This window comes from Hetaerina americana, unplaced genomic scaffold, assembly GCF_022747635.1.
Source record: "Hetaerina americana unplaced genomic scaffold, ioHetAmer1.1.p SCAF_8, whole genome shotgun sequence".
Classification (NCBI taxonomy): Eukaryota; Metazoa; Arthropoda; class Insecta; order Odonata; family Calopterygidae; genus Hetaerina; species Hetaerina americana.
Genome location: NW_027287427.1, coordinates 2,614,405 through 2,752,175, shown reverse-complemented (window position 1 = coordinate 2,752,175; position 137,771 = coordinate 2,614,405). Strand labels below are relative to the sequence as shown.

The 137,771-nt window shown below is 37.1% G+C and overlaps 4 protein-coding genes and 1 long non-coding RNA gene across 14 annotated transcripts in view; 3 read left to right on the top strand and 2 right to left on the bottom strand.

The window, feature by feature from the left end:
• The first annotated feature begins 5,361 nt into the window (after positions 1–5,361).
• Positions 5,362–29,753, top strand: LOC139698047 (uncharacterized). Of its 2 annotated transcripts, none has more exons than XM_071596909.1 (6): positions 5,362–5,896; positions 6,153–6,318; positions 6,794–7,014; positions 9,106–9,352; positions 14,755–14,863; positions 28,565–29,753. In XM_071596909.1, exons 1-6 carry the CDS (start codon positions 5,787–5,789, stop codon positions 28,702–28,704), a joined length of 993 nt encoding a protein of 330 aa, XP_071453010.1. In that variant the 5' UTR covers positions 5,362–5,786; the 3' UTR covers positions 28,705–29,753. The 2 variants fall into 2 exon arrangements, with proteins under 2 accessions (XP_071453010.1, XP_071453009.1); XM_071596908.1 differs by having other exon boundaries at positions 28,542–29,753.
• Positions 29,754–33,995: 4,242 nt separating this feature from the next.
• On the top strand, positions 33,996–109,604 carry Cpsf6 (cleavage and polyadenylation specificity factor subunit 6). 8 transcript variants are annotated; one of them, XM_071596958.1, is made up of 14 exons: positions 33,996–34,280; positions 36,561–36,800; positions 39,847–40,074; positions 50,635–50,893; positions 52,082–52,155; positions 57,717–57,831; positions 60,013–60,105; positions 63,575–63,759; positions 66,709–66,883; positions 68,582–68,737; positions 71,694–71,802; positions 76,255–76,344; positions 87,044–87,124; positions 109,367–109,604. In XM_071596958.1, the coding sequence occupies exons 1-14, from the start codon at positions 34,215–34,217 to the stop codon at positions 109,407–109,409; spliced, it is 1,914 nt and encodes a 637-aa protein (XP_071453059.1). In that variant the 5' UTR covers positions 33,996–34,214; the 3' UTR covers positions 109,410–109,604. The 8 variants fall into 8 exon arrangements, with proteins under 8 accessions (XP_071453059.1, XP_071453061.1, XP_071453054.1 ...); XM_071596960.1 differs by lacking the exon at positions 109,367–109,604 and adding an exon at positions 98,682–99,791 and having other exon boundaries at positions 33,996–34,274; positions 63,575–63,735; positions 66,736–66,883; XM_071596953.1 differs by lacking the exon at positions 109,367–109,604 and adding an exon at positions 98,682–99,791 and having other exon boundaries at positions 33,996–34,274.
• Positions 109,605–109,635: 31 nt separating this feature from the next.
• LOC139698068 (SCY1-like protein 2) lies at positions 109,636–125,770 on the bottom strand. Its single transcript, XM_071596951.1, has 13 exons — positions 125,411–125,770; positions 125,104–125,308; positions 124,494–124,632; positions 122,155–122,307; positions 118,221–118,439; positions 118,009–118,128; positions 117,144–117,286; positions 116,847–117,006; positions 115,108–115,344; positions 114,347–114,479; positions 112,044–112,263; positions 111,408–111,647; positions 109,636–110,844 (listed from the first exon to the last, which is right to left on the bottom strand). The coding sequence occupies exons 1-13, from the start codon at positions 125,535–125,537 to the stop codon at positions 110,259–110,261; spliced, it is 2,682 nt and encodes an 893-aa protein (XP_071453052.1). The 5' UTR covers positions 125,538–125,770; the 3' UTR covers positions 109,636–110,258.
• Positions 125,771–125,855: 85 nt separating this feature from the next.
• Positions 125,856–126,964, top strand: LOC139697564 (uncharacterized). Its single transcript, XR_011702790.1, has 2 exons — positions 125,856–126,412; positions 126,681–126,964. It is a non-coding gene; the product is annotated as an uncharacterized lncRNA (long non-coding RNA).
• A 4,823-nt stretch (positions 126,965–131,787) lies between these two features.
• Positions 131,788–137,771, bottom strand: part of LOC139697563 (FHIP family protein GJ17503-like) — a 23,505-nt gene continuing 17,521 nt past the window's right edge. For both annotated transcript variants that reach the window (XM_071596320.1, XM_071596321.1), the window contains 2 exons: positions 134,478–134,592; positions 131,788–134,386 (listed from right to left, as the gene is read on the bottom strand). In XM_071596320.1, the coding sequence (XP_071452421.1) occupies positions 134,218–134,386; positions 134,478–134,592 (284 nt within the window). In that variant the 3' untranslated portion in view covers positions 131,788–134,217. The remainder of the gene's footprint in view (positions 134,387–134,477; positions 134,593–137,771) is intronic.

The following is a 137,771-nucleotide window of genomic DNA, read 5'->3' as shown; positions in this document are numbered from 1 at the left end:
AACAATGATAGATGTTTTATGGTCTTATGGCAGAATGTATGTGATACTATAAATGATGAACAAATATATGATTGATATACATAATATATAAAATAATTGTACCTTTGTTGAAAAAAATACATTTTATAAGAATAACAGAAGAATGAATGGCATTTTCTATGAAGCAGGTGGTCATCTTGGTCCCATCATTTTTTGGCCCCATAATACATTAGGTGATTGATAGTTATTCCTCGTTTGTTAATCTTGCAAACCAAAATATACTCAAAGGAGAGGGAGAATAAAAACAGAAATCATCTTCATATTAGTGAACATGATGAACTTTGGTTAGTTAGGAAAGCATCGTACAACATCAGGCATGATAGCATTTACTTTGAAGGCTATGCAAGAAATACCGCCACATAATCACTCTGAATCAGCTTATCTCTCCTTTCTTGATTTTTGTTAACCAAAGGCATAGTAGAGAATTCTTCAAGTAAAATATTCTTAAGGAAAACTAGTTCCTCACTCCAGGTGGAGATTACCCAAGAGACTGCCTACATCAGTCAAATGTTTAAGATTGGAACCTGAAATTTTATATCTCTTTGGAGCTGTGGAAGAATAGAAATGTGGTAATTGTGAAGAATTGGCGAATACATTTTGAGAGTTGGTGAAGTGAAGAGGTCCAAAGGAGGAGACTTTTGGAGCAGAGCTACAGGGCATATTGGATCTTGGACAGCTTGGACCTCAAATGGGAGAAGTACTCAAGAAAGTTATATGACATGTATGTGGGAATTCTCTTGCAATTTAATTAGTTAAGATAACAGCTATGTCCATGAAATGATAGTATGGCTATAAAAACTATATCCAAGGATTATACATAATGCAATACTAAATAAATTGACCCTACAAAATTAGATCTAAGGCTGATGTTATGAATGAAATTGCACCATGCTAATCTTGGTTATTGGAACTCTCGCTTGCTATTTGTAGCATCCAGCCAATACTCATTGTTCACAATGCCAAAATAGTTACTGGAAGTTGAAATAATTACAGGGCATTCTATTCTATGAGATATGTTCAAAAAGTAATAGCTGTATGGTGATAAAAAATATAATCGATAGAAAGAGTTTATTGATTGCTTAGTTTCTTAAAAACCTACCTTTCTTTTGTGTATTATTTGCCAATGGAAAATAGTAACTTTGTGATTCCATTGAAAATTTTTTATTTTGAGACGATCTGGGTTTCGACGTTCAATGCCATCTTCAGGTGACAACTCTGACGGACATCCATATATATTTATTACACTTCAGTAGGGGTGGGGAGGTGAGAGGGTCAGAGGGTGGGTGCGGGAAGGAATTGAGCAATAATATTTAGAGGGAAGGGTAGAAAACATGAGGCACTCTATGAGGAACATTCCTCCTATTGGCGGAGGAAAGTGGGTGGGTTTTAATAGTTCATAGTCATTATTACAAAAATCTTTTACATATCTCTGAGGTCAAGGGAAGATAAATGTCTCTGACTGCCAGTTGATTAAGTTTTTAAAAATACAATTTATCAATGAGCTGCTCATTATATCCATTGATTCTAGCTATTGTTTTTATTGTAGCTAATTCTTTTTTGAAATTGGTTTTTGACATGGGAATGTTTACCAACCTGTGAATCGTGGAGTGAAAGCGGATAACTTTTGGGAAAAACAATGCCTGGAATGAAAGTGAATCACTTGGTCAGTATAAGAATTTATTTGAAAGATGGATAACTCAATGTGGTTGTTAATTTTAGAAATATTTAAATCAAGGAAGTTGAGAATATTGTTATCTTCTATTTTGCAAGTGAATACCAAATTGTGATTCAATGAATTTAGATATGATAGAAACATTTTAAGTTGTCTTTTGGAACCTACCCACACCCAAAACACATCATTTACTTATCAATGCCAACACAATACATTTTTGGTCAGTCCATTACCAGAGGAGAACAAACCTTTTTCAAAATGGTCCATGTAAATAGGGTACCTTATGTTTCTACCCTTCACTCCAACTATCATTGCTCACTTCCCTCCCCCACCCACCCTCTGACCCTCTCACCTCCCCGCCCCTGCTGGAGTGTAATAAATATAGATGGATGTCCATCAGAGTTGTCACCTGAAGATGACATTGAACATCGAAACCTGGGTTGTCTTGTGATAAATATTTTTCAGTGGAATCACAAAGTTACTATTTTTCATTTCAAATATGAATCGATTCCATAAAGTTACACTGGAAACCATCAATTATATGTAATTGCCGTTCCCTTCTAAGCACTCTTTTTAATGCTGCACCAGGTTCTTTAATCCGTTAGCATAGAAGTTTGTCACCTGAGAATTGAACCAGGTGGCAATGGTGGTCTTGAGTTCCGCATCACCTTCAAACCATTGTCCTCCAAGCCACTGTTTCAAGTGCAAGAAGCGAAAATAGATTCTTGGTGCAAGGTTGGGGCTATAGAGTGAGTGGGTGATCAAAAAGATCCTAAGCAGTCCAAAAACACTCATCCGCTCAACATTCTTTACTCTTTGTGTTGTTTGGTAAGCATTTTGAGAGTAAAGTTACCTAACCTAAAATTTGTGACATCTTAGCTTTTAACTGTAACAATCTTGTAGATAGTGGTGTACCCAATGAGAGGAAATTTATCAGCCAACCCAAATCATCAATCTCAGTTCGTCTTCCACTTGCTGGTCTGAATGCTGAGCCTGCCACTTCGCTCTTCATCATACACATATTTGTGGCCATTTTTGAAGTCTCAACACCATTGTCTAACCTTTTCTTCATTCACAGTAGGTCTATAAACTAGATAAAAACCATTCCCTAGCCTGTCTTTGGGTAGCGCTAGATTTTACCTCTGCATCTTCATGGTGTTGACATTTTTGTACCCAAGGGGTGTCATGAGCATATAAAACAGATTTAGATTTCATATCACAGGGGTAAATCATTAATCATGATGATTAAAAACACTGGGCCAAGCACAGAGCCCTATGGGACATTACCTTTTTTTTAAGAGATCGACAGCCATCAAGTTCAACCAATTGGTGGCGATCATCCAAATATGACTTCATTTGTTTCAGTGCAACACCCTTAATACCATAATATTCTAGCTTTGATAGTAATATTAAATGATTAACAAAGTTGAAAGCCTTACTGAGATCATACAGTGTCACAGAGGCTGATTCCTTCCCTTCAAATGTGTTAATGACATAATTAAATGCGGACTCTACAGCCATAATTGCGGGTTTCCCAGATCAAAAGCCTTACTGTGATTTGGAAAAAAGATTGACTAAAAAAAATCACATATTTGATCTTTCATTATAGCTTCAAACATTTTACCAAAAACAGGGACCATGGAAATGGGGCAATAGTTAGTTAAATCATCTGTGTCACCTTTCTTTTGGGCAGGTACTTTTTTGGAATATTTTAGAGCTGTTGGGAAATCTCCTGTCTCATAACATAAGTTGAGTAATATACCTAATGGTTCTGCAAAGAGCACAATAATGTCCTAGATTAGGGAATTAAACATACAATTTTTTTTACAGTCGATATAATAATATATGACGACATCTGCCATGTGTGAATATGATTATAAGATGAATAAAGCATATTATTATAATTATTATTATCAAATGGCGTAACAAAATTCCATTTATAATTTAAATTATTTGGAGGATGATTTTGCAGAATTTTGCCATTATTGGCAGCATCAACTTTTTGAAAGAACAATTTGTCTTCAACAGCTTTTCAGAAAAAGTTATTTACAGTGGCTGGGGTAAAGAAAAATTGGCGGGTAACCAACCTGAAAATGATAAATTTATAAAATTAGTGGAGGCAAATTCTTGGCTGTAATGTTTAATGGAACAACATATTTTGGGAAATACATTTTTGAGGTCCCAAGGATTCATTAGGAGGAGGAACATATAGTTCAAGAGTGGTTCTGTTTAAGCCACAAAATGGGGTTTGTCGGAATGTATTTTAAAACAGCTTAAAATCATTCTTAAGTATTATTTTGAAGATTAAATTCTTTGCTTTAATCAACTAATGGCACTTCTGACATGAGGAAGTGACAATTTATTTTAGTTAGCCTTTATTGCTAATGAATGGTTCATTACTGTTGAGGTCTCCCTTCCACATCGTTATTTATGAAAATAATAACAATGTGCCATTATCATAAAGTCATGGGTCAGTCATGAAGGGGGTTACCATCATGAGCCACAAGCATATCTGTCTCTGGGTTGCGAGATGCTCACAGAGTGTCTACTTTTTGCAAATGTAAACTGTTAATCAGAGCATAAAAAAAGTAAAAATATTTAAATTAAGGAACATAAGTTAAGGAAAATACTTGGCTACAATGTGGCTCAAGTGGCACGAGCATGCATCAAAATGCACTCCTTATTCAAATGGCTGAATTCTCCATTTAGTAACTATTCTTTCAATATGAGATCCTATTCTTTCAATATGAGATCCTATTCTTTCAATATGAGATTTTGCATCTTACTACCACATCCCCCATATGTGTAATTGTGTAGTAAAAACATACCCACACTTTTTATATTTTAGATTAAAATAGAATAGCAAAGATTGGCCCACCTCTACCTATGGTGAAACCCACCCGCCACCATTCATGATAATTATGTATCGAAGGAGCTTCAGAAACTTATGCCATGTGTAAGCGTTCTCAAAGAACTACTATAGATTGGTCGATATCCGGGAAAATGACTCAGGGTGATGATGTTTGATTTAGTTAAAGTAACAATTAACATTGGTGCTTTCACAACCAGCACCATACAGCATAGATGTAACTATAGTTAAAGCAATTTATTGACTATCATCATTTCATGCAATCAAAATTTCTAATTTTCCGGCACATAAGCGTTTTATTTAATTCATGCAAATAACAATTATCTTACAAGAAAATGCTAAGGCATTCTTTCATTGTATTTTAGTGATCGAAGATTTCATACACATGACATCCTTCGAAAACGCTGATTTTCAGTACACTGACACATCAGAAAATCATAAGATACTGAGAACAAAAATGATTGTATGATAAATTACTGCATAAATTTTCACTGTAATGTATGTTACCACCGGAACACCAAAAATCGTCTTACTTGCGACTATATTTTCATAAGTATGGAAAGCATTCGTAAACGGATGCGCAGAAACATTTCTAAGGGAGATGTATGAATAATCATGCATACTGTGTACTTTTCAGTTACCGCGAAATAACCATTGGCGTGCAACGAATTAATCTCAACATTGTACACCTTCATCAAACTGCCCGCTCCGAACTCTCAAGCGATTACTGGCTGCGGTCACGTGACCTGGCTTCGCTTTTGTTTACCAGTATGTACTTGAAAGTGGCTGTATGTATGGCTGTAAAATATTAACAGCGGCGTTTATTTTACAATGTTGGCCATCTTACTGCGAGTTTTGAAAGAAAATCTCTGAGGGGCACCTTTTGGGTCGTACTTGAGAGAGTTGTAGTATTGTTGCTGTTAAGCAACTTACGCATTTCCTATTCTTAGGAATTTTCAACATCCGTATATAAATTGGCTTACTGTTTACGTTTCCGTACCTAATCTTCAAGTTGTAACTTTTGAACTAGTTGCAATTCAATTTCAGTTTTCCAATCACATGATTTGAAGAACGTGCTTCCCATTTCCGTTACTATATACGTGATATTGTATGCTCGCTTTCGTCTTTCGGGAACATTTTCAAACCCTTGGCAACCGTGTTTTTCTACATATATATAGGATATTACCCAAAGGCGCGTAAATTTCTATGGGATTAATCGCAGAAGAACTCGATGAAGTTAAAAAACTCTGTGAACATGTCGTCCAAGGTAGTAAACTCGTCTCCTGTGTGCCGACAATGGTCAGGGTCGAAATAAGGTTGGTTACCTCAAAGCTAAATTAATCGAAGTTTGTTTCGTGTGAATCTTGGAAAACTATTCCATCATTTCCTGTAACTACTTATGTGGAAGAAACCGATTTTTCTTTCCAAACCATACATTATATACGTATTATAACCACACCTATTCACGAAAATGTTCGTTTGTAGTTTAAATTTGACCAGGAAGAGAACTTATGCTGAGATGATTAGTTTGGACCAGAACTAAATTTTTAAGAGCCTTATGTGCTGTTTCAGACGCACAAGCTACAAGCATCTCGTTGTGTGTATCCAGTTTCCAGCTGATTATCCCAAGTCTTGCATTATTATTGAACTAAAAAGTAAAATTTTATCTCCCAAGTTATTGGATGGATTGACGTCAATATGCGAAAGTGAAGCCAAGAAACTTCTTGGGAAACCCCAGGTAAAGGGTTAATTTGCAAAACTATTCATTTTGTTTTGGTTTGCACTTAGGGTGCAGACGTAAATATTTGTTTTGGACTTCAGCTAAGACAATTTTATTTGCCCATCATTTTTGAGATCAAGAGCTGACACAAATATTTGTTTTCTTATGAATGCCATCTCCAAGCCCTGATATTATAATTTATGTATACCTTAATAAATAAACACATTGATCGGCTTACAAATAGTTGGAATGGTACCTTCCACAATGATTCTCAGTTGACTTTTTTCTTACTCTTTTTTGTGAAAATGGCATAATATACGTTTGCATTAAATACATTTTAAAAAATTTAATTTAATTTATCTGTTTATTTTGTAAATATGGTTGTACCATAAAATATTAGTAAGGCACCCGTTAGGCTTTCTAATTTCAGTTGTTAGCTTGCTGACAGCAAAATTGACTTTAACAATACATATTCACTTGCCTTGTTTCTCAGGTTTTACCCATTTTGAAGTTCGTTCGAAACTTTATTGATGAGAATCCACTCTCCTGCTGCTACGATGAAATTGCTTCCATAAGGAAAAAATTGATCACTGAAGCTGATGAGTTCAAGCTAAAACAAAAGAATTCAACTATCAGCATTAAGGTCTGTCAAGAATCCTACTTTTTGAAAGCCAAGATATTAGTACCTGATGAGTATCCAGAGCAAACTGTCAGGTGAGATTATCATTCTTTTATATTTGTGTTATCTTAACAACCATTTTTCACTTGGTATAGTTTTCCTTGCTTGGAGATATTAAAGATTTTTTCAAAATTCCTACACCCTAAAGTATATATATTCCTCTCCCAAAACACAATATCTTTGAAAACGAATGCTCTTTGGGATCGGAGTGGCTAACATACTGGCTGCTCACCTAGAGGACCTGGGTTCGAATCCTGGAGATGTTAGATATTTTTCAGTGGTACCTCGATCCCTACTTCATGTGCTTTGTGGAGAGCACTTTGAGTGAGTACACCATCCCTCAGAAGAGACGTTTAACTGCGGACCCCTTGGCGCCTTTCGTTAAGAGTAGGCTAATGCCGACGCCAGGTTTCTCTCCACCCTTCCACTATTCCCATCCATCCCTAACGGCACAAATGACCTTAGCTGTCGGTCGCCTCCCCTAAAACTAATATTACTATAAATGCTCTTCAGCGATGACACAAATGTATAAAATCTTTGATTGAAACATTTATACTCGGAGGAAGGGCACTCACATATCTAGCTTTGACGGAATGACCATCATCAAAATGCCAGTCTTGAGGGAGGAGCGGAGAGGATATGTGAGGGGGAGAGGTAAGGGATGGATAGGGAATGGGCAAGGGGATGTGGAGGCGGCTATTGGATGGTTGAAGTGGGCTGAGGACATTCCGGGAGATTTAAATGCCTGACGCACCCAGATTTTCCACCCAGATGTGCACCATCTCAGGTGAGAATACCTCTATACTGCTTGTGGATTTGGGAAGAGTTTCAATCACTGAAATGTAGAAATGGTTGATTGCTTGTGGGAAGCAGTGTGAGTAGGGATGGGAGAATTGAGGAAGACGGGAGATTTGGTGGAATAGTGGGGTGGTTATTCAATCAGAGGGAAAGGGTGGTGGTGCACTCACCCACGTTGAAGGCAGGGCAGAAGTTAGAGGAGAGGCTGTGTATGATGTGTCTTGAAGTGCATGTGGCAAAAGAATAAGTCTTAGATTGGAATTTGGTAGTCGAAGAGGTGGCAGGTGGAAGGAGACGGCAGCATTTGCTGTGTGGGCAGTTGCATGGTGTGAAGAGGAGAGAGGGGGTCCGCAGGTGGTCTTGAAGATGTCTCAAAAGCTTGATGGGCATTAAACGAATTGGAGGGACAATGTGGGAATAATGGTAATGTGGACTGAATGCTATGAATAATCGGGAAGAGTTCATGGATTATATGAGGGTAGGCTGAAAAGTAATGCACACATGCTTGTAGAACGCGGACAAAATGACCTTCAGAAACATGCCAGGTGGCACGGGAAGCAACATTCTCACTCAATAAACATACACATGTTTGAGCATGGCGTTCATCCAGTGTATTTCAAGAAGCATAAGTATTGAGACGTGTTCTAGTGCTATGTCAACGCAAGTTAAACAGCGAGCTGGTATTGACTTTTTAACTGCTGAAAAAGTGAATCCTACTGAGATTCATTGTCATTTAAAGAAGAACTTATGTTGACAGTTAATGGCTTTTTTGAGGAGCAAGACAGTTCTTATTATTAAAAGGGTATCAAACTAATTGAACATCGCTGGGAAAAGTGTATGGAGCTGAAAGGAGATTATGTTGAAAAATAAATTTGTTTTTTTCCAAAATTTTTGTGTTTTCTTTGTGGGGTTGGTACTTTTGGGATTACCCTCGTATAGTAGCAGTTTTTATGGTTGGAAACCGACAGCTAAGGTAGGGTGGAGAGAAACCTGGCGTTGGCATTAGCCTACTCTTGTTGAAAGGTGCCAAGGGGTCTGCAGTTTCACATCCCATCCAATGGACATCGTACTCACTCAAAGTGCTCTCCACAAAGCTCCTCTAGTATGGATCGGGAAACCACTGAAAATTATTTGTTGTCTCCAGGATTTGAACCCGGGCCCTCTCCGTGGGAAGCCGGTGTGTAAGCCGCCACACCATCCTGAGCCCCTTATTATATATTACATATACTATTGCCTACATTGATGTGTCCTATACTTGTGTGTAAACTACAAATTTCTGGACAGTGAGTATATATTATTAACAATGCCCTCTTTCTCCTGGTACTCAGGTTGGATGAAGCCGAGACAAATTTGCCACCAATGTTTAATCGTTGGATCATTGCCCAGTCAAAAGAAATTTCTCGTCAGTGCATTGAGCCTCCTCTGTTCAAAAAGGGCAAACAGTCTTCAAAGGAAATCTTTCAGCCCAAGGCATCACTGGAGCCAGTGGTTTCATTCCTGGTGGGGCAGCTGCGGCAGCTACCCAAAGAGAACTGCCAGTTTTGCAAGGAGAAGTGCCTCCCTCCAGACCCCTCGGTAAGTACCCAACAGTGTGGAGATCCCATGGTGACCACTCCTTGTCAAGAAATGCTCTGCCTGGGAGAGGAAGGTTACTGGAAGGTATGGCTGACCTGGGGAGAAAATTTGTGGATGTTTCCAATCATATCCATGTGTTGTGCCATATCAATAAGGGGTTGCCTTTTAGTGCCAGTTCTTCTCTAGTCAGTCTCTCCAATACAGGTTCACCAAAATTGACAATCCTTTTGCTCTCAAGGCAGTATTTTCTGGTTGCATTCTTCCCATACTATGCTAATTTTCCCCCATCGGTCGACAGTTTGTCCCACCAACCTTAAAATTTTAGACAGACCTTCATATTTCTTTGTTAACATAGCATGATTTAGTGTGTACCCTCTTTTTGAAATCTCACCAAGTGCTAACTGCTCTCCAAACTTAGTATTACTTCCCTCCACTTGAGACACACTTGCTGATTTCAAAAATATTCTCCACGGGATCATGAGCGGCCACTATAGGTCTCACAAAATCCTCTACCGAAAATCTCTTCCATATCTCCTCTCGCCAAATGAGACACGCAGAGATCTCTTATAGTATACCGCCTCCTGCACGCCTCCAATTCTCTCATTCCGCTTTCTTCTGAAATTGATATCTCATCCCTCCATCATCTTGCTTGACCTAAATCGACTGACTTCCCCTCTAATCATTTTCCTGGGACTTATGGTTCATTTTTGGACTTATCTACCTCATGTTTCCAGCACAAGTATTGAGTAATTCCCTGTAAACTAAATCATGTTTCCCATAATGTAAATGATATTTAACCGTATTCTCTCCTTGTTATGTATTTTGTAATTATTTATTATTCCTTATTAATGGATCACTTTGTTAATAATCCACTGAAAAGACCAATTTGGCTGTTTTTTGGGTAATTGTTTAATGAATAAATGAAAAAATCTCAAGTGGAAGAACAGCACATGTCAGTTGTTCTTGGAGTATAAACCAAATGGGGAAAGTGTATGAAGTCTGAATTCAAATGCAAGCAATTGGCTTCCATGAACATAGCATTATTAAGAATTTATTTCAAAAAAGCCGCATTATTGGAATTATTTTTCATGAGACAATATTTTTAATTAGCAAAAGAAACCCATCAAAATATAACTTCATGCACAAGGCATATTTAGTTTTCCATATTCCATGTTTCATATCTAATTTCTTGCCATTTCCAAAGAGCTTATTCTCTTCATTCCCCTGCCACCCTTTGGTAACAGTCCTCCCCATCATGTTATGGTCTCCATCCAACACGTCACCTCCTCTCAGTATTTTCTTACATCCACAATTTTCTGTATTATTCAGATTTCACCTAGCAGCAGCTTAATTTTTCTCTTTTCCCTTATCATTTAAAATGTTATTTTTCCTACCAAATCACTTTTAAATCTTCTCTATAAACATCTCAAAAGCCGCCAATCTATACTCACCTTTTATTTTCTTTGAAGACAAGGCATCAGACTTGTACAAGTGATATGCTCTGAATTACCTCGTACTGGGGATGAGCGAATGAATATATTATTTACCCTGGGATGTGTCCCATAGGCACAGTTTTATGTCTGGTCCAATCAGTAGTTATCATTGATGCTAACTTAGCATAGAGGTAACCAAGATGACTGGTTTTATTAACAAAATCTTCCTGGTCATCATGGAACATCAATTTTAATGAAGGAAAGTGTAAGCACAGCAATAATTATTTTTGATTGCATATAAATAAAGACAATAAAAATAGCATAGAGCCACAGGGTATATTCAAAGTTTACATGAAATATAATATTTAAAAAGTAATTCCTACTGATGTTCAGATTTTAACACCACTGAGCAAATTATTCTAAATGGATTAATTTTGGTGGGGATGATATTAGAAAAGAATGGTAATCAATGCAGTGGAGTGGAAATAACAGGCAAGTTTCTTTTAGCTTTGAATCATTTTTTTTAAAGTCACTGATTGATGAATTACATAATTATAATGCATATAATCTTGGACCTCTCCCTTAGACTACAACCTTGACGTGGTAGAAGGGCTTGTGCGTTCCAAAGCCCCCTAGAGCTGTGCTGGGAGGAGCAATGATGATTGCTCCTGGTAGGGTTACCCGTGCCAGATAGGTCGAAGGTTAGGAGTCAGAGGAAAAGTAGTCCACATAATTATTGTTCCTCAGGGAGGCACCCGACCCCAGTGGGGCGGCCAGTAAGTGATGGTGTCATGTCAAAAACACTATTGAGGAAGACAACGGGAAACCACCTCAATTATCATTCCCAAGACTTAATGATGGACAGAATATAGAAAATTAGTCCTGACAACTACAGGACTCATCCCAATCAGCCATGTGTTTTGCCCAGCTGTGGGAGAGGCAAGGCTTCTATGGCCATCATCCCACAAAAAACTTACAAAGCAAAATCTACGGCAGCAGGACAGAAGTTGCAGAAAAAGAAGACGGAGTCAGTTAAAATGGGAACTTAGTAGTGTTAGGACAATTTTGATGGCAGGAAAGTTAGAGACTATAAAGTGAGAGATGGAAATAGGAAATATAGACATTTTAGGTTTATGCAAGATGAAATGGAAGGATAATGGAGGTTATTGGAGTGATAGTTATGGAGCAGTACACAGTGGAGGGGACGAGAGTAAGCAAGGAATGGCAATTATGAAGAATAAAAAGGTAGGAAGAAGCATAGTTAGAATAGAGCAAGCAACGGATAAAATATTACTGGTAGAGGTAAAAGCAGAACTGATGAACTTGGTCATTGTTCAGGTATACATGCCATGAAGTAATCATAGGGAGGAAGAAGTCAATAGGATATGCGATCAGTTAGAGGACGTAATCCTGCAGGAAAACATGTGGTAGTGATGGGTGATTGGAATGCGACGGTAGGCGAAGGAAGAGTTGTGGGATTACGGTTTAGGCACAAGGAATGATTGGGGGGAGAAAGCAATAGAATTCTGCAGCAGACGGGGGTTAGTCATCACCAACACTTGTTTAGACACCAGAAAAGACTAGGAAAATGCCCCGTGACTCAGGAAAAATCAGTTAGATAATATTGTAGTGAGGCACAGGTTTAGTACTGGTGTGCTTAATTCGCACAGCTACCCAGGAGAGGAAGCGGACTCTTAATCACAATTAAGTTGTTATGAACTATAGCACCTGTTTCAAAAAGATACGGCCGGGATGGTGGGTTAGGGAATGGAATGTGGAAGCATTAACTTGACTGACCAGGAAGGAGTATCAGCTTGATGTAGAGAAAATCATGAGTGAGAGAAAATGAGAATATGTCAAAAAAGGGATATCGAAAGGCACAAAAGAAACTTTGGTAAGTGTTAATTGGAAAACAAAAAGGAAGCCATGGATCACGGATGAAATAATTAGAAAGATAGATGACAGAAGGAAATGGAAGAGTGTAAATGGAGGGGTAGAAGGAATCACAAAGAGTTAAGTAATAAATTGAGACATAACAAATAGAGAAAAAGAAGCATGGTGGAAGAAGCAATGCAAGGATATGGAAAGTTTTTGCAGAGTAATGGTGAAATTGGTGCACTATACAAGAAGGTTAAAATGAAATTGGGAGGTAGGAAGGGAAGGTCTGTGTCAACAGTTAGAGATTAGTCAGGTAAAATAATAGTTGAAGCAGGAAAGATCCAGGAGAGATGAAAGGAATATATAGAATAACTGCATGCATGTAAAGAACTAAGGCCAGCAAGGTTAGACATAGAAAGAGAATATGGTGTTAATGAAGATGCCTAATGTCCAAGCATACTCAACGATGAGATGGAATGGGTATTAAGGGAAATGAAATCCACCAAGGCCATGGGAGTGGACAACATTCCTGCTAAAAGGTTTAGGAAGATGTTGGAGGAAGATTCTCTATGGACTGATATGTAGCATCTATAGGCAAGGAATGTGACAGGCAGACTTGGTGAGATTAGGGTTAGTTTGTATTCCGAAAAAGGTTAAGGTTATGTCATGTGAGCACTACAGAACTAAGTTTTGCCTGCAGCTGAAGTGGTTCTCAGTATCAACAACAAAAGGATGGAGAGCAGGGCAAATGATTGCTGAGGGAATGATCAGTTTGGGTTTAAGAAGGGCAGAGACACAAGCGATGTCATTGCAGTAAAAAGATAACTAATCAAAAGGATAACAGAATACAATCAGGACGTATTTGCCTGTTTTGTAGCTTTCAAAAAGGCGTGTGATAGAGTGGATTGAAAAAAACTAATGAGTATATTGCAGAAAATAGGAATAGATTGGAGGGAGAGGAGGTTAATCCACAACCTGTACATGTCTCAGACTGCTCAGGTGCGAGTGTGGACGGGGACATAGAGTCCAGATGGGCAGTGTTAGGAAGAGGTGTAAGGCAGGGTTGTCCAGTGTCACCAGTGCTGTTCAGCGTATTTGTGGAGGAAATGATTAAAGAGGCATGGGAGGAACAGGAGATAGGAATGAAAGTAGATCCATAAAATCAGTTGCATTTGCTATTGATCAAGCTTCAGTTTGTCAGTCAACCAAGGGGTTGCAAGCATTGCTGAGTGAATTGGAAATTCAGTGCAATAGATGTGGGATGAGATTAAATGCAAATAAAACAAAGGTTATGCAGTTTTCCAGAGAAAGAAAGGCTTAGTTAAACACTAAAATAGGAGGGCAAAAACTGGAGCAAGTGGAACAGATTACAAACCTCAAAAGTGATTAGGACCAAAATAGTCAGAGTAGGAGGGACGTGAGGAAAAGAATGGCACTAGGCAAAGAAGGTTTCACAAAGGTTAATGGAATTGAGGATGTTAAGAAACAGCTCATTAAAACTTTAATATGGCGAGTAGTTGTGTACAGTGGGGAAACATGGTCATTGAAGCATACATGAATTGTGTCACTTGTTAATCACGTCATTTTTAAAAAAATAAGGCACCAATATGCTCGAGGAACAAGTACTAAACATAGACCTAGTTGACTGACTGCTGTTGCCCAATCCTGGACTTCCCCTCTTTGCCACCCATGGGTCCAGAGATGCTGTTAGTGAGATTCTGATGACTTCTAAGATCTGTGCTGGTGGGAGCAAAGATATATTACTCCTGGTAGGTCTAAGGATAGAGGTCAGATGAAAGGTAGTTTGCACGCAGCATCTCTTTGTCATTGAGGTGACTGCAGTGGCATCTGACCCCTGTTTGGCGATCAGTTGAGTGATGATGTGACAAAACTCTAAGTATTGAGGTAGGCAGTGTGAAAACACCTTGATTAATTATCCCAAGAAAATATGATGGACATTCTTAAGTTTCTTAATCCTTTAAGTTTTATGCCGCTGAATTTCAACATTCTCTCTGACCACATTGTTATTTAGGCAAGAGAGTTGTGTGGAAGTACTGATGTGAAAATTTCCTTTTTTTATAATCCCCAAAGGGAGCTGAAGTCAACGAATCTGCTGGCAAGCATGTGGAGAGGGTTTATTGTGGCCATTTATTCCATCTATGCTGCCTTATCACTTACATGAAAACGCCTCCATTCAAAGGTGAGTATCTTCTCCATAGCGTTGACTTCATGACACTGGGCATGTTGGGCAGTGTCAACATAGTGTCAGTGAATGGGGATGCCCCCAAAATATTGTCTTCATTAGTAAACCAAGAAAAATTTTGGTCTTGGAGAAATAGTCTTCGAGAATGTTATGGAGGTACAGAGATTGCACGAGAGTCATCTGTGAACATATCTTGTAGGTGCTGCGAAATTAATTTTGAACTGGAGAAGGCTGCTGCTGATTAATTGTGTGAAACTAAATCATATTTGTTAAGTATCATCTGTCAATCACTTTTTGTGCTCATGAAAATTCTACGAGGTTTTTTGCGGGAAGGCACTTGTCGCAATTAAGGTGAAAGCTGGAGAAGACAAACACTTGAAAACTACGTGGCAGCCAGTGTTTGTATTTTTTCATCTATGCTGTAATACAGGGGTGATCAGAAAAGATCGGCCTGATGATGGAAATGACAATTTATGTTTTCAAAAAAGTTTTATTTTTTGACATAATGACCTTAAAAATACAGCAAAGCAAAGTTTAAAAATCATTTGCCTAGACCGGGATGAATGATTTTTACTTTTTACTCTACATATAGTATTAGCAGATGACTCCATTAAAAGTTACTGTCACGGCCACTCCCGAAGTTATTTAATAATCGCCTGTGATATCAAAACATTTCATCTAGTGGTATTCCGGTGCCATTATCCCACCTCTGTAGTGTTCTTCTGGAAGTGCTGTGAAGTACTCGCCTACAGCTGCAATTGCATCACGATTGGGCAAAAAGTATCAATCAGTGAAGAAACTTTTGAGCTTTCGGGAGAGGTGGGGAAGTCCAAGGGAGACAAATCCAGCACTTCATTGTGTAAGTCCCTCAATTTCCCGGTCACCACGACACTTTCGTGGGCAGGTGCAGGTTTTCCTGATGGAAAACGGTTTTTCCTCCACAAGTCGGGTCTGCTTTCACAAGTTTTTGCATCCAATTTTGTTAGAAGGTTATAAAAGTACGCCCCTGTTATTTTTTTACCTTTTTCAAGATAATTGATCAACAGACGTCCTTTTGCATCCCAGAAAACTGACACTATGACCTTTCTTGGCCATGGCTCCTTTGCCTTCTTCAGAGTTGAAGAACCGGCCTATATTCACTGCATGGATTGTGTTTTGATTCAGGCGTGTATTGGCGAATACATATTTCATCCTTTGTCGCATAAAAATTCTGAAAATCATTCTTGTTTTTCGTAAAGCATGTCAAACACTGTTTGGAAATTGTTGCCCGAATGCATTTTTGTTCCACAGTGAGCATGTGTGGCACCATCTCGCACAAAGCTTTGCCATTAGCAATTCCTTGCACAAAATGTAACCAACGCATTCTTTGATATCATAAAGTATTATCGATTTCACGTTCCTTCGTATGCCGATCTTCCATAGTCATAGTGTGTAATTGTTTGATGATTTCCGGTGTGTTTGCATTTTTTGGACAGCCTTCACGTCGATCACCTTGGAAGCTCTCACAGTCACATTAAAACTCTGCCGCCCATTCCTTCATGGTGGAACTTGAAGGAGGGAAGTCCCCATGTACGTTTACAATCCTCAAATTAATATCAGTTGGCATCAAAAGCCTTGTTTGAAGAAGAATTTTATCATTACACGAGGCTAAAATTTTTCCATTTTCAGCAGCGCACTGATTCAAATGACTGCCTACAGCGAACAGCTGGATGGAATGCCTTGCAATTTCACGTGGGATCTAGGTGCAGTTGTGCCAACATGAAAGAAACAATCATGCAGATGTTCATGCCATGTTTGGGGGCGGCTGAGAACTTTTAAAGAGGATCCTCACCCATCTTCACTAATCCAAATTATGGGGCCAGGTGTTGTCCAGATTAGGCGATATTTGCATTATCTGGAGTTTGGGGTTATTGGTTCATGATTTGTTTTTGTTGATAAAATATTTGAGAATATTTCAGCTGATATCCTGTGATGTCACAACACAACTTGATTGACGGCACTTGAATTTCATTTGATTTTAGTGTAGTTTCTCCGGATGAATGTTGTTATTGGCGTTAATCAGCAATTGACATGAATATTGCCCCAAGAGCATTTTTTTGCATTTTTTGTGGTGCAATATTTTGAGAGGAAGCAACATATAGAGATTTTCACCCTGTATGGTTCCTTGAATAACTCATTGGAAAATCTAAGAGATGGGTTGCATATTATCAGAAAAGGTTTGCTTTTAGTAAACCTCATCTATCATTAGACTACGGTGAAAGTTTCATATGTATCTATCACTTTTTTCATGTTTATAGTTTATTGAAGCAACAAACTTTAGTTTATTTAGAAAAATGGAAAAAAATGAGTTTCATGCAGAGGAGCATGCAGTCATCACGTCTATTTAAAAGGCTTAACACCAAAATAAATCAAGGCCAAGTTGGATGAAGTTAGTGGTACATCTGCTCCTGTGTTTTCGACTATTTACAATTGGGTAGACGAGGGTAAAAGTGCCCTTGCATTCACAAATGATGAACATTGTTTGGTGCAACCAGTGAAAGTGACTCCCTCACTATTGATGCTCAAAATTCAAGATACGATTTTCGAGTGACTGACGAATCAAAGTTCACAATGTAGTTGAAGCCGGAGGCATATCTTAAAGTACAGTTTTTTCAGTTCTGCACGAAAAATTTGGCGTGAAAAAATCTGCAAGATGGGTGTCACATTCACTCACAGTGGAGAATGAAGAAATGCAATGGTATGATCGATGTGGAGGGTGGATTGGTGCCTTACGGTTGCAATCCTGAATAGTTTCGGTATCGCTGCATAACTATGGATGAAGCATGGATGTAGTACTGCATCCCAGAGGCAAAGTAATAGTCAAAACAGTGGCTTTCTAAAGGCGATCCGGCTCAAAAGAAGGCAAAGGCGGTGAAATCAGCCAATTAGGGGATGGGCAGAGTTATTTGGAATGCACGTGGAACGACCTACATCGATCACTTGCATAAAAGACAAATGAGAAGTGTTATGCATCATTATAACACTGGCTGAGTGAAGATATCACAAAAATATTACTTGTTTGGTAAAGAAAAACTTGTCATCCATCAAGATGCTGCAAAGGGGCATGTCTATGGAGTTTCGATGCTGAAAATTATGGAATTAATTGTTAAGTTTGGCTTAGTGTATCGCCCACCATATTCACAAGATTTGGCCCCCAGTGCCCTTTTTTATTTCCAAACTTGAAAAAAATGGCTTGGCTGGAAAAAAGTCAAATCAAGCGAGGTGGTCATCGCCAGAAAGATGTCTATTTTGATGATCTTTCGAAACCCCACTTAATGCCACTGGATTGCTTAAAAAAATTTGAAAAAAAGCTGGGAGAAGTGTATTGAGCTAATAAGAAATTTTGCTGATAAATAAAAAAGTAAATATCTACGATAAAAATATAGTAGTAACTTAAAATTCTCTCTTGGAAGTACTTCCCATTTTAGTACAGGATTTCACTTTAGAGTCCGCTGAAATGGAGTCCATTACCATTTAATTTCAGACTTTCTGCACCAGTAGAGGGAACCATATGCTCGAGGCAACTTCTCTCAATATCAATTATTGTTATGTTGGTAATCTACCAGTAAAGGTAAGTTTTGATTTGACACAAGTACCAAATAAATATTTTGCTACTCCTCCCAAAACACACCCAAACATCCGACTCCACAACAAATCCTTCTTCATCTCCATGTACTTTCTTCCTCCCTTCACCCCATATAACATTCCTATTCTATTTAATGAAGTTTTCTAGGGTCTTCCACTGGGTCAGTGGTTCCATCTTGGCCAATGTTTCGATACTCGACTCGAGCATCGTCCTCAGGGCTGATGAGGTCACTCATCTGCCCTGAGGACGATTCTAGAGTCAGCATGGAACCCTTGACCCGGGGAAGACCCGAGAAAAGTTCATTAAGCAGATATGCCGGGAAAGCACAAGATCTGACTATCCTTATTCTATTCCTGCCCTTTCCTCATTTGCCTAACATTCTCCCCTAAATCACGGTCTTCAACAGCCCACTTTTGATCAATATGCCCTTCCTCCATTTTTCCTGCCTCCTCATGATTTCTCCCAACAAACCCCTCTCCTTGCCCAGCATACTTAGTGCTTTTTCATTTGTTTTCTTTTCCGTTCATTTCACCTTCTCCATCCTCCTCCATACCCACATTTCTAAAGCCTCCATTCTTCATCTATCCTCCTGCTTCAGTGACCATGTTTCCGCGCCGTACATAGCTATGCTCCATATTAAAGGTTTAATGAGCCTTTTCTTAACATCTTTACTCAACGTCCCTCTCATCAACTCCCTCCTCCTTGTGAAAGCCTCTGCCTAGTGCAATTCTTCTCCTTATGCCCTGACTACTTTGCCCATTTTGCTCAATAGCACTTATGATATGTGTAAACTGTTCTATCTGCTGTAGTTTTGCCCTCCTATTTTGGTGTAAACCTTGGCATTTCTCTTTCTGGCAAATCGCATCACCTTTGTTTATTGATGTGGATTCTCATCCTATGTCTATCTCACTGAATTTCCAATACCCGCAGCAATGCTTGCAACCCCTTGGCTGACTGACAAACTAAAGCTTGGTCATCAACAAACCTAACTGATTTTACGGATTCCCCTCCCAATTTCATTCCTACCTCCAGTTCTTCCCATGCCTCTTAAATCGTTTCCTCCATATATATTGTATTCCCTATTTTCTCTCATTCATGATTTTCTCTACAGCCTGCTGATACTCCATCTTTGTCAGTCAAATTAATGCTTCTACATTCCATTTCCTAACCAACTGTCCCAGCCTCATCTTTTTGAAACAGGTGCTACACTTCATAGCAACTAAATTGTGATCAGAGTCTTCTTCTGCTCTTGGATAGCTGTGCGAATTGATCACACTGGTACTAAACCTGTGCCTAAACATAATATAATTTAAGTGATACCTTTCTGAGTCACCTGGCATTTTCCTGGTATTTTCTGGTGTCTAAACCAAGTGTTGGTGATGACTAATCCCCGTCTGCTGCAGAATTCTATTGCTTTCTCCCTGCAGTCATTCCAAGTGCCTAACCCATAGTCTCTCACCTCTTCCTTCACCTACATTGCACAAGCACAAGTGATTATGTCCTCTTAACTGATCATATATCCCATCGACTTCTTCCTCCTTATGATTGCTTGATGGCATGTATACCTGAACAATGACCAAGTTCGTCTGTTCTACTTAACCTCTACGAGTTACTATATATTTTATTTGTTCCTTGCTCTTTGTTGACTATGCTTCTTCCTACCTTTTCATTCAATATTATGGCCACCCCTCATTGTTTCTCGTCCCCTCTGCTGTAGACTACTCTGTAACTATCACTCCAGTAATGCCCGCTTTCCAGCTATCTCACCTTGCTTAGACCTAAAATATATAGATTTCCTTTTTCTATCTCTTGCTAAATATTCTCTAATTTTCCTGCCCTCAGCATTGCCCTAAAATTCCAAGTTCCTATTCTAACTGATTTGGTCTACTTCTTCTGCATCTTCTCTCCTGCTGCCATAGATTTTGCTTTGCAAGGTTTTTGTGGGATGACAACCATAGAAGCGTAGCCTCTCCTGCTGCAGGGCACAATACACGGTTTATTGGGCTGAGTCCCACAGTTGCCAGGACTCATTTCCTCTATCCTATCCATCACAAAGTGTTGGGATTACTGATTTAGGTGGTTTCCTGTTGCCATCCTCAATAGTGTTTTTTACATGACACCATCACTTACTGGCCGCCCCACTGGGGTCAGATGCCTTTGCAACCGCCTGACTGAAGAACAGATGCTGCAGAGACCATATTTCTGGCTCCTATCCTTTGGCCTATCTGGCACTGGGTGAAGCTACCATTAGCAATTATCATTACAAGCCCTTCCATCAGGTCAAGGTTTGTAGTTCATGGGAGGGCAGATCAGATATTGTGTAAAGAAACTTCGATTTCACTGTAACTCTTCTTTGCTGCTATTGTCAAAAGTAGCTAAGGTTTTGCTGTCATAAAATCTCATATTCATTAAATATCTATATACTATATATATAGAGATTCATGAGATTTTATAGAATGAAGTAGCCATCTATTTTTAACCCTCTTAGTGTGACGGGCCGATGTTCCAGCTTTTGCATCTTGGACGAGAAGTGTGGCAGGGCGATATATTGGATCAAACATAAGCGATTGTTTAAATCACTACAATTTATTGAATTTTTATTGCATCTTGTGTATTGTTTTGTTTGTCATAAATATGACACCTTTGCTTTTTGTAATTTTTTTAAATTTAAATTTTCTATTTTAAATACAAGGGGTCGTGGTAGTCCAGGGAAGAGTGTTGGACTACTGGCTGGAGAACACATGTTCAATTCTCAGGCAAACCTCTCTGGGCACCCTCAGCTCCACCAAAGCTTTGTGATTTTTTGAGTTCCAGGTCTTCCTGGGAAACCGTAGCCGGCCCAGGGAAAGGCACTGGCCCCCCTTAATACCCTGATGTGTGAATTGCACATGCGGGCTTAGTACTGGATGAACTCTACCATCACCTACCAAACCCACCTTAGGATTGATTACTGTGTTTATGATTTTTATTTTAAATACTTCTCTCGTAAGGTATAAATCTTACTGTTATACTTATACTGACCTATTTACTTGTGAGGAAGCTCATTCTAATGGCATGCTCGTTTCTTTCATTGTGTGGTCTTTTCACGAAGAAATTTCACCATGAATGCTTTATGATGAATCTGTTTTGATACAAACTGCTAAGACTTTGGTAGTATTACACTATTGAAAGCAATACTATGCAAGCATATTACTTTCCCTTGCCTTCTGTCCTCAGTAATCATTTGGGCTCTTTGTGATTTGATGGCATTGTAGATAGTAAGCTAAGAACATGGTTCTCTTTTGGCTTTGAGTTTGTGTCTTTTTTCCCTTGCAAGCATGTGATCCAAGCAAGTGTGTTCTCAAGGAAATACATACTTTTTTTTATCTTTTCTTTCATCATATTTAAAGAAAAGAGTCCAGTGGCAATGATGGCAAGGAATCAATGTACTACAAGCATCATTGAGTTTCTTGAGATGGAATGCCTTGGGGAGACAAAGTATTACGTGTACATAGCTCCTTGTGTAGGTAGATCAAATGTCAGACTGGAGCAACTTTTAGGTGAAAAGAAAAGAATTGTATAGTTTGTAGCAGAACACATGGCCAGGAGAGAAAAAGGTCCCAACCAGTGTGCATAAATTTAAAAAAAAGTATGTATGGCATTTGTTTGGTTAGCCCTAAATGCTAGGTGAACGATCCAACAACACCTGCAAGATTTTTCTCCGAAATATGACCTTGCCGAGGCAGACAGATTGCTGTGCAACTGAAAAGTAATTCTTTATTTTTTTACACCCCTTGTCCAATTTTTTCATTCTGTCCACTTTTTTGGTAATTTTGGTAAATTTTGTTATACATAAATAGTGTTTCCTATAAGAAAATGCTACAGAAAATGTATTACTATTGTTTCTTAAAATGAAATTTTTTTTGTTAAAAAAAATGTTCATGTTTAGTAAACTTAAGCAATTACAATTATTTTGTAAGACGTTGTAAAATTCATTTCTAAATGTTACCTGATTCAGTTACTAATCATTTCAAAAAACTGCCCATGGATATCTTTGAAAATGTCTTCAAAATGTGTTTTCTCTCAGATGATATATTTGATTTAATTGACCTCCTCACTTTTTGCTTGCACTGCTGGCGGAATGTAACACTATGAGGATGACATTTAGATGAGGATGAATTATGTTTCATGGAGCAATGGTTTATTCATAATTTCAAATGTACCACCTCAGTGTTTATTGAAATATAATTACTATCAGCAATATCCGTAGAAACTTGCAAGCCAAATGTAAATTTGCGCAGACGAGAGTATTGACCCTTTAATTGACTTCTCTTACTTCTTGCCCCTTAACTTACTTCCCACCACCCCTTAATTAACGGCCTGCAGTACATGGCCAGACTCTGTCCACATTGGCTAGACCATTGTTACCTCTACAGCGAATATTGTCTTAGCAAATTCCAAAGAAACTGCGGGAGATGCCACAACATTGTCTTAGCACTTTGGTTTAGTGTTTTTTTATTATTTTTATGGTGATTGGTGGTAGACTCATATTGTTATGCCAGCAAATGCATATTTTGTAAAATGTACAAAATTGATTTAAATTTTTTAATTCTTTTTTCTCAATCGGTAACAATTGTATTGAAAATTATCCATGTTGATTGATGGCTTATGACAACAAATGCAGCCTAATGATATACATTCTTGAGATTAGCTTCTTAGAACATTTTTTTTATCTGTTAACATTTAGAAGTATGAATGCTTTGAAGACGTATGGGTAATCACATTGTGTTACATTGTGGGGGGATTTGGTATTCCAGGGGTAGAGTGTTTGGCTACTAACCAGAGGGCTTGGGTTCGATTCCCAGGCTTGCCTCTCCGGGAACCCTTAATTTCACCCAAGCTCAGTGATTTTTCTGGTAAATTTCCCTGGAATCCATAGGTGGCACAGGGGAAGGAGTTGACCCCTCTCCTATCTTAATATATGAATTTCAGACGCCGTTGGGCTTAGTACCAGGTGGGCTCTACTTTCACCCGTTAAACGGACATTCGGGGGGGTAATAACTGTGGTGGTTATGTTACATCAACCACTTGGGGTTCAATCACCATGTCCTTTTTGGTTGCACATATGTGTTTGATTCTTTTTGGCTTTGATTTTGTTCTCTGGTAGCCTTTAGCTGGCCCATATTTGCCCTTCATTCATCCTCATGCAGGTCTTGCAGTTCTTCCTGCAAAAGCATGTTCTCTGCTGTCTTATTGTTTTTATTTTTGTGTTGCATTCCATATCCCACAAAAAGAAGTTCAACAAAAACGCTTAAAATAGAAAGAATCCTGGGATTAGTCTATGAAAACAAACTTATCACATATTTTGCATGAACATTAATGGCACCTAGTCCATTGTACAAGAACGCATTCAAAGCAGACACCAGTAATGTAATCTTTGATTAATTTACTTATCTAGTGTGTTGATGACCCTCTTTCAAGTCCAAATACACCCAACGTAACCCACACAATCCTTGACACTCAAAGTATTAACTTTTCATTGTGAGAAATAATCTAAACCAGGGAAATTTCTCCTTAAATCAGAGCCAAAGAATTGTTCTTGTAAAAAATCGAAAAATTCTCTTCTTCTTGTGATGAGAAAACACAGATTCAAATCTGTGGTACAATGCACTTTACATTCAAGACATAAGAGAACAAAATGAGCAAAATTAAAGAGTTGGCACTTTTGAAAGTTGAAACATTTAAATTTTTAACTTTAGAATGCTTAAAGAATTAATTGTTTTAAAATATTTTATGGACCGTACTTAAAGTTTTCATAATAATTCAATTGAAAAAGAGTTAACTCATCTGTGTGCTCGGTGTCTATCCTCAGATATCCTCAGCTAATGAGTGAAGTCTGCTCTGAAAAAACTGTCGAAAAAATTAAAATATTTTTGTTTAATAGAAGAAAAAACTTTCCTCTGAAAATGTCATTTTATGCCTTTAATATATTTTAAGGCATAATATTGAAAAAAAATTGCATAATGAAAGTTTGCGCGTAGTGCACGCATCAAATTTAGATTGGAAATGAGCCATCAAACCTCATCCCACACTCATCTTTAAGAATAAGGTCAAAAAAAATTTGGTTATTTTACCTGCCATTTTGAAAAAATGGCCATTTCTTGGTTTTTTCATGAAATGATCCAAATTTTATTTTCCTTTTAAAAAGGTCAAACATTTATCTCAATATGATAGGTCAAGTGTCAACCCTTGTCAGAAGTGCTGCATAGTGGGTCATTTGCATTATTATTCATTGAACTTGTATCTAATAATGTTGTTTTGATCAATATTGTGTATATTTTTTTCATCCAATGCCCAAGGTATATTAAATGTTGGTTTCTTAATTAAAAAAATGATTACTGATGATTTTGGAATGGATTTTCATATTCCACTTTGTGAATTCTGATAGTGTAAATATAGAGACTTCATCTCCATCAATTTTTCAGCAACATCTATCACTGTAGCTCATCGAAAAAGGAACAGAAAGACATTTATGCAATTTCTTTAGTTAATTACATTAGGGGTGATTGATGAGTAATTTAACAAAACAGCTTTTGAGAAAGCAGAGAGCCCATGATGCGATTGTTTCCATTTGTCGTAGAGAACCAATCCTAAGATAGGATGTGCAGAGTTAGAATTGAAGTGATATGTGAAGATTTATTTATTTATTTAACAATTTTTTTGGGATGAGATTGAGACTTCATAGTCCCTTCTTCCACATTATACACCCTTATACATTAGAATAAGGACAATTACAAGCATCCATGCCCTAGGGGGAGGTAAACCCACCTCGGCGGGATTCGAACCCATGACCTCTGGATTGGCAGGCAAGGGTGTTACCCGGCAGCCCCTGGGGCCAGCCAAGATGAGATGACATAAAGCAATGGTTTGTCATGAAGACTTCAGCAGTGATTGTTCATGTGCCTTCAGACTTTTTTGATTACTCCTATACAACTTGGGACATGAAAATACTGACTGCAGCACCATCAAACCATTGCTCAGCCAAATGGAACAATGTGGGCATCATCTGAAAACCATGGTCTTACAGTAATGGTGTTCAGTATTTCACTTTAGCAAGAGTGCCATAAGACTTAATTTGAAGGAATGAAGTGTTTAAATCGAGGTAGCAATGCAAAAGCATCTGTTCAACTCCCATTAAAGACATAAACCCTTCTACTTTGAGTTGCTTCTGGACAAAAATTAATCTCCTTAGGGAAATTGGCCATCCAGGCTGATTGGAAGTACCGTGCATTATTGTGCAGTCCATTGCAATTTTATTGAAAATGAACTGCTGCCATTACAAGCCAACTCCTACAGATTTGGGTAACACAATCAGGGTATAAAAAATTAAATTCATGTTCCAAAACTTACCAATATGCTTATGATTACTGACCTGCTATCCTTTTAACAATACAATTAATATATTTTCGGTAAATCATGCATTCCTGGATTTCCGCAGCCTTAAATATTCTAAAACAACTTCCTCTATGCTATTTTGACGATTTATGGAGGGTGGGCTGTGGCCGGCTTCTATTCAGTGAAATCTGATGAAAAGAATGAATTTGGAAAAATAAAATTTTCACCTCTCTCTCTAATTCATATCAGTTACTCTCCCATTCTCTTTTGCAATAAACTCTGTTTGAAAATAAAAAGATATCATGTGGAAAGCCTCAGCTATGACTACCAGGTGTGTCTGGATAGTGATGCAGTTATTTTTCTGTCTCTCATCATGGTCCCAGCATGTTCAGACCGGTTGCGTTAGGTGAGAGGAAGATTTTCAGCTCTGCCTGGCTCAGACCACTCCAAACCCAGGGAGCATCAGGGTTGCTATTCCTGTTAACTTCCTGATGGTGCACGTGTTACAATGTGTGATAAATTCAACACTTGAAAAATGGTATGTTCTCTGTGAAACTCAGCAAAAGTGTGCTAAGACCTACCAAATCATTCAGCAAGCATACTTTGGGACTCTGCTTTGTTATATTCTCAAGTTTCAAGGTGGTCCGAGTCATATAAGGAGGGCCAGGGAGTGGTGGATGATGAATTCCACTCTGGGCTGTCGTCAGCCAGCAAAAATGATGACGAAGTGTCTCGTGTTTTTGGTCTTTTGAATACCATTCATCTAGTGAGTGTGCAAATGATAGCGGAGACTCCACATTCTGAAAACTACTGTGCATGGCATCAGTAGTGGCAATTTGAACTGGAAAAGTGTGTGCCTGGCCGGTTCCTAAATTGTTGACTGGCAAGAAAAATCGTTCAGTGATCGGGAGTGAACTATATGAATGTGTGCGAATTGAGACTCATTTTATGGACAATGAAATTATTGGCAAACAAGCATGGCCACTAAATACAACACTGAGATAAAGTGCCAAATTTCTAAATTGCACTACCTGGATTCTCCTCACGCCAAGAAGGCGAGAATGAGCTAGTCCAAAGTAAACACCATGCTATTTGTTTCTTTTAGGCCAAAGATGCAGTTCGCAAAGGATTCGTATCCTTAGGGCAGACAGTGAACGCCGCCCTTAAATATTATATCCACTTCGTGCAAAGTTCCTTGCGTATGAGGGTATTTTGAAAAGTTCTCGGAATCAAATAGAAAGAAGTGGCTAACCTCATTGAAACTTTTTTATTTCTCAATGCAGCCTTCCCGTTCAATTATGCTTTTGGTTGAGTGATGTTCCAATGTCTTGATCCCATCCCAAAATTAGATTAATGCAGACTTGCAAAATACGGATCTACTTCAGCTATTAGTTCTCTCTTTGAAGAGAATCTTTGTCCACCAAGGAAAATTTTGAGCTTGGGGAAGAGATGGAGCCAAATCATGCGAATAAAGGAGTTTTAGTAACAATTCTTATCTTAGTTCACATATTTTTGTCATGGCAACGACACTTGTGTTTGGGCATGCATTGTCTTCATGAAAGATGACTCTCTTCCTTGCTGAATCTAACCTCTTTTCATGTATATTCTGCTGTAGTTTTTCAAGCAGGTTAGTGTAGTATTATCCAGTAATTGTTTGACTAGTAGGATGGTAACCGGTCAGCAGAATCCCTTTTGCATCCCAGAAAACGGAAGCCATTACATTTCCGGCTCCGCTCCGGCTCCATTGCATGCACCACCGTTTTCTTGCTGGGGTATACAGGGATGGTATACCCATATGCCCATTCAGATGACATCCCTAGAGCTTCAGGAATTTCTCGCACTAACAGTCGACGATCCTCCGTGACAATTTTATGCACTTCTGCAATAATGTGTGGGGTAGTGGCACATTTTGACTGACCACTGAATGGCTCATCATCAAAGCTGTCCCGACCAAGCTTAAATTCGTTCGTCCACTTGGCAAAAGTTGAATATGAAGGAGCAGAGTCCCCCAGAGTGTTCTGAAAGCTGGCATGAATTTCCTTTGATTTCATACCTTTCTTCATGAAGTATTTAATCACTGTTCGAATCTCAATTTTTTCCATCTTCACAAATCACTACACAGGAACAACAACAGAGAGGTGTCTGCACTACATATCTCTTCCCAGAGCACTGACCATACTACAGAAGCTCAAGCTAAAAGAACCACGAACACTATAATCAACCTGAAGGATGTTTTGGTAGCTGATGATAGAGTTCACCCGGTACTAGTTAAGTCTTAAGAATAGAAATGTAAAATTGTGGCACGAAACTCATTTTTCCTTTTTTTTTAAATAAACAAAAGTTTGTTGTTGCAATTGACTATGAAAATGATACCACGTGATGGGTTTATGGGTTTAGCTGAAACCATAAGAACAGTCCAGTGATTGGTGATGCTTACTAAAAGCAAACATATTCCAATACTGAGAGTGACATCTCTTGAATTTTCTAAGGACTTATGGAAGGTTTCATCTGTGAAACAAAGATTGTTGCATTGGAACAATAGCATATTAAATTACTTTTGCCATTTTTTTCCATACACGCATCTTGTTTGGCTTTATTGATGATATTTTGACTGATTATGTTCAATGCGATCCTGCTATCCAGTTCCGAAATGGACTGCAGCATGTCCTGTTAAAGGGTGTTTGATGTTTTTTGCGCAGGTGGGAAGCGATGCCCGGGCTGTCAGCAGCAAATATACCACGACAAGTGGCGCGTGGGTGAGGGACTTGCAGAGAAACGTTGGGCCCACCATGAGGCACGGCAGCGGGAGCTCGAGGAGGTGGCTGACTTCCTGCAGTGAGGGAGGGAAGACGAGCAGTTAGGTGGGAGTTAGCACCAACGCCAGTGGCACCACGGGCACCTCCGATTGGGGTGGGCAAGGCTCAGGGCAGTCTGTGGTCGCTTATGCCCAAGATGTGTTTTCCATGCCAGTGTAGTACTTCCAAGTATGATTGTTACTCTCATCTGCCATCTGTGTAATAGTATGTAATGGAGTTTTACCTGCTTTGATGAAATGTTTGGATGCAATGGTTTGATTATGCTCTGGGTTTTGTGCTGCTAATTATTTAGCAGTTTCTGTTTTCATGAGAACAGTGCTTAGTGTTGTAAAGAATGAGGTTGAATATGTCTTGGTAATATATCTTTGGTCACATTCTAACATAGAAAATGGGCTTCAGAAAGTTTCTGTTGCACTTAATAAATGGATTGGAGCCTCTATGTTCATCTTTGGCAAGGCAATTGGATATTCAGTGGTATTAATTTTGCTGCATGTAAGAAATCATTCTAAGATGTTTTGTGGTGATATATATTTCACCAAATTGAGGAGCTTAAATGCGAAAAAAATATCAGTTTCAATGTATCTGAATACTTGATGGATAGTTATTAACCATGCTTATTGGTGACATATTTTTCTGACCTGAATTTTCCAGAATTCATGTTTGTTGTGGACATTTTGAGTTGAAGTGTTATGCTGGGTTAATGCGGATTTTTTCCAATGTGGAGGTTAGAAATTGTGTAATAATTACACAAAATTATTGAAACAACCTTCATTAATTAACTATACTGGACCCCCCAATGTATTCAATGTAAATAAGTAATTCATTTCATCCACAATATGTTCAATTATGTGTTCAGGATACTTCTTACAATAGTCCTTGTTTGACTTTGGTATGTTATCTTCATTAAGGTAGCATTTATGTATTGTCTAATTTCTGTTAAAAAAACATTGAAGTTCAAATCCAAAGGAATAAATACTATTTGCCAGTACATTTTTTGAATTGATGATTTTTTAGCAGTGGATACTTAGCAATTTTTTTAGCTATGATAACTGTAATGGGTTGGTGAAATCTATGCATGATTTTTATGAGATGTGAATAAATCACGATATTGCTTATTTAACGTATTCTAAAGTTTCATTGACTGTAGCATCAAATTCTTCCAGTTATATGGTGGATAATTGGTTTCAGGTCCATTTGATAGTACTCCCTCTTGTCAGATATAATGCAGCTTTGGAAGTACTGTTGACTTAGCGTTATGCCAACATTAAATATCGGTATAATATCCCTTTGAGGGCAGGTGCATACAGTTTTTAATTTTCATTAGTACAACATTGAAAGTCCACTGTGTCAAATGAGATTGCACAGGCTGAGGACATGACGGACAATCAGTGGAAGCAATAATTCAGTTGATGAGGTTTAATGAATAATAAGCCAAACAATTGTTCTAAAGTGTTGACTGTGGTGCACCTGAATGTGCACCACAGACTCATCCAATGACTCATGTGAGTAATGTTTGGTTAATTTTTATTTGACAATTAAAGTGTACAGTTTTAACCTGGTCAACTGCATCAGTTTTTAAAAGGTTTAACAATTGACACATTATTAAACATTTTATAAAGTCAGTCCTTTCACAAACAATTAATTTTCATATGTTCCATTATTTTCAAAAGTGGAAAACATGGCTATCAAAATGCGTGCATTTATCGCTTGTTTTTATAGGAACTCAAACACTATTAAAATGAGCCAATGGCAATCAAGAACTTTCCTAAGAAAGTCCGTCTGAATATGCTTCTCTGTACACACTGGTGACATTGTTAGAGTGACATAAACTTACTGAATTTTCATTTTTTTGTCCAAACACACGATACTAGTATGACACTAGTGTGTTCAGAGAAGCATAATTTGGACTGCATGAATGCCAAAAGGGAGATATTGGTCTAATGAAAATTTGACCATTTTAAGTCTCTCCGAAATTGAATGTGAAGGGAAGCATATTTAGATGACGTAGATTACTAAGGGGATTATTGACCAACTGATGAAAATTTGACCTGTATAGTGTTCTGTCTGAAATTGAATCCAGTGTGATCAGTGAGGCTTGTTTAGTTAAAAAATTTTTAATTTGATAAGATTAGGTCATCCTGATAATCATTTTTGGACTGACTCAAAATGGTCACATTTCATTCAAATGCCAAATGTATTTTATCATCTGGGCCATCCAAGGTTGTCTGCCATCAATGCATCTGCCAGTGTCATTTTTGGGGAGATCCTAAATTCTAAAATTTTCATCAAAATACCCAATACCCCCCATTTTGTCATCTGAACCGTGCAGGGTTGTCTCCCGTCAATCTCGGGTGTCGTTTTTGGTGTATTTCAAACTGTTCAAATTTTATTCAGAATGCCAAATACAAAATTCAGTTATGGCTGGTCCGGAGTATTCCGGAGTCTCAATTGCCCCAATTGGATCTCCGGTATGGAATGTTTTGGAATATTATAAGCAAGGAAAGATCTGAGAATAAATTCAAAAGGAGCATGGTATGTAAGATCCCTCCCAAAACCCACGAAACTTGATAATCCACCAAAATTAACAGATGATCAATTTAGATATGGGACAGGAAGAGGAAACAAAGAAATTGAAAATAAACAACTTGACTGTAATAGAAAAATTTTTACTTGCGGCCTAGGTTTTGTTATGGTTTAACATTGTCTGGTTTTTCCATGTGGAAAAGCCAAATTGTTTATTTTCAGTTTCAATATGAAGATTTTCTACCAAGTTATTCCAGAAACTGTTTCTTTTTCGAAACAAAGAAGTGAAATGAGCACTATGATGGATTTTAGAAAGGATAAAGATTAATAGGAACAGACATGTGGCCTTTCTAGATTTGGAAAAGGCATTTAACACAGTTGACTGGAGACTACTACATATTCCTAATATTGACGAAAAACCAATTTCATTGGGAAGAATGATTTAAAATTTGTACAAGAAAGAAAATTGAAATAAATGGATGCAGGGAAGAGGTGTAAGACAAGGTTGTCACCTATCCCCCTACCAATTTAATTTATTCATCAGGGAAGCAATGATAAAAATGAAAGAAAGAACTCAAGGTAGGAAAGTGATTGGAAGAGAAATCCACAGTATCTGCTTTACTGCAAAATGCATTTGTCTTATATGATCCTTAGATGATCTTCCATATCTCCTTTGCTTCTAGGGTTGCAGTATCGTCATTTATTGCTTTTCACCATTTGATATTTGTGTAAATTTCTTTTTTGTTTTTGCATGGTTATGGTCATAGCACTGGGGGTTCTTCGAAATTCTCTGTTTGTTCATCTATCTCAAAGCGGGTTTGGTTCATCTTTGAACACCCTCTGCTCCCATGGTCTCACTCCCGCTCCTTTTCGCTGGAGATATCCAAGGTCTTTTCACAAGTGATGATACGCCTACTTCAAATCCACTAATGAACAAATGACATTTCTTCCACACATCGCTGCATTTCACAAATTGAAGAGCAAACAATTTCCATGAATGGCAATAAACGAATGTTAGTAATTGTTTGACCAACATTCTGTAAATATATCTCATCAAAATATATTCAGAAAATGTGAACATACTTAACATGCATTTTAGAAAAATACTTACATTACAGAGCTTTCTCCCACACTAGCACTCATTAGGATCATCCATGCCTAAATTGAAAATTTTTTTCATTAGATCATTTAAGTTAAATCTCACCGGAGGGGAAAAATCAATTTTGAGGATTTTCTCGTCATAAAATAAGAAAATCTAGCCGTTTATATTTCATGTCCAATCAGCAGCCCTCAGTAATGCAATGCTTGTGCAGTGAATATTTGAGGGAAAATTTTGTGTGTAGGACAGTTGCCAAAACATTAGTTTTAGCTACTGCAATAATTGAAATACACACATTCACCAAAAGCAATACTTCGGTGGATCGTTGGACTATTGACCGGAGGGCCCGGTTACGATTCCCAGGCCCTTCGGCAAACCTCCTTCACCCTCAGCTGTGCGTTTTTTCGGGCACCAGATCTTCCGGGGAAACCATAACCGGCACAGGGAACGACACTGGCCCCCCTCGCCCTAATGTATGAATTCCAATGCCGTCGGGCTTAGTACTGGGAGAACTCTACCATCACCTATCAAACTCACCTTCGGGTTGATTACTGTGCTCATTGTTTTTAATGCGTCTTCGGGTGGGTGGCCCAATGCCTTGAGATTGAAGCACCCTGCACAACGTTACATCTAAGGGCTGTGCCATAAACCCGGCCATAAAGAATGAAGTAAGCTAAAAAAGCTAGTAATTTTTAGGAATCTAATCAAATAGTTCAAAGTAGAACATACGCATACTCCTATGAGTGAACGTAACAGTTATAGCACTCGGTAAATTCTACCGAAACCAATACTACTTTTTGCTGATGCACAGCCGCGGTGAAATGCTCAAGTGAAAGCTCGTGGTGAAGTGTTCAAACAATTACCAAAGACTGGGCTTGTTTGTCATGCCATGAGAGTTATGGATAAAATATTAAAATGCAACAATTTCAGAGCGTAAAAATCATTCGCCTTGACTGGGACTCGAACCCAGATCCCTCAATATCCGGTCGAGTGCTTTAGCCACTTAAGCTACCGAGGCGTCCTCTTAAATTGTTTATTTAAAAAAATGTGATTTGAAATGAGAGGTTCTGGTATAAATTAACGGATTTTGAATGCATTAAAAACAACGTACGTTTACGCTGAACATTTATAATATTGGACAATATTTGTTGCAATGCCGTCATCTAATATAATTTTATTCTTTAATGGCACAATCAGCACCTAGGAAATATATCTTCATTTAGGGAATAATTTAGTGCCACCTGACAAAGCTGGCATTACTTTCGTAGAAGTTAATTGTAAAATTATGCATTGAAACGTGAATTCCACTTACAATTTATTACATTGTGCTGTTTTTGAATTTTACTATTACATTGTGCTGTTTTTGAATTTTACATCTACGAGTTTCTTCGGTCAACATCTGTAAAACGGCCAATAATTTGTCTTGTCTTTTCTGCAAACACTACTTAAGTCATTCACTTTGTCAGGGCTTAGATTTGTTAATAATAATACAAAATAATAAGTTTGATAAAAATGAGAACGTGAGTATGATATATAAGATACAATTTCGTACGTACGACGCAGTAAGTCGATGCTAGCGTAACCTATCGAACAAGGATGGAACTACGGCGTAGTTTCATTGTAAAACAACGCCATCTTCTAGCGGGACAGAAAAATATGAAGTGCTAGCAGGGGTTTCCTCGCTAACAAGCGTTTAACATACGAACGTCGCATTAAATGAATCTGGGCGAGTTTAGTCGCTCGGTATCCCGTTGTAATTTTTGTACGAAATATCTTTTTGAAGGGGTTTTAAGTTTATTGTATGCTCAGCAAAGATACACTGAGACTATGCTTTATCGGGGAGTGTTAGCTTTTCTTTGATTTCTTACGTGAAAAACTTTAACCGGGAAGAGTTGATCAACGGATATAGAAATGGCGGATGGCGTGGACATAGATTTATACGCCGACGACATCGAACAAGATTTCGCTCAGGTAAATGTATGTTGCATTTCTGCTTATTTATTCGCAAGCATACATTGCGGAAATAATGTGTTTTAATTGCAATTTGGTTTTTCATTCCGGCTTGTTGTTTTGAATGCGCACCGGAGACTAATGACTTAGAACCTAACCTAGTAAATATGGTCGACACCTTACTCTTGTTAGCTTTCCCTTAGGAAATGGAATTTAATGGCTTTTATGCGTCTTCGACTCGGCTTTGTTTCAAAGTTCAAGTTTCATGCTCACAATGTCAAATAGTGAAAAATGGCATTAATTAATTGTATATTTTCGTGATTAGGTCAACATGGGACCTCAAGAAAAAGTTAATTTACGCTGGTATGGATTAGACCACGTTAGAATAATAAATAGATTGTTTACTGAGTATTCAACGCCAGATATTTTGCCAGTTAGTTTCTTTCACACCAGCTTTTAATGCGTCTACATCTCAAGATTCCCTTCCAGATAGGAAATGCCGATAAACAGCTACGAAGTATATTTTAAGACACTCGCAGAATTAGTTATTGTTGTAGTAATTTAGTGTATGTGGAAATTGTCCCGGTAATTTTGACCAAGTAAATCTCGGTAAAAATATTGTATCATCGTTTGTGTTAAATGTCTCTAATGATAACGTTTGTGCGTTTTTGAATTCCTTCAATGAAGCTTAGGAGAACTGGCTTCTGCGATTTTTGAAATAGATTTTCAGATATATGTTGATATGATCCAAAGTTAACCATTAGATTATAAATATCCATTAAGTTATATTTACATCAATACCCTGCGAGCCACCAAAAAGGTGTGTGGCAGGGGGAGCAGCACCAGTAGGAAACGGTGAGGGGTTAGGGTTTTTCAAACGGGTAGGGGAAGTTGGGGGGAACCAACAACAAAATAAATATGTACATATATATAACAACGCGCAGTCCGGCTTCTATCTAATTCTTTTGCAGCTTAATGCCAAAGAGTCTTTGCCGGTCATCCATTACTACCAACCCATTCACTTGTGCTCGCCTTAGCATTGCCGGGCTGTGTGGGTCAGCGTTTTCGTCCGGGGGTCGCCGTTTCGATTCCTGCCTCGGTGGGTTCACTCCAGGGTTTGGGTTTTAGTGACTGTCCTTTTTGTTATATGTTATTAAATAATCCGATGTGTAGATCACCTGGGCTGCATTCGGTTCGGTTTCATAAACAAATGCTTCATCACGTTTTAAGAAATAGTGGCCGGTTCTCCTTCTGATAAAAATAAGAAAAAAGTTTTTCAAGATAATGTCATTTTAGTGACTATGTCTATTTAAGCGGTTGCTATTGAAAACATTAGGTTCAGAAATGGTTTTAGTTTCATTTCCTTGGTTGTCAGTGTCCTTCCAAACAATTTAAATTAATATCATGAAGAATTACAGGTGAAATTGACAATGAAACATATGGCAATTGGTATTTTTTGTAGCTTTATTGTCCAAACACTTAAATCCTTTAGGAAAAACTGAAGAAAGATGGCACAGTCACGCATTTGTTATAACTCAATGGGCAAATAAGTGGATTCTCGCCGTGGACTGATATTTGAACTTTCATCTTGGAGGTGTTTGTTTGGGATGCTGATATTGTATTTTCAAATAGCTTTCACAGTTCCTCGAGGATAGGGGTAAAGGTAAGGGCGTAATCAAATGCCCATGTGGGAGCCGGTAGTGACGAAGTGGGCAGGGCGTGGCGGGCAGAAAGTTCAGTTGCTCTCCGAACCTTCATTGCGTGAACTTTGCTGTGATTGTGGGTTGTGTATTAACATGTGAGAGTATGGAGAAAAGTGTGAATATGCAGTCCAATAAAGATAATGGTTAAAAATGCTATAAATTATTTCCAATGGGGGAAAGTTAATAGCTGGCCATTTATTTCTCCTGTTGAAGTGCATCCTATACTTGTGGGTGGCCTTTTAAACTGTAAATATTTCAACAATGGCATTTAGTTGGGAGATGTAAATTAATATCATGAAGAAAAATTATATGATGATGTGCTTGTGGCATGAATAATTTTTGTAAATATTTTTTAGTTAGTAACCCGTCCCTTTGATATTTCATCTTAAATTGGAGTCTTAAGAATTGATATGACCTGGATAGGTGTACAAAGAAAACTACCATGATTTCTAACAAGTTAGAGTATTTTCCAGGCCCTGCCATGAAAATGTAGGTCCATTCAATGCAATTTCCTCTGGGGTGTAATAACCAAGTGCCCATCATCAAGTTGTCCTGTGCATATTGTTTTTTTCTCAATGCTGTGATTATGTCGATATGTTTTCAGGATGAGTTTGCTGGCGATGGAGTTGACTTGTATGATGATGTCATTTCCGCTCCTGCTTCTGGGGGAGGTGGCGGTGGTGGGGATGATAACTCCCAGTCCTCACATCCACCATCAACCAATCAAAACTCAGGGGGTCGATCTCCAAACACTCCGAATCCTCCCTATCAGCAGATGGGCAACAACATTCAGCCCAATCAAATCGGACGCCGCCACCAACTCTACGTTGGAAACCTTACTTGGGTGTGTATTTTTATTATTATTTGATGTTATATCTGTTAGGGTAGGTTTTGTATGTTCACAGCCTCTACAATTGTACACAATGCATTTACTTGTCTCTCCTTACTAAAAACACATCCTAAAATCAAACTTCACAACAAGTCCCTCTTTATCTCCGTGTACTTCCTTCCTCCCTTCATTCAGTCCAACCTATCCAATTCCTTGCCCCTTCCTTGTTTGCCTAACTTTCTCCCCTCCATCACAATCTTCAACATTTCACTGTCGATCAATATGCCCTTATTCCATTTTTCCTGTTTTCCTTATGATTTCTCCTTACAATCCCCTATTGTTCCATTTCACCATGCCCAGCACTTGGTGTGTACGTATAGAATACAAAAAATGCTTGGTCTTTTCTGCATTGCTGTAAGATCCTTGATTTTTTAAGTGTCATAAATTTGTGTATTTATGCCTAGGTAATGCAAGGCCTTTTTACTGTCTTTAGCCCACATTTCCGAGCCTTGTTATTTATTTCAATTTGTGAAGAAGCGGCTATAAGTTCTGTATTGAATATATTTTTTATTGTGCTTTTTCAAGAATTGTGAAAATATTCACGTTTGTGTGTGATTTGTTTGGCTATTTGATTCCAAGAAAAATATATTCGTTTCATATTCATTTTTTAAGTAAATGGTAAAGGGGACAATCCCAATCATTCCTCAAGGGTGTCCTCATTTTCACAAGGAAAACGCTAGATTACGAGTAATATAGGGGTGAGACAAATATAGACAAACCCAGTGTAACAGTTGGGGACCTTGGAATCAATATTATTCTCTGAGGGGGGAGTTGATGTATGGATAATTATCTGTTATACAATGTTAAATATAACTTCTGAGCAGATGTTTTAATTATGATTTATTAGGAACTTAGTGCACATGAAAACCCTGTAACTTAGCATCCCAAGAAAAGTAATGTCATTCTATTGGATTATTATTAGATACATTTATAAGTCATGGTTATTCTGAAAACTTTTTTTATTGCTCACCACCCAAGTTTCAATGTGTAACATCATCACCATTGGGTGAATATTGTAATACATTCCCGTAAATGCACTCACCATCAAAGTGGAGGGTGACGCTTTCTAGAATGAGGCCTGAACTGGGTGGGTTTAGAAATTAAAATTACACTTCAGTGGAATTGCTTCCATAAAATTACACCAGATTACACCATAATAAGTAGTGATAATATGAGAACATGGCAATTAGGCGATAATGAAGCTACAAAAATGCCAGATTATCATACTTTTTATGCTCTGCAAACTTGTGTATATGTACGAGGTCTGTCAAATAAATCACGAACTGAAGCCATTAAAACTTTATTTTGCAAAATTTAGTCTACATCAATTTTGTCCCCTTTTCAAAGTACTCTCCATTCATTGCTATGAACTTTCATCTTCTTTTCCACTGTTTAAAGCACCCTTGGAAGTCCTCGCCAGTTAGGCTTTTTAGTTTTCTTGTCGTTTCTTGCTTTATTGTGTGTTCCACATCTTCCCAGTGGTGTCCCCTCATCACATTCTTGCATTTTGTGGTAGGGAAAAAGTTGCAGAGGCAGAGATCTGGCGAGTGAGGATGATGATCGAGGATGGTGATTGAATTTTTTTGCCAGAAATTGGCAAACAATCAATGCTGAATGTGCATTCTGCATTGTCATGGTGAAGGATCCATCCATCGCCTTGAGTCAAAGTTCATCTGACACAATGCACGCGATCTCTCAAGCGCTTGAGAACTGTAAGGTGGGACTCGGGATTTACTGTTTGTACTTGGGGAAGAAATTCATAATGAACGATACCTTCAACACCAAAAAAACTAGGAGCAACCATCACTTCAATTTTCGATTGGCTTTTTTTTTATTTTTTGATTTAATCCACTCGAAAATGGATTTTTTCTTCAGAGCATTATCACCATAAACAGCTGTCAGTAAATTTGAATAATTTCTTGATAACTTTTACCACACTTCACTGAAAAACTTGATGTTGATTTGTTGCTCTGTGATTTCGTCAATTTCCATTTTTGACAAACAGTACACACAAGGACAACAGAAACTAACATAATTGGCACCATACGCATAGCTTGACGATTCGCCAAGCGCGGACTTCTCATTGGGTTAAAAGGCAACTAGCGCTGCTAGTGGGCGGGGGGCTATAATCCACGTCATGGCCTTCAGATTGCACCAGTTCGCGCATATATTACACAGACCACGTGTGCTCCATTTTTGAGCTTTGAACACAAGGGACATATATGAAATGCCCAGTGTTCACAGGCATGAAGGAAAGGGCAGGGGTCATTGGGAAACTCGATCTAGCAGAAGAGGAGCACCATTCTTTTTTGTTGGGTGATTTAATGGAAAAAAGCTTGCGTGTTAGCAGGAGTTGTATGCCACGGTTTTGACGAGAAGGGAAAACTGAAGTTTCTTCATTGCGTTTTTTTAATACCAAAGGTCTTAATTTCCACCATTCCAGCTACATTGCAACAGAGGGTAATGACTGAATCCTTGGCAGCCATAGGCTCTAATGACTGCCTTCATGCATGTCAGCCAATATTTTGAATGTCTTGTCCACGTTAATACAATTTATAGTAAAGTAAGCTAAGGAAAGCAGAACCATCTGGTGAAGTAATCATTTTCTTCGAGCCGGTGTCCCCGGGGGGAGCTTGGGTTAATAGGGTTCACATTAACAATCGTGTGTTTTTTCACATAGCTTGACAAAGTTTCCCACTTTGAGATGCATTTTATAGTCTCAGATCCCCGTTCACTTCAGTTATAAGTGCAGAACATGACTAGCTAAGTACGTAACATAAAATAATATGCTGGAGGTTTGATTCGATATTGGTGGGCAAGTGTTTAGTTGAATAGGAAAATATCGAGACCTTAATTTTACTGCCCTCAATGGGTGTGGTCTTGTATAGAAGCTTGGGCTAAACATCTTTGATTGCATAAAGGTTAAATGTGTGTGTGTTGCATGTAAACACTATAGCATAAGTTTATGGCCGGAATAACTGGTTGAAATCTTTCATTCCAGTGGACCACTGATCAAGACATAACAGATGCAGTTCGTGACATTGGAGTTAGTGACTTTATAGAGGTTAAGTTCTTTGAGAATAGGGCAAATGGACAGTCAAAGGGATTCTGTGCCATTTCATTGGGATCTGAGCAGAGTGTGAGGTTATGTTTAGATAGACTTCCAAAGACGAGTTTGCATGGACACTTGCCTGTGGTTACCTTTCCAACAAAACAGGCTTTAAATCAGGTAAGTTCTAGTCATCGCATTTGTGTTACTCAGCTAGTAGATGTGGTCAATTAATTTTGGAATTTTGTTCTGGATGTTTTATGTACATTCTTTCAAAGTTCACGTCAAAATTGGGGCATTAGAATCGCATGGAATTGAATTCAAACTAATGTAATGTTTTGTAATGGCAGAGTGAACCTTCAGTTTCTAATTCAAGAAGGGACCAATGAGAAAGCTTAAACAATGCCGTTGTAGAGAAATGAGAATGCTTAAATGACAGAAGATGTATGAAGTTGTCAATTTGGACACCATTAAATTTTAGCTTGAACATGTTGACATTCCTAATGTTATAATTTGTATAAAATTGTACAGTTTTTAAATTTGCTGCATCAGCATTTTACAATATTTTTTATGTAACTCTAATTCTTGGTTAATATAAAAGATAACTAAATGTCATAAATTGTGCATTTTGAAGAATTTGGTTGTGGAGTTGAACTGTGTCAGACAATGCTAATATTGAGTGTTTTTTTATTTGTGAGCTCAGATATTTTGTAGAATAAATTCTTGGCTGCTAACATAATGAACTCTGAAAATCAATTGTATAATGCGAAAGAAAATTTAAGTATGAGAGGTTCTTGTACGTAATGTATTGAAAGTAATCTTGTGGAATATATGCTTGTTCACATATCAACCAATGGATTAAGTGAAGTATTTTGATTTTTGTAAAAAAAAAAGGCTATTATTCATTCAAATTATGTTTGATTGAGGTACTTTAATTGGTCCATATGATACTAAAAATAAAATATGCCTCAACATCCATGACCAGGCATTTATACAGCACTTGAAATTTTACTAGAAAACGCGTAAAAAATTTATAAATGGTAGAATTATGTACATAATTCATGAGAGGTGAAAAGGTAGTGGTGTTTTGGTGCTTTGCAAAGGTGGGATCCATGTAAATTTAGCAACTGTTGGGTTTGGTAATTATGTCAGTATAATTGATTCCATGCAAGAAATGTGTAATATATTTAAAATGAGAGAGAAAGAATATTTGCTGTGAGAGATTCAAGGCCAGGGAGCTAAGTTGAAAATGTTTGAGCTTGCTATGCAAAATGAAAACAAGGCAGACTTGTTTAACTGTCCACATTTGAACATTTTGTGATCTTCTTTGATGGTTGGTGAAATAAATTAAAATTAAACTTACCTGGTTATTATAAATTGCATGAGAAGTAAATAATGTTTCGTGGGAATACTTGATATAATCTCCATTGTTGTAAGCACTACATGATTGTCGCCACTACAGTGTTTTGTAAAATATTATGAATCTTCGGATTACACCAAGTGTTGCATGTTGGCACCTTTTATTGGACTTCATTTTATGTGTTGTGGTACAGTGTATTCATTTTTGAATTATTCAGCAAATGAAAATGGTTTTTCTTATTCATGCGGTTAAGATATAATTTTTCATGGCGAATTTTCTTTTATAGCCACAGTGTTTGGGAAGGGTAACCATTGCAGATGTTGAGGAACAGTAATTGAAGTTTATCTCTGGCGCATGATAGTTATTTACTTGTCAGAGAATTTTTGAATGTCATTTCCTGTGGTTTTCCAAAGTAGATTTTCCTCTAAGTGTTGGCACAAACTAAAAATTAGTGGTAAAATTATGTGAAGCTGGGCATCAAAATTGAACAAGGCAACCTGGGTATGAACATCCATTTGTTAAGTTGCACGGAACTTGCATACTCTTCACTGTATGAAGTGCTGCTAGTTGGATCAAAATTTTAACTGATATATATCGAAATAAGGTGGGATGGAACAGTAGTAAATTTATGTCACCCTTGGCACTTTGAATTTCGTGAAGTAGTCTGAATATGCACATATTTCATTGTGAGAGAATGTTCATTGTTAGTATGCCTTGGACGCTGATATGTAGGAGTTAAAACTGAACTGTGTTTCATGTAGTAAGTGGCTCTCCCTGTTTCCCTTAATTTGTGTATTAAGCAGTCAAATTGACCCACCTTTATGCTGGTCATGTCAAAATCAGTCCGCCAGTGGCACACTGACATGGGTGACAGTTAAATTTCATCATCAAATGTAGACGATGCAAATAAATATATTACCATGTGAGCACTTTGATTTTTTTCTGAAATAGTTAAGGTGGAAGACCATACAATAAACCCCTACACAACATGATGTTAACATTTTGTGAAACTACTTGGTCTTGTAAAACTGTGCTATTTGAAAAGCAAATCAAATGGGGAATACACGGCTACGTTCTTTTATCACAAGTTTAGATTTAATTCAGAAATGTATTATGAGCATGCCTTAACCTACCTACTGAAAATAATTTTGTATATATGTTGATGTAAATTTGTTGATTTTTTATTTAACTGAAAAATGAATAAATGTATTTAAGTACCTTGATATTTTGCTGCGTAGGTTGGTAGACATGGCTATAATCAAGCAACAATAGAAACTTGAAAGATAAGGTTTGCTTTTTAAGATAGCTAATCTCTGAACTGAGACACAAACCAGTTAGAACTTTTGGTTGGATTTTCGATTAGCAGGGATGGTTTTCCCTATAGTGCACGTGGGTTTTCAGCATGATAGGCTAGCATTGGTTTCCCCCTTCTAGTCACTTGTTTGTTTGTTGTTGGTGAATTGTTTGAATGCAGTGATATTGCAGGACAATATATAGCGTCATTGGTTACTGGTGCTCAACCATGAAGAACATGAATCTCAGAGGAGGAGATGCATCCCTTGAGACGTATGTCCTTCCTCACACTGTAATCCTAAAAAAGGTAGTTAAATTCTCATTGAAATTTTGTCGGGGCCAGTAAGCCTCTCTCTTTAATCCAGGCTGTAAGTTGAGGGAGAAAGTTTTCTGTAGTTTGATGGCTGGCAAACTACATTTCCCCCAATAATTTCACCATGTATTAAAATCATGTTTTAAACCTCTGGAAGCAGAGAGGACTGGCTGAAGAGGGAACGCTGGTCGACGGCTTTGCATTTTTCCTCCTGATTTTTATAGATTAAGTTCAATGCCTTGTGTCACATGATGATTGAACTCTGAGATTCCCTCTTCTGGTTTTGACCATCCATCAATTGGCACATAACAAATCCAAAGAATCCCAGTCAAGATGAATGATTTCTTCGATTCAAAATTGTTGCATTGATTTGCACAATAGTTTTTCTCTTGTACTCGAGTGAACATTTGGTTTGGACATGCTTTTGATTATTGTGTAGGTGGTAATTGCATTGGCACCCTATGATATTCCACCCTCATTTCTTACTTTAGATTCGTTAACCTTACATCTCTGCCCTAACATCATGGTTCTCGGAACTGATTTTATTTTGTCTAAAGTTTTAATTTTCCAGCCCAATGGCTGTACATATGCTCCTTTTTTTCTGCTCACCTTGCATATTTTCATTCCGTTGAGAATTAATATTCAAGGTTATTGGTAGTAGAAGGCGCTAAATGTTAGGGTAGTGGCTATTGCACTGATGCACATGCGTTGTGCTTACCAATGAAATGAAAAAATACAAATGATATTATGTGAAAGGTAGTGTCATCATGAGTTCTCTGATGAAACACAAAAGACCTGTAATTATTTTCAACTGTAATGTTTCACTAAATACAACATGATAATTATGCATGAAACTATTAGGGTAAAGTATGTTTTATACTCTTGTAATTCAGTTATATTACACAAATCGAGGTGTCTCTCTAAAGTATCCAACTTGGGTTTATAATTCTGCTCTGGCAATATTCTTCATCATCTGGTTGTGGTATCCTTTGAAGTAATCCCTATTTGACAGAACAAATTGCTTCTTCCATCACTACTTCCACATCCTGGAGAAGCATTTCTGGAAGGCATTTTGCGGAATGGCCTTAGTGCATCTATCGTGTCCGATTTAATCATCTCAAAATCCTGGAATTGGTGCCCTTAGTGCAGAATTTTTAATCTTGAGAATAGGCGAAAATTATAGTGGGCCAAGGACCATGCGGAGGCTGGCAAAGTTGTGTTATCCTGTGATTTGCCAAAGACTTGTGCAAAGTTCAATAAATGCACCGGCAAAGAAGACATTCATTCTCACCAAAAAAATTCTGTAGTTTTCTTGTCACGGCATCAACCAATCTTTTCTGAACTTCAAGGTAAAAATTCATTGTTGATCGTTTGCCCTCTTGGAGCACATTCAACGTGCAGATCATCTTTGTAATCGAAGAAAACAATCAACATGGACTTGACTGTGCTAGGACTTGGACGGGCTATTTTTGGCTGTGGCTCCGATGGAAGCTCCCACTGTGAAAAGTGTAGTTTCATTTCTGGATCATAATCATTAACCCACGAGTCTTCGCCAATAATGAATTGTTCAAGCACATTCATTAGCGACCATTTCCAAATCATCCTGAGCGACTTGGAAGTGAAGCTTTTTCTCCTCTATTGCATGCAATTTGGGAATAAATTTTGCACGCGTTATTTCCAAATTCTCTGAATTCTCCCAACACAAGTTTTTGCAATTTCAAGATCACTTCCTAGTTCATGCAGAGTCAAACGACAATCTTCTTCCAATGCAAGTGGCGCCTGCTTGGCAATTTCCAGTGTTATTGTGCTCAAAGGTTGGCCAGAACGTAGATCACTCTCTACAGAAGTGCAGTCATCTTTGAAGCGATTGCACCGCTCTTTTATCTGTTCTTTGCCTATACACTCTTCCCCGAAGGCCTTTTGTATCATTTCATTAGTTTCCGCTTAACTCTTTGATTTTAAAGCAAAACTTGATGCAAATTCGTGGGTCACATTTTTTCCATCGTTTTGCAGTGATCACAAAATCTGAAGAAGGCTTTAAAGGCACTGTGAACAAATACTGCTGTGTGGGCATTAACGCGTTACATCGGTAACACGGCAGCCGGCGAGTTCAAGAGGAGTCGCTGGTTACTCGGGTGTCCCACTGAGGTCACTCGAATGTTCTGGTGTGGAGTTGTGAGCGCACATGGAATGATTTTGGGACTCACTTCATATCATTTAGGTTTCACAGCTTTTTACATGTAAGGCATTAAAAGGCATGAAAGTTGAAAGTTTGCGTCAGCAAGGGCACTTGAAAAAGTGTTGTATCAGGAGGAGCAACACTTTTTTCTTGTGAGATTGGGTAGGCAGAGGTAAACCACAAAATCGTATTGTATGAATTTGCCCTGTGTGACTGTTCAAGGTATAGACATAAGGAATTTTTAGCTCATTGCTCTCTGGTACCAAATCCATTTTTAGCTGCTGATAGATGCTGCCATCTAGACACCAAAGGAACTTGTAGCTCTTTTCATTCGTTAACTTAGCTTCTGAGGAAGGAAACGTACAAACTTGCTTTATATAAAGGGAAAATTTAAAACATTGCCTCAGATATTTCATAGGGTAGCATTGTTTTACGATGTCATAATTTTTATACGACCATTTTCACTTGTGGTTGTATACAAAATTGTAATCTGATTAAATTCTGCATTGTTTTACTCCTCAGTGTTGGTAATCTTGTCAAGAAATTTTAAATGATTTCAATGTAGGTCCAGTGCAAAAGTTTCAAGTGGCTTTAAGGGTGATGTGCGATTACACCTGCCGTTGGATTTCATTTTTTTAATCATTCAGAGTAGTGTTTTCCTCTCTCTAGCCACTTGATTGGACTGTGGTAGTTAATATTCAGTTGAGTGGACTTTCTTCCGACTCATTCTGTTCTGGGGAGAAGCCAAGTTCTGTGGCAGTTACTTGATTTGGCAGTATTAACTAGTCAAGTTTTTGAAAAATACCAATATAAATTTATCTAATCTTGTGTAAAGTTGAAGGTGACCATCGTTCAGCCCAATCCTTGCTTAAAAACAAACACATATATTTATACACACACACGCACAAATGCATTGGTGAAAAATATGCCCCAAAACATTGAAGCCTTTCTGCAAAATGGGGCTTGCAGATACATCCACTGCACCAATTGGAACAAGGTCTGGTGTGCTTTGAAATTGACATCCTGCAATAAAAGTGATTGTGAATGTGAAGTTCCATGAAATAAGTTTGACTCTATGGATTTCATATATTGTTGTGATAAATGTGGCGGTCTTCAAGTCAACAAAAGATTTAGCTGCCATTTGGTTATCTTTTGTATTATGCAATTTAATCTGCTTTTATATATTAATAACAGCATAGTAATGAATTTGAAGTTCAAACATTTGAAAACTAATAAATTTGCTGGAAGTAATTTGGGTTTCAGTTTATTCAATCATGAAGTCAATTCAAGACCTGTAATTATTTACCATCTACTATAGATGTCTACTACCTTAAGATAGGTAATTCCTTCTCTCCTCTGTGTTTTGAACACGCAAAACCTGTACTTCTATTAATTATGAAATAATGTAATCAACTTAAAGAGTAAATATGGAAAACATTTATTTACTGCAGTTCACTGCAAAAATGTTTCTCTTGAATTTCTTGTTTCATGATTCAAGTTCACCACGGGACAAATTCTTACTGTAAATGAGCCATTGTTGAGGGCATCATTTCTAATATGTCATTTCTAAGTTCTATGTTGAAAAATATTTTTTCAATAAATTCAGAAAGGCAAAATTTCTTAAGTACCGAATGCATTTGGAGAATTGTTAATTGAAGGAAATTATATTTAAGAACTCATCCATCTGCTCCTGGCAGGTGTGAATTTACATTACCAAAGAAATCACACTGTTAACTTACTCAGAATACTAAATCAATGATATTTTGGAGATTTAAATCCCAGAAGTTTAAATATTCTGAAAATATTTTCATTAGAACAATTGCTTTAGTTTTTAAAAAGCAATTCAAATTCCAATAAACTTGTCCAAACTGTACCAATGGTTTGATGTCTACTTCAATTGCTGATTTTAACCTAGTGAATTAGTTTTAATGGAACATGATCAGTTATCAATTTCTTAAAAAGCATATACTTAGATTGAAAAATGTTGTTTTCCATATTACTTTGTAGGCTCAATAGAAATAAACATAAGAGTGAGGCCTTTTTGTGAAAAAGCCTGGGGAGACCATAGAGGATTAGACAGCTTTCTGCATAATTTAAAGTGTAGCTCTTTAATAAAAAGGAATTGCCGCTTATTACTTAGGCCATAGAAAAGGGCATCGCACATGGGATATTTGGTCCAAATTATCCATGAATTAATTGCTTGTCAATAATAATGTAATTCTAAATTTAATTTGTGCAAGCTACGGCCACCCAGCTAATAGATGAAGTAAAATTTCCCCGATATGATTGTTATATACCTTATGTTTCCTATCAGGGGTGAATTTTTGCCTGATGCCTCCTTTTCAAACTCGCCAAGTACTTCTCTGTTCACGATCAGAATTTCTAACTACTACTTTGTATTTGTTGCAAATAAGATAATCATCAAAAGTTGCCAAGTAATAATCATCTGTGCTATTTCTCATTATTGCATGTAGCATCAAGTGCTTTAAAGCTGGGAGTTGTAAATTGCAAGTACTGGAGGAAACTTCTTATGTGCATTAGCATGCATAAACTTTGGAACTGGGAGTTGTAATGATGTTTTTCGTTATCACTATTAAGTGTTAGTATAAATAAATGTTCACAAAACACCATTTTGCAAAGCAAAGTGCATTCAATTAACAGGATCAAGTGCTGATGTTTGCTTGGAAACATCTGACACCCCACTTGATAGAGCCAAAAGTAGAGATTACTTAACAGATGTTTACTCATTAATATTTTGATTCTCTTTTGTATTGGACAATTTCGTTTAATGCAGGATTGGCATATCCTGCCATAGCAAAGGAAGTGCTAGAAATCTCAACCTGCCAATTTGGATGGGAACTTTTTCTCAAATATAATAGGTTTTTGCTTAGTCCAAATTTCACTTAAAAGGGGTTACCCTGTGTCACTATTTTATCCACAGATACTTTATGTTAAACAAAGTTTGTAATTGTTTTTAAAAGTCAAGGAAATCTCTTAATCCCTGAATCTAATCAAAAAAAGTAAATGATGTGTTGGCAACTTGTTTACAGCTTTTAGCAGAAGTATGGTCTTTATTCCGTTTTTATCATCTCTGATATCCCTTCTATTACTCATGTTACTAGTACTATATGTTTGATTTTAAGAATCTTTGCTCTAATTATTGGAAGGAGACAATTATGGCATTCTTGCACTCAATTGTATAGTGTTGATTAGAATGATTTCACAACTTTTCGAATGAGGCCAATTTAAACTATTCTTGTATGTAATGTGCCATGAATAAATTAGGTAAATGACAAATAATGGAAATTCAGTATGATGAATTGTATTGCTTAATAACAATTATAAATGCTGGTGGGCTTTTGTTTCTGTTGCATAAATCCTGTGCTTTGTTAGAAAAAGTAGGTGAGTTTCTGATTCATGAAATCCAGAATATAGTCTACAGAGCCAGTCATAAAAACTGTAGAGTAATTGGCATATGTTCATTTGTTTTCCCTTTCAAGGAATGTTTAGTAATTACTTGATCTAAACTAGGGAAATAACAACTATGCAACAGTCAAAGGAAAATAACTGAAAGTAAAGATGAAATACTTGATAGCAAAGTTGTTAGGGTGCCTCCTATGAAGTTTGAAAATAAATTGCATCATGAAAATAAAATTTTGATGCTGTAAGATCCTATTATTGCTTATGAAGAACTAAAATAGTTGATAAAATTAACTATAATTCAACAAGTACTTTTGATTGATGCTGTCCTCGTGGTGGAATCATGGTCAGCTGTAGTGTTTCCAAGGCAACCATCATTTCTTGATGCCAAAGGAACTGCTGTCTGCCTCTGAATTGTTAGCTGTTGATGGGATATGTAGCTGGAGTCTGGCATCGCAATTATAAGTTTTGGGAATTTCAACAATTTTTTTAATAGAAAAACCAAGGATGATATCACTCACATATCTTACATTCGATGCAGATGCTTGTGAATGGCTGTCCAAAATGTGGCAAGTCATGAAACATTGTAATTTAAATAATGGCTAAAGTTAGCACATCCTCGTGGTGAGCCGTTAGGATGGAGAGTGGGAGATGTTGTTTATGCCCTAAGTGAGAGAGAGATTAGGGCTGGTCTCGAGGTGCTCTATTGTTGAAAAATGTACATTAGCGCACCACCTTGCAAGCGTCATCAGCCGTTCTACTTTTACTCAAATTCTTTCAAATGTATGTGGTACACCATGATATTGGCGCCAAAAGGGCACATGCAAAGAGGTGACCCAAAAACCATCTGGTGCCGGTGCATAAGATGGTTTTGCCTTCCCTGCTCTTTCCACGGTTCATGCAATGCCATGTTTATGTAGAAGAATTGGAGTAGAATCAAATCAACATCCATGGATGTTGCATAAATTCACTGGAATGTTACCAAATGATACTATCAGGCAAATTATGTCCCAAGGAAACCAGGTGTTTATCTTGTTTCTATATGTGCCTGTTTTTAAGTATGTTCTGTGAAATAAATGAAGACATAAGAAAGCTTTAAACTTAATTAAGCCTCTTAAAGACTATGCCTTTTATTATTATAATGATTGGTGTATGTAAGAACCAAGCATTCTGCATGTTATGACCCATTTGGTGTATGATAAATGATAATGTGAAACATCCATTTTACAGGGTAAAATTAATGGGTTGTTGAAGTCTCAAGTAATGTTTTGAAATACAGGAAAAGCTATTTCAAATCTTTGCGATTATAAACAAGTTCACATCAGTGTCATATCATGTTAAATATACTTGATACATAGTGATCTACTACACATATTGTACAAAATCCTCTCTACACGTTGTGTGAGAGAGGATTTTGGAGCACCAACTATTTACTGTATAAATTTTAGGAAGTGAGGAAATTGAGTTTATGAATTTTTCAACCATGATGAACATAGTCATTAATTGCAAAGGTATGTTTTGATTTGAAAAGACCCTTGGCGCCTTTCGTAAAGAGTAGGCTAATGCCGACGCCGGGTTTCTCTCCACCCTTCATCCTTTCCTGTCCATCCCCTATGGCGCAAATGACCTTAGCTGTCGGTCGCCTCCCCTCAAAACTACTACTACTCGATTTCATCTGGGACTGTGCCCTGAGGTGTGTAAAACCACCTTAGAACATCCAATTTCTTTTTCCATGCCATTAGTCAGCTTTTTGTAAGGTTTTTGTATTTTGTAGTGTACAGTCGCATATTATGTGACCCGCTTGGTCAAAATGGGAATAGTTAATTGGTTGAAAGTAGAATGGTAGCCACAAAGCATGGTAGTTGAATTTGTTAGATTGAAAACCAACGAGTAAAATCTTTGGGAATGCCTGTTCTTAAAATTACTAGGCTGATAAATAATTGGCTTGATGTTACATTGATTTCACCAGATCCAGGGAAGTCTCCACGTATCAACTTGAAAAAGCTGATATGCTGAGTACTGTTCAATTTCCAGTCTTGTTAGTCAAAGTGTAACTTGAGAAAACATTTTCACAATGGCTCACTGAAATGTTAAATGTTTTTAAAGGGTGAAATGATGGTGGGCAGGAATGGTTTTGCTATCTGCTCTTGATAGACAACAATCTCTTGTTTTCAGTTTGAAGCGCAGTCAAAGACGAGGCCTTCGCCCCAGCAGAATCAGAACCGCAACAACAGCCAGCAAAGGATGATGATGGGCCCTCCGCCCCAAGGGATGAGGGGCCGAATGCCCCCTCCCCCTGGCATGCCCCCACCCCCTGGGCAGCGCATGCCAGGACCACCAATGCAGGGAGGGCCCCCAGGCCACCCACCTCCTCCACAACAGGGTCACATGCCCCCTGGATATCCGGGTGAATTCCCATTAGCAAACCCTTCAGGTCTTTTTCTCATGCTATAAATATTTCTTTTGACATATTTGGTGTTACCTGGAAAATGTTACAAATACTGTGCATGTGAGATTATTCTATCTAACGGGAATTGTTTGCTTTAGATCGTTCAAAGAATGTAATTGCTCTTATTTTAAAATCAGTAGTATCTTGTATTGTTCGACTTACCCTTTTGTTATTTGAAAATTAACCTTCTGTGAACTGTAGTTAGAATCTTTTAAATATTGTTGTAACAAATATACTTTCACTAACATTTCACATCTTAATTGCCTCATTTTTAATTAGTTTCCATTAACATGTTCATTTGATTAAATGTTTAATGAACTGAATGGTTTTATTCAATTACTTATTAAATATTTTGAAGTAGACATAACTGCATAATAACAAAAGTAAAGCATCAACAGTTAACTAATTAATTTCATAATTGGTTTTGGCTTGATGTGTATCCATATTCTGTGATATATTGCTGAGGCTAACAATATTGGCAAGGCTTAAGAAAGGAAATTTTGCAATTGTACAAAGTTATCAGGAGCATGAAACTTAATTTTTTAGTTTTATGGCAAATTATGAAATGATACAAAGACTCAATCTCACATTTGCAACCATAGATTGAACAGTGGAAACTAGTAAATCATAATTCTTTACTTTCATAGTCTTTCTCCCCTCCTTTTTCAAGCCTCTTACCAAAAGACTTGCCACTTGGTCTTTGAGTGAAATGGTGTTTGTAAGCATCTTCTGTGTGTCAATTCTTGTTTGCATATGAATTTGTACAATTCTCCTAAGCATTGGTATGCAAATGTGTGTAAATCTTTCCAATTTCTTTAATATACTGATTTGGTTTCATAACCAATTTGTTCTTTATTGTAAAACTTGTGGTCACTGTTAGTTTTTATGGATCACAATGTGTAGTACAATCAATAAGTTCCCGTAATCAGATGCAGTACTTAAGGATAGCATTCGTAAGGCATCATTGGAAGTAAACTGTCAAAAGTTCTGTAATGGCTCAGTTGTTTTTAAAATAACATAATGAGCCTTAACTTTGTATTTAGAACTGTGCGGGAGGTATTGTTTTGATGATATCAATGATCCATTGGGACCCATCACCTGCATGCTTGTATTTAATGGAGTGTGTCGCCTCTTTAAGATGTGAACAGTGCAAGAATTCTTTTAATTTTGCAGGGCCTCCTCGGCCAGGACCACCCCCCCAGGGACCACCACCTCCTGGCCCACAGCAAAGGCCTCCTCCCGGAATGGTAAATATGACACTTAAATGATAATTTGGTGCGAATGACTGCTCTCCTGTTGAAGAATCTCTGTGCTATTCTCTCAACAGACCAACTTGTTGCCTGGGTGAATGAAGCTTATAATTTGTTGGGAACCTGTTCTCCTCCTGAGATCGGAGCTTTATTATTATAGAAACAAATGCTTATAAAGTGACAAATTGCATAGTTGTGAGAGAGCATTGACGAATAGTAAACGTTTATGAAAATGACAATTGTGATGGGGTATGTATAATAATTGATCAGTAGCACTGCAGTCAGCTTATAGATTAATAAAATTACTTATAAAAATTGGAAAATGACTATATATTTAATTATTTTAAATATGGTTGGTTATTCTCATATGTAATTATTAAACTATAACTGATATGGTATTGGATGTTATTGTCATTTGTTGACATGTACCAGAAACAAAAAATTGTAGCTTTCAGATTTTACCACTTATTGTGACTCTGATTGTGTTAGGTCCACTGTAATGAAACAATTCTTGAAAGTACTGTTAATTTCTCTAAAACGGCTGTATACCAACTTGTGAAATTGCAACATGATTTCATTTTTGGTCAGCCGTGAGCGATTGTGGCACTTTCATGCAGATAACTTTCTGGTATGAAAATCTCAATGGAGGATAATATGAACCCATTAGCTTAAGTTCCCTGCAGCATTATGACTCCCATGCTCCTTCCCCCTTTTATCATCTATCACCACATAATGGATTTTATCAATTATTTCTGTAACAGTGACCTCAAACAGGGTGCCTAGAATCTTCATTTTACCTGCAGACGGCTTTCAAAATTTGTAAACCATTCCAATCAAAAGGGCAGTTCCAAATTATGTTTTTCTAGGTTGTCTTTAGTTTTCGGATGTGGCTATGCCTTTCACGAAATATTTTTATCATTTTCTTTTGGCATTAACTAATAAGACATCAAACTGAAACTTAGTTTATGTTTGTTTACGAGAGTTCTCAAACTACAAATAATTTAATATGCCCTGGTGTTACCATCTCTCTGACTTAAACAGGCATTTTAAAAATGTTCTCATAGTAGTTGTCTCAGGGAAATGCTACCCTGGCCAATAAATACGCAAACTGAGGCCATAAAAAACTATATTTTGTAAAATTCAGTCTACAATGATTTTGTCCCCTTTTCAAAGTACTCTCCATTCGTTTTTGCGCTGCACTTATTCCATCTTCTTTTCCACTTTTTAAAGCCCCTCTTGGAAGTCCTCGGCAGTTAGCCTTTTTAGTTGTCTCGTCGTTTCTTGCTTTATTCTGTCTTCCACATCTTCCCAGTTATGTCCCCTTATCACATTTTTGCGTTTTGGGAGTAGGAAAAAATCGCAGGGGGCAATGAGGATCATGATTGAATTTTTTGACAGAAACTGGCGAACAATCAATGCTCTGAATGTGCAGGTGCATTGTCATGGTGAAGGATCAATGCATCATGCTCGGTTAAAATAGTGAGCACTGTTGATTTTCCTAAATTTAGTTCATCAGCTATCATTCAGATAGTTTTTCGACGTTCGGTAAGGGCAAGGGACCGCACACGATCAATGTTGTCGTCAACACAGGTGGTTGAAGGTCGTCCCGGCCTTGCAACATCCGTGCATCCGTCTTGTTGGTCATCTTTAAAACGCTCAATCCACTTGAGAACGGATGTTTTCTTCAGATCATTATCACCGTAAACAGCTTCAATATTTGAGTAATTTCTTGATAACTTTCACCACACTTCACCTAAACATTTGATGTTGATTCGTTGCTCCGTGATTTCGTCAATTTCCATTTGCGACAAACAGTAAAAACAAGGACGACAGAAACCAATGTAACTGCCCCCATAGGCACAGCTCGACCATCTGCCAAGTACAGATGGCTCGTTGGATTTCAGGCAACTAGTGGCGCTAGTGGGCGGGGCTATGGTCTGCGTCATGGCCGCCAGATTGCACCAGTTCGCGTATTTATTGCACATGCCACATAAACCCTTTGGAACAGGGATTACAATTGAACTGAACCCATTTGATCATGCCAGCTTGCAATGATTTTGCTAGGGGCAGAGCCCCTCAATGACCAGCCCTATGATGGAGCCATCCTCTCTAAGGTCAAAGGAGGAAGATGCTGTGGACATTCAAACTTCAGACATAATGTAATGGAGTCACGAAAATCAATCTTTGGGCCGGATTTTCTCCCCTTAGCATTGAATTAGTCGTATGGTGTGTCGAACATATTATCAGCTTTGAAACTTTTATCAACATATATGTAGTTTTAGGGTCAAGGGCAAAGAACACACCGAAGATTTTAGAACAGCAAAGGTCATAACAATGAGCATCTCAATACTGTTGCTTTCATTGAAGACTGCTATTGCAACAATGGAAATCTTCATTGCCTCAATAATTAAAGTAATACTTCTTATTACAACCATGATTTTGGATGCTGTGTAACACTTCTGCAGTAATGATCACAAATCTATTTCTGTGGTCAAATACATCTCTTTATTCTTTGAATCTGGTGTGGTAATTTAAACCACTGTTAGGTTAATGACCCCTGGTCACAGATTTGTTACCATCAGACATCCTATTTATTTAGAAAAACATTTATTTCACAGAGTAAGATAATAGAGTGAAAACGTATCTATTTATAAATTTTCTTCTGATTTTTATTGTGTTCAAGTTTATTTTTCATGTTGTGCACTAAAGGCAAATTAACATTATGGGTACAATGGAAAAATTGTAAATTGATAGGTAATCAAGGGACGTCGTAATTTATTCGAAATGGAAGTAAATTCAATACCTATTGTTTCCTAATTTTATATTATTGGTATAATAAGTGATGGGGGACTGAATTATGATAAATAAAGGAACAAATTAAAGTTAACAAATTAAAACTGCTTTTGCTATCAACAATATGCTTAAGTTCCGGGAGAAAATGAGCTGTGCTTGCAATTATGACATCATTTTTGTAAATTAAGCGTATGAAATTAATGTTGAAAGAGAGATAAGAGGTGAGTGCATGCCTAGCGAATTAGAGTGTGTAATGATAGACAAATAGAGATAGAGGAGCGTAGTTATCTACATGATTATGCAGAGCTGTGCCCTCGCAGAGTGAGAAACTAAATAAGATTGTTGTTGGTAATTGTACACTAAGTAAAACGAGTGAATTTATTGAAAATACAAGATGATGAGCAGAATTGCATGAAATATGAGAAATATTAAAGGAATATGATAGCCACAAAGTAAGAGCACAGGAATCTAAAGCAATTTTAACCTGTTCACATATATTACAAAAAGGTGGTAGCCAAATAGCATTAATAAAATATCTTTAGTTATGTGGTATGTGCTAAACTTTACATGTTCTATTCTATGGAATTGTTTCATTCAAACTCAGTGCGACTCGTAACCATACATGCTTCAGACTGATAGTGCGTTCATTTTTCATGTTTGCTTATCTATTATCTGTATGATCAGTCATGCTCCTTGTTAATTGTCATGAATTGTGGGATATTTAAAAATTTGAGAGCATGAAGAGTGGATAAGGTTAAGTTTCAAGGATTCATAAATTCAAGGTACTCGAGGAAAATGTTGTAAATGAAGAGAAAACTTAAATTCTGGGGGGAGTGAAAGTGAGGTTTCACTGTGTATTAATTAGGAGTAGAGGCACTCAAAACTTTTTTTGGTCCTTTCTATTTCCAACTGTGAATCCATTCTTAGCTCTGGATCACCTTCACGCATTGAATTTTGTTGCAGTTCAAGTGAATATCAAGATGGATAGAATGTGCCTAAAGAGAGGTTCATATTTATAATCTGGATGTCACTACTTGGTCTCTGTACTGATACTGGTTTCCATTTGACAAATAATGAGGGCCAGGAAATATGGCACAGCAATGGAACTCTTGTAGCAGGCCAGTGCCATGAAAAGATATTGTAATGAAATCCATACAAAACAGTAGCTATAATTTGGGCAAAAAGATTAATGATTTATTACTTCAATTTGTACTTGAATGGGGAAGGCAATAGAAAATGCTTTCAAAATATTTCCTCAATATTTATGCATTCTGTTAACAAATGGCTGTATTTAATAGGCATTGTTAACTTAAAAAAAAATCTGTAATTTCATCCATTAAAATGCTCTTTGCTGATTGCATTTCTAACAGTAATGAGAACCACCATATTCTCTAGCTTTTATAAGGTTTAGTTTAAATAACTGATGATTTTCTTTACATGAATAACAAAAAACATTTATCCTGTCATTAATATATAATTATACTTGTATGGGGGCGTGGTAGTCCAAGGGTAGAGCGTTGGACCACTGACTAAGAGGACCCAAGCTCAATTCCTGGGCATGCCTCTCTGTCCACACTCGGCTTCACCCAAAGTTCTTCCTGGGAAACCATAGGCAGCCCAAGGAAAGGATTTAGCCCTCCTACCCCAATTTCTGCATTTCACATGCCATAAAAAATGCCAAATATTAGCAAAAAGCTCTTTAATTTTTTCTTTATTTTTCTGTAATCTGAAAGAGTACTTTCTCCACAGGAGACCGAAAAATGCCAAATATTAGCAAAAAGCTCTTTAATTTTTTCTTTATTTTTCTGTAATCTGAAAGAGTACTTTCTCCACAGGAGACCGATTGGAAATTTTTCCCCTCCTGGGTGAACTCTACCACCACCATTGATGACTGTTTTTTGTCAATAATATAAGGCGGTGATAAGCTAACATTTTTTTCATGTTCTTCCTTCAATCTCCTTTCCTTCAAAATTATTTTCTTTTCGTCCGAATGATGTTGTATATGAGTTAATGATTCAGTCAGCTAAGATTGATGACAATCTTTAATTTATACATTTACAAGTCCTTAATTCATGGAAAAGATAATGTAAATAACTTTGTATTGAGGGGCAATATACACATCTATAATACAGGGTCAAGAAATATGTTAGATATGACCTCATGCAGATTGCCCAAAACCTTGAACCAGTTGGATAGGCTTGCCTTAAATTCAATAGCTAACTTCCCCTTACTGCTGGATGGACTAGCTATAATAGGTTCGGAAGTGTAGTTGAGGATTGGTTTGAAACCCCTTGTATTCTTTAAGTGAATATTTGAACTGGACTTTTCAAGAGTGCAATTATAATACATGCATATCTCTTCACCACTCTAATTAATGTAAATATTTATATGTTTGTCTTATGAAGACATCTATTGTGGCAAGTGCTGCTCTTTAGTGAATGAAGATGATAATTATTATTGAATGCCAAGAGTGTATCATGTTTCTGTTTTTGGTTGTATAAAATAATTAGAACTTGTGCTAGTTTATAATGGAGATGAAGTGGACATGCTCCATTTTAAATGTAAAGTTATTGACTTCAATTATGAAGTGAAATTTTGCTTTCCTCTTGGAAGCTTCATTGGCCTGCCTCTCTTAAAAGTAAAACATTAGATGCGAATGAATTAACCAAGCACTCTTGTGTCAAACATAATTTAAAGCTGGCTCCTGGGTCATGTGCATGGTAGTGCGAGAGTCCCGAGTAATAAGAGCATTTGATTGTTTCCAGCCATTCCAAGTGCCCCCTCCAGGGCAAGGGCCTCCAAGGGGGCCTCCACCAGGGGGGCCACCAGACCCAAGAGGACCTCCACCACGCCCTGGACCAGACTGGAATAGACCTCCTGGTAAGATGTTTGTGTGTTCACTTTCATAGCAATGGGTGGCTTAAATTGTGCAACTTAGGTCTGATTCTCATGTGTCGGTATTTTGTCAAGTCCCCTAGAAGCTCTTGGTCTACATTGAAAATTGAAAAAATGTATTATGTGGGTAAAAAGAAACTTAACATTTCCACAATAAAGATTTAATATTTCATGACCTTGCTTTTGATGCTGGGCATCATCGAAACCAAGGTCATGAAATATTAAATCTTTATTGTGGAAATGTTAAGTTTCATCAAGGAATTCCACGAAGTTAAACCTGAAACTGTTATGAAAAAATGTACTTGGCTCATGAAAATATGGAAATACTGGCCTGGGAAGATAGATCTTGGTCTGGGAAAGGTATATGGAAGTTCTTTATAGCTCACTACAATTCAAAGGTTTTGTGAGAAATTTCTGTATGCCTCTTCGAGTTGATGATTCCCTAGCAAAACATTTTACTATGATAAATATAAAAACTCAGGCTTTCATTCTAAATTATAATGCTGTACTGTTAATGTGTTGTCAAAATAATAGCTTGGTTTAAATGGAAAGTTAGTGTTCAATATTGCTCCTGGTAAAATTTTTTCGTGTAACTGAATGGTAATAAAAATTTTGCTGTTGTTGATTTAATAAGATTAAGCTGGTTTTTTATGGATTAGTTAAGTTTGAAATTTTCCCATATATATTGTAGAATGCGTAAAGTTCATAACCATCATCATTATTCATACAAGAATATTGTTTTAACTTTAACTCTGATGTGCGAGCTTAGTGTGCATTTTTGATATTAACAGTTTGAATCCTCTATTTTCCATTGTTAATTGGCTATAGTTGCTCTTAGTTTAGCCCTCCCTTCTTTGGTTCTTTGGCATGAAAATTTATCCTCTTTCATTGCAAATCTCTATTATTTTTCACTTCTACAATCTCAAGACTTATGCAACATTCTTGGACTTAGACATTTACTTCAGGTAATACACCTACCACTTCTGTCCACTAAATACCCACATGGCACAAACAATGTGTCCATTTCTGCAATTGTCACCCATCCAATCCTAAACATTCCGATAAAAGGAGATGTTCCAGGCATGATATAGTGGAATATCATGGTTGATTAAAAATTGGCAATTTTTCACAAAATAAGGTGAATCTTATTTTGTTGAAAATTGACAATTTTTAACTAACTAAACACTCAATATTATTTTTCATCTCTATTTGTGGCAACACAATGCATCGCCATTACCAAACATACGTACACAGCCTCCACCACTCCCTTAGTAAATGCAGGTACACTGACTAATTACTTGAGCCAAAGCCTTCCCCTCATTTCCACCCTCCCCCCCCTGTCATCACACTTTTCTATTAATAATAACCTAACCAAATGAACCTATTTCACTGGAGGAACTCAGCCACATGATAAAAAGTAATTCATCCGCTTCCCTCCTACCAACATCCCTATCCCTCTTCTCTTTCAAATGTGTGCTGCATAAAGTCCACCAGATCCCCACTTCTCCCCCGACTCCTCTCTCTCTCTCTCTGCCAAAGACCTCACCTAGCAACCCCCCGAGCTATAAATGTTATCCTCTTTCCCATTGTTTGTGTAAAATCTGAAATGTCCTTGATGAGCCTAGAGCAGAAGGATGGGAGATAACAGCAGATGCATTATGAAATGTATTTTGACCAAAACAATTATGCATGATAAAAAAACGTTCACAGAATTTAAATGAAGAATCCTGGTTAAAATTTTTGTAAGTTCTGGCTATAGAAAATCACATAAATATTTTCTTTTGATTGGGTGTGTTTAATTCCTCAGGTTACAAACTAATGCATAAGTAGATAGTAAACTCTTGAAGCTAGATTAAGTTTATTGTTGTGAAATCAAGATAAACTGCCGTTTCTTCATTATTAATTGTATCAGCTTATTGTCATAATTCATCAAATCAATTGCAAATTTGGAAATACATATTCTGTTTTTCAAATGGAAGGGTTTGGAATAATATTCGTATGTTGCATATGCAGTAATTTTGTCTTGAGAATTTCTTATGCTATTAGGTGGATATAAATTTGAACATCATTATGCTTTACTGCTCAAATTTGGCTGATTAGATGATAATAATGAATCAATTTCCAGGAAAAGTGTTCTCCTAATTTTTATCTTTAATATTTATGTAGGCCCTGGGTATCCTCCGCACAGCCAACCTCCACCTATGCAAGGGCCACCCCCTGGCCCTGGTCAGGGCCCTCCTCCAAGGGGACCTCCTCCAGGTGAGATGGCAATGTGGCCCTCTAGTCCCTTTCATTGTCCGTCCCCTTGTTTATTATATAGTATCTGTGGATGGCTGCACTCTTGAATGCCGATTTCTTCGGTATGTCATAGTAAAGCTGCCTGGGCAGTGTGGTGGAGAAGAATTTTCACCTGAAGCCCTTGTCTCTGCGGAAGATATGGTTTCACTTGACATGTGAAGCATTTTTATTTGCAGCATCAAGTGGAGAAAACCAGTGCGGTGGGATTTGGTTAAGTGTGCTCCAGTTGTGACAAGAGAGTTTCTCAAGGGGAGGGTTGAGGGCCACACTTTACAGGGTTCATTCCAAAAGTAATGCAGTTGAATTTGCCACACTCCTCCTATTGGTGGGAGTGGGATCGAAGCACTTGGAGTTGGAGGGAGGAGGGGATGCTAAGCTTCTTGCTGCAAAACCAACTGGTCTCGGTGCTATCCAAGCAGTGGAAGCAGCAGGACGTTAGTTATTGTAAACCTCTGCACGCTGACTGAGTCATGAAAGACCAGCCGAGTGGAAATTTCAGGGAACTTTTGCAACGTATAGAAAATTAACCTGATTATTTGGACAACGTCATCACTGGTGTGAAACCTGGGTTTTTGAATGCGACCCAGAAACAAAATGCCTGTGCTCTGATGGCACACCGACCGGTCTCCCAAGCCCAGAAAGACAAGAATGATCAAATCCAAAGTGAAAACAATGTTCATTGTCTTTTTCAAGAGTAAAGGAGAGTTTCATGAGGAGTTTGTTCCTCAAGGACAGTCTGACTCTGCCTACTACGTGGATGTGCTGGAAAGACTCTGACAAAGGGTCATCAGAACAAGAAAAGACATCTCCACTACCTGGCAATTCCATCATGACAACGTGCCTTGCCACAACACACTATGAGTCCGTGAGTTCCTGGCCAAACTCCAGGTGCCAACGCTGCCCCTTTCCCCCCTATAGTCCTGACGTTGTCCCTACCGACTTCTTTTTGTTCACTTAGACTAATGCAGCCCTGAAAGGAACCTGTTTGTTGTTCATAGAGATCAAATTAGCCGAGACAAAAACCTTGCGAGAGGTCCCCGAAGATGCCTTTGAGGGCACGTATCAGTTATGGCAGTCACTGGAAAAAATGTGTTGAGACCCAAGGGCAGTGCTTATAAGAATTTTTAGTGTTTGTGCAAATCTGTTCAATAAATTACTTCGGAAAAAGTAATTGCATTACTTTCGGAAAGCAGTCTTTGTATGACAGCAATTGTATTGCTGATGGTGCTCTGTATATGATCGATTCTCTAGGAATTTGGGAATCATTTTATCCATCGCTGTTGACTGTGCAATTTGTGAGTTCCTGTGCAATGTAAACATAATCGCAAATCATCATCAGAAATGAAATGCAAAGGCGGGAGGGTACATCGTAAAACGTAAACTCTGATGATGAAAATTTGAGATTTGACTGTGTTTCTATGCACAAATTCTTTCATTGTGAAAATTTGTGGTGGGTTTGGTTTAAACTAATACTGAAAAATGAACCGATTTACTGACAACATTGTGGTCCATTTATGCTTTGTTACCACTGACAATGAGTATGTATTGAAAACTGGCCTTGAATCCAATATATGATAACAGGGTGACAACATAGGTTGGAAAAAGTAGAATTCCCGGTGAAAATAAGTTTAATACTGAAAAATGAACCGATTTACTGACAACATTGTGGTCCATTTATGCTTTGTTACCACTGACAATGAGTATGTATTGAAAACTGGCCTTGAATCCAATATATGATAACAGGGTGACAGCATAGGTTGGAAAAAGTAGAATTCCCGGTGAAAATAAGTTTAATACTGAAAAATGAACCGATTTACTGACAACATTGTGGTCCATTTATGCTTTGTTACCACTGACAATGAGTATGTATTGAAAACTGGCCTTGAATCCAATATATGATAACAGGGTGACAACATAGGTTGGAAAAAGTAGAATTCCCGGTGAAAATAAGTTTAATACTGAAAAATGAACCGATTTACTGACAACATTGTGGTCCATTTATGCTTTGTTACCACTGACAATGAGTATGTATTGAAAACTGGCCTTGAATCCAATATATGATAACAGGGTGACAACATAGGTTGGAAAAAGTAGAATTCCCGGTGAAAATAAGTTTAATACTGAAAAATGAACCGATTTACTGACAACATTGTGGTCCATTTATGCTTTGTTACCACTGACAATGAGTATGTATTGAAAACTGGCCTTGAATCCAATATATGATAACAGGGTGACAACATAGGTTGGAAAAAGTAGAATTCCCGGTGAAAATAAGTTTAATACTGAAAAATGAACCGATTTACTGACAACATTGTGGTCCATTTATGCTTTGTTACCACTGACAATGAGTATGTATTGAAAACTGGCCTTGAATCCAATATATGATAACAGGGTGACAACATAGGTTGGAAAAAGTAGAATTCCCGGTGAAAATAAGTTTAATACTGAAAAATGAACCGATTTACTGACAACATTGTGGTCCATTTATGCTTTGTTACCACTGACAATGAGTATGTATTGAAAACTGGCCTTGAATCCAATATATGATAACAGGGTGACAACATAGGTTGGAAAAAGTAGAATTCCCGGTGAAAATAAGTTTAATACTGAAAAATGAACCGATTTACTGACAACATTGTGGTCCATTTATGCTTTGTTACCACTGACAATGAGTATGTATTGAAAACTGGCCTTGAATCCAATATATGATAACAGGGTGACAACATAGGTTGGAAAAAGTAGAATTCCCGGTGAAAATAAGTTTGTTGTAGTTGTGAGATCAGTTCATCTCCACAGTACTTCATGGTGCTCAATCATAGTGAAAATAATTTTAATTAAGAGTATCACGTACCAAACCGAAATTTATTATAATCAAGCATTCTCTTTATTTAGCCATCTAAATGCAGATTTTACAATGCAATGTAGATTTTACATTATTGCAAATAGGTGCAGTGAAGTTAGTATTACAAATTTAATAAGTTTTTCAGTTAATAATATTTTAAATTTTTTAGATAATTAAAATTGAAAAATAATTCTATGCCATAAATTATCCTTGCCATCCATGTTATAAATTATCCATACTCATTAATTTGCCAATACTATATGCTCTCCTGAACCATCAAGGCATTGAGTATCCCTGTTATTTTTCTAGGATTTTACGAAAATTGTTGATCCAAGGAATCAGTTTCTATCTATCTCCTCAGTATTGTAACTGGGCTCTCTTTATCTTTTGAATGTATTTATGTTTCTTAGATTTGTTTGTCTAACAGCCATTAATAGAATGCTAGAAGGATCAACATTTTAACAACCATGAGTCCTGTGGTCTCTGCCACGCACCCTTGTAGCTGCTGTTTTTTTTATGACCTGTTTGATAGCTTTTTCGTGCTTGTGTGGATTCAGTGTCTAACTCTTTTATTATGCTTGGGTGCAGGTCCAGGAGGCCCGCCTCCAGGTCACGTCGGACCTCCACCTCAGGGGCCACCGGCTCCGCACGTGAACCCTGCTTTCTTCCAGCAAGGGGGAGGGCCACACCAGGGACCGCCACCTCCCCACGGCCCCCCTCATGGCTATGGGCCTCCTCCCGCATCCCAGGTACGAGGTTGGGGGAAGAGTCGGGTAAGTTGAGCCTGGCTTGCCTCGCCTCTCGGAAGCAATCAAACGTGCAAACAACCCCCTCCACCTTCTTCCCTCCCTCCCTCTCCTCCACCAGACACACACACGTGCACACCAGCACTCACACTATATACAGCGAAGGTGCTTGCCCTTTCCCTCTGCATCTTTAGGTTTGTGTGTGTGTGTGGCTACCATGTGTGAGGAGGCCAATTGGTGAAGGACTTCTATCTAAGGGATTATGTGGTAAAGCAAGTTCGGCAACTGGTTATAGGTGATGCATTGTTTGGGTAAAATGGCATTCAAATTTGAGGATATTTCTTGTTTTTATTCAATGAAAAAAATGGCAATGTTCTTTGTGAATATTTTTCATCAACATGGACTATTACTATTGCTAAAGTTTGAATTCAAGGGTTAAAAACTTGTGGGGAATTCACTGTTTTTTTGGTTCTTAAGTTCATCAGCTACGTGTATCTAGACAGTACATTTCATCAATTTAAGTACATAGAATGGCAATAAATTTTGGCTATATTGATTTTGGAAACTGATAAAATGAGAAAGAATACTTGGGACTTGGTTCTTTGGTAGAACCTTTAAAATATCGCATTCAATTTGTTATCTCTTATTATTGGTAGTCTTTTTCAAAGCAAGAAATTAGGGCCACAAATGTTTATACAATTTCAGTAATTATCTATTTTTTATGTATGAAGAAGTTTTTGATTCTTTGGAGTTGGGTTCTTGATTTCTACTATGTTAATGAAAAATTCTATTGCTGTTAAATTCCTATCTCGTTCCCATAGCAATTGCCTGGCAATGATGTCTTTGGGTAAATAATTAATTTAGAAAATAATAATTTTGGTCAACTCTCTTGTTTGAAAGAATTGCTTTCATTTGGTCGAAGGATTTTTTTGGAAAAATCATCAGAAAAATGTCTTCTATTGTGAAGAAATGGAGCTGGTATAATTTCACCATCTTTAATTTCTTACTTGCTGAACAGTTGATTGTATAATTTATGTTGTACTGATTTAAAGTACAAAATATTTAATTTGAAATCCTACACCTAGATGGCATCATTGTGGATGAGCACCCTTGGTTCTTCTCTTTACGAAAAATTAAGTTATTTAGGAAATCAATTTTGGCAGCCAATCCATGGAAAAAATTATTTTTCCTTTCATTTTTATTAAAAATGAAATTGTAAATATTCCGGTTTTGTGGATTGTCACTGTTGATGTTTTCATATCGGGAACAAGTTGCTATGTTGTATTTTAATTGATTGATACGTTGAGAGAGAGGAATTTGAATACCCAGTTTTTCAAATATGAATTCAAATGCATTCTTTACATTATCTAAACATTATTTTTCCTTGTCCAAAAAGAAAGGCAAACTTATTCATATCATGAAGCCCTCGATAGGTTTAAACCGTCAAAACATGCTTGGAACACTTGAGTACTATGAACTCTCTCTATTCTGCACTGTATGGAAAAGGGAGAAGTTTTGTTTACCTTTCTTGCCTTGAAAAAATAAATTTGTTTATGTTAAACGGGTGGATGTTAATGCATACCATTTCTAGTTTTCCCATCGCTACAAACTAATGTAATCTGGGTTGAACTATGATTGTGTTAATAGCTAATTATAAATGTTCATATTGTGACGTCACGTTTGAAAAGGATGAAGATGTCTTGTTTATTGTTTAGTGGGTTCTTGTCTCAGTCTGTTCCACCCTGATTCCCCAAGTGATATTATTCCGTCATTAATGCAACTAGAGATAGTGAAATAGATTAGTGTAAGTGCTTATGGGTGTGCAGCAATATTCAAGGAATTTTCATTAATTCCTCAAATGTCGCTGCTTGCTCATATGGCTGTCATCAGTTGTTTTATGAAATCTCACTTGATGACCTGCTTTGGATGAGCAATTTCTTAACTATGCCTGTGGGTAAAATATCCCCAAGAGGTCAGTGGAACCACCCGCCTGAAATCGAAACATTACTTTGTATTGAATATGCATTGCATCAATATGGAGCACCTAAGAAAAGATGCCTGGGAAATTTAAATAAATGAAACTTTGTGAAAGTGTCAATTTCATTTTTGCAATTAACATTTTGGAAAAATGTTGTTTGGATTACTTAGATGAATGGTAGAAACGTATAATCAACTCAAGGTAGTAAAGAGATTGTGAGTTTTTCTTATAAACATAATTACTTTTTTATTGGAAAATATGACAGCTGATACTGGTGCATGCATATGATAGCTTAAAGAAATCATTACAAGTTGCTATGTCGCGAGTGCATTAATAAGTGTAGGGTCACCAGTGTAGTCACACGTCCTCTCTCTTCCATATCCTATTGAGTGGGAAGGTTTGAATGATGACAGAAATTTATTCATATAATATTTGACTGGGTTTTTCTATCATGAAAATATGTTTTGAATTTCTTGAATAGCATAAAACTGTTCCAGTTAGCTCTTGGACCTAGACTTTGAAATCAATAATTGTGTCCACCCTTTCAAGAATTGAAGGTTAACATTTGATCTGTGGTGAAGCACAGATGTAGTTGCTAAATCTCATCCAATTTGCATCACGTTTGATATTCACTGGCATTTAATGTATGGAGAGTACATTTTTTTCAAGATTCAACCAGATATTTTTTGATACACACACAATGACTGCCAGATGTATGTTTTTTGATTACTTAATCATAATATGGTAATTGGAAGATTGAGGGGATCAGCTGCTTATTGAAATTGCCAAATGTTTATCTCAGATCACAATGCAAACTGTGGCTTTCAATTTGTTAGTGATTGGGTTGCAAAACTTATGGTGATTTCACTTCCATAGATTCATTCCCGTTGCCAATTTTAGAGTGCTCTGTGCTGCTTATGTTGATAAAATAACAATTACCTGTTATGAGTAGACTTAAGGAATTTGTTATGGTGAGACATGGGTTTACTGTGGTAAAGGTTGGAGGTGGTGGTGTCCTCTTCCAGCCAGTGGGACAGTATGGAGCACCACCGCCAGACCACAGGCCTGATGGCCCCCCGCCTCTGAGCGAAGCAGAATTTGAGGAAATCATGGGACGCAATAGAACAGTGTCAAGCTCTGCTATTGCTCGAGCTGTGTCGGATGCAGCTGCAGGTAAGACGTTTTCATTGAAATGGAGGAGATGGAATATCTATCATGTATTCATTGTGTGATTGCCAATATCAGAATTATGTAGAGTAATTTGAGAAAAATTGTAGAATGTACTATGGCGTAGAAAAGTTTGGGAATTAATGATATTTTCAGGGTAATTTAAACATACAGTGGAATCCCAATGTAACCAGTACAGAATAGTTAAAAAATTGTGATTTAATGAGTCATTGAGATATTGTTTACTTAAACTATAAATTAGCAATAGTAAGGCTATTATACGCGAGTGCTTGCATTACAGGTGATTGAACATGTGTGTGGAAAATACCTTCCCATTCATAATTTCTGGGTGTATGTGCATTTCATTTTCTGCATGATCCTATCAGGCACACTCAACTCATTTCCATGAATTTAGATAAAGAATTGTGCCCTCAAGGCAATCGAAGTTCAATCTGAAGGTGGTATTTACAGATATAACGCCCACATTAGCTATCAACTCATCTTGAGATGTGATGCATAACCTCTTAACCACTGATGCACTGTGCTCATCGCATAAAACTAGCAGTCACCAAGATCAGCGGCTCAAAACTTTAAGCATATATTATTGTCATGTAGCAATGAATATTTGGAAATCACACAGGCTCATAAAAAGGTATGCAGTTTGGTTGAGACCTCGTGCATACTTTTTCACTCTGTGTATTATCACATGTACAGGATTAGTTTTCTCAGAAGAACTGGATTAATTTATTTTAATACCTTATGAAAGGGAGAATGGAAGATAAAGTTTTTTGCAGTGATAGGAAAGGATTAGGATAGAATAGGATTTGCGATAGGAAAGTATCTCGGACATTACATTCCACTGAAAATATATGTTAAATTTTCGATGCAATTCTTTCAAGTACATCCTTGTGACTTGGCAGTGACCTTAATGTATGATGTATTTAAATTTTTGAATGAGTAATGGTTGTGGCCTAATTTTATTGATGATGAGCACATCCGGACCCTTGAAAAATTTTGATTAACTTCATCAGTAACAAGGATTCTGTGGTCATTATAAATAAAAATGAAAAGCTGTTTATGGGGCAACACAAGAATAACAGCTTTGATGCTGGTGGGGACATTTGGGATCGCATTGCTATTGGCACATTTAGTGGGCTAGGCCAATTGCTGAATATAAGGTGGGATAGGTCATGTTTAGGAGGCTTGGTTTCAATGCTCAAAAATAGTTCCTATTTGAAATTCAAAGAATTTTTTTCTGGGATTCTCCACTTAATATTTCCCAACAGAGATACAACTGGATACCTGGCGATTCTATTGCATAAGTCTATTATTCCTCCCCCCTTAGAAAATGGGTAATATTTTCTCTCAAAAATAATTTTAATTATTTCTCCCGTTTAGTCCTTCGATGAATAACTGATCAAAGCACTTTTCCACTTGATAAAATTTTTTTTATTTTACGACCGAGTTTCGTTGTATTACATTATCATCAGGTCTACTCCAGTAATGCATCGAAACTCACTCGTAAAATAAAAAAAAATTATCAAGTGGAAAAGTGCTTTGATCAGTTATTTATAATGTTCAGCTTCCACCACATCACGCCTGAAGTACTAAATTTGATTAGTCCTTTAATGTATAACAAAACCATGTTTACTTTTTATGTTTTAAGTTAAACCAAATGAATGTGCTAAAATTCCTTTGTTTCAGGGGAGTATGCCAGTGCCATAGAGACCTTGGTCACAGCAATTTCCCTTATCAAGCAGTCAAAGGTGGCGAATGATGACAGATGTAAAATATTGATCAGCTCCCTCCAAGACACTTTGCATGGTGTTGAGACTAAGAGCTATGGCTCATCAAGGAGAGGTAGGCTAATGCTTAGTATGCTGTCATTTTATTTGAATCTGTGGTTCCAATTTTGTGTGCACTGTAGCTGCATAATTTTCTATCTTATTTTAAGTCCTTGGCTATTATTTATATTTACTTTCAGATTAATTACGGAAAACAATTATTTAGTGACTGACTAATTAACCCTAGAATGGTAACCAGGATAAAGAAACACCCCAGAGCGGTTGAAAATATCGCTATATAAAATAAATTTCCTCTCATCTGATAAACTTTGAAAAAAATTTTTGTGTCATGTGATTCTACGTTAAAAACAAGATGAATGAGCCCCCATGGGACTCTGGTAGTCAAAATGGGTGTGGGATACAAAGTTTTGAAAGCTGTTACTAGAATAAGGTGGAAAAAAATGGCGTTACCATCCTAAGGTGTTAACTGCTACTTGTGTCTTTAAGAAAATGCAAGTTGGTAGTGGGTGATATGGGGTGAAGCCATCGGGAATTGGGAAATCAAGGAAAATTTGAATCATTAAAGTTCGCCATTCAAATATTGAGGAAATAATAAGGGGGAATGGGTGGTACCAGTTGTGTCAATGCCAGTGTGCCCTGGGCAACAATGACAAATCACTTAGAAAGTACCTGATCGGATTCCAAATACTTGCAAGAAAAATTGGGAAAAATAGAATTTAAGTCCAGGAAATTATGGGAATAGTAATCTAAAAAATGAGTGGATTTCAAGAATAGCATTTTCCTTATGATATTTAAACTACAGTTTGTTAACATTTGATGAACTTGGGCATCTTTGCGCCATTTTTTTGTTCTTGGCAGTGTCATAGCTTCCTTCCTCTGTAATTGATTAAAATTTATAATATTGTTGGAGAAATCAGCAGTTGTGGAATGTAAGCAGCTTATGTGTGAAATAAAAGCTGTCATTTGAGGGAAATATTTAAGAAAACGATGAAAATTATAACAAGTTAATTAGAAATTTATTTTCCCTGACAAACATTTTTTAGCGAACATGGGCGTCAAATCCAGAGGAAACATGAGGCCAGCAGAGGTCTGCCCCCACCCATCCCCAGTCTCTCATAAAAGCTTTTTAAACTAATAACTAACATCATCATTTGATTGAGGTCTATTATGTTGCTCATGCATTGTACATGTTCATGATATGAGCAATTAATTTGTTGTGTATTTTCAACAAATCATATTTCAGTGTACATATTTCATATTCTTAAGACAACTTCAACTTGCTGATGCCTCGTATTTTCTTCCGTCCTCCTCAGCAGCCTATTAGCTAATCCATTGCAAGGCTTCCTTGACCATAGACATGTGTATTATATTGCCTTAACAATTGATTTTTGTTTTATTTTGAGCCTTATTTACTCCAACTTTGAGGCAATATGCTTCCAGTCTTGCAAATAAATTGTAAACTAGTGTGGCTTAATAACTAAAACATTAAATCCTTGGGTCAGTGAAGTACACATGATAAAAGAAAGTGGAATGAAAAAGGACTTGTCAATTAGTGAAGTGAAAAAGGACTTGTCAATTAGTAAAAATGTACCTAACAAAGCAAATGAAAGGTGCTCTGTAAAATTTACAGTGAAAAAAAATAATTTTGTGGCCATGGTTTCAGTGTATTGTTTTGTCATTTCAAGGCACTTAAAAAAGTGATGGTAAACATTTTTATATACAGATCCAGGATGGTGGAGGTAAGAGACATCGAAATGGCTCAGCAGTCGGATGACATAGTGGAGATAAATGGGGCGGGGAAGGAGAGTCTGGGCCACGTACAATAGAAACGTATAGTTTGATAGGGAATACAATAGGGCAGGGAGAGAGGGGAGGTGGAGGAATGGAAGAAATGATAAGGGGAGGGAAGCAGGAAGATGGGATCAAGTGGTGCTTTGTTGAGATGGGGTGGGTGATGCTTAGTTGATGGCCAGAGTCAGGGTTGTAGATTGAGAGTTTACAAAGGATAAGAAAAGGGAGGAGAGGTGTGGGGGGTGGAAAAATTGGTCATTGGCTTATGCATGATTGCCAATGCTCTGGACCAACCCTTGTGATTTTTTTCCTAAGAAAGGGTTTGTTACGAGTCAATATGTTTGTTGCCAAGCTGTTTGTCTTTTTGCTGTTCTGAAAATAACTTTTACCTACCTACCAATTAGGTACTCCAAACTAAATATTACATTGCATACTTCTCGAGGCATGATAGCATTTTTATTTCTTTGGAAAAAAGAATTTTTTTTTTTTTAATCTTTCTAAGTGCGGGAAAAATAATGGTGAAAATAAAAGTGTGAAACTTCAAGTGAAAATCACTTAAATTGCTTGTGGTGAACTGATAATTTGCATCATTAACGATGTATTTAAACTCTAAGGTAAAAGTGTTAACAGGCTTAAATGTCCAGAAACTCCATAGTCATCTTTGAAGAAGGGAGAGTGGCCGATCACATTCTGTGACATTTCTATTTCGTCAGCCGGTCTAATTATGTGAAATTACAAATTTCTTCAGTCTCTCTGAAATCACACAATATTTTTTCGCTAATTGCATGCCTCTGGCATCTGTCAGAAATATTTTGTGGCACACCATGGACCTGGAAATTGTTAATTTGCAGAAATTTGAGTTTCCGTGCTGCTGAAATTGGTGGATTTACTATGTAGCTCGTATCCAATGAAAACGGAGAATGTGGCATTCTTCATATTTGGTGATAAAAGTTCACTTTACTTAGTATCCAATCAAAATCAGGAAATTATTCATCGTGCATGTTATGAATTTTAACGAATGCAGTATTTTTACTTATTATTGATTTTTGAAAACTAAGATTGCAAAAGAATTTGGTAACTTAAAGATGACGCAGATTTTCGGTGGAAAAATAATCATTTGATAACCAGAATTTGAATCTCAATTGGAATGAAATAATAGTGAATTAAGCTTTTTGATAATCCTGCCATGTACTAACTCAGTCTAAATTTTTGTTTTGCAGAGAGGTCACGTTCCCGTGACAGGGAGAGATCTCACAGGCGTCGGCGAGAGCGGTCAAGGAGTCGAGAATATCGGGAGAGGAGCAGAGAAAGGGACAGGGAGCGCGACAGGTGAGAGTCCAAGACTAAATGTCACTTTCTATTTTTATGGTGGGAACTGAGGTGTTCGCTTATATTAACAATATTATGAATAATTGAAATGATTTACCCAGAAAAGTGGTCTTAGTGGAAGGAAATTTGTATTTTCAATTCTCTCAATTTCTTTCGGAAATTATCAATTAATAATTTCGTTTGAGAGAATGAAGGTTATTAAAGGGATTGGGATGGTACAGTGGCTAACATACAGGCTTCCCACCATGAGGGCCCAGGTTCGAATCCCGGATGTGGCAGATTTATTTCAGTGGTATCCCAATCCCTACTTAATATGCTTTGTGGAGAGCACTTTGAGTGAGTATGAGGTCCAGTGGACCCCTTGGTGCCTTTCGACAAGAGTCAGCTAATGCCGATGCCGGGTTTCTCTTTACCCCTCTTGCTGTCCCATCCATCCCTAATGGTGCTAATGACCTTAGCTGTAGGTCGCCTCCCCTGAAACTACTACTGCGAAGGATTAAACATGCATTTTATAATATTTTTCGTGGTAAAATATATCATATAACAGGTTATAATTTGATAAAAAAATAAAGCAAAGAAGCATGCAATTTTTTTACTGCTGTGAGAAATAGTTTGCCCTTTAAAATTTTGGTCCTTTGAAATTTATTTAAATAGAAATTTAGTCATGAATGAACTTGGTAGAAAAGGTGAAATAGGAATCAGCTGACAATTCTCGTGATGTGGTGACGTTTAATGTGAATTCAAGGTTTGGAGAAGTAAGTGTTAGGCTTTGATCCAGTCATTCATAGAGAGAGCTGTGAAGGCCTTAAAAAGATAAATTTAAGGATAATGTAAATTTGGGTTCCATAAGCTGTAGGTTTGTTTCACTGTAGGCATTTCCCTCATTTTAATACAATTCCCTATTGCAGGTTCATTCATAACAGCAATACATTAAACCCTCAATTATGCCTGCTAATGGATGCATGGTGAAGTAAAGATAATCAGGAACTATGGATAACAAAAATACGTGGTGTGATGTGAATGGAATCAATTCGTATGAATCAAAATGGTTTTAAAAAAGCACTGACTGTGATTAGTGAAAGCACTGCACTCTGCCTTTTCATTCCTCGTGATTAAGTTTACTCCTTTCGGAATGGAAAGTACGTTATTTTCCATTTTCTTACAATTTTACAAGAGTGGAATTATAGTTTTACAAGAACACAGAATTATCAAGTAAATAGCCGAGCATATTGTCAGAAAGTAGCCATGAAGGAACAAATGATTGGTGTAGGACGAATATTGACAAATTTTTGCTGATTTGGATTCATATTCATCATATGGTAATGGATACATGGGAGACCATAATGGGAAAGCACAGATGGTGCAAAAATGTTCAGATGTTAACATTTTAATACTGTGCAACTCTTTAGATTTTGTGATCAACATGAAAAATATTTAAGAGAGCTTGGGTATTTCTAAAGAGTATTTTTGTTAAAAGTATATCTAAATTTCATAGGATTTAATCATCTTTATGGTTGTAATTTTATTAAAATTTTGAGGATAAAGGAGAGAATAGCATGGGTAATCCATGGAGTGAAAATCCGCTCATGGATAATCGAGAGGTTACTTACTGCATTAATCTTACGCATCTGTAGGAGTGTAAGTATTTTAGTTGATTGATGAGTAAAGACTTCTATTGGTGCCGTATTAATATACTACTCGGTCTAATAAATACGCGAGGCCTGAGGCCATGAAAACTTGCAAAATTTAGTCTACATCGATTTTCCCCGCTTCAAATTACTCTCCATGTTCTAAAAACGTATTCCATCTTCTTTTCCACTGTTTAAAGCACCCTTTAAGGAAGTCCTTGGCAATTAGGCTTTTTATTTTTCTCGTTGTTTCTTGCTTTATTGTGTCTTCCTCATCATCCCAGTGACATGTTCCCTCATCACATTTTTGCATTTTGGGAATAGGGAAAAAGTTGCATGGGGCGAGATCTGGGGAATAAGGAGGATGATCAAGGATGGTGATTGAATTTTTAACCAGAAACTGGCAAACAACCAATGCTGAATGGGCACGATTTTTGTACAAATTTTTTTAAAGCAAAAATTTTTGGTTAAAATAGTGTTACTGTGTATTATGCTAAATTCAGTCCATCAGCTATCATTTGGACAGCTTTTTGATGGTTGGTAAGGACAAGGGACCGCACACGATCAATGTTGTCGCCAACACAGGTGCTTGAAGGTCATCCTGATCTCATGCATCATCCGTGGCGTCTTGTCGGCCATCTTTCAAAAGCTTAATCCACTTGAAAACGGATATTTTCTTCAGAGCATTATCACCGTAATCAGCTGTTAACATTTCAGTAATTTCTTGATAACTTTACCGCTCTTCAACAAAAAACTTGATGTTGATCCATTGCTCGGTGATTTTATCGATTTCCATTTTAGACAGAGAGTAAAAACGGGGACAACAGAAACTAACATAACTGGCGCCATACGCACAACGATCCACCAAGCACAAATGGCTCATTGGGTTAAAAGGCAAGTAGCGTTGCTAGTGGGCGGGGGGCTCTAGTCCTTACCCACTCCGTAATGTGGATCAACAGCGCCCCTGGACCTAACCTTCAGTTTGGAATAATAAGTAAGCCAATCAAATTTCACATTAGTTCAATTCATGCAAACCGTTTTGCATTTCAAGTCCCTGGCCAACAAATCTGCCCATTCACTGTTATGCCCAGACTGGCAGCATGTATGGCACGCACTTACTACTGAACGTAAGCTAATGTTTTAACCATTCAGTGCGCAAAAGCCATGTTATTTGATGTTATTAGTATATCTACATATTATATTAAATTTTCCTGTGGTAGCTGATGTAAATAAACAGCCTGTATTTAATAAGCTAATTAAAATTTTTTAGGGATTGAGTTGGGTAAAATGTAATGGATGTTTGTGGATTTTGTTTGCTTATTATATCTTTCTAATTGTGGAGGGTGGGGAGACAGGTGTTTGTGTAATTTTGGATGCTTTGATGAACTGTAAATGTTATGATCACATAACGTGCTTGTTTTGGTGTGCGGCATGCAAATGAAAATTAAAATGGCATTACAGCTTGATGAATAACTGATTGGAGCACTTTTCCACTTGATAAAATTTTTTATTTTACGACCGGGTTTCGATGTATTACATCATCATTAGATCACCTGATGATGATGTAATACATCGAAACCCGGTCGTAAAAAAGAAAAAATTTATCAAGTGGAAAAGTGCTTCAATCAGTTATTCATTATGTTCGACTCCCACCACATCACGCCTGAAGCCACTCAGTTTATTCCTGGCATTACAGCTTGTTAAGTGATCTCATCAGTTATGAGAAATGTAGAATTATCACATGAGAAGCCTGATAGTATTATTATTGAGAAAGAATAAATAGGGAAAATTGGGAGGATTTTGAATTTTCACTTATTCTTCATGGTAGTTTTATTTCATTTTGTTGGTTCTACAAATATGGTCATTTCACACTGAAAGAACCGTGATAATCAAAATCAATCCTGATATTATGTGAGGGTGTTTTGAAAAGCCTATGTGAAAATGAAGAGAATTTCGAAAAAATTTAAGTAGGAAGACAAGATGACCTAAGCTTGAATGCAAACTGGAATTACAGCTGTTACACTATCACATGGTTGAGGTATATTATTATCCCGTGAATTTTGGTTGATTTTAGTGCCTTTTCAGGGCTGGTTCATGTAGATAGGAAGGACTTGCCATGGGATTATTAGTTGGTACAAGAGTGGTTTGAAAAGTCAGTCCAAAAATGAGTACTACTTCATTTTTAGAATATACCATTTTTCTGCTTTCAAATCATCTCCTTTGAGGAATTCACATTTGTTCACTGGTGCTCTAGTTTGATAATCCTTTTGTAATATAGCAATTGCTCCAACTCTGCAAAGTAGGCAGCTGTTTACGCAGTCACCTCCTTGTTTGAATCAAATATCCACCTTGCCAGCCATTTCTTCGTACTATAGAGCTGGTAGTAGTCCCTGAGAGACACGTTTGGAAAATAGGGAGATTGAGGAATGAGTTGGAATCATAAATGAATCAATTTTGTGGCAAAAACTGCAGAGAATTCAGCTGACTGCCGTCAGTGTGAAAAATGACTCTTTTTGTGGGCCAATAGTGGAGATTTTTCTTGCTGCTTAATTTTCAAGTGTCCTAATATTGATGCTTAATATGTCCCTGTCATTTGTTCATCCCTTTTCCAAATAGCCACTGAATATCATTCCTTGGTGGTATTGATTGTGTGTGCCTCTCATTCTGCAACCAGTTCTATGACAAGTATTTGTGTTGGTAATATAGAAGCTGGTATGCCCTTAATTTGTGCATGTTTGTGTTGATTTTCAAAGTCATCTTTGGGTAAATATCACGCGTTAATTGCTGCTCACTCCGGAATTGTTAATTCTCAATTTCCTTCCAGGTATTATGCTGATGCCTATCCGAGGGATAGATCTCGCAGCAGGGAAAGGGACCGAGAGCGTGACTACAGAGAGAGATCCCGTGAAGATAGGTTTGTCTTAAGTTATTTGTGAAACTTCTCGTTAACCTTAAATTGCTGTAAATGCTTAGATTAGTTGGATTTATTTACCGGCATTTGTGTATGCCTGCCTGAAGTCCATCTGCCCATTGATAAGAAGTGCAACGGTGGTATCCATTGAGAATTGGTTGATTAATGGAAATGTGGTCTTCTTTCTCTTTGTCCAAGTGGGGCATTGCTGAGTCAAATTACCTTGTTAATGCCATTGAGAATCCTGTGGTTGTGTCATTAAAACTGTTTATAAGTTTTTTTCATTTCAGAATATTGTTGATTGTTATAGAATTTGCATTAACAAAAGGGTGTTTAATCTGAAACATTCCTGGTATATTTCCAAAATTTAAGGAAGGATGGTCTTCATTAAATGAAACAAGTAGTTAATTAGTAGTGATCAATGATCTCCTCTTGAAGTGAAGCAAGCATAGTTGATGCTTGGCAATATTAATTTAGCAAGTTTGCATGTGTTTTTCATTTGCCACTTTTTAATGACCCATCCCAAGAAAATAGTGTGAAATATGTCAGAAATGTGGTAATATCATCAAAGCTTATTTTATACACCCAAGGAAATTTTTATTTTCATATTGTTCAGTAAGACAAAACTGTATATTTAATGTTCACTGATGGATAGGCTTAATAGTTGTGATTTTAAAAGGAAGAAAAGAATAACACAACATTGAAACAATTAAGTTATAATTAGGTTTTTTATGACTAAAATTAAATGATAGCTGTTGACTGACTTTTATGGTAAAACTTGATATCTGCATTTAGTGTTACATCAAAATATTTTGGTCTTTTCTGTCTGATCCAAGTATTTTTCGTAAATTCTGACCTGAATAAATCAGGGTGCATCCTGTGTTCCTTATAAGCTGAGAAATATGGTCTCCTCTTGTGTTCTACTCTTCGTTTGTCCCAACAAACAGTTTCAGGTGGAATTCCTTCGTGATGAGGGTAGAGAAAGGAGCCTTCCACTGTATGTGGAAGTGCAAAGTTTCAGTCTCCGTCCTCATCTTCATTTGTCTGTGAACAATGCTCGAAACACTCCCGTCCCTCCGACTAGATGGCTTACCCATCTTCCTAACTTGTCCTCTTCCTTGTCTTGATTAACAACATTATATTCGAGTGCATGCAGCTTTGTCATCACTGATTTCAGGAGAGACTCGACACTTGCAAAGGGTTGAAGAGGTCTAAGAAGAAAAATGTGAAGTATATTTTCCCCTCATATGGGAAGTTTAATGATTTGGGTGAACCCTTCCTCATTGATTACTCCATTGGCCACTTCTTGTGTCCTAACATAAAAATATTTTGGCCCTGCTGCCTTACCGGCCATCCAATGGCAAATAGAAGATTTAAATCCCCCACTTCTGAGGGCACTGCTTTGAGAGTTTCAGAGCGCATGCTCAAAGATTGTATCAGTTCATTTGGACCTGTATACACGGCAGTTGTTTTCTAGCATTTATTATCCTTTCCCTTTTATGTTTTGGCGACCATGATTTCTTTGCCAATCTGGAATGCTTCTATGTTGCTCATAACCCATGTAAATATGCCCCTGCTCCTCAACCACACTGATTGTTTCTGATGTTTACATTGAATGGGAAAACTTGATTTGGCAAAATATGATATCCAAACCTAGATCCTGTAGCCGCTGGTGACATGCATCAGTTCTAAGTTCATTTTGTTTGAGATGCTTCTGCAGTTACCTTGAGAACTTGAAAGCACTTGCCATGAAGTTGGTCTTCTTTGGATTGCACGTGACCACCCCATTCATTGCTATGGAGTTCATTGAGTTCTTTCTCCATTTACCTGACCTTATGCCCTGATATCCGCTCTGGTTGCTGTCGGTATATTGCTCTAACCACATAGTTTTGGTGGCATACTGTTAATGTAGAAGAATAATTTCCACAAATCCTCCTGTCAATTAGCTTTTGTAGGATGGACAATCGCCGGCTCTCACTCCAGTTCAGTGTTTGGGGTTAACCAAAGCCTTTTCACGTGTCTCCTGCTTTTTGCAAAATTCAGTAATGCACTACTCAGCCATGCTGGGTTCTTAGCTTCAAGAATATCATCTTCAGACACACACATTAACGAATCCATGAAACAAAAAGACACCCACCTATGACAGTGACGCAATACACTACTGGGTCTGAACATCTTGAAAATTCCAGCTCATGTGGGTTAAAAATTATCTCTGTGGTCATCCCATGTTAGCTCACCGGAGGAGCCAACTGACAAACCACTGGACATTTATCCCTTGTGTTTGTGTAATTATTCTTTACAATCATTTAATTGCCAATAGTTTTTCTATTTAATTAGTTTTTTATTTGCTTTCAAATATATGATTCCTGCATCCCAGTTGCAATAGAATTAAGAGGCTTGTGAAATGGTTCACTGTGAGAGTTTCCATCACTTTCATTTGTGCCTATGAATGAAATTTTTTCTCAACTGCTTGTGTGTTGGTATGCAAAGAATGAATTTTTATCATATATATTTATCCTTAGTCTATCACCCCTTTTCTGCAATTACTTGTGATGTATATAATACTTCATGTAGCCTCTCTTCTGTATATAGCACACTTTCGTCAAAATGGGTGGAAAAATCATTGTGAATTCATTTTTAATCTTGTTTGTGCTGTGCGAGCAAGTGATTATGTGATGGGTTCATATTGTTGATATATCTCCAGAGTAGATAATTATGACATTCATGTAGAAACAAAATATTTTCTTCCCCTAAGGAATATTCAGTGATTTTTTTTGGCATACACGTGTGTTGGTTCTTGGAGTTGGTTGTTCATTTTAAATTTTCAAAGCAGTAATTAATTAGCTCTTCCAATTAATCAAATATAAATAAATCTTTACAGAATCATCATAGATGGTAAATTTATTAATCAATCACTTTCTCATGTCAAGTTATGATGTAGTCAACCAGTGGGAATAGTGCAGGATTAGGATGGTACTATTTCTAATTGTGATTTTGTTGAGACCATACGTTTGTCCCATGGACAGAGGTGTAAGCCCAAGAATTCTGAATACAATTGAATGTTAGTTTATTATTTCATGGAAAAACCGCAAGTTCTGAATTTGTTATCTGGTGTTAATTTGAATAATTACAAAGTTTAACCGGAAAGGCCTACAGGGAAGCCTTCAATTCGTTTATGCTGTATGTTCATAATCCTTGGATTTCATGTTTCTTTATTGTTCAGATTGGTCTCCTAGTAAATCAATGCCGAAGCAATCCTTTGAACCTGGCAAGCTGATTTATATTGAATGTAGCCACAGTTTATCCTCACTGCAAGATTTTGTTTACCTAGTCCTTGGTTAGCAAACACTGCTGAAATGAAACTCTAAAGCATCAATTTACACTGATGTGTGTTGTTTTCATGTTCGGGTGAAATAAATTCAATCAATTGGTCACACAAGTGATACATTTGTTGAGGCTTATTTATTTTCATCAATTTTTCAAATGATTTTGGAAAGATGCTCTCTGCAGAATGTTAATCCGATAAGTGCAAATTTTTATAGTTTTGTTTTCCAGAGGGAGTGGTTTCATGAAACTCACCTTAAATAACACTACAGCTAACATTTATTTTCATCAATTTTTCAAATGATTTTGGAAAGATGCTCTCTGCAGAATGTTAATCCGATAAGTGCAAATTTTCATAGTTTTGTTTTCCAGAGGGAGTGGTTTCATGAAACTCACCTTAAATAACATTACAGCTTTTGAATGGACTTTGTGTAACAGGTTATTTCATGTTAATATGTATTTATACGTATTAACTGTAGCATATATATATATATATATATATATATATATATATACATATATATATACATATATATATATATACATATATATACATATACATATATATACATATATACATATATATATACATATATATATATATATATATATATATATATATATATACATATATATATATACATATATATACATATATATATATATATATATATATATATACATACATATACATATATATATATACATACATATACATATACATATATATATATACATATACATATACATATATATATATACATATATATATATACATATATATACATATACATATATATACATATATATATATATATATATATATATATATATATATATATATAAACATATTTTTTGAAGAATGTGGAAGTATAAAGACACACTGGAAATCAAGTTGAAGATGTAACTTCTACAAGAAGTAGATCTGAATGTTAGGAACTGAAAGTTTATTGTTATCATTCCCATATCATCTAAACATAATAGACAGGGTACTATAGCTAGTACAATGTCCTTAATATTGTTTAAGGTATCACAACAAAAGCTACTGTACATCCTGATGTGTGTAACAGTAAAATTTACAATGAAAAATTGAAACAATATCATTCCAAAGGGCCTTCAAATTTTCTTATTCAATAGATATTGTTCATTGGCAGAGTTAATGTTTCTTAAATGCGCAGTAAATTTTATTAGGTTGTAGTAGTTGTTATTTAGTCTCAATAACATACATGTATGCCCCTTTATTTGTTTATGAGAAGTTTTAATTTTTCACTGCAAGGGATTTTTTTTTTAAATTGACTCTCATTGCACATTTGCACAAACATTTAATTGCTTATTGCATGGCCTGATATCATTGTGTTACTGAAGTGTGTGAAAATGCTTGGTATTTTTGGGGCCCTCTCTCCCTCGTTATGAACTGCAGGGCAATGTTTTGTGTCCTGGTAAATAATAGAACTAGAGAATCCAAAATGTATGTGCAGGACAATATTGCAATCGGAAGTTATTATCCCAAAAGTCAAGTTAGGCCAGGATTCATTCGAATTGGCCGCAGTCATCTCCAAATTTTCCTCTTCAAGGGTTTTACTGGATGGTTTTCCTTGCAGTCACGAGCATTAATTTTATTTTAATCCTTGAATTCATTTTGCTGTGGGATTGATACTACGTTGCCAGTGGTAATATCTATGATAGATAGACTGCCCAATTTAAGCAGTGACCATTGCCAATTGTGGCGCTGATGTTCCTTTAATGCAAATGGGAGTTCAATTGATTGCATGATTCTTAGTGAGTCAATCTGTGTGATTTGTGAAGTATGAAAATGTGAATGTGCTATCTTAATATAAATAGATTTCTTTGCTGAGCAGTGTTCAACAAACAAGAATTGCCGTTCTGTCGTGGAGGCAGTGGTGTATGAAATGAGACTTGAAAAGTTCAAAGGGTTTATCTTTTTTGCTTATAAATTCAAGTTTAGAAATATCGAATCTAATCACTGCATCGCCTGGTAACATTTCTAGCTCATCTTATCAGTTAGGGAGCTATGAAGGGTAAATGCATGCGCTGTGAAATTGTATAGATTATGGGTGAAGAAGTAAATAATCATCCTTGCATAATTTGCTAACAGCTATTGATTGGAATTTATTGGTGTGTGGAAATAAGGATTCAGTAGAATCCTTCCTTGCCACTGCATTCATCTTAGTTGTTTGTTGAATTAGGCTCTCAGTAGTTTTCAGTAAGTTCTCAACAAATATCTGAAGGCCAATGTCTTTGTTTGATTCCATAATTGTTATGCCAGAGCTTGATAGTGGATCTATAATTGATGTCATCCCAAAACAATTTATTAATTATCCTAGTCATGTAACATATTGATTAAGCTAAGAAATGGAAGTTGTAGGTTTCTTTGTCAAAAGATGCTTTCAGCATGTTTATGTGATAAGTTTTGATCATGCATCCAAATGTTTCATGTCAATTTATTGTGACCTATACTTATGGTATATATCACCCTTTTATATGAAAATTATTTTAAAACTGTGAAATAAAATTTTAAATCAGAAAAATATTACAATATTGTCTACATATATTTGAAATAGCCTTCCTCCACTTCAAATGGCAGTGCAAAATGTAGTTTTTGAACAAAATATTTGTGGTATCAACATTTGTTTGTGTTCAGTGTAAAACTGTGTGTAATTTTTACATTTATATCAAATGCTCAGATTCACCTTCATGTGGGGATAGAGCCCTTGAGTGGGCTGTATGTTGAAATTCATGTGGGCGTTTAGGAATTTGTCTGAAATCTACACTACAAGTGATTAAAAATTTTCATGGATAAGAGTAATGTAAGCATATTAGATTATAGCCAAGGTTCCTAAGTATATTTTACCCTATTTTTTTATTGTGTAATGAAATTGAAATTTTGTATTGCTTCCTTAATCAACCTGGCAATGGATAAAAATGGATATCCACTTTGCTACTTGTCTTTTAAATATCCCAAGCCCACCAAGTTTCTAATCTCCCTCTAAACCTTCGAAAAAACTGGGTTGTATGGTTATTTTTTGTGTAGGGGTTTATACTCTCGAAATAATTATTAAATGGTATGAGGTGTTATTCATTATTTTGGAAGCTACGCTTGTAACTTGGCAAATGTGCTTGGCTCTCCCACAGTTGCATCATGTAATAATGAAGAATGGAAATAATTTTAGGCTGTGCTTTCATGTCTTTGTGTAAGTGGAAGTTTGGCAATTCTTTGTCAACTTAATCTTAATTTGGTTGTATATGCTTTCCAACAGATTAATTCAGCTGTTCTGTTTTGCATTTTCAGTGCTCCAAACTGGTTGTTTAATAGTGCAACATTTTCTTTGACATATTGCAACAGCCTTTACGTATAGCAGGCTTGCACAGCCTTCTCTGTCCTTGCTGATTCTCCTATTCCATTTTGGTCTTTAACACAGTGTGGGTACTGTCATATTTTTCTAAACAGGGTTATCAAAGGGTTGAAATAAGGCTGAAAACCCTGAAATAATCAGAGTAATTTAGTATCAATGCTACTGTTAACAGCTAAACTCAGTGGAAACACCTTCAAATTAAGTATATATTTAATGGAAAAGCAGATACATGTCTGGGACACTAGTCTACCACATGTCATTGTGGTCCTCAAAACACTGTTTCCATGTCATAAGGCTTCCCAGAGGCTCAGTCATCAGAGTTTACATTGTAAATGCATTCCCAGAATTGACATTTTGAGAGTGTGGTAAATTAAACTATTTCCAAGTAATTTGTATTCGTATGAAGGACATACTAGGGTGAAAAAATTCTCGGCCTGATGACGAAAATGACAATTTATGAGTTGAACAGAAATCTATTTTTTAACATAATCACTTTGAATATTAATACATGTCTATCTAGTGGTCTTCCAGCCCCTTATTCTGTCTTCTGGCAGTGCTGTAAAGTACAGCAGCAATTGCTTCTTGTTTGGGGATAGAAAATGTTGGGAAGAGGCAGAAGTCAGAGGGAGCCAAATATTGGGAATAGGGTGGTTGTTCCGGTACTCATTATGCAAATCCTTCAATTTCCCCATCGCCAAGACACTAAAGTGGGCTGGTGTGTTGTTCTGTTGGAAAGTTGTTGTTTTCCTATGCAAGAAGGGTTAGCTTTCATGAATGTTTGCATTGTTTCGTTTGAAGGCTAAAATAGTGCTCCGCAGTTATTCTTTTACCTTTTTCAAGATAGTCAATCAACAGAATTCCTTTCACATCTTAAAAAACCAACGCCATGACCTTTCCATGCCAATGGCACCATCTTTACCTTCTTCATTGCTGAAAAAGCGCCCTCTTTCCGCTACAGGGATTGTTGTTTTGATTGTGGTTTGAAATGGCAAACCCATGTTTCATCATCCTTTGTCACATGTCGACGCAGAAAATCACTCTTGATTCCTTAGTGAAGTGTGCCAAGCACTGCTGAGAGAGTGTCATTTGAATAAGTTTTTGATCCTCGGTAAGCAAAGACCCATCTTGCCTAGAGCTTTGTTATGTGTAATTCTTCATGCAAATCGTAACAGACATGTTCTTTTGATCTGCGCACAGAATTAGCACATTCACGCATTTTCGTTTGCTGATCTTCCATAATTATATTGTCCATTTTATCGATGATTCCCAGTGTGTTTGTATTTATTTTGGACGCCCTTCACATGGATCACATTGGAGCCACGACCACGTGTAAACTCTGCCGCCCCTTTCTTCATGGTGAAAGTTGGAGGAGCAGAGTCCTGATACGCATTTGAAATCCTTGAAAGAATTTCTTGTCTGCATTGAACCTTCCCTTGTGAAAAGTATTATCACTGTGCATGACTCCATTTTTTTCCATTTCCAACAACACACACGCACACACCTCTTAATGCGAACAAGTGCCCACTGTGAACGGCCGGGTGGAATGACTCGCAATTTCACACAGAATCTACTCACAGTTGTACCAACATGAGAGAAATTATCATGCGAGTAGTGATACCATCTATGGACAAGGACGAGAACTTTTCTGACAACCCTCATGTATGTATTTGAACAAACTTCTTTCACAAACAGACTATAGTCATGTGTATGGGGTAAGGCATTTAATAATTCATATCACTGGAGTGTAGCATTTCTCTTCCTATGAGTCAAGATCACCAATGTTTTAAATGTTCAGAATGTCTGGGAAGTGCATAAATCCAGACTGCAGCCACCCCAATAATTAACCGCGTATGTACGGTTATGCATCATATTTGCTTCCAGTGGGAGATAATTTGTGCTTCCTAAATAAAATGAAACTACTAGTAAGTTGAGCACTTCTTCAGTTAACATGAAGTGAGTTATGCTTGAAGATGAATTAATTTTAATGCTTAAACTTAAAATTATAGTCTTCACTTAAACTTGGGCGTGTCCGTGCAGATGTATATCTGTGTATTGGGAACTAATTTAAGATATTTTACACCCTCCAATAAAACTCAAATGCCTCCGAATCAGCGCTCACTAGGCCCAATAGTTAGTATTTATCAGAGGCATGCACAAACTATTGTGAGTTGTTACATATTGGCCATGAGCAATTCGTTGCTCATCATATATGGTCTACCGTATACTTAACACTTAGGATCATGTAGTTTTAGAGGCTTCTCTATTGTAAATAATTTCTGGCATTATTGTTGTATTTTCCACTGTTCACATATGTAGTGTGTGTTCATTCACTTTCTTTGCTTCCTTCAAATTTTGACTACATAAATCCCTTTTTGTAAAATTGGAAAGCATGAAGTCATCTTGGGAAAACAAGGGCTGGCTTGATTGTATAAAAACTTAGTTAACCAATGGTACTTATTTATTTTCTTGGAATCTATAACCAGTAGAGTGATAAATGATCGAAAATTGCGAGTTAAATTACTAATAAAATTTATGTGTAGAGGAAATTTAATTTTCCTTTTTATTTGTAATAGGTTAGACAATTTTAATTCAACTAGGCTCTTTCTTGTTTTAACATTGTCAATGTTTCTTACGGAAATGGATGTGTATCCTTTCCCTAAAGTCTAAGTCAAACAAATTTAACCACCAATGACCACCAAATCAAGGGATTTGGTGGTCATTTGAGTAGATATCTTTATTTGGTGCTATTATTTGTGTGTATAACATTTTACATGGATGATATATGTTAATATTTTGGTTCCCCAGTTAAAAAATGAAATACAATGTTATTGAGCAATATAATGCCTGCACTCAAAAAATTTATTTGCAAAAGTTAACTTCTCAATGAAATGTTGAAGAGTGGAAGTTACTTCTTGATATTCCTTTGAAATGTACCTTGGTATAATTTGTATTCCTTTTGCCTTTACTGTTCAGTGTTTATTTACTGCCCCATCAATGCTTGTAGCCTAAGGTTATGAAAATAAAGGTAACAGTCAAAATCGTGTGTCATGAAACACTGAAGGGCAGGAAAAAAATAAATTTCTCAGTTGTCTTTTAAAATAAGCCAATCAGTATTCCTCATATTTACTTTTTACTTATTTGGTTGCTACTCAGTTAGGAGAAATTGGGACGGTTCAATTTCTTTGTAAGAGTGCCAGAAATTCGTGTTGCGGAAGTCCTTGAAGTTGCGAGATTGATTCCTGTTTTCCAAAGCTCATGATGAGTGCAGGCAGGCGATAGCAAAAACTGGAGCCATAATGGAGCCAATTTGGTTGGGGAACCAATGGGGCATGAAGGGATGAAATGATGGTTGCCAGGGGGAGAGGCCTAATCAGATTCCAAGCACAGGAGGGAAATGTCTTCAGGAAAGATGAAGTTTTTTGGGGTAATTGTGAAAAAGTCAGGAATGGGAATTAAGTCAATTAGTAGCCACACTATAATTATATTGATTTGCATTCTTTGAATAATTTTCATGTTTTATTTAAGTAATTATTTCTAGGTTAGTTCACTACTGATTGTTTCCTATGAATTGTAGAACAAGTGTGTAGTGTGTGCCTTTAGTAGTTAACTACTCAGTATGGATTAATTGAACTTGAGGAAGAAACTGAGTTTCCATTTTGAGAATTCTATGCTTTTGTGATGTAAATATCATTGACAGTATTTGTGGTTTCTTGTCTTCTGAATGAATTCATTTGTTTTTTAAAAGTTTTATAATGAAAACTGAGTAGTTAGTTTTTTTTGTCCTCTGTATTTTTGTGACTTGATTGGAAATGAAGCACCACTAGTGAGTTGTGAGCCGGTGCTGTAATGGGTCAGGTGGTGTTGGTGCCCTGTGAGTATATGATAAGTGTTCATTGATTGCTGCGCACAAGTAGAGGGTGCCAGTGAAATATGTCGTTGAGTGAAATTTGATATCATTTGTAATGTATTATTAATTAATGTGAATCCAATTTTGTATTGCTTAGTTCCACCCGGCAAGGCGTTCGCCCCAGGGTGAAGTCTCCTGAGCCTCCAGATGCAGCAGCTGTTTTGGGATCAAAATCTAGGTAAGTATTGTATAAGCATTGTGCATTTGAAGTTATTTTGTTGCAAAATCCATTCATGCATATTATCTCATTTTTCTGTTGGAAGTAATGGGTAAGGAGCTGGCTGTGTGTATCTTGTTACTGTTTGTTCATTCAATAATAGCTAAACACAGTCTGCTTCTGTTTCATTTCATTTGTTGAAATTACTGATGAAATGCCTTGGTGTGGTATCTCTGCTACCTTTTCTGTCAGTGGTGTTTGATTGAATCTTTAGTTTGTTGTGAATATCCACTGAATTTGTCAGTTTTTGGATTATATTTCAAACAAGCGTTGAAAGATGAGCAAGCTGTGTAAAGAATTTATCATTCTCCCTTAAATTTTAGTGATAAGATTATGAATAAACTGTAACTGGCGAAACCCTTGATCATTCTTGCCAACGGTAACAATTGTGGCCATTTTCCTCACTTGGCTTGAAAATGGCTTAGTCTCGTTGGCTAGCGTTTAGGGACCTTCCATTGAAGTCACACTGTTTTGGCCTCGTGCCTTAATTCAGCTTTAGGAGTTTCACACATTGCCACTTGTGCTACACTATTACTTCTTTGCATCTTCATCAATTATCACATGTTGCATCACTTTTTCTATATCTGCTTTCAAGTTAATACACATGGTTTTTAATGCGTTTTAATTTTCATCAAACTTCTCTGTGGTGCTTAGTAGTTTAGAGTTTATAATACCCTTAATAGTTTGAATAATGTTGAAATTAGTAAGTGTGATGATATCTGATGATGATATGCAAGTCACTTGGATAAATTTCTTGCGATTTTATCCTCATAACATATGTGATACTCATTGTATCCTATTTGCTGCAGCTGTGACATCAAGGGTTGTTGAAATGGGGGTGTGGAAACCAGCGGATGTCTTTAAATATGTGAGCATATTCAAAGCTTCCACAAAATGAAGCTTGTAGCAATTGGGAAACAAATTACATAAAGCCAATCATAGGTTTCCAATTTAACTCTTATCAATTGCAAATTATTGGTCTTTGCCTTACCGGAAAATAAAGCTCTGATATTAAAGTAGTAGTACTTCTCTAAGTTTTATCCAGTTGACACGTACATTTTGTCCTGATGTGTTGACAGCAGCCACTTGTATTAATTTCTTTGTGATTAAGCATATGAGTGAAATAATTTTGAGCCTTTGTAGAGGTAGAAAAAAATAAATTATTAGCTATGCTAACCCAGACCAATTGTTCACTTTGCTGATATATGTATGATCAGTTTAGGATTTGATCATGTTCACAATTAACAGTGATCCCAGCATTTCCTAATATATTTACAAATATGACTTGCGATGTGGTAGTGAGTAAATTGATGGAACTATTAGTAGTATAACTACTAATCATTGGAATGAAAATTTTATAATTTGTTTTTTTAAGTTTATATATTATTGGAGGATCAGTGAGAATTTGCAAGGCTTTTAAAATCAATGATGGATTGTTGCTCAGTGGTACAGGCAGGTGGCATGCATTTATAACTCATGAGAACTGTATTGATTGTAAAATCATGATTTATAAAAAAACTCTAACAATGCTTCATGTTGGAAGACATGCCGAGGAACAATATTTAGTCCCATTGGTATTCCTGAAATTAATCCTCTCCTCATACTATGTTCATTTGCTTGCAGTAGGAAAAAATATTAAACATTGGAAAATGTCATTATTGTTGTGGTTTATGTTAATATTCCAGAACGTGTTATTTTAGTGACGTTAGTTGTGATAAATCTACATTCTCAGTAGAATGTTGGCATTGCATATTCTTGTGCAGTTTGATTTTTTCATGTATTAAGAATGAAGGCAGGGAACTTTCTCTTTGTGAGCCTAGGCTAAGTTTTATGTCATGTATTTGATATGAGAGATAATTCTCAATCACATTATAAGTCAACTCTCTCAGAATCCTATATGGAATGTTTACTTTAGTGGCAATGCACCAAATTCTAATCTCGTTGTGATAGTCTTAAAGTTTAGTTAACTTGTGTCGTTTGTATGCTTTATGGACTGAAGTCTAAATTAAAAGTTTAGACTATGTAATGACTGTTCTAAACAAGGCCTGTTTTTGCGGCAAATAGATTTATTCAAGGGGAATTTTTTGTGTTGTGTGTGTGTCTGTGTGTGTGTGTTTGTAGGTGTTAAATGCATTATAAGCATTTTATTGAATTCTATGAATTTTCATCTAAATCAATTATCTTATCCTTATCATTGATTTCATTCCAGGATGTTGTTAGAAATGATTTCCCTAAATTAAGCTAAATTTTTGTTTTTGTTTAATGTTTTTTCAGTTATCTGAAACTCAATTGTTCACAAAAGATTTAAAGTATTTATGAATATCTGTATTTCAAAGCTTCAAAAATAACATAAATTTTCTGTGTATGTCACAGTTCCATGTAGTTAACTAAACAATATTTAAAGTTTCTTTGTTTGAAGTAAAGTAAAATGGGTCAATGTTTTCCCATTTGATAGCAGTTGAGCTATTTATGTAATACCTTAGATTCATCTTTTGTAGTTATGTTTGCTAAGTTTATGAAACTTAAATGATGAAATTAACATGAAAATTTTTCAAATAGTGCTCCAAAAGGTTCAAATGATGTGGTAACTTTTGTAGATTGAGTCTAACCCATGATTACGTTATCAGGTTGTAGTATCATATGGTTTGGATATCCTGAGATAAGTGTTAATTCTATCTTAACTTGATTATGCCAATTACAATGTATTAGCATTGTCTATAATGGCAACAGCTGGGTGTTGTCACCATGTGAAGTTGTGCCATTTTTTCTCATTCAAAGCTAATTGACTGAGCACCAATGTTATAAGTTCTGGGTAATAAGCTTTTAGTGCTTAATCATATAAAATTGACCTAATTTAAATTCCTTACTCTTTTTTGGTACTAATTAAAACCATTGTTTTTTTTTGGATTAGGCGTTGCCTCAAAGTCATAGTTGAAGTTACTTCAAGAAGCATACACCCTTAATCCAAAAGTCTCAGTACCCCCCTCCCCCCTTCTTGCATGTTTTTTTAACTCTTGCCACATTCATACTTGGAATATTGCTGGAGTATTCCTTGGACTGCATTCACCCTCGACTTTCTTGGTCTACTTCCTGTGACATCATTCACTCTTCTCCTGTGTGTCTTCTCCGTAATGCACCCACTATTCTCTCATCCATATGCCGGCCCTGGTGGTAGCGGAGTAATGCCCTCGCCTGCCAACCCAGAGGTTGCGGGTTCGTTTCCCCCCTCGGCGGGTTTTTCTCCACCAAGGGCTTGGGTGTTTGCCTATGTCTTCATTGTAATATTTAGGGGTTTAGGTGGAAGAAGGGAATGTGAAGTCTCCATCTTGCCCCAATAAAGTTGTTGAATAAATTAATAAATCCATTCTCTCAACATGACCAAATCTGCAAAGCATACTTATTTCATGCTAGTCTATTATTAGTGGGGCCTCTGAACCACACTCTCTCTCATAATCCTCTCATTCATCATCCTATCTCTCGCTTCTATTCTTTGGTGGCCACTTACTCAGGGAAATCATTAAAAAGACTGGTATTTGATGTACCAATCAGGAATTCCTGATGAGAGTGATGATCCTCTTTAAGATGTTAGATGGGATTGTCTTTTCTGTAGGTTAATTTCATTAGCAAGCCATGGCATGAACTAGCGAATTGGATTCCAGAACCTGTAGGGAAAAACGTGGCATGTTTGCCAGACCCGAGTTAGGAATGGGAATCGTATGACATGAGCAGCCATGCATATTGCCTCTTCCATTTCCTCCACAAGTGCTTGTCTGGCCCTCCCATTTTCTTTCCAATTCAGCCTGGTGTTCTCGTCCTGGTGTTCACATTTATTTAGTAATGTTCAAATTAGTGCATTTTTCATTTAAGCCTTTTGGTGTGCCTGGCCAATATATCAGCTTTTGCATTTGGGGTAAAAGTCCACCCGGCCGAATTGGCTCAAACGGAATCTATTGTTAGTTGAATAAAGCAATTGCAATTATTTTGTTAGACTATGTAAAATTCATTCATAAATATTACCTATTTCAGTTGATATACAATAAAAAAGCTACATACAGGCTGTGCTCCAAAAGTAATGCAATTATTTTTTATTATTAATTTATTTGGTGAGATTTGCATAAACACTTAGGGTACAAGCTTGGTGCAATCTTTCCTCGTCGCTAAATCCTCTGTAGCAATGCAAAACACAACAGTAGACGACAAGTTCAGTTCATTGGCAACCATCTTGATACTCAATCAACCATCAGAGTCCAACAATTGTCGAACACGAGCCACATTGTTGTCGGTTTTGCTGGTTGATGGCCGCCCAGAGAGCTTTGTTCGTCCTGAACCTCTTCCCGGTCCTCCTTAAAGGCCTTTAACCATCTCGAAACTTGAGAGTCGGACAGAGCTGAGTCCCTGAAAGCCTCACAAATCATTTTGTTTGTCTCCTCAAGAGATTTTTTCTGTTTAGCGCTAAACTTGTATAATCGTGTGATGCTGCTTGATCGTTGATTCCATTTTGTTTGTGGCACAGTCTGTGAGCATAGGTTTAAAATAACTGATGTCCTGCCGCTTCCACAACTTGGAGAGCACTGAGACCGTTTTCGCTTAAAAGCTTAGCTGACCTCCCCCCCCACCTACTTCAAGTGGTTCCATGCCACTCCAACAAAAGGAAGCGGTACAGGAAATTCAATTGCATTACTTTTGGAACGCTCCCTGTATGATATCTTTAAAAATGACATCAAATTACTTTCCCCCCTCCTGGATGATATATTTGATTAAATTACCCTCTGTACATTTCGCTGGTATTACTGGCAGGGCTCAACACTAAGAGGGTTGGAAAAATAATATTGTGCCGTATATCTTGAAGATATATACTCATAAGTACGTGTAAAATTGTTTTGTAATTACGATTTTCAAATGGTTGAAGTAAATCAGTCGTGAATGTCAGCAAATATGATCATTGGGTTGTTGATTAATGGTGATTTAAGAAACTGGAAGAAACTGATTTGAGGGCCGAGGCAGTACTTTGTCTTATGTTTTTACTTGTGCTAATGGCTCTTGTTTCTTTTTTTTAGCACGTTATCAGTCATTCATCCTTAGCATTATCATTATAAATGTTGGGTGTCACTTTCAATATGCTTTGATTTTGATCCCTAATGTCCTACATGCCTAGTTATGTTACCTCAGTGCAATTCTTAAGTTGAGACATTTTCTTCCATCTAGGAATGTGCAATGTTGTCACTTGAAAATGTGCCTATTTAATTCATGAGGTGTTTTGTTTTTTTTTTTGTTAAATTAAATTTAAGTAATGGTATTCTGATTTTGATAACATTTACATTTAAAGTGTGGCCCTTTTGCAGAATCCTAATTTTTGCCATCTGTGCCACCTTGGCACTCCAGGGCTTCTGAGGCATTGGAATAAGGCTTGGGAAAGTTGACGGGAAACAAACATTTCTTTTCTGAATTTGCGTTCATGTCTCATTACCTCCTTAAATCTTGTTTTTTATATGGTATGCTACAGCCATGAACTCTCTGTTCTCTAGCGTGGTCACTATCTGAAGGGTAGTAGAGATTGCTGTTTACATTATTATATATTCTGTATTTATATATTGGTTGTAACAAATATCAACTGCTACCATTTGTTCTAAGAATGAGGGCCTTCTAATCTAGTATTCTTTGGTGAAACTGGAAATATTCCTAGAATATACCTAACAGTATTAATAAATTACCTTAGTACGTCAAAATTTCCAGATTTTTTACACTTTTGTCTAGGTATAATGCATCGCTTGGAAGACCAATAGCCTATGGTCGAACGTAATTTCTTTTTGTCATGCCTACTTTCTTTATCTACACCCATAAATGAAATGATTGCCGTAAATGCCATTGGTTCAAACAAATGAGCTGTGACATAGAGGAGTCTTACCTCTAGCTGTGGTCATCACCAAATTACTGCCCCATTTTGAATCTCCAATCATTGATCTGGTTAATTGGCCAACATGTTGTTGTTTTCTCCTTGGATTACACTACACTTATCGTTAGTAAAGTCAGGATTGGTCATTAACAATTTTCCCTTTTTCCACAAGTGAGACTAAATGGCACTAGAATTTTGTGTCGCTGCATTTTAATTGAAAGGGGCTCGATTGCTTGATAATGAATGGAGGGTTGTCTGCAGATTATGTCGCAATAATGATGAGAGTAAGTCATCTGGGTGCGAGTCTAAAAGAAGTGGGCCTAGAGTCAATAAAAGTGATGCTGACCGATTGTGCGGGAGGGTCGTTCTAATGGAAACTATTTTTCATTAGTTCTTTGGTATTTTTACATGGCAAATTATTGTTCAATACCAATTTTTACAAAAGCCAAAAAAAGCCACAAGTCTGGTTTAAATGCTTGAGTAATATTGTTGGATGGATAATGAGCGTGATAGAGTGAAGTTGGAGGAAGAGGAGGAGATGGGTTCTCTTCTCTCTCCAACTAGGATTTGAGGCGACTGCCTCAAAGATAGAATGGGCAGGATGCAAACTGTTTCTAATGGAAACAACAGGGTCTTTTTTTTTGTAAAATCCATGGTCCAGTGTAGTAAGCTCATTTTGAGTATTTATACAATATAATACATTGATTTTGATGACAAATCTATGAGCATAAGTTAAAAGGTGTCGAAGGGACTTCTAAAATCAATTATATATATATATATATATATATATATATATTAGGAATTTCTAAAATTTATGTTGTCAGATATTTTAATTTTGAAATGTATTTATATGAAGTTTGAAAAATAATTTTTATATTTAAAAAAATAAAAGTTTTATCCATCTTTTAAAGCCATGGTTAGTGTAAGAAACTTTTTTATGAAGGGAAAATACTGCATTGGTGACAATACAATATCCTCTCTTGTGGTGCTTATTTTTTAATATCTAAAGATTGTGACAGTTGTTATGTGGAACTAACTGCCGGAACTTTTAGCTCAAGAAAGAGAACATTTTAAATGATACTTTCGATCTGTGTTTGTGGAATCAGAACTGTTTTAAAAAATGTTCGTACTATTTTAAATTCGGCAGTAACATTTTAGCGATCATTTTTAAGTGTTTCTAAATACATATACACATGCACTTATGTTGGGAAGTAAACATTATCGCCGCCATATTCATATTAACTGCTGCAATCATAGTTGTGACCAATTCAGTGCATTCATTACAAGATTTTCAACATTGATAGTGGTGACCATCTCCATCTTAAGTTCCTAAAATAAAATTATATTGATTTTCAGTTTTGAAAACCTTTGATATATTTCAACACCGTGATGCATTAATGTCAATTTGTTTTATCGCTCGTTTGATTGAGATGTTGTTGTAAAACTTCAGAGTGCCAGTCAAGAGTTGTTTAGTATAACTTAGAAGAGCACTAAAAATATTTATGGTCTTGTCTTGGATGTATAATTCATTCAAGTGGATCATTTCGTGATAAGTTTAGTTATTAATTGATTATAAAATTCTATTGTTTGCCATTTGGTGTGAATGGTTGTTAAAAATGAGTTCAGTGCCTGACATTTTTAATCCTTATCTCTTATAGTTTTGTTAGCGCATGAAGCTTTTAGTGTTCTCTAATGTTACTGAGTGTTGATGTAAGGAATTGGTATAACTTGTCGATGCCTTTCATTATTCCCTGTTATGCTTGAAGTGTAGCACATAGTACTAATTTTCATTGTAGAAATTCACTTCAACATTGGTTATCCTTTATTGTAGGGCTTTAAATGTACATCATTTTTTGTTGAAAGTGGATGTAATGTCACCCTTGTTATTTTGGAAAATGAGTATTTCTTTTGGAGTTAATAATTGGCATAATATAATCCAACCAGTTATAATTAAAAAATTTCCATTTTGGGTTACATTCATATTATTTAGAAAAGCTATGATAAACTGCAGTTTCAACATGTCGTGTCTAATATTACCTCTTATTCTCAGTCATCAGCTCCTATAATGTGGCCGACAAATGTTCATTAGATGATGTAATGTCTGCTACCTCCTCTGGCACTTCCAAGTAATTGTACATGATATTGTCGTTGCTCTGGAAATTTTCTTGTGTCTTCTAGGCCACTGAACAATTTGGGAAATTATGATGCATTAGATTAGCATTGATCAAAGGAAAATTCTGTACTGTCTCTAATAGTGTTTGCTCCTCAAGTTGGTGCTCTACCCATAAGCATTATCAGTCTTAATTAAAAGGTGCAATGTCTCCTATCGTATGCATCTAAGCGTGTGGCTCAAAGGGTTGGTGTTCATCTGCCAACTGGCCCCCATTTCTCCAAGCTGCAAGTCAAAATGTTAAGTTCTTGGTAAACAATAGTAAATTCAATGCAGATCGTTTATATCTCATGCCCTGTGAAAAATTGTTATAATAAGTTTTCAGAGACTTATTATTACAATGTAGGGGTAGGATAAAAGCTGCCAAACACTTGGATCTTTGAGGGATGGGTCCCAGGTGGTCTTGATGTGTGTGTGTGTGGGTGTAGCCTCTGATTAAGTAATCAGTGAAGCCCAACTTGAGTGATTTACTGGGTGTCAGATTTATCCATTGGGCCAGAGAGAAAGAAACTGGTATTTCTGTTCAGATTATGAAAGGGTTTCATGCATGGAAAGATTTTGATAGATCTATCTAATCACTTGAGTCTGAAAAATGTATTTTTGCCTTTTAGAATTTCATTCTTCTTGGTTAGATAGATAGATAGATAGCGGTCTTTATTTGGGCGAAATTGAGACCAAATGGTCCTAATGGTCTTGGTTATTGGTAGAGAAGTGATTTATGTGCTTAACCCTTTTTTGCTGAAGATGGTTTAAATGGCATAAGTCTCTTATGGATGTTTAAGTGTCATGGTGATTTCTACTTGCTGAGAAGTGAACTAAAAAATTTCAATTTATCTTTGCACTCAACTTTGCTCGATACGACCAGTTGCAGTGCTTTGGTGTGTCATCCTCGAGTACAGTTGTGCCCTAGGATGACACACAGATTCACCGAAACTAGTTTCACCGGATAAGAGTGGAAAGATACATTGGTGTTTTTCCTTCAATGTAATCCACAGGATTTCCACAAAGTTAAGCCTGAAAATATCGAATATATGCTGAGTAGTGCCTGAAAGACAAGCTTTTGTATTCTCTCCTGAGATTTCTTTAATGCTTGCTTACATGAGAACACTCCAGAAAATTCCTAAAAATTTCTAACTGTCTTTGTGGCATGTCATAGATATTTCTGCACCTAGCCGATTCTTTATAATTCTTAGGATGTCATGACGGTTAATATTGTCCATTGTCATTATTTTATGCCAGTGTTTTTCGACATATATGCTGAGGAAATGCTAACGGTGGCACGAGGGGATGAAGCTGGGAATTAAAGTGGACGTTAAGAAAATTATTTCATTTGGCTCTAAATAATAGCAAGTCAGAGAGCAAAGTGATTGCTGTTAATGCAGAAACAATGTGAGATGTATGGGATTAGGATGAACCACAAGAAAACAAAAGTAAAGAGATTTTCAAGGAGGAGGAAAGCATAAGTCAAATATTGAAGTAGGAGGGAATAAAATAGAGCAGATGAAGCAATTCATGTATATTGGCAGTGTAATTGAGGAAAATGGGCACTGTAATGGGGACATTAGGAGAAGATTTGCATTAGGGAAAGAGGCATTGCCTAGAAAAGGAGAATTGATGATGAGTGGGTAAGATGTGAAGAAAAGATCATGGAAACCTTGAAAAATGGAGCGTAGTGCAAAATGAATGTTAGGCCTGGTCTTTGAGGTTGAGCATAGAATGTAGGAAGGCTATTGAGATGTGGGCGTGTAGTGGAGAATTGAGGGTGTAAGGTGGATGGAGAAGGTGACTGAGGCTGAGGTTTTAAAAAGGGTAGGTAAAGAGGGGAAGTTATTTGATGGGGGAATTCTGGAAAATGAAGAGGAAATTTTGAAGGGTATGAGGGAGATGTCTGAATGTCACGATGGCAGGTAGAGCGTTGAGTGAGCGAGAAGGAAGAGAGAGGGTTTTGCAGGCAGGCGGGAAGTGGTGAGGAAATGAAGAAAGAAATAGGAAGGTCCCATGAGATAAAGAAATAAATAGGGAGCTTAAAGACTGACACAGCAGTGATCTGAGAGTTAGTCTTCACTATTTGGCATTTTCATTTTCATTCCACATAAGTAGCTGGTTTTAAAATTATTTTGCCGTGTATATTTTTAAAATAGCATTGAAATCATGATTAAAATTAAGATCGTGAATGGCTCATTGATGATTTAGTAAGTGTCCTAATAAACTAGGAAAGATTTGAATACCTTTACTCTCATAATATTGCCCATAATATAAAAGATTTTTACTAAGCCCGGGTTGGATCAATCTAAGATTTTGTGTTCATGATAAAAAATAGCTTTGTATTATCCACACTTTCATTGGTTCATGGCACTATGTGTGTGGTGGAGTGCATTGTGCCATGTCACAGTTAAAGTGAGGAAAATTGAAGTTGTATTTTGTTTTGAAAGATTTTAGTGGGTAATGTAGTGTGTGTGTATGGAATATTCATGCATTGACATTTCTTAAACAATGTCCTATAGTTGCCAGCATCACTTGAACATGATTTTTATACTTAGTAGCAGTGCCAATAGGTGGACAATTTATATTAATAGTAGCCAGGTTGTATATGTTTTTCGGGAACAATTCTATCACAATTAAGTGGTTTGTTAAATTTAAATATACTTTTTATTTTGCCTTTGTTTTTCTATGCGTTTTGCTCTTTGCCCCTTGACCACTTAGCGTTTTGTAGAAATTTGGAAACCAGTCTATATGGAAAGTTGTACTTGTTGAATGACCCTTCTTCACTCTGCTGTGGCAGTAGTGGAGTGCTGACTTTAAGTTGATGCTGCTTTGGGACAGTTTGTACATGTGACCAGTTTATGCGGTGGAATTTCTCCATTTTGGAATTGAGGAAACAATAATGAATATGAAAGAGATGTCTGATGAGTAAAGTGGAACTGAATATTGAAATGTTAGAGGAGCAGGTTCATGAGAAATCAGTTGGAGAGAAACTATAAAGGACATGCTTTATGGAGGAAGGTCATTGTGTCACGGGTCAGGTAGGATTTCGAGCTTATCGTTTTGAAAATGGAACATCCTCAGGGAAATAAGGAGACAATAAACATGGCAGTATCAAAGAATAATTACAAGGAATGACGTGGAAAGTTGCCACTCAATTCCTGGAATTCAATTAGGAAATTGCATCCCTTGCAAACTTGGCATTCTGATTGTGGCATTCAAAAGTGCATAAGCATGAGTAAATTCAAGCTGGATATCAATTTACTCCTTTGGAATGTCTTAAAGAGTGTGTTTTGTACCGGTGAATACCATCACGGCATCAATGTTTCATTTGGTTGAAATGTGTGTTCAGTAAGCTGGTAGTGATAAAAGAAACACCCATTGTCATATTTCTTTGTAATGCTACAAATGTCAACATTTCCATTTGGGCCTGCCGTTGTGCTGGTGCCATTGTCACGGGGTGCGCCTTGCAGGTACTACGATGACAGGTACCGTGAGCGGGATCGCGAGAGGGAGCGGGAGAGGGAGAACAACCGTCGAGAACCGGAGCGCGAGCGAGACCGGGAGCGGGAGAGAGAGCGCCGTGAGGAGCGGGAGTCATCACACAGAAGTTCACGGCATTGAGTTGTTGGTGCTTGGCAGAGTGCAAGTCCCAAGGGAAGCCTCCTCCTCATGTGGCGGTGGCAAGAGTTCCCCACTCTACGTTCAGTAATTGGCCTTTTTGTTGTTTCTCTCTCTCTCATTTGCAACTCAATGCTCCTCTCTCGTCTTGATTGCTCAGAGATGCCACTTCGAAGAGAGAGATGGCGTTGGTGCATATGTAAAGTTTTAATATTTCAATTCTGATTTTCGTCGTCAGTTTCACCCGAAGGCTAGCACTGAAAAAATTTTGCTCTTTAAGTTTTATCTACTCCTTGTGAATGTACTTTTCATTATTTTAAGAGTGCTGTCAGTTTAACATTCCATCAATATTTCACACCTGTAGATGTCCTTGCCAGTTTAATTCTCACGCGCATCAAGTTTCATTGTGCACTTGGCTTTAAGTGTAGGGAGACGTCCGAGGATATGCTCATGCATTGTTTGCACATGGCATTATTAATTAGTTTTTAACCATATTCATTGTCTTATGAATAGAGAATGTTTGTTTACGAATACTGTATGGTAGTGGTCTTGGTGAACTGACACATTAGGATTGTGTTTAATTTTACGTGGAGAGTTCACTTATTGTAAAATGTATTGAACTCTTTCATCTTTAGTAGTGTAGTGAATAAATGTTAACATGAAGATCACATGCAGGAAACTCACCATTATATGAACAAAAGAAGACTGTTACTGAATGACTTAAGAAGATTGTACAAGAGGAAAATAAAATAATAAAGAGAAGAGAAATATTAGAATTTATGAAAGCCTAAGTTATTACTGTTGTGTGTGTGGCTATCTGGTCATCACTCAATGGTTGAATTCTGGAACCTATAACTTGACTTGCTCGGTCCACGTGCATCAGATGTTCCAAAGGAAACGGATTGTATTTTTTGTAGTGGAATCAATGTAATTATTAAAATGTGAAAATTATGTGTCTATCATTTAATCTTTTTCATTCTGAAATGTTTCAATTGATCAGCAAAGGACAAAAGATATTCACTTAATGATATTTCACATTATACAGCATTTGAAAAATTTTGATTCTGTCACATTTTTCACTACAGTAAGATTAAAATTGGAATTTGTAAACTGAGCAGGAAATTTAGTACTTACCAGTTATGCAAATGTTAATACTATTTTATTTTTTAAATTTGTTATCTGAAATTGTGTTATCTTAAAACATAATGCAAAGGAGTTAATGTTAACTGTTGATAGAGACCTGTGAAAACCCATATTGTTAGTACTTGCTAACTGGAACATGAATACAGTTTCATTTGATTAGGCCTAAATTGTTGAGAATCTCAAGGGACTCGGTTGGCAAGGGTTTCATTTCTACAGGTGGGGGTCAGCGACATGATCAGTGGAAACCAATGTAAGTAAACAGGATGAGTTTCTATTTATTATCATGTCTTCGTTTATCGTAACAGTGTTAATTTTAAGCATTGTGTTCATGGTCAAGATCATTATTTTGTAAAATTTCATTGGGTGTGTTGTTACTGTCCTGAATGTACACACATGAGTGAAATACTAAGGAAACAGTTCCTTAAACAATTTTGAATCATCCTTGTTCAGTATGATGTGAAATACTAGTTGCTTACACCTGGTGTTTTGGAATTGTGATAATTTTTTCAATAGTGATAGTTGAAGTTGTCTCGGTTAATATTGATTGCATTAAATCATTTTAAATATTTTGTGAAGATCAGTTTACGGTCAATCTGCATAACTTCCATCAGGGGCTGTGATAATTGCTATTACTCAAAAGAGCCACATATGGTAACATTCAGTTAATCATGTGTCCTTAGTATTTATACAGTAGTCATTTGGTATATCCATTGCATGCCATTATTTAATTTAAATATTTAAGTTAACAGAACTAATTGTGTAAAAAAATATATTGTAGCATAGCAGGTAAGTTAGGATTTAGGTATAATTAAGTGCATGTGTCATTTTGGCAAAATGATATTTTTAGTCGGATGTAACTATATAAGAACTTTAAAAAAAAATATTTTGTATACATATATAAATATATATGTATTAATGTTGTAAGCATTCTTGGTATATAAAAGCATCATAAAATATAGATATGTGCTGGCTGTAATTTTCATAATGACAATTTATGTATTAAGATGTATTCAAAATAATACTCTCCAATTTATCAAAGTATTGATTTGACTTCCATAAAACCTTATCACATTTCTCTTGATAGGCATGTTTAGTTATCAATTTTAAAATGTTCAACGGTACATATATGTTTATTTTATGATGGTTTTGTTCTTTTTTGTGTTCTTCAGTCTGGTATCACAGTAAATATTGTATCTTTCTTCTTATGTAATTTGATATTTTGAAAACATGTTTGGAAAAGAAATGAAAAATATTTTCTTTTTATTTTCACGGTTTTTTTTAAAACCAGCTAATGGTAATCCTTGAAAAATGTGACATGTGCATTTATTTGAAATCTTTGGAAGTCAAATTGGGTTAATTTCTTTGCTATTATTTTCTGATGTTATTTTATTAGTGACCTTGTGTTAATTTAATGTTGCTCACTTTCCATCTACATGGAATTTACTGTGGTTTACCAAAATAGTGTTTTTTTCTGTGGCCGTTAGTATACTCATATGCTCTTGAATTGAACTAACTTGGTTTCTTGCCGAGTGCTCAAGTGGGAATCGTTGACTGTATATTTGGATATAATTATAGTTACTTCAGCATTTCCTTTCATCAAGGCAGATTTTAAAGTTGGTTTTTGTGAAGCATTCATATTTTTTAAAAAGTAAGGCATAGTTTGGAATATTATTGAAAGTGTAATTAACTTGCATTGATGTTGTTAACTTGACATTGTACTGATCATGATTTAAAAGTAACTTTAATTGGATATGGGTTGTTGGCTTCCGAGTACTGATTTGAATTGTTTTAGATGTAGCTGGTGCACAGTCTTGAATGTGTAATGCATTATGAAGTAGCACATTTTAACCTCTAATGTGAGTGTCCTTGGTGGTTTTGCTAGAGCACACAAAGATTTCCTCCACGGTTGACCGTGTCAATCCATCACCTCTCCCTTTGAAATTCCATTCAAGTATGGAAGAAATCAAGCATTGCTGTTACTTATCGAAGCCATTTCATGTGAGCACTCTTGAGACCATGATAGAAGAATAATCATTTAATGAGGGATTATGCACTTGCACTGATGGTTGAAAGACCCCTTTGAATGATCACCAGTTGGAATTTAACGTACCCAGCTTCGGCAGCTCAATTTTTGGTGAAAGTTAAAAAAAAAAGTTCCCATGTAGTATCCCATGTGTGTTGGTCTTATAATTAATTTGATGTTACAAAACAGTTGTTCTTTTGGTTGATCTTGGAATGATTCTGAAGACTTTCTTGTGTCGTTTAACAATGTGATAGACTATTTGTTTTAAGGCATAAGAATTTTGAGAAAATAGCTCATTATTGAGCTTCTTACCAATTGGGTTGAATGATTGCTTTCATGGACATTTTGTCTCTTCTGTTAATTTATAATTGTAGATAATTAAGTAGATCATAAGTACGGGAAAGTTATGAAAATGCTGGAATCAAATTTTTCATAATTTGAAATATTTGTGCTTCTCTTTTTGGAAAAGATTTCAATTGAGTAAGAAAAGTACTAATAACATAAACTATGTAAAATTATCTTTTAACTAAATTATTCTGGGGAAAGTGTGGAATAAAAGTTAAGTTGACCTCAAAGTTGGATGGTGTAGCCCTGTATAATAGCCCTAGCCACCTTGAGAAGGGCTGATATTTACCAAATGGTAGAACTTTTATTCCAGTTTGTGTATTATCATGTGTCATTATGAGTGATGCATGGTAGTGTTAGCTCTAAGGGGATATTTAAGTTTGAAATTTCATTTTCATGAAATGGATGTGTTGAAAACTGGAAGGTTGATAGCCAGAGATTTTATCTCACAATGGTTATGAGTTACATATGGACTTTATTTGCTGAAAACTATGAAGTCAATATTGAACAATGATATCATGCATGATTGATGTCTATGAGTAGTGGAAGTTATTTATAATGTTTGGCTTGTGAATTTGAGATTGTGTGCATTTATTTGTGTTGACTAGTTGGGGGAGTAGGGGGATAGGTGAGTTGAGTTGGATCCCTATCAGCGATAGGCTATGTCTAAGAGTGGTGGAGATTAAGATTTGACAAAAGGGGGTGCGGTGTAGTAGTAATTATATTCATAGACTAGTGTTTTAATGACCCCCAAGGCCAAATCGCATTTAATTAAATCAAAGTTGTTCTTAATTACCCTTTGAAATGTGAAAAATGCACCACCCAACGACGTAACACGATTGAGGTCAATCTTTTGGCCAGTGTTGTGTTAAGTTGAGATGGTGGTTTAATTTTTGAGGTTTAATCAGACTAATCGGTAGTAACAATTCTGGTCAAAGTATGAGCTTTTTTATGAATATGGAGAAACTTCTCAATTTGCAAGTAATTCCTGTAAATGTCAATGAATCATTTACTGAATGAATTTACATTTACATGTTAATGAATCATCAGAAGTGGTGGTTTGACCAGTAAGGCAGTAAGCCTTAATGAATTGGTGGGATGTGTTTAATGCAGAAACTGGGAGGAAGATAAACCGAGGGATTGCAATGGGCATGGGTCACCATCAAAGGGGATGCCCTGTGAGGAGCCTTGACCTCTATCCCAGTATCACATCCTTACCTGTCGTTAGTCACACTCCTGCCCACTGCACTGCCTATGTAGGTATATCAGTCCTCTCGTTGGATTTTGGATTACACTCCCTCCTGTAATTAAGGTTTTATAAGAAGGGTTATTTTCACTTTTTCCGCTGCATTACACTTGATCCCAAGAATTAATTGTTGCCGTATAATTGGTTGCATTGAACTTGACCTAACCTCTGTGATTACGTGTGTATGGAGACGGTGAAATTCTCCTTCCACTTGTAACATTTCTTTGATTCACCTTTTATTGCATAAAAATGTGAGATAAGGTAATGTGCATTTATGAGTCTCTCGAATTGGTATCAGTATTCATTCTGGTTAAGGAACAATTGCTGTTGTTCTGTAGCCAACTGATGTAAAATTGAATCATGGCTAATGAGATTTCTCCAATGCTGTTGGCAATTTTATTCTTTGAAAAAAACAATATTTTGTCATTGTTCAGTTATTTTCATGGAACATGGCCAATTGTATTAATTTTAGTTGACAAAATTTTATCCCACCCGTTTTATTTTCTCTCATTTGTAACATTTGTGTTTTTATATCATCATTATTCTCAGTAAGCATCTATGTAAACTCGGGCACTGTCATCTCATGGCATTTTCACGTAATTTGTGCTTTTTTTTTTTAGAGCTGCAGCAATGGCTAGGGCTATTGATTTAACTTGCACAGAGGAAGCAAAATTTTCATTTGCAAACTACTCTATTGCCATTGGTTTGGTACAATGCACGATTGACGTTCATGGTTTTTGTGTGAGTGGGTGACATTTAGATTGCTTTTTGTCTTATTTTATTCATTCATGGCGCTGAATGATCTGATGATCCTGATTTTCATCAGTGATTTCTTATCTTTCCCTCGAATGTTTTTAAAGACAAAGATTGAAAATGTGCCTATGAGAAAAATAATTTATGATGAATTGGTTTATTTACAAAAGGAAATGCGTGTTGAAGTTGTCATGTGATTATACATTTTGAATACAGGATTTGAATAAATTATTCTCTTGATTGAAAATACTATCACTCATTCCATTAATGTTTCACCTAAAAGAATAATCAACTTTTGATTAATTTAGAGCTGGCAAAAGTTGCATCATTTGGATAGAAATAAGTGGATGATTCGAATGCATGCGCATATCAGTGAAAATGAAAAGTAATTTATAAAGGGCTGAGCTGTGAAAGAAGCCAATTTATTAATTGGAAGTTGTTTCTTCGGGGTTATTTTTACTATATTTATGTATAAATTGGTAATATGCAGTTGATTCTACTGCCTAGTTAAAATTTTTAATGTGAAATATGCTAAAAAATTTCATTAGTGTTGGCTTTAGGTTAAATTGTGAGAAAACATTGGTTATATGGTTGTAAACTTGTGGTTGATAAACTCATTTCAAAGTGCATGCTATATATGGGCACTAAGTGGCTTATATTTTGAGAAATTGGCATGAGGCAATCCATGTCAGGTGGCAGAATCCCCACCCATTTGTTTCATATATGCAGATTTGGTTTTTTTAATGCCCTTTTTTGAGGAGAAAACTTTTTACATTTGCTCTCCATACATCTCATCAGGCAGCAACAACAATTTTGCTTTCAAATGCAGATAAGGTGGTGGCAACATGGCAAAGGGATGGAGAGCAGGTCAAATGGTTTAGTTGGGGCATGATCAATTTGGGTTCTGGGAGAGGTACGCACTTGATGCAATAGTAACTAAAGTGAAGATATATGGATTAAAATGGAGGTAATTTGGTTGTTCAGTTGATATCTGGAAGGTGTTTGGAAAAGAGGCCAGGTTTAATGAATAGAGGGTGAGTACCCTGGAGGAATAGGCAACTTGTCCACAGCCTGTACATGTCTAGGACTGCTAAGTTAGTGTGTTTGATGATGGAGAATTGTGATGGGTAGCATTAGATAAGGGGCCAGATGTTAGAGCAGGGTTGTGATTTTTATTAAAATACACCCAGGATTGAGGAAAGAAAGGGAGGAGGGAATTCTGAAAATCAGATTTTCAGGTGATCTAATGTAGTTGTCCAGGCAGCCAAAGGATTGCAATTGCTGTCAAGTATATTGATAAATCAGTGTAATAGTGGGATCAATGTTAATGTATGAAACGTTTTTTAATGTTTAAATAGGTATTCATAAACTAGAGCAGGTGGAACTGTTAACACAGGGAAGTGCTGGGGACCAAAAAGATTCTATTGGTTGGGACATTTAACATTAAATTTAGGGTTATGCCTTTTACAAGTAGGTGTGAGTTGATGACAGGGACATTGAATAAGTATGCTAATTAAAGCTTGTTAAAACTTTGATATGGTGAAATTCTAAGAGTTGTGGGAGATGCAGCGGCTGTAACTTTTAATGGAGTTCTCCATTAATATGCATTCAAATGCAGACATTTTAAAGTGTAAGAATCATTGGCGGTTAAGGGGAATGCCTTTAAAGCTTTGAAACACCAGCATTGTAAGCAAGACAATAGGGGGAAATTGTAGGTTTGGAGGGGGGGATGGGATGAAAGATAAAACGAGTGGGCTGAAGTAAACTAGGAAGTGGTTATTTGAGGAATGGGGGAGGATGGGAGAGGATTGTTGGGAGAAATCCAAAGGAGTCTGGAAAGCTGGGCACAGCGTATTTTGTTTGGCAATGGGATGTTGAAGACTTGTGATAGAGGGAGAACTCTAGGCAAGAGAGGTAGGAATTTTGGATGGACTAAAGGGAGATAAAAAGTATGGGGTATTGAAGTTTATATTGTGGGGTTGGGTTGCCTCTTGGCTGATTATAAGAACTGGAGGTTTGTTTTTACGAAGTGTGTCGGAAAATTGAGTATATTACTTACATAGTATAGAAATTCTCATGTTAAGCAGAGAAATATTTCAACTGGAAGAGTACCTTGAGAGTTTTTATGATAATAATTGAATTGTCATATGGGATATTATTACCCAACTGATTAGTGCTCGTGGCCACTCTATTCCAATAGTTGAGTTTAATTCTCATAAATCTGCTGTGTATCTCTGTATTTCGTCTTCTTTTTTCTTTACAAATATGGCAGAGAAGGGAGTTTTCCTGCTCTATTTTCGTGAAGGACCTGTTGGCTTTATCAATGCTAATCTAGCATTGACAAAGTTCATTAGGATAATAATACTATGGCTATACTCAATAATATCTTAAAAATGCTCAACTTGGCCGTGTCATAGCGATGCATGTTTGGCTAACACGGAAGTGTTTCATGTGAACTCGTTTAGGAATGATAGCTTTGTATGATACAAATTGAAATACATAAACATGGATAATATTAAGCTATGTGTCCTAAGTTTATCTGAGTGGTCAATTTTTTTGTCTTTTGAAAGTCATGCTACCAGTTTGCTTCAGAAAGTCACTGAAATTTCCGTTTCATTAATGAAGAGATCAAGCAGATGAATGAACTGCATTGGTACTTGATGGGCAGTGCATTTCTAATGCCTAGCCAAGAAAATACTTCCAAAATCAAGTTCGGGTGTTGATACTAACAAGTATTAGTGAAGTGGATTCTTTAAGGACTGAAAGGGTTCTGTTTTACTGATTAGTCGTGCAAAAAAAGTTACCATTTTCATCTTGTTGAATTTATGTTATTCTGTATTTACTCTGTGGCTAACTTGTGCCCTTTTAGATTTATCACTGGTACTAAATTTTGAGTTTTTTATATTTGATGCCATGGTATAAACTACCAAATGTTCAAAATTTAAAATACTGTTTGGACATAAAGTGGTAAATGGCTATTGTTATGTCATTTGCACTCATTATGTCAACTATAACCAAATTAATTGAGTACCTGACAATCCTAAGTCTCAATGTGATTTGTAATACTGCAGTGATTCACCTGTTTATTAATGTTACAAGCTTACATCATATATAACAATATCTTTTAATTTTTAAATGTCAGTACTTAGCAAAATGTCTTTATTTTTATGCTATTGAACTTCTTGCACCACTAAAACATTAGTGTTACAAGATCATTTAATGTACAATTGATGGTTCATTTGTATCCTATGAAATTAATGATTAGGGATAATTTCGACTGTAAAGTTTACCTCAAGGAAGGAAATCAGGAAGCCTAATGCTTGGGTTCAAATAATAGACCATATTATGTTTTTCAGGTATGTGTGGGCAATGTTAATTTTCATTATCAGGTATTTGGCAGAACTTTGATACAATGGAAAGAGTTAGCAAACTTTTTAGTGTACAGTGTTCTCATTAACATAGCCACATGTTCAAGTTTTTCTTCATGACGTATAAAAAATGTAGCCCCTATATAAAGCAACCAATTAAGTTCATAGTTATTTTCTTTGTTTATTGTTCTCAACAGTTAAATTTCATTGAGAAATTACTTCAAGAGTTTTTTCCACCAATTTAGATCCCAGGAAGTACAGAAGTGACAATAAATAGGGCAGTTAGAGCTTTCTTATCAAAACAATGTTGAATTTAAAAAGATTCAAATTCATTTTGCATGACATCTTCCATGCTTGCAAAGTGTTTCTGGCTGAAGTTCCTAATGGAGATAATGCTGTTCCATCAATACTATTATTTTTCGCTTACTATAGTTTTTGGCATTGTTTTGCTTGGTGTACACAGTAGCTGTGTGAAATGCGCTTTTACACGAATGAATGGAGCATTCAATTGAGTCAATTCTCAAAATCTGAATCGGCCAAATGGGTTCCATGAGGTGTTTTTAGAAAATGAGGAAAACTTGATGAGTTAAGATTCTAAGACTTAAGCTTCCTGAGGTGCAAGGGATTAGACTTTTAAAAAAAGCCACAAGAAAAATTGACTATGTTAATTGAATCTGCAGATGGATTAAGTCAATTTCATATGAATTTATTTACCTTGATTTTTCCCCTTAAACTTAGAAAGTGGATAAAACTGTTGAGATAAACTTAAATTTAAGCAATTAGGGGCTAATCATCTGAGGCAGGTACTAGTTGGTGAAAGTGTTTGATGGGTTCATTATGAACATAAATGGAGCATATGCTCACCTACCTAAATTTTCAAATTCAGTTAAATTTTCAGTGCTGACATTAGTAGGGTGGGAGATATGGTAGGGCATTGGAATTTTGCCTGGAGGGCCCAGGTTCAATTCCTCACAGTTCTGGTACCCAAAAAATCACACAGCTCGGGTGAGCTGTGTGATTTTTTGGGAACCATAACTTCCTGGGAAAAGATGGGTGGCACAGGGAATATGGGGGGCCCACATACCCTGATGTGTGAATTTCACATGCTGCTGGGCTTGAGTGAACCCTACTCTATTAAACCAACCTTTGGGTGTTTATGGTTTTTTATTAGTGTAACCAAGTTTTCTTAACTTACAGCAAAAATTGCTCTGCTTATCCAATGAATACCCAGACATGTCATTGCAAGCTTTAGTGTTGGTTAAGATAATTTCAAATGATCAAAAATGAAAACTGGTTTATTGTATAAATTTTAAATGCAATTAGTTTTTGTGATTAACTCTGAAGTTCACTTGACTGTGTATGCCAGTCCAATGGTTTAAGCTGGTGCACTGATGAGCAGGAAACTGCAATTGGAATTTTTCCAAAAAATTAGTTTAATTTCTTTTGTGACCAAATAGGTTGTTACATTAGTTAACTCAAACCTTAAATAACTTTAATCCATATGATTTGTTGGCATTCTAAGGGGTTTCCACTGTTCATAAAATCCTGGTCAAGTTGACTCAAGTGAAATTCAGGTTTTAGACAAGTGTTATAGTAATTTTTAAGTTTTATTTGCTTCATGTGGATAAGTTATTAACTGACGTATGCATATATTTTCAGGGCTGTAACTGCAGAGCACTTTAATGGTTGGGAAAAAAGGTGAGGCAGGTATGTATATGTGTATCAATTTCATTTCTAAGCATTTTCAAGGCAGTTTGCCATCCTGGACAAAAATGGTCCCAAAAGTATTGGGCGTCGATTTAATACAGAGTATATTAATGTGGAAGTGTAAAATGTGGTTAACCATTTATTTATATCTAAAAAAAGAAAATTAAAGAAGTTATGGAAATGATGTATATATATATTTATATATTTTTAGCTTTATTTGCAATAAAATTTTCCTTCTCAATGATGTGTTATCATTGGTAGAAAAAAGTTTCTTTCCTCTTCTGCTGGTGCCTTCTGTACATTTGAAATCCATTGCTCGCTGATGACACCATTAGTGTGCTGCTCCCTAGTTTCATGTCAATAACATCAAACTATATAATTACTCCCAATTCGTTGGGTGGGACTGCAGCAGACAAATTCCTTCTTGAAGCTGTACCAATCCACACTATATCACTCTCCAAACATTTAACAGTGATATGACTTTGGAAAAAGCATTTAAAGCATATTTTTTGTTTTATTTCAACAGAAACACGAAGAGAACATTTACAGTGAAAACATACAACATTTTAATGCACACTAAACATTAAAAAATAAATTTTTATTTGGAATAAAATTTTTCAGTCTCATGACATAGTAATAAGGAAGAGTGACAAATCAATTGGTGCAGCATTGTTTCTTCGTGGACAATCAAGATGCACTCTAGATCAGAGCCACCAAAGTTGATGGACAAAACTGTGTGCAAGACATTATTTCTTCAGGAGTGCAACGAAATGCTGGAGCTATTAAACATAATTATAATATCCAGTATTTAAAAAAAATTGCAATCACAGTAAAGGGTTTTGATTTAACTGAGCAGATCATTGATTTCAGACGTGGACAAAGTTTTGACTCCGCTGCTCTGAGGTGATTGGGGAGTGAAGGGTAGGAGTGGGGTAGTGACATTCCACGAACCACCCCTGAGTGGTGATGGTGTCGTGGTTGCCGCCAGTGGCACCATGTTTGAGTTTCCAAGGAGTGGTTCATACATGCTCTGGCCCCCACTAGGCCTAAATGCGGCATTCCCCATGCCCGATGGTGATGCAGATTTCAGCGGATTGAGGCTTGTGTTTGATGCTGCACTGGGAAATGCCATGGCAGAAGAGGGGAGGTTCCCCATTGGCCACATGGCACTGGCACCGCCGCCTCCCCTTGGGCCATCCGTGTTGACTTGGGGAGGAGGGTGCTTGGGAGGCGGAGGGAAGGGTGCCATGTTGGCCGCTGGCACCTGGAAGAATTGTGTTTGCTTGCTTCCACTCTGAGTTCGGCTCATTTCACTCAAGTTCTTTTCAAGTAAACTCGTCTCAATGTCCTTTGGCATGAACCTTGCGGTCTCCGTTGGTCTTGGATCGAGCGCTTGTATTTGCTGCATCTGCAACTTTTGTTTTGAGAACCTGTGGAATTTGTATTTACTCATTACACATGCAAATGTGAAAAGTTACCGCAAAATCACATCTAATTTTAATGACAACGTCTGAATAGTTTCACTTCTTCAAAATATCCTACTCATGATTCTATGCCATCAGGAAGTAGCCTATATAAGTGTTTTTTTTTAACTTGAATCGGAAATGTGCCCACTTAATGCTGTGGCCGTCCACAAATCTGTCCAGCGAACACACAATGAAAGCAGTTGATGGAAACAGATTCATCAAGTGAAATGAGGAATTCAATTTCCTAACTCCTGGTTGTGCAGTGCCAATGAAATACTGTGCTTTGCCGGCAAATAACAAGGGCACAATCAGCAAATTATGTGCAACTCACAAGGACTCTTCAACTGCCTTGCATCTTAGAGAAATTAGCCCCTGGGAGACATTTGACAAAACATGAAATACATGTTAATAAATAGTTATAAATAATTAAATAGACCATTTGAAAATAATTGAATGGATTTGAATAGTGTAAAAAATAAAGAATTGCAAGAGAGATGCTTTGTTTCTTCTCAAGCAAATCTAAATACCTCAACTTGTCTTCAATTGTCAGCAGGGACGTTGGTGAAGTGGATGATGCAGCATTGGTCAAAATGCTATCAAAATTACTGGCTTCACTTTTTGGCGCAACTTCAGCACTGCCATTAATGTTTTTCATGCAGTCCTCAAGACCAAGTTCTGACAGCATGGAATCAAGATCAGACTGTGGGTTTGGCAAGGGGACCAAGTTCTCTGGGTTTCCGGAAGCTAGTGCCATTTGCAGAGCAGACCTGTGCATTTCATACAGAGAAAACATCAGAGATGCACACCTCCAGAATGATGAAATGCCAATGCTCTAGGCCAAGAAATAGACAAGTTATATACACACATCTTCACCTGGTACATTCAAATAATGGCATATATTGCAGATTTCTACAGTTATATTTTAGTCGATAACAATAGCCATTGAGATGATATAGTGGTATTTAACAAGAGATAATAATTAAAAAATGCTAGCTCATTTTAAGTTATGATTAATGCGTTCCAATTTTCCAGTACCTATCAACAAGAAATTATATGCAGCCCAGTTATTTTTTCACTGCCACAATAAATGAGAATTGCACAGAGCGGTGCATGGTTGGAGTGCCAATGCAGGGGCACACTTACGTCTGCTGGGGCACACTTACGTCTGCTCTTGCTGGATGGAGCTGAGTTGAGTGATTTTTGCCCGGTGCTCGGTCTCCACTTTGGTGACCATGTCTTTGATGAGTGCAGCAAGAGCATTAAACTGAGGCAATGAGAGTCCATTTTCTACAAGCAGAGGAAGAAGAAATGGCAGCACTTGTGTAGCCATCACTTCCTTTGTTATCCCTAGTCGCTCATGGGTTAAAGCCAGCTTGTATATACCTGAATAGACAGATGGAGAGGGCTTTTAGCCTAACTTCACACAGTGGGCTTAAAAGTTGATTAAAAACATTCATAGCACACGATAAAAGTTAAAATAAATTTATCTTTATACCATTTTTACAGCACCTTTGACAGGGAATAATTAGAAAATAAATATGTGGTGTATGTATATAGGGAGGAGAGTACATAAAAGAGAGAATAACATTTTTGTCTTTGGTTCATTTCAGTACAAGGGCAAGCATTAGTGATATACAGCAGGCATATAAGGAAATGCAGTTTTGAAGTATGAAGAGTGTCTCTTGGTCACGATTCAGTTCACAAGTCATCTTTTATGTTGTAAAAATGAAAGACTAAAGGCAAAGACAGCTATAAATAATTAGAAATAAAATAACAAAAAGGATATCACTTAATGGGAACCATTCTAAAGTTGAGATCGCGTCTGCTCAAAAACAACTTTGCAGGATTGAATTTCAATTATGATTACGTTACCTACTTCTTAGCTAATACCTTTGACTTTCAGGATGGTATTAGCCATTACTGTGGGTATTTGACTTTCAATGTGTAACGGAAACTACAAATAATGATTCATCATTTATTTTTATGACTTTACATGAGTTTTATAGAATGCACTTTGGCTTGTTCACTTATGCCGCTGATAAATTATATTATATATTTTAGGACCTTATCCAGCTGCTAACAAAATCAGAGATTCCGATGTCAAAAACAGAGATTCCAGAGGGAATTGCGAGGATTGTTCAAAGGTGGTGAACCTCAAAATGGAGTACGTCATCTGTTGAATGAGATGAGTAGACGAGAAGAATTTAATTCACTTGAAACAAAGCCAGTGCTCATCACATCTGGTTTGCGTTCACTAATTAGAATATCCATTTCTAGCCTCTTATTGCTCCTGCATAATGCCTGAAGCAATGAAGCACCTTGCCTGCACTGTCCCACCTGTGTTGATAGGCCAAGTCTCGGGAAAGAGTACTTTTCCATATAAAGATTGCAACGCAAAGGTAAACATTTTGTCACAAAGATTTCTGTCTTTGCTTCCATGGGAGGTCGCATAGCAGCCTTGAGACAATTTTAACTATCCAATTTCCAGGACATGCTCTTCCAAAAATCCCATTAAATCTTCCTTAGTCGTTCCTGGTTTGAATTCCATAGTTGAAGATGCAAACGTCATGGCACTCCAGAGAGAGAGCACTTCTTATCCGAGAGCCCACAGATGCTTTACAAGTGCATCTAGTTTATGGCCAACAAAAGTGAAGTCCTCATTTTCTATGTAAGAATCCTTATTTACTGTTTTTTCACCAGAAGCATTATAAGGGACAATGGCATCGCTTAAGAATTGCTAAGGAACGTAATTATCAAGAAGAAACCTCCAAAGAGTGACACACTAACATATTTCTATTTTCATCACTCATGAACCAATGCACAACTTTTAGGCTAATATTTAGCCGAAGGATCTAAGAGAGAGTAGAGCAGTTTTCACAGAGAATGACTACAAAATCAAAATTTGACCATGGAAAGCATGTACCCTGATCGTCAGTCCTCGTGCTGTAAGCCCATCTTGAATGCTTTAAAAAAAATGTCCTAGCGCGAGAGGATAAAACACTTGGAATAGATGGGGATCGAGATGGTGCGGGGGCTAACGTACTGGCTTCCCACCCTGAGGGCGCGGGTTCAAATCCCGGCGGTGTTGAATATTTTTCAGAGGTATCTCGATCCCTACTTGAGGTGCTTTGTGGAGGGCACTTTGAGGGAGTACGCCGTCCGTCGGATGGGACGTTAAACTGCGGACCCCTTGGCGCCTTTCGTAAAGAGTAGGCTAATGCCGACGCCGGGTTTCTCTCCACCCTTCATCCTTTCCTGTCCATCCCCTATGGCGCAAATGACCTTAGCTGTCGGTCGCCTCCCCTCAAAACTACTACTTGGAATAGATTTCAATGATGATTATTCTACTAAGACTTATTATGGTCTACTAACCATCTTATTTTGAAAATGTCATAGTTTCTTTCCATGAGCACCAATGTTGCATACAGGAGAGAACAGACTGATTATTAAAACTAATTCATCTCACCAAGAATGCCCATTAGGACAGCAGGCTCCCTCGACGGTATCTGAGGGAGGAGTGGGAGGACTTCATCCAAAACCAGCCATTTGTCCAAGTGCTCAAGGAGACGCCCTACGCACACTAGACAATTCACACGAACCTAGAAACAAGATATTGAAAACCATAAAATGAGATTCACAAGGATGAAGTCCTAATGTTAGATGCAAAGATTTGCATATGCACCCAGCTAGTTACTGTGCCACGTCGTTGCACTGTTTTTGTTCTCAATCTCTGCAATTTGACCCCTTTGACATCAGCAAAACAATATCATGTTTAGGAGATTTTGCTTATTTAAAATTGACCAATTAAACATAGACTTAATAGCCACTAAAACATATCAATTTGAAATAATGAATTTCATTCTTAAGAACATCTGCTGAAAAATAATTATGGCAAAAATATTCACACAAAGTGGTTTAGCACAAGATTTATTACGATGAGGCAGCTTTAAATGTTCTACTGGGCTTCTGCAAGACCCAGGTGCGATACAAAGGTTATCTTTTTGTGTCATGTTCAGAAGTAATGAATTCAAAAAATGAATCCTTGATCGCAATTCGGAAAATTTTGCCAATGCATTATGATTTTTATGATATTTTAAAACTCTTGCTTTTTTTCAAGTCAAAGCATGAAAAGACAAGGTTGTAGGTGTATTTTTTTAAAACTTTAAATGTTAATAGCTTACGACTTCCTTCAACAACGTTCATTTCTGAGTTAGACCATTTACTCACAGACACATAGGGAGTAGTGAGAGCCAATCGCTTGAGCCGTGGGATAAGAGCATTTTTCACGGCCGTGTAGTCAATCAGGGATGCAAACGAAGGCAGCACCGACAAGCACAGTTCCTGGAGAGGTTGCGCATCTGAGTCAAGGGCTCGGTGAAGCATGGGCATGACATCCGAGCGCACCACACTTGCTGGTGTCAGCTTCAGCAGCAGTGCCATGCGCTGCATGAATATTAACAGGATCTACATCGGGGAGTGAAGAGGCAATTTAATTTCAGCCCTTTCCTCCAAGAGACAAAAAAGAATAAGATAAATATTTAGCTAAAGAATTGGCTACATCAGAAAGAACAGAATGGACAAGTACTGTGATGCTTGTCCACAGTTTATAGGGTCAGTTGCACACCCTTTCAAGGACAGGAGAAGAGTCTGGTGAGGGGGAAGGATAAGGAAGGGATGAACAGAAGTGGAAATTCAAGTGAATTTTATCTTAAAAACTCTGTCCTCTTAATAAGTGTTTAGAAAAATCAGTTTCTGACATTTCTTTTGAAGCATTGTAATTATAGTATAGCTATAATAGGTATAATTACTAGTTATTTTGAGATCCATGATAGTTAACTAAAATTCCTTCAGGAGGGGAAAAAGTCGAGGGGCAAAGTCGGTCACACTTGCAATAAAAAAGTGGTGTGCAGACAACCTTCTAGACTTAATTGCAAATAAAAGTAAAATAGTATACTTTGCATGCAATAAGAATGGGACAGAATGTAAATTTCTAGGTGTGTGCAAATATTTCTTGGGATATGCATGTAAAAGCCCTTCAACATAAGCTCAGTTCACCTGGCTATTTATTAACAAAACCTGTATGAAACTACAAGTAAAACTGTACTACTCAATTTATACTATGGAGAAATTTATTCAAATATATAGTATAGTATTATGGGGATCAGCTGCTATTTATCAAACCATCTTTAAAATGCAAAAGAAGGCTGTTGGAACAATAACCAGGAAACCTCACAATGCTCCATCAAGGCCTATTTTCCATGAATTAACTTTGCTACCACTCCCGTGCATCTACATTATGTTTTTAATTCTATATATAAAAAATAACATTGGAAACTATTCTCTTAACTCTGCCTATCATCATCATTACACCAGAGGCAGGAATGACTTCCATTATGGGAATATAAGAACTAAAGCATTGAAATTAGGACCCAATGAAATGGGCATCAGATTATATAACAAACTACCCAAAAGTGTAAAGGATACAAAGGGAACTGCTGCATTCAGGCATAAATTAAAAAGATATCTCCAGCGTAATATGTTCTACTTGGTTGACAAATATCTCAACAATATTCCCAACCAGAAAGTTCATACTTATAGTTTCGAGCAATGGTCATGGTCTGATTCATGTTGGTGATCAATGATTTTTCTGAATTTGATACTGCATGTGCATGTTACAGCCGATGTTCATGGGTTTGTACCAAACATTTATGTAACTATGAGCATCATTTCTTTTATGTACCTTAATTGATCCTGTGTCTTTGCTCCTTTTCGATGTGCCTTATATCATGTACATACACCACCTACCCGGTATTTTTGTATTGTGATCTCTGGGCAAAAATGAAATAATAATAATACGTATTAAGTGTTGGGGAGAATGTGCAGGTTTCATGCAATCCACACAACTAGAGTCATTCCACATAGATTTCTGCTTCCTCCTCCTCATCATGAGAAAATCCATCACTAACCTGTATTGGGTCTTGGATCTTCATGACTGGCAGCAGATGGGGAAGAATGTTGTGCTCAAATTCTTCACGTGAACAATTCTGGGCAATGGCCATTACGTTTGGTAAGACAAATGGAACCATACTGGCATTGACAAACTCTTTCACCAGGCATGGAATGATCCTGTTTGAGATAACATTATACTTTTAGTCAAGGCAAATGAATAAGCTGGGTTGATCCCACTAAGAATATTTTACTCAAGTGTTCAGCAAGTGAGTGTTAGCGAGAGAGTTAAGCGAGTGTTCAGAATAGTGCCTCACCTGTAGAGGCAAACACGATGAGGCAGCTTGGGTATAACCTGTGGAAGTCCTTTATAGAATTGAGATTTTTGCAGATTGTCCCATTGGAAAAGAGAATCCAAGTAATTCAATGTTTTGACACCAACATCTTCAAAGTATTCAATCTGGAAATGAAACAGCATAAAAAATTATGCAGGTGAACTCAGGAAATCTCAAAAAATTACCCGAGAATTACCAGAGACATAGGCATATCTCGTTACGTTAGGCTTACTGCCAATTAATTAAGTTTTTTTAGACAAAGATATACTAAGTGATACCTTAAATGATACTATTGACATACTCCACAATATAATAACACTTGTTTACATGTGAATTGACGATCAATTAAAGAAAAAAACACTCGAGACAACAAATTAAGGACTAGGCTAAGAGCAAGAGCCCATGCTAATTAGGGGAGATAGTCTTCTACCTGAAAAGAGTTCTAAACCTTCCAGAGTATTAAGCTGTTGAATTATTGTAATACAAATCAGAGAGAAGAGTAGAACCACAGGTGATTGAACCAGTTGTATTCATTACTGCATATTCTATTAGCACCAAAAGATTAAAAGAGTAGCCAGTCGCGTGTCTGGCAAATCTCTTAAGATGCATGGCTGCCCAGACCCACATGCCCTCGCACATACTTTGTGCATTTTTAACACCTCTACGGAATTAAAAGAAGTAAAAACCATGGTATCATTATTTGAAACACGGAAACCAATGCCACAATTGTTTTTCCTGGACCACTCTGCTTTATATTTTCCCTTCCAAATCTCAGAAGCATTGAAATGTCTCGATATGATTCCTAAGGAGGTTTCACAAGATGTGCTGCAATTGAGCTCGGCACTACCTTAATAAATTGGTGGGCATCAGGCCGCAATTCTGGCGTGGCAGACAGCATCATCCGCACGCAGTCCCTCAGTCCCTCGGGCACGCAGTCAATACCACTGACTGCGTTGGCTCTCTTCAACTGTGGACAGAAATCATGGGGTTGTGACAACAACCAAACGCAATGGGAAGGGAGCAAAGGAAAGGCAAGCTAGACAAAAGCACAATTGGCACCTCAGCTGCGCTTCTGGCAAAGCGACTCCACTGCCCTTCGCAGCGGAGGGGAGCCTGCCCCCCTGATGAGAAAAGGGCATACGACAGGGCACCCAAGGAGAAGAGGTCGGATGCAGGGCTGTGACTGAGCGTGAGAGCCATCTCGGGTGCGAGGTAATCCAGATTGGGGAGTGAGCACGGGTGTCCATCCGATGGGAACTCCTCAAAGGGCCAGTGGGGCTGAAAGAAACAATTGCACCTCTCAGTGACATAAGAAAGCAAGTCTTTTTTGGATGATCTATAGGTAGGGAGAGTCTTTTCACACTTCACTCACCAAGTTATCATTAGAATACATTAAAAAGAATAAATAAATAATTTAAGTTTGAATACACAGTAGCTTTTGTTGTGCTACATAATAATAAAATAAACAACTTTTTTATTTTTGTGGTAGATGGTAGAAATTTTGACTTCTTCTACGGCAGGGATCTCGTACGACAGTAGAAGGGAAGGGAGAAGGCAGGGAGAGATTTGCCAAACTGGGGCAACATTTAAGCAGGAGGGGATAGAAGTGTTATTTTTCACTTCACATTAAAGGTGTGGAGGGGGCAATGCAATTGGTGACTGATTCATTAATGCCGTTTTAATGATTTATTTGGCACTATCTCTTCTTCAGGTGCTTGGAGTGAAATGTTTGACATTGACAAGGATAACAGGGAAAATAATGGCTTGGGAAAAGTTTGGTTCAAGAGGGGAGGGGTATGCGGGATAGCATACGACTGATAAGGTCACTGTTAGAAAGGAATGCAGACTATAAGCAGGATGTATTGCGAGTGATTTGTGGATTTTAAGAAGGCTTTAGACAGGGTGGATTTGGATCTAAAATCAGGATGGTCAGGAATAGGCAGGGTCGTCTTTTACCATAAAATGCTAAAAAAGCCCTGGGAAAAACAAAGCAGCTAGATAAGTGGGTGATCACACTTTCGTTAGTCAGTCAGTCAAGGGGTAGTAATTACTGCTGCGCACATTGCCAAATCAGTGAAACAGGTATGAGAGGAGAACCAATGTTGTTGGTGGAAATTGAAAGACCAGGTTAAATATTAATAAAGGAGGGAATTGATTAAAGCAGGTAGGACAGTTCATCTATATAAGAAGTGCTTAAAATTAAAAAAAAAAGATTAATTAATGAGCACATTAAAAAAACTGTATTAGATAAAAAAAAGCCCTCATGAAGAGGAGTTCACAACAGGGACTCTGAGTGAAAATGTCAAGAAAAGATAAGTGAAAATTTTTAATATGAAGTATAGTTTTAAGTCTTCAAAATTTGGTTGCTGAGGCATGAGGATGAGTATAGACGAGAGGCATTTACACACGTGGACGTGGCGCAGAATGGAATACATTGACCTAACAGGAAAGAGACAAGAGGCATGATACAGGAAGAGAGAAAGCTGTAGAGAACTCAAAATAAGCTGGAAAATTGGACGCAGGGCACGTTGAGAGTGATTGCTGGAGACTGATAAGGAAGAGGGGAGAGAAAAGAAGGGTGAGGGAGGCAGGCGAAGGAAGTAATAGTCAGGTTGAATGGAATGACGGGAGGAAGGGAAGAAAGGGTGCAAGGTTGAGGTGGAGGAGTATTAAAGAGATGGTTCAGTGCAACATAAGGTTAGAGGGTATTCGGGCTGGTGTGAGGAGGGACTCGTGAGGTAAAAACTCAAGAAAATTTGAAGCCTACAAAAAATTAGTTTTTTCCTGAAAAAATGGTACAATTTGGGGTAAAATCATGTAGTAATGCAGAAGAAATAATAATACTATGCACTACCTTGTCCAATAAATATGCAAACTGAGGCCATGAAAACTTTATTTTGCAAAATTTAGTCTACATCGATTTTGTCTGCTTTTCAAAGTACTCTCCATTCGTGGTTGCTATGCACTTGTTCCATCTTCTTTTCCACTATTTATAAAGCACCCTTGGAAGTCCTCGGCAGTTGGGCTTTTTAATTTTCTCGTTGTTTCTTGCTTTATTGTGTCCCCACATCTTCCCAGCGAGGAAAAGTCTCAGGGGGTACGATCTGGTGTATAAGGAGGGTAATGAAGGATGGTGATTGAATTTTTTTCCAGAAACTGACGAGCAATCAATGCTGAATGTGCAGGTGCATTGTCATGGTGAAGGATCTATCCATCATCTTCGGTTAAGATAGCGCTCACTATTGAGTTTTCTTCATTCACTTCAGCAGCTACCCAGAGGGCCCGGGTTCAAATCCTGGCGGTGTTGAATATTTTTCAGAGGTGTCTCGATCCCTACTCAAGGTGCTTTGTGGAGGGCACTTTGAGTGAGTACGCCGTCCGTCGGATGGGACGTTAAGCTGCAGACCCCTTGGTGCCTTTCGTAAAGAGCAGGCTAATACTGATGCCGGGTTTCTCTCCACCCTTCATCCTTTCCTGTCCATCCCCTATGGCGCAAATGACCTTAGCTGTCGGTCGCCTCCCCTAAATACTACTACTACTTTGGACATTTTTTTCGACGATCGGTAAGGACAAGGGACCGCACACGATCAATTTTATCGTCAACACAGGTGGTTGAAGGTCGTCCCAGCCTTGCATCATCCGTGGCATATTGTTGGCCATCTTTAAAACACTTAATCCACTTGAGAGCGGATGTTTTCTTCAGAGCATTATCACCGTAATCAGCTGTTAACATTTCAGTAATTTCTTGATAACTTTTACCGCACTTCATCAAAACATATGATGTTGATTCTTTGCTCCGTGATTTTGTCAATTTCCATTTTAGAAAAACAGTAAAAACAAGGACAACAGAGACTAGCATAACTGGCACATACGCACAGCTTTACGATCCGCCAAGCACAGACGGCTCATTGGGTTAAAAGGCAACTAGCGCCGTTGGTGGGCCAGGGGCTATATCGTCCACGTCATGGCTGCCAGATTGCACCAGTTCGCACATTTAATGCACAGACCACACAATCCCCCTCTGTTTGGCACTATTGGAAATACTTCTAGAACTTGCAATGACTTTTCTGATGTAGTGGGTTTCTATGAATGCTTCAATGGCAAGGGTCACTTTGCACCAATGGTAATTCTATTCTTTGGGATAAGAGATGGCAGCGCTGCCAACAAGGCACCACTTTCAGTCGGTTCCATCAAATAAACATTCCTGAAAAACTATTGAAACTGATTGACAAAAGGGAAATAAGTAATATATTGATAATGAAGCTAGAAGACTGCACACATGGAGGCATTATATTATTTCTGAGACTGAATAATTGTCATTTCACTAAGTAAAGGAAACTTGGTGGTGGGAAGAGATGACATGGAGACTTTCAAGGAGCAGGATGAAATGGGTGTGCCATGACGGAAGGAGAAAGAACTTGGGAAAGTTGAGAAAAATATTCCATTCACAATAGTAAAAACATAATGGGTAAAATATTAATCAAAACATCTGAAAAGATGAGAAGAATATATAAAAAGGAACCACAAGATCAGGGAGTGTAATGAAGACGATTCAAGGGGACATTGTAATTTCTACCAATACCGCAAGCAAGTTATTGCAAGTTCCAAAACGTAAAACCCACAGCACTGTTACTGAAGGTGCTGCCAGTTAGGACAAAAATATAAAAGGGGAGTTTTCCCAATCCAGTAAAACATCTTTTTATCCTTCAGGCATGTTGCTGCACGAGCATCTCCCAGCTGCAGACTGGTAAAATATAATGAAAAATGTCAAAAATAATAGATATCATTTCTGAGGCAGTCTTGAGTGCTGATTTCCTTGGTGATTCAAACAGTATCCCCCCGCCCGCCCACTACAACAATTTTTTTAATAGACAACTTTAAACCCATCTATCAGCTTGTTATCCAAGAAAAGTAACGAAATTAGAACCAAGCCGAGATCTTATCTTTAACAATTCACTTGGAATGCTTGAATAGAAGAACTTGGTTTACTCACAGGAGATCCGGGCGTGGAATTCCGATTGCCTACGCAGAATTCAAATCCAAATATTTTCCAAGCACCAAGAGCATTAACCACCACACACTCGGGGCAAATATTCCGATGAAGGAGCTTCACGTCATTGTGGAGAAAAGTTAAGCCTTGTCCAATCTGTAAACAAGCAGAGGCACATGAGCCAGGAGAAGACCAATGACAATTTAGCTAAAACAGAATTCCTTCCACAGGGTATATGTTCAGAAATTATACATGCATTATTATATATAGGGTCCAGCACTTAAATCCAGACGAGCACGGGTTTCCTTGAATGAGAGTTCCTCACCGGGTTAGCGAGACCTTCACCAGACTTCTCCAAAGCATTATACTTAACCGCAATATCGTGCAATACAGTTGATCTGGGGTACCAAAAGAATCGAACCATTTCGAAATATAATGCCCAGTATGAGCACTTTCGATAATAGTGGCTCTTCTATTGTATTCCATACTTGTACGTAACATATCGGCCATTTTGAGGTCATGACTGTTTACTAGATGCCTGTAGCTTTCAAGAACGCCAATCACAACCTCCAGTGGAACTACGATATGGCGTGAAATTGAAATTTGTCCGTATGCAAGTGCCCCACCCTGTAGTTACTGGGTAGAATTATTATAAATTGAAAACATACTTGGCAACAAAGACTAGAGCAATAAAAATCAATGATAGGCGCATATTTTTGAGCAAATATATGGAGAATTGAAGACCATTTTAATTTACCATTTTGCATCAGGTGTATGCTATTAGATGGCACTGAGAGATTTACTTCTGTTATGCCTGTGTCCATCCTAAGCCTACCTCAAATGGGTAGACTACTGAATAAGAGTGATTAGCTCTGCTATTCCACCTCACACAGCCCTACCATAATATTTCCTCACCCCCTTATTCTGTTTTCTCATTTCATGTCCTCAACTTCATCTCAACCATTCCTACTCTGACAACTGCAGTCCTCTTTTGTCTTTTGTCCAGCTGGTTTCGTCACATCTGTGCGTCATTCCAAGGATTTAATTTATGCCCACCCTTGTGATAATTGTCTGACATCTGTTCCAGGGGACCAAGTAGCCCATAGTAGCCAGGCCTCATTACTATGCTGGACTCCATCATAATTGCAGGGAATCAAGGTGGTACCCTATTGCCTTCCTCAACAGTGTCCCTCATGCGAAGCCATCAATTTGAATCGCCAACCCTGTGAGATCTGACACCATTGCATCCACCTCAACAAAGAACATAGGCTGAGTGGACTACCTCTCATGTGGGCTCTTTTCTTTTTTGAGTGAGAGGTCAAAACTACCACCACCTGGTTTCTGTCTCCAAACCAATGTTGTGGCCTCACCAGGAACAATTAGCTTTGCTCTCATCAGCACAGTTCTAGGAGTCATCGGAATGCTCAAGTCCATGGGGAGGGACTGTTTTCAATGGGACACTCAATTCTGAGATACATAAAATGCTTCATAAGCATTGCCGTTAGAGCTTAATTTATTTATTTATTTTGCATTATTCTGAAAACAGCACTTTGACCTTTACATTGGACTTTAAACATTGATAAAACAATTTGACAGTTACATACAATTTTTTTATGTTGTTTGGTTTGCCTTGTGAGCCTTAAAAACAACAAATAATATCTTTTTCAAACAGCCGTTTACTGGATTCCATTACAGAAAGTACAAAAATTCTGAAATGGCAGATCCTGGCCCGCAGATTCCACCCATTATTTGGGTCAGTGAACAATCATTGAACAAGATTTCCAGTGCTATTTTCATAATCCTAAATACAGTAGTCATTTGCCTGTATTATTCTCCCTCCTGGACTTAAATATTCTTCCTATTGGCATCATATTGGCAATAGGCAACTAGATCAAAAGCCACTGCACTAACATAGGCACTAGCATAATATTGGGTCAATGATGAAAACATTATTTGCAGTTATTCACTGATAGTAGCCCAACATCACTCAATAGTACGTTATTGGCAGTATGCAAGCCAACATTATTATTTCAATGTGTGTTCATATCGGCTGCCCTATCGAGACAGCTTTCAACTCCTGTTCCCTGATATTTGGCAGATAGCGGATGAATTTCTGCTGGGGTCGGGATAGAAATAATTATTTTTATACAATTTTTTTTTCATTTTTATGGTTGCTGATAAGGAAAATTCATGAATATAAGACCAATGGAATGCTTAGTCTTACATTTTAAGATATTACTTACTTTCTCGGAAATTCACCACTACTATTGCCACCCACATGCAACTCATCAGAAATAACCACGATATCTATTTTTCAAATTTTTAAAATAATTAACACTCACCTGCATCAGCCCATACTTGATCTCTAATTCAAAAAGCTTGTAATCACGTAAGTGAGGTGGTGACGGCAAGTTGGTATTGTTTCCTAGAATATTTGCAAGACTTGCAAAAACTGGTTCAGTTGCAAAAGCAAGGCTCTCCCTGGAACGTCAAAAAGAATAATTATTCCAGCCGATTTCAAAACCATCGTGTATTCCTTATACTATTAAATTGCAGAAGAACTTACACGTTTATTTATCATATACATTCAGAAAGGAAGGACAGAAGTGCCTCGCAGATAAAATGAGCCCAGGCACAAAATGACTCACAAATGGGTGACTTTGCTAAAAGGTAGCTTCAAGCATTGGTGTAATCAAAGAAACAAACGTTTAAGCTTATTACGAACTGCATTTCTTTGTCCATTTTTTGTCAATTTAACAGACGTTTCATTGATTTCTTGGAAAGCATTATTGTACCTACTTCATGACTGAAAATACCAATCGCCCTCCCTCACCAAGTCCCCATTTGATTACATATTTACAGGCACAAACATATTAACGAAAGAAACAGGCGAAATCAGCTCATGCTTGCATCTTTCTTTAGGGTGGTATTGTTAACTTAAAAGATTTTTACCTTGATTCTTCAAGTGGGTGCTGCACAACGAGTATCTGTGGATGCCTTAAGCGAGTGAGCTGTCCTATTCCCCTCTTAAGTGATTCTAAAGTAGCTTCTCTGTCTGATTTACTCCAACCTTCAAAGAGTCTCTTTTCAAGCAGGAATATTGAAGCTTCCTGCTTAGTAGATTTCTTATATCCAGAATACACCTTCCACAGCAAACCTAATACATATTTTGTATGAATAAAGCCTTTAATATTAACCTATTGACCTTAGGTCGATAGTCACACGTTTACAGGTTGTAACATTTACACCGATCACTTACCTGGGCCTGCACTTGCAACATGATTCGTTATTTCGAATTCCCTCGTCACAGGATTACCAGGAAGTACTCCAGACAACTGTGAAACTGTGTTACTTACTGAAGAGTAAAATTTATTGAAAACATCCATTTCGAAGCAAATTTACTGCCGTAACATCTAAAAACGTCACTTGACTAAATAATCACTGAAATAATCAGCTGAGCGATTGCCTACGCCATACTTTTGCATTGCTTCCGTCTGCGAAAATCATATGCTGATAATGGAATGTCACTCCACGCCGAAAATCGATCATTTAATAGTTTAATGAAATCATTGATAAAATTATATTATTTACGTTCAACACGGCGGATTGCGAGACACAGTCATTCTATCCTGGTACATAATCAACCCTCTAGATGGCACCATGAAGTTGAAGAATTCTTCTGGGATTATGCCGGTTATCAAACAATTGAAAATATAACTGATTTTCCGTGAGAATTCCTGCTTAGGTTGTTCGGTTTACATATTCTCTATATATTTACCAATTTTAGTGATTGTATAAAGTTGCCTTAAATTTTACGTTAATAATTTTCACCTGAAATGACCTTGACCTGATATTAGTGATTATTGGGGTATTGTGAACAATTTGAAGTGAAATGAGTGAAAGGAAAATATCCCAACCCAAGTCGGTTACTTTTTTCCTCTCGGGAGAAAATGCACAATTCGGTTAAGATTTGTCAATCTTCTGGGGTTGCGAGGCATGTTAGGGTCACTGAGAATAAATTCCGCATTCTAGGGATATTAAGACAAAATCCCTAATTTTCCCGTCACGATGGTAGGGTACACGTCTATCTGCAGCCGGTTAGTTTGGTTACGATTGTAGAATTACCATTTCATTTAAACAATAATTATAATGTATGTGCCGAGCAAGAAATAGTCAATGTATATTGTTGATGTATTTTTAAAGAATAACGACCGCAATGCCTGCGGTGCAAACGAGAAAGTTTGCTGCCAATGCAGCTGAAGTAAGTACTTTACCTTTTAAGAGTTGTTGTTCTTCTAGGAAACTCTTCTCCTTTATTGTGAACGTGTGCCAAATGCTAGTAATAAGAATTTGAACTTTAAAACTATCATGAAGGGATAAGTGTACTTTTTACAATGATAGTGTATTTTTTACAACTTTTGGGCATGCTATTATTAGGTGTCATGTACAGTGTACCAAAGAAAAATTTTGATGTGGCACTGCTCTTTCAAATGTTGTAATAGCAAACTCAGAAATTGTCACATTTGCAGGATTGAAGCTATAAACTGCCGCTGAAGTCTCAATCATTCCCATTGGAGATATGTCTGGCATTAGCCGAGGAAGTGCTGTGGCTCCAATGCCTGGTTTTGTGAAGATAGTTCTGGTTTATGGTGGAGATATCATGAATACTGGAGATCCTTGATCAATCGTAATTTCCTTGAAAATGTAAGTAAGTTCTGGAATATATCAAGCCTTATTTCATGCACATACGCCATCCACCAGGTATTTTTGTAATATGATGTTTGGGCCAATAAAATTTATTATTGTTATTATACCTATGACATTTTTATCATCATTTTAACGACTTTACACTTCATTCCTTTAATGTTTTTGACAAAGTTTGGACATTCTCACATTTTTTGAGTCCAATGACATCTCTAGTGATTTCATTAATGATGCTCGTTCACATTGCTAGACTGCATATGAAACTTAAGTAAGGATCACCGTTGTAATTAAAAAAATACTCATTTACTTCTGAATTCCTTCAAACTAGTAAAAAGGAATTACCATGGCAGAAAGCAGCCCATTATTAAAGTAAAGATCGGCAGGCAGACATGCTACCTCTGGTCCATCCCCATCCCTTTACTCTAGGACTGTCAATGGCATTTTGACATGATGTCCTCATTTGCAATTTCAATTCTGCCCTTCCTGTCAAACAAGGCACATTTGTCAGAGTATCAGTAATTTTCTGAAGGGTTGTGGAGAACAATGTAGTCACATAAAATTAATAGATTAAAAGTGAAAGTTTCTTGCTTACTAAGAGAAATTGGTATTATTATTACTCAAATTTCAAACCTGTGAAAGCTTACATTGAGATCTCTCTCAAAACAATAAAAACTCAACATAAAACTCTGCCAAGGTCGCCAAACAATGGGAGACGTAACTAACTTTTTACGCACATTGAAAACTTGAAAATCTTTGCATTTATAATATCATCAAAAGGTGGGGTTGGGCAGAGGGTGTAGGGGACTGGGGTGGTTGTGGAATTGAGGAGAGGGGGGTAGGTCCACGGTGGCTAGTCACTGGGTTCCAGGTGGGGGAGAGGGTGCTCTTAGGGTATGTTTATGAGGGGGGAGTGGAAAGGGAAAAGGTGGCCATTGGTGATGGTTAAACCTTTCTTGGTGTGCAAGTTAACATGGCCCATTGTTTGCGGATGACCATTCATCTCACTTTGGCTCCTTGTGTATAATCTGCAACATTAAGTCCACCTGATGACCTTAGCGTTCCTCCGCTCACACCCAAAGACTTCTTGCCTTGTGTCGAATGCCCATGTATGTTGCCTCGCAATCTGTGCATTGGAGACTGTAAACTTAGCACTGCTGAACAGTCTCCGCAGGATCTTTCACTAGTGGGAGAAGGTCGAGAACAGAATCTTAAAAGCCTGCTAATTATTCTCGTTAGTATATCAGATCTGAGAATGGAAATTGGGTATTAAGCATCCAAAAACCCATCCGGAAAATATTACTCTGTTATTTATTGCAAACATGTGAGGCTTGGTAACCAAAAACAGGGCGAGGAAACCGATGATGATGAGATGATTAGAAAGATGGATGAGAGAAGGAAAAAGAAGACTATAAATATGGAGTTATGGAGAAGGAAGCACCAAGAGTTCCATGATAAGCTTAGGCGTGAAACAAATGGGACGAAGAGTGGTGGAACATGCAGTGCAAGGATATGGAAAGTTTACAGAGGAAGGGCGAGATAGGTGTGTTACACAGGAAGGGGAAAGCACTGTCAGGAAGTAAGTAAGAAGGGACAATCGTAGCAAGCAATCTGAGATAAGTCAGGAAATATATAAGTTGAACTAGAAAAGATACAAGAGAGGTGGAAGGAATATATAGAGGTATACTGTAGGATGTACATTAAAGAAATTAGACCAGCTAGATTATATTTATAGACTGAAGAGCACAAGAAACAGATTTACTGAAGCTGAAAAAGATAAAAAAACTATTTAGAATGTGAGAGTCCTTGGACAAACTTAAATACTCAAAATGTAGGAATGGGAAAAGTTCTCCGGGTAAATGAATGAAAAAAATGACTGAAGTGCCATATTATTATTATTAGGTAATCTACCGGTTAAGGTAGGTTTTTGGATGGACACAGCTAATAAATAAAACATTTTGCAACTACTAACAAAACACAAAATTCAGCATCCCTATATCAGGTCCCTCTTCATCTCTGAGTACTTTCTTCCTATCTTCATACCGTCCAAAATCCCTATCCTGTTCCTTCCCTTTCCTCGTTTGCCTAACATTCTCCCCTCAATTACAGTCTTCCACATCCCACTGCCGGTCAACACCCCCTTCATCCACTTTTCCTGCCTCCATAGGATTTCTCCCAACAAACCCCTCTCTTCATCCACCATACCAAGTACTTCCTCATTTGTTTTCTTCTCGGTCCATTTCACCTTATCCATTCTTCTCCACACCCTTATTTCAAAACCCTCCAGTCTACGTCTATCCTCCTGCTTCAATGACCACGTTTCCGCACCGTACATAGCTACGCTCCATATCAAAGTTTTTACGAGTCTTTTCTTAATATCCTTACTCAACGTCCCTGTCATCAACTCCCTTCTCCCTGTGAAAGCCTCTTTGCTAGCGCAATTCTTCTCCTTACGTCCCTACTACTTTGACCGTGTTGGTCCAAAACACTTCCAAGGTATGTAAACTGTTCTACCTGCTCTACTTTTTGCCCTCCTGTTTTAATGTTAAGCTTAGCCTTTTTCTTTCTAGAAAATCACATAACCTTTGTTTTATTAATATTGATTCTCATCCCTTACCCTTCGCACTGAATTTCCAATTCACTAAGCAATACTTGCAACCCCTTGGCTGACTGACAAACTAAAGCTTGGTCATCAGCAAATCTAACTGATTTTACGAATTCCCTGCCCATTTTCATTCCTACCTCCAGTTCCTCCCATGCCTCTTTAATCATTTCCTCTGCATACGGGTTGAACAGCAATGGTGATAATGGGCAACCCTGCCTTACACCTCTTCCTAACACTGCCCAACCAGACTCCTTGTTCCCCACCTGCACATCATCAGCAAATCTAACTTATTTTATGAATTCCCCGCCCACTTTCATTCCTACCTCCAGTTCCTCCCATGCCTCTTTAATCATTTCCTCTGCATACAGGTTGAACAGCAATGGTGATAATGGGCAACCCTGCCTTACACCTCTTCCTAACACTGCCCAACCAGACTCCCCGTTCCCCACCTGCACCTGAGCAGTCAGAGACATGTACAGGTTGCGGATTAGCCTCCTTTCCCTCCAATCTATTCTTATTTTCTGCATATACTCATTAGTTTTCCAAAATGCACTCTATCAAATGCTTTTTCGAAATCTACAAAACAGGCAAATACCTTCTGGTTGTACTCTATATTCCTCTCGATTAATAATCTCATTACTGCAATGGCATCACGCGTACCTCTCCCATTCCTAAACCCAAACTGGTTATCCCCTAAGGAATCGTTTGCTCTCCTCTCTATCCTTTTGTTTATGATTCTGAGAACAACCTTAGCTGCGTGGGATATCAAACTTATTGTCCTGTAGTCCTCACATGATGTAGCCTTTACCTTTTTTGGAATAGGAACTAAAACTGATCTCACAAAGTCTTCCGGCCAGATTCCCTCTTCATAGATACTGCGAATCAGCCCATATAGCCTCTTCCTCCCACATTTGCCTGAACATTTCAGTAGTTCCGCAGGAATGCTATCCACCCCCATGGCCTTATTTAGCTTCATCTCCCTTAATGACCTAAGCTTTCTTCCTCTACGTCATGTTCTTTTTCTATGTCTAACTTTGTTGGTCTAAGTTCTTTACTATACAGTTCTATATATTCCTTCCATCTCTCTTGGATCTTTCCTGCGTCAACTATTATCTTACCTGCCTTATCTCTAACTGTTAGCATAGATCTTCCTTTCTTACTTCCCGATAAAGATTTTACTTTGCTGTTCAGCGCACCAATTTCACCCTTCCTCTGCAGACTTTCCATATCCTGTCTTCCACCATGCTTCTTTTGCTTTATTTGTTGCCCGCCTCAATTAATTATTTAATTCTTTGTACTTCATTTTGCCTAATTCTGTATTTACATTCTTCCATTTTCGCCGCTCATCCATCTTTGTAATCATCTCATCCGTGATCCATGGTTTCCTAGTCCTTTTAGCGTTAACGGTTCCAATAGTGTCTTTTGCGGCTTTAGATAACCCTTTCTTGATACTCTCCCATTTTTCTTCTATAATACTTAGATCTTTACCATTCTTCATGATTTCCTCTACTGCCTGTTTGTACTCCTTCCTTTTCAAACCATTTAATGCTTCTACATTCCATTTTCTAACTCGCCGCCCCTGCCTTATCTTTTTGAAACGGACGCTACATTTCATAATAACTAAATTGTGGTCAGAGTCCGCATCTGCTCTTGGGAAGCTGTGCGAATTTACCCCCTTATTAAATTGAGCCATGATATTATCCATTAATTCAAGGAATTGACGCACTATTTAAAGAAAGAGATTGAATTCTCAAAGTACTTCAATTTTGTACCTGAATTTTATCAGCAGAGAATACTCTAAACCTTCACCCGTGACCTTTTAACAATAAACCCTTGATTCAGAGGATCACAAGTTGTGTTGATTTTGTTGCCACTTTTTAATGTGCATTGCTAAAAGTTATATAATGCACAAGTAATTTCAAGTTATTCTAAATTAATTATGCAGCAAAAGTAATTAATATTATTAAGTCCTGAAGAATATTTTATGACAAAACATATTCATTAAGAATAAAAGCAATATCTTGGTGAAATGTAAAATATTAATCCTTTTTAAGTACCGCACGGCATGTTATTATATCAAAAATGCTGCAATAGTTTCACTTCAGTCAAATTGTCAGTATATTCCGCAAGTGGAAAATGCACTTATCCATCAGTATTGTTTTAAAATGTATGCATTTTGTAGAAGCAGGAAGGTCACATATGATGTAAAATAAATTGATGGTGGGATTATAGCTATAACGTATTGCCATCAGTCCACCTCAATTTAAACAAGCCATCTTCATGACCAACAGCCATCATGGTATTTACAGTAATAATAATAAACATTCATAAAGCCAACGTTTATTTTAGAAAACAACCTTGTACATCACATCATCCAATTGGCACAAGTGTAAATTTATTTTACACTCTACACAAAAGTTCACGAGTGTAAAATGTTGTCAAATAATATTTCAAACTTTCATTAAATGTTTCCAAAAATATGTAAGTACAAGGCTTAAGCTAGCTAAAGCCTCAAATATTATACAACACAATTTGCAACCTTGCAAATTCTAATTTAACATTATTTCTCGATGTAGAAAATTTTGTACATATAAGGCAAAAACAGGTCTAACAGCATAATTAAGCAATTGGCTGATGCAGGGATTAAAATGGCAGGATGAATATTTTCCCAAAAAACTGGGCATGCTTGAAGGATTGTCATTTACTCCCAACACAATGGAAATATATGATGGTAAACTCTGAACTGAGTAATAATCATTCCTTTTAAGCTAGTGCTCATAAAGTACGAATAAAATTATTAATTAAAAGAATACGTACAGACACTACCTATACAGAGGAAAAGATTAGATACTTTTACAAAAACGTTATCAGATGGCGTAGGTGTCCAAAAATTATTGCAACACTTATTTCTCTTTGCAAGTAAGGAAGAAAAACAAAGCAGATGATCAGAATATAACATATTATCCAAAGTCCTCAAAGATGCACCCACAAGCCATTTTCATACCACAAATATTTATCAATAACATAATCAACCTCAATACGAAATCATGCGACAACCATTACCTCATATATTTCAAAGTGAAAAATGATTAATGTAACTACAGTGCAATGGACCAGACGAAATGAAATAGCACCCTATTTCATTCCCACTCCACTTGAATTTAATAACCTACCGATGACATCAGTAGTTGCCACTGACATTTATGACATATGTGCCAACTAATTATGCTACGAGGATACAAAAGAAACTAACACAAACAAGAGTTATTTCTTTGTCGATCCAACAAAATATTTGCTTATACAAAAGTTATAAATATAAAAGAACAGACACTTCCATAAACTTTCAAAGTTTTAACGAATTATCTACTTTTTAAAAACCAGCTATTAGTATGTTGCACTGTTAAAAGTTTGGCTAGTTTCTCAAACTATTCCAAAAAAATGCACCCTTGAACTACCAAAAAAAAATGGTAGTTCATCAAGATAATATTGGGTTAAAGAAAAATTTCAACAAATTAGTTAATTAGGAATTGGTGAGCTCATCATCACCATCCTTCACAAACGAAGGAACAATAGAAATATATATATATGTACACACACACATGATAATACAATTAACGCACCCACTGGTGTGGTCTCAAACTTTCCTGGGTTAATACCTGAGCTTTGAACACGAAAAATGAAAGCAAAAAGCATTATCTAAAAAAAAGCTACAAAAGAGTCCAATTGAAACATTAACGTGATCTTCCAGCAAGAAAAATACCCGAACACACTAAGCAAAGCCAATTGCATTTTGAAAACTGGGACATTTTAGCCTGAAGCTATAATGTTAATCAGTATTCTTACATTAAACCCAGCTCATCTTGTTCAAACCACGTAGGTACTCTTTTGATTTCCTCTTAACATTAAGCAATAAGATAAATTAATTTATTTTTTTTGGTGTGCACTCTGGGAAGGAAATAAATTTGAATGCAGCTCATTCATGTCCATTGAACCAGTCGAATGAAAAGTGTGAAGGCTCTTACAACATGAATCGCAATAACTTCTGCTCACAGGCTAAAATTCCACAAATACCCATTTAGCGACAACTCATATCAAACTACTGACCACCCCTTATAACATCAACATAAAGGCGACAGTGCAGCAACAATCACAATGGTAGTGCATAATTATGTGCTAACATATATTATTTCACGGATCTAAATACATTATTTTATCACTTTGTAAAGGTTAAAAAAAAACCCAGAGTTATTTCACGGTTGATAGCACACACGACCATGTGGCATGGAAGACAATACCCAAAGAGTTAGGAGAGTAACTTTTCCAAAATTTGGTTCAAAGCAGCTCAGTCACTAAAAAAGTCCAACCAGCAATTAGTAAAAACAATATAAAGTACGAAATGAACTGGGATTTTCTCTTATTGACTCGGTAAAATCACAGTTCCTCCCAAATGAACACAAATATTCTGGTTTTAAGAAATACACAAATGAAAATGCACCAACAGAAATGGAAAATGAGCTTTTCTCTAGAATTATTTAGAAAATTGAATGGGATATAGAGAGTCACCAAATGAGATGTAACCAACATAAATACATATTTTTTTTACACATGAGATCATGTCTATATTCTAGACTACTTACCTTTTAAAAAAGGTTATTAAATGTTATAAATTAAATTTTCTGATCCACATTAAACATTTTATGTTACAACAACAACCATTAGACCCACTTCTTCATTCTATTTATTAATATGGCAAGGATATATTAAGAGACATCTTTAAAAGGATAACTGCTCATAACAAAATGCTCCTGTGTTATTGCAGCCAATTCTTTCAGCCATTCATCCAAAATCACAGCGGACATAACTACATTCCAAAGCTCCTTCCTATCATCTTTAGACTCTGAGGAACCCCAAGACAGTCGATGGATGTAGCTGAAATGAATCAAATAATATGGATCACAGCAACTTTTTGAGTTTGAATTACCTTCACCAAAGTATTTGTTAGTCGGATAGAAAATCTTACCGATAGCCAGAACCGTCAGCATTGGTCTGCAGCTTCTCATGAGAATTGGTGCTCGCGGTCGCTCTTTTGAAAACAGATGACAATCGGGATGAAAAACTTTCACGCTTTGCGTCACCTGTAAGATTTTTATACGTAAAATAATAAGATGAATTTAAGAGTAAAAACAATTTTACATGCTGCTGTTCATGTAGTTAGCTGTCAAGGGCCAACTGAACCTGAAGAGAAGACCTGAAATTGTTTACAAGAATATACAGTGGAATCTCACTTAATGGGCACCTTGCATAGCAAATCATTCGCATAACCGGGAAAAATATTTTAACGGAAAATGTCTCGGTTAACCTGTGACTTTTTGCATAATGAGTGATGAGGAGAGGGGGATTCCTGGAATGATTGCGCACCTCCAACTTCAGGTTTGTCTTGAGCCCTTGTTCCGCTAGCGTCTTTGTGTCGTTTTTGATTTCTCCAACCTTGTGTTCAGACACATAATTAGTCATTTTTTTGAGCAAAGTTTTAAAAATGCCCCCCAAAGAAAATTCTGCAAGAAGACAGCCAAATGGGAATAAAAATAACAGTAGAAATGAAAAGTAAAAATTATTGCAAAACGGAAACGAGGAGTGAGTGTGGCTAATCTAGCACACACATACGATTTTAAGATTAAGGAGATAGAAGCAAAGAGAGCGACAAGAATATCTGCGCACTGGCTACATATTCTCTATGATTCTGAGGGTCACCTGCTGCTGCAATAGGTTTTTAATTTTGACAAGAAGGGTCTTCCTTGGAAGAAGATGCAGAAGAAAATTTATATTAGTGCACATATCAGTGGAGACGAATGCATTACCCTGCCACAAGCCAACGAAAGGTCATCTCATGATGCTATTTTGTGCCAATTTGAAAATAAACCCTGCTTGTTTACTACCATTCAGAAATCCCATGAGCCTTCCAGAAGGGTCAAGTCCTAAACAGCAGGCTAAATGTAATGTGCAGGTCATGGGAAAGTGGCATCGCACCACTTGCACGATGCATCACCCTAATTAGGCAGCAGCCATGCAAACTAGAAATAAACAAGTTATACAGAACTGCATTTTTATATCTGTAAGTGAGGTTATAACCATTCAATAGGAGATTAAATTTACACTACGCACATGAAACATATAATACAGATACACAGAAAGCAAGACTCTAAACATCATGATCCGTGCATCTTTCAATAACTCTTTATAAAATTCAAGAGAGAGGACGGGTAGTACTTGGAAAGGTTTGCTTTTAATAAACCTCTCTCACAAAACTGCTGTCAAAGTTTCAGCTACATCCATCATCATTTTCTTAGACTTTTGAAGCAACAGAATGTTGTTGATTTAGAATAGAAGGAAAAAAGAAATGAGTATCATTTGAAGATGAACACACCTATTTGAAGGACTTAACACCAAAAGATATCAAAGTAGAGTTGGATGAAGTTCAAAGCACTCTTGCTCACAATTGGGCAAATGAATCAAAACGTGGCCATACCAATGATGAGCATTGTTTGGGATGTCGAGTGGAAGTGAATTCCTACAAAACAATTGACCAGAGATAGTTTGTGGAAAACATAGACTCGGAGATTGAGTTAAGCCCACTTGTACATTCAATCAAACGTTGAACTGCAGACTTAACACGACCAACTTGGAGGGATAATTAGTACAGGAGGTGTTCCATTCAAGTGTGCTCATTTGTTCTTGGTCGTGCCCCAGTGAGCTGATCTGCACAGCCTGAATAGAAAGCACATATACTCTAACAACACAAGCCATTGATGGCCAAAATACTGAGAACATAGGAAGCGTGCTAGTCTAGATACATTTTCTCTCCACAAGAAAATAAATAATTTCAGTGTTCACTTCTAATGGGGGGGCATGGAAAATGGGGTGGAATTCCATTTTTAAGGATACAATATGTCAGGGTAAGCAATGAAAAAATACGTGAATTTACTTCTCATTACACAAAATGTAGCATACAGGCACAATATTTTTAACACCGATTAAGTTCACATCATAAGGATGGCTTAAGCATGAATGTTTTGTTAGGTGATCTCAGTTATGCATAAAAAGTCACATGCATGTTAACCAATCCCTATATTACTATATACAAGGTGCATTGTAAGCATTTCTCTTTATGATAGGGCATGTTTCTTTTACTGCCTTGGGATAGAAATTACGTTGCAGATAGTATGCAAAGAGCACAGTTGGTTCCCTTTTGGCTTTGAGGTTCAGGGCCATTTTCTCATTCAATGGCATGCTCTCAGGGCCAGGGCCCTTGAGAGCATGCCATTGAATCAAGCGTGATTCCAAACTAATACATACGTTTTTAATTTTGTTTTCGTTTTGGTTACTTGAAATGACAACTAAAAAGACCCCGAAAGATATAGTAGATGAAGAACTGGTGAAATACTTGTTATCGCTAAGTGATGACGATTATCCCGAGGAATACGGTGAGAGCGAGAGTCTGAGTGACCATATGAATTCAGATTCAGATGACTCTGACATTGTGATGCAGAGGAAAAAGCCAAGAGTTATATGGGAAAGAGGAGAAGATGATATAATCATTGATATGACTGATGTAATTTCACCACCACCAGGGCTCAACGTAACCTCTGTAACACTTGGAGTGCTGATGCCCTTAGTTATGTTGAAATACCGGGTCCCAAGCATGTGCCATCAGCACAGTCTGCAGATCCCACAGCATTCTTCAATTTGTTTTTAGTCCCTCGGGCCATGGAATCTGTTTACACACAAAACCAACATTCAACGAACAGTTCCCAGCCGCCCATGGCACAATATCCCCAAGCTTGAGTGAGGCAGAGGCATTTTGTCATTCGCAGTAGCAGATTCTCAATAGGATTGATTGCTATTATCCTGAAAATTGTCGTTTGTGGTGAAAAACATGGCCAGAAGTAAAACATGGTCCCATAAGTGCGCATACAGCGTAAAAAAAAGGTGTGCACAGCATTTGTTAGGTTCACTTTGAGGGCTAAATGAACTGCCAAATGGTAACGAAAAAGCCCTAAAAAGAGGCTGACTGTACGATCAGATAAAGTGGGACTATGTAGGGGCAGACAAAAAGTTAAGCCATTCGCTAGGTATTCCTTACATATTATTATTATTATTTTTTTCCTCGTTTCTATTTTGTCATTTCTTCAATTTATCAATAGCAGTTTAATTATAAAATGTTTAAACAATTATTTCACTATTTTGCCCAAAAGTCAAAATAATGATGCCAAAAGAAATATTTTTCAAATTTATAACTTTGAAATAAATATAAATT

What these genes read in the sequence shown, in the direction of transcription:
- LOC139698047 (XM_071596908.1), top strand. Translation starts at nt 5,787, where the DNA reads ATGGGATTAATCGCAGAAGAACTCGATGAAGTTAAAAAACTCTGTGAA. An exon ending in AACTTCTTGGGAAACCCCAG is followed by an intron (nt 6,319 to 6,793) that starts GTAAAGGGTTAA and finishes CTTGTTTCTCAG; the next exon opens with GTTTTACCCATTTTGAAGTT. An exon ending in TATCCAGAGCAAACTGTCAG is followed by an intron (nt 7,015 to 9,105) that starts GTGAGATTATCA and finishes CCTGGTACTCAG; the next exon opens with GTTGGATGAAGCCGAGACAA.
- Cpsf6 (XM_071596952.1), top strand. Translation starts at nt 34,215, where the DNA reads ATGGCGGATGGCGTGGACATAGATTTATACGCCGACGACATCGAACAA. An exon ending in CCCATTAGCAAACCCTTCAG is followed by an intron (nt 50,894 to 52,081) that starts GTCTTTTTCTCA and finishes TTAATTTTGCAG; the next exon opens with GGCCTCCTCGGCCAGGACCA. An exon ending in AGGGACAGGGAGCGCGACAG is followed by an intron (nt 71,803 to 76,254) that starts GTGAGAGTCCAA and finishes ATTTCCTTCCAG; the next exon opens with GTATTATGCTGATGCCTATC.
- LOC139698068 (XM_071596951.1), bottom strand. Translation starts at nt 125,537, where the DNA reads ATGGATGTTTTCAATAAATTTTACTCTTCAGTAAGTAACACAGTTTCA. An exon ending in TGTTGCAAGTGCAGGCCCAG is followed by an intron (nt 125,309 to 125,410) that starts GTAAGTGATCGG and finishes AATATGTATTAG; the next exon opens with GTTTGCTGTGGAAGGTGTAT. An exon ending in AGATCCAAGACCCAATACAG is followed by an intron (nt 115,345 to 116,846) that starts GTTAGTGATGGA and finishes TCCCCGATGTAG; the next exon opens with ATCCTGTTAATATTCATGCA.